At 46.1% G+C, this 144,179-nt stretch overlaps 2 protein-coding genes and 1 long non-coding RNA gene across 4 annotated transcripts; 2 read left to right on the top strand and 1 right to left on the bottom strand.

Annotated features, from left to right (window-relative positions):
• Nucleotides 1-59,223: 59,223 nt before the first annotated feature.
• LOC143824296 (uncharacterized) lies at nucleotides 59,224-90,270 on the bottom strand. Of its 2 annotated transcripts, XR_013226749.1 has the most exons (4): nucleotides 90,147-90,270; nucleotides 87,449-87,503; nucleotides 59,791-59,865; nucleotides 59,224-59,655 (listed from the first exon to the last, which is right to left on the bottom strand). It is a non-coding gene; the product is annotated as an uncharacterized LOC143824296 (long non-coding RNA). The 2 variants fall into 2 exon arrangements; XR_013226748.1 differs by lacking the exons at nucleotides 59,224-59,655; nucleotides 59,791-59,865 and adding an exon at nucleotides 86,289-86,339.
• On the top strand, nucleotides 90,217-121,187 carry LAPTM4A (lysosomal protein transmembrane 4 alpha). Its single transcript, XM_077311400.1, has 7 exons — nucleotides 90,217-90,448; nucleotides 110,587-110,707; nucleotides 111,972-112,048; nucleotides 113,214-113,336; nucleotides 113,774-113,869; nucleotides 118,393-118,491; nucleotides 120,360-121,187. Exons 1-7 carry the CDS (start codon nucleotides 90,350-90,352, stop codon nucleotides 120,432-120,434), a joined length of 690 nt encoding a protein of 229 aa, XP_077167515.1. The 5' UTR covers nucleotides 90,217-90,349; the 3' UTR covers nucleotides 120,435-121,187.
• Nucleotides 121,188-124,407: 3,220 nt separating this feature from the next.
• On the top strand, nucleotides 124,408-140,940 carry MATN3 (matrilin 3). Its single transcript, XM_077311415.1, has 7 exons — nucleotides 124,408-124,779; nucleotides 128,931-129,500; nucleotides 132,496-132,618; nucleotides 132,738-132,860; nucleotides 133,837-133,971; nucleotides 137,127-137,240; nucleotides 139,654-140,940. Exons 1-7 carry the CDS (start codon nucleotides 124,566-124,568, stop codon nucleotides 139,695-139,697), a joined length of 1,323 nt encoding a protein of 440 aa, XP_077167530.1. The 5' UTR covers nucleotides 124,408-124,565; the 3' UTR covers nucleotides 139,698-140,940.
• Nucleotides 140,941-144,179: the final 3,239 nt, after the last annotated feature.

Raw genomic sequence — 144,179 nt, 5'->3', positions numbered from 1 at the left:
GCCCTGATATCACTGCTCAGTCAGAAAGCTTTATCAGTGCTGTGGGGAGCCCAGGGTCATCCAGCTGGCTGCATGTAGAGAAGGAGCGGGGAATCAAACCCGGCTCGCCAGATTAGAAGTCCGCACTCCTAACCACTACACCAAGCCGGCCCAAAAAGAAATTGTTTTGTTCCAGCTCCAATCAGAGCCTGAAGAGATTAGCTCCCATAGAATTGGCAGGAGTGGATGGGTGCTAAGGAAGCAGTGTTTTGGAAAATGGAAGGGACTAAGTGAAAAACCATTGCTGAAAATTGTTTGAAGCATCCTGGGTACAGAATCTCTCTCTCTCTCTCTCACACACACACACACACACAAACAAACCAATACATTTAATTGTGTACCACCCATCCTGTTAGCTTGGGGCAGAAAACAACATTCTTAAAAAAACATACATCATAAAATGATAGTAACAATAAAACAACAATTCTTCATTAAAGATCACCTCCTAGCATTGTCTCCCTGTGGGGTTTGGAAAGGTACAGAGGGTCTCTGTCGGTGGATGATTCAAGTGGAAGTTTCTCCCTTTCTCTGGGAGCCTGATCTATCGTAGTGCTAAAGCACTCTCCATATAGTTTTACAATAAAAGAAATACTCAGGGGGGGGGGGGGGGAAATAGCACCGCTCTCAAATATTCTTTCCGGCAAATGAAACCGACCCCTGAAAACTTCTCACTGCTTGGGGAAGTGACATGTCCACAACTATATTGATGCAGAGGTACAATGCAATCCTGAACAGAGTTACACCCTGCTAAACCTACTGGTGTCAGCAAACTGAGAAGGGTGTATCTCTGCTGAGGATCACACCACCAGCCTATCAGTGTTTTGAAACGTAATCTAAGAGTTCTTTAATGGGATGATGACCCTGCTTGGAAATCTGTAATATAATAATAATAATAATAATAAAAAGAGAATGTATCCAGTGCCTGGCTGAAATGTCTTAAGGAAATTGCTAGACTGAAGACAATAAAATGGCCCGATCTTTCTTCCACCTATATCTTTATATGCAGAAAAAATATTACATACACTGTTTTTATTCTGCCTTTCGAATATAAAATTTCCAGGGCAAGCTACAAAATGAAACGTTAAATACAAGATGAATAAAATGCCACAAATAATTCACAAAGACCATTAAGCAAGAGTATTTCAATGCTTTAAAAAAAAATGTCTCCTGAATTCTACTTTTGGCTTGTTGTAAAAGAAGTAACATTGCCTCTCTTACATTTGCCTCTTCCTTTTTGGTCAGTAATCTGAATATTAATAAAGAGTTAAGGATACCAGAACCCAGGTGGGACCTGGGGATCCATTAGAATTAGAGCTCATGTCCAGGTAACATAGATCAGTTCCCCAAGAGAAAATGGCTGCTTTGGAGGGTGGACAGCATAACATTATACTTCACTGAGGTCCTTCCCTACCCCAAACCTTGTCCATTCCCAGTTTCACCCCCAAGATCTCCAGTTATTTCCCAACTCAGAGCTGGCAACTCTAGCAGTGAATCTAATATTAAAATCAAGAGTGTCCTGAGAAATCATGCCAGCTTTTCCGTGGTGCATTAACAGATACCCTGAAGTATATATATTATGCTAGCACAACCTTTCTCGACTTTTTTTACCATTGAGACGCCCTGAAACATTCTCCAGGCTTCGATAAACCTCAGAAGTGATATAGGATGTGGTTGGGGAGCATAGCTGTGTACACACCCACCCGAGGGCCCTCCCCTTCCTGCCCCCTCCAGGCCCATCATTGGCCATTTTGGGGTGAAGCAGGTTGACCTGACCATATATGGTCCTATCACCCGGTAAATGTTTAACCCATTTTAAAATATATAAAAAAATAATGAAGAAGAAGAAGAGTTGGTTCTTATATGCCACTTTTCTGTACCTGAAGGAGGCTCAAAGTGGCTTACAGTCACCTTCCTTTCCTCTCCCCACAACAGACACCCTGTGGGGTGGATGAGGCTGAGAGAGCCCTGATATCACTGCTTGGTCAGAACAGCTTTATCAGTGCTGTGGTGAGCCCGAGGTCACCCAGCTGGCTGCATGTAGGGGAGCAGGGAATCATGCCCGGCTCGCCAGATTAGAAGTCCACGCTCCTAACCACCACACCAAGCTAAATCCCACCCGTTTGGGAAACCCTTCCAGGGTCATCAAGAAACCCCAGGGGTTCACGAAACCCGGGTTGAGAAAGACTGTTCTAGCATTCAGCTTAAATCGTTATTTATTTATTTACACCTCATTCAATACTACTATACGCACTCAATACTACTATTCTGTCTCTCTTTCTATTCTTATCTCTCTCCACTTTGTACTCTCTTTAATTTGCATTCTATCTCTCTCGCTCTCTCTCTCAGTTGACTCTGTGTGTGACTGCAATGAAAAGAAGCTAATGCTATGCTGTGGAGCCTTAAGAAAGGGATTGAAAACTAATCAGCCAGTATCAGTATTATAATGCAGCTTCGTTTAGAATACTGTGTACAGTTCTGGTCCCCACACCTTTAAAATATAGTATTGGAAAAGTTGCAGAAAAGGGCAACTAAAGTGATTGAGGGGGTCATGGGACACCTTCCCTAGGAAGAAAGGTCAAAGAGGTTAGGGCTCTTCAGCCCGGAGAAACGATGACTGAGGGGTGACACACCGGAGGTTTATAAAATTATGCATGGGGTAGAGAAGGTAGAGAAAGAGATTCTTTCCTCCCTTTCTCACACTACAAGAACTTGTGGGCACTCAATGAAATTAATGAGCAGCAGGCCTAGAAGAGATAAAAGGAAGTACTTCCTTATCCAAAAAGTAATTGACATGTGGAATTCACTGCTACAGGAAGTGGTGGTGGCCACACACAGAGAGAACTTCCAGAGCGGATTTGACACAGATTGCAGCAGACGCTCATCGGTAGTTATTCACCACAGGATCTACATGGATCTCTCTGTCTGGAGCAGTGATGCTCTGTATTCTTGGTGCTTGGAAAGTCTTCTCAGGTTCTAGCCCAGCTGGTAGAGCTTCTGGTGGCACCTGGGTTTTGGCCACTGTGTGACACAGAGTGTTGGACTGGATGGACCTTTGGCCTGATCCAGCATGGCTTCTCCTGTGTACTTATAATGATAGAATAAAATAATGATAGAATAAAATGACAGCACTATAAAACTACATTTATTCCCAAGGGCACATTGAATCCAGAAGAAGAGTTTGTATTTATACCCTGCTTTTCACTGCCCGAAGTAGCCTCAAAGCGGCTTACAATCACCTTCCTTTCCTCTCCCTACAACCGACACCCTGTGAAGTAGGTGAGGCTGATCGAGCTCTGACAGGACTCCTCAGTCAGAACAGCACTATCAGGTCTGTGATGAGTCCAAGGTCACTCAGCTGGCTGCATGTGGAGGAGCAGGGAAGCAAACACAGCTCGCCAGATTAGAAGCTGCAGCTTTTAACCCGTATACCATGCTGGTATAAGTTTCACCTGTCTTCATAAAGAAAAGAAGTAGAAAGCCGAATTTCCCAGAGTTCCATATCTTGAGGGGGCTGCAACAAAAAAGACCCTATTCCTAGTGAGTAATAAATAATCTTGCCTCTGCAAATTGAGGGGTTGTCACTGTTGAGGGATAAAGGTGTGCTTTTTTGTTTTTTGTTTTAAAATACACTTGGGCCATGGGCCACTTAGTAATTTGAGAGTTTAAACCATGAATTAACTAAAAAAAACTAGAAGTGCAGCTGTTTCAAAATGTCAAAAGTGAGCATGCAGGGACAGTCTACACCAGGGGTGGTCAACCTGTGGTCCTCCAGATGTTCATGGACTACAATTCCCATGAGCCCCTGCCAGCAAACACTGGCATGGGCTCATGGGAATTGTAGTCCATGAACATCTGGAGGACCACAGGTTGACTACCCCGGTCTACACCATCTGAAGGTTCTGGACCATCTCCAAGGGCAGCCCCACAAAATGGTAACGGAAGACCTTCCTTTAGGGTTCCCAGCTTCCAGGAGGTGGTCAGAGATTTCCTGCTATTACAACTCATCTCCAGGAGACAGAGATCTGTTCACTGGGAGAAAATGGCCACTTTGGAAAGGGGACTCTATGGCATTATGCCCCAGTGAAGCCCTTCCCTTCCCCTTCCCAACCTCACCCACTTCAGGCTCCAACCGCCCCAAATCTCCAGAAATTGACCCTAGCAATATTTCCACTTGGCAATTGTGCCGTCATAACCCTGCAGAGAGAGAGGAACATTGCATCTTTTTATAGGGAGGTAGTTGTCAGTTCCAGGTTGAGAAATATGAGGTTTGCATAATCCATGAAAAGCCAAGCAGTCTGGAGGCTTTTCCACCTGGTTTCGCAAGCATGGGGTAAGGAGGGACTCCGAACGAGGGAAAGTGGTCATTTCTGCTTTCCACGGTGACACTGAAATGACGGGGAGCTAATTACCCTGCCGAGGTGGCTTGCCCTCTGTGCAGCGCTGTTCCATTTACAGGAAGAACCATGTCTACAGCATAATGGCTTTCCCCGAGGAGGAACCTGTCAACACCAGTGTGTGCCAATTAAATAATGGCTCTTCCATGAGGATGAATAGTTCTAACAGGTGCTTACTGTCCCCCATAGTCCTGAGCAGAACAGAAAAGCAAGACTGTCATCTTGCTCGCCTTCTCTCTTTGCCTGGGCAACCAAATATCATTGGGGTCATTATATTACCCATGTAAGAGACTGGGCTGTGTGGGGTTAGCGACAAAGATTAAAAGGAAAGAAAAAGCACAGGCATACACCCGGGGGATCCGTTTTAAAGTACCTGTGGAATACAAGTTTGCCGAGTGACAGGAGTGTTGTTATTAAGGGGACTTAAAGCACGCAGGATGGCTTGGGAGTTCAGCCTGTCAAATCTGTCTCCTGATCAAGAAGCTGGGCTACCAACCCCTGGACATCTCCAGAGATTGCCATTTATCTCCAAGTGACAGAGATCAGTTCACTAGAAGGAAACGGCCACATTCTATGGGGCCGCTGTACCATTCAACGGTAACTCCATGGCCATAGAGGTTCGGCCTCACTTGGAGTACTGTGTTCAGTTGAAGAGGGATGTAGACAAACTGGAGCATGTCCAGAGGAGAGCAACAAAGATGGTGAGGGGTTTGGAGACCAAGATGTATGAGGAAAGGCTGGGGGAGCTTAGTCTGGTTAGTCTGGAGAGGAGATGACTGAGAGGGGATCTGATAACCATCTTCAAGTGTTTAAAAGCGTGCTATATGGAGCAGTGGTCCCAACCCCCCGGGTCGGAGACCGGTACCGGTCCGTGGATCAGTCGGTACCGGGCCGCGGCTCCTCCTCGTCCTCCTCCCTGGCTGCTGCCTCGGAGGCTGCCCTGCCACTCTGCCACTGGCTCACCTTTGGTGCTCTCCAGTGGCTGCCATGGCTGGGGCTCCCCCTCAGCGTGGCAGCTGCTGCTGGCAGCGCCCCCCAAGCGGGCGTCGGGAAGTCAGGGGCGCTGGTAGGAAAGCAAGTGGAGCAGGGGCTCAGGCGGTGGCGACGTCCCTCGGCAAAGGACTACCCCTCCACCGGGCCTCAGCAAAATTGTCAAGCATAGACTGGTCCCTGGTGATAAAAAGGTTGGGTACTACTGATATGGAGGATGGAGCAGAATTGTTCTCTCTTGCTCCAGAGGAACAGACCAGAACCAATGGGATGAAATTAATTCAAAAGAAATTCTATCTAAACATCCGGAAGAAGGTTCTGACAGTTAGAGCGGTTTCTCAGTGGAACAGGCTTCCTTGGGAGGTGGTGGGTTCTCCATCTTTGGAGATTTTTAAACAGAGGCTAGATATCCATCTGACGGAGAGGCTGATTCTGTGAAGGCTCAAGGGGATGGCAGGTTACAGTGGATGAGTGATAGGGTTGTGAGTGTCCTGCATAGTGCAGGGGGTTGGACTAGATGCCCCAGGAGGTTCTTTGATTCTATGATTCATTGAAGACCCTTCTTTCTCCAAGTCCTGCCCTCCTCAGGCTCCAGGTATTTCCCTGTCCAGAGCTAGAAATGCTATCACGAAGTCACATACTTTTAGTATAGGCTTATTTCTATCTTCCGTAAACAAAAACTAAAAGAAAATCAGAAGAGTTTGCACCTTTGAACACAAGGAGTTTTACTATACTGAGTCTATCCATGTAAGTCTTGTCTACTCCAGTTGACACTGGCTCTTGAGAATCTCAAATAAGTCTCTTTCACATGACCTGTTGCTTGATCCTTTTATCTGGAGATAGTGGGGATTGAACCTGGGACCTTCTGTATGTAAGTTGATCATCTACTATTGAGCTCCAGCCCATATCTTTGATTTGTCCAGTTTCAGCAGGCTGGTGATGACATACATACCTAGGGCAATGGTAGGTCCTGAATTTCAATGCTATTGATATTTTATGGGGGCTACAATACGAGGGATATTTACTAGATTAATTGGGAGATTATTTTATGGATTAAGCAAGAGTTTCAGAGCTATGGATAAGGTGGGTATTGCAAATGAACTGTGAACGAATATTCATCTATAACATTTCCTTAAGCTTTTCTGGAACTGTATGAACTCCAAATCCTTAATGCCCAAATTCCTCCACATAAACCTGCGTTTTTGCAAGGAAAACTGTACTGTCAGTTTTCCGAATTACCTGCTGTGAGAAGTTATGACTATCAAATCCTGTGCACCCAGAGAGATTTCAGTATATTTGTGATGCTTATTTTCCCTCTATGGATTTCATTGGACCAATGCATCTGGTCCAGTGCTGGACTGTGACCTCCATATGCAGAATGCAAACTTGCATGCATGAATTTTAAAAAGAAAGAATGCAGGATGTTCTTTTGCATTTTCTTTGGCACTTGTTTGGTTTCGGGAGGAAGAGAGACAGGCATTTCTGACAGAAGCAAGCTTCATGGAGGGCGAATATATGAGTGTGATTACACTGGTCAGTATATCCAAGAACCATAAGAGGCTTTCATGATGAGTAGTTTGCCAAGGAACCAGATCCCCCCCCCCCAGTTTGATTCATACAATAGGATAAAGCAGCTCTTACAATATTAGAAGGCCAGATCCTGAAGATGGAACTCAAATACTTTGCCCACCTCATGAGAAGGAAGGACTCCCTGGAGAAGAGCCTAATGCTGGGAGCGATCGAGGGCAAAAGAAGAAGGGGACAACAGAGAATGAGGTAGATGGATGGAGTCACTGAAGCAGTCGGTGCAAACTTAAATGGACTCCGGGGAATGGTAGAGGACAGGAAGGCCTGGAGGATCATTGTCCATGGGTCGGACATGACTTTGCACCTAACAACAACAACAACAATATTAAGCAAGCATCAGTTTTTGCCAGTTTCCCCTCTCTCCTGGCATCTTGTACATGCCCAATTTAAACAAATGGGAGAGGAAATGAACAAGGCGTTTCTCCCTAAAAGTCAGAGGTACAGCTGGTCATTTGCTGGAACAATGCAACAGTTTTAGTCCCAGAATTCCAAGATCCTTAGAAATTATTACTGGGATCTAAACTTGAGGATTTACTGCTGTGATTAGGTAGGTAGCCATGTTGGGGTGCAGTAGAAGAGTGAGATTGTTATCAAGGAACCTCTTAAAGACTACCAGGCTTTCCAAGGTATAAGCTTTCAAAAGTCAAAGTTCCCCTTGTCAGGTATCTGATGAAATTAGCTTTGATTACTGGAGGCAGAGATGGGCGTGAAGCGTGGGTTTTCATTTTGGTTCTGAACTGACCAATGAACTGATATGCTGCTTTGTGAATCAAACCGGTTCATATTGGTTCGTGAGACAATTAAACCCCTGCTTACTGCTCCCCATGAAAAGTGATGGGGAGCAGAAAGCAGGGGGTGAAATGGCTCCAAGCCATTTAAACCAAACAGCTGAGCTGTTTTTCACGAAGAGCCAAAAGCAGGGGTTTAAATGCCTCAGAGCCCTGTAAACCCCTGCTTTCTGCTCTTTACGAACTGCGGCAAATCATGGAAGTTGTGGAAGTTCACGGTGGCTCTTCAGTTCACGAATATTACTCAAGGGAGGGTGGTATACAAATGTAATAAATAAAATAAATATTTTGCAAACCATGAACCATCCAAAATTTGAGATGGACTTTCGTTTATGGGATGGTTTATTAATATCCCTCCTCGGAAGCCTTTCCCCTGGAAAGCTTGTTGTTCTTTAAGGGCTTACTGATGTGAGAACTCTTTGCATGACAGTGCCGTGTGATGTTATCTGGATGGTGCATATTTGCTTTTTTGAATGGCGGGATGTTTTCTTCCTTTGATTAAAGCTATACTGGAAGAATAATGTATCTCCAGCAGAAGGATGCCTCCTTAGGTGCAGTTTGTGAACTGCAACCAGAGCCCCACAGTGTGCCACAGCATTGCATATGTCTGTGGGGATGCACTAGAAACAAGTTATCCTTCTAGTGACTCCAGACCAAAACTGGAAGGACAATACCTTTCGCATCTCACACAACCAACATTTCAACAAGGTATCCCTAAAGGCTGAAACGAGGACAGTACTTAAATTGGGGCAATTGCAGAGTCTGCAATGATAATTCCCTGCCTTTACTAGAAGGGTTCTTTCCTGCTCTCGGAGGGCAGGCAAAGTTGGCAATTTGCAACTGTTTTGCCTTAGGGAAGCTGAGATTCCTGCACTCCTGCTCCTTAGAGGATGGGCAGAGACAGACAGGGCTCCTGTACCCCCTTTCAGTTGTGTAGGAAGAGGAAATGTCACCAGGTGTGGCTTTTCCTTGGAGCACTAGGAGGAATAACACCCGTTGAAATTGCCTTCGTTACCCAGCTATTAGAGGAGCTGGAACCGAATACACCTTTCTACCTACTTCAACAACCTCCTGCTCACCCCTGCCCAGGCTCTAAGCTATGCGGTGAAGAGGGGAATTCCAGAATGGTTCTTGCCTGGTGAACTGTAGCTACCTGGAACATGATCAGGCAGGCAGGATCCAGCCCTTCTTTCCTTCTTCTGGAGAACCGCCTGGCAGGAAAGAGAAGAGGAAATCTCCTGGTACATGGCTGGAGTTCATGTTTTGTAAGCATGTACAACAAAACAATGAGCTCTGATGTTGGCCATAGATGGGCTTCGGTATCCTAAGTATGTCCTTCCTAAATATCTATCTTGTGCTTAAGGCTACAAAACAAGGACTAAGGATACGGACTGTCAAGCAACCTGGAAAATCAATGGCGGGAGGATTTGTGTAGTTGGGGAGGCGAAGATTTGCACTGACCAGAGGGTAGTTTCAGCGTCTTACATAACCTTTGCTGCTTCCCATAACAACTGAAAGAGGAACACAGATGACACCATACCAGTGTGGTGTAGTGGCTAAGAGTGGCAGCTTCTAATCTAGCAAGCCAGGTTTGATTCCTTACTCAACTGCATGCAGCCAGCCGGGTGACCTTGGGCCAGACCTTGGGATGTTCTCACTGAGCAGTTCTCTCAGAGCTCTGTCAACCCTACCTACCTCATAGGGCAGGGGTAGTCAACCTGTGGTCCTCCAGATGTTAATGGGCTAAAATTCCCATGAGCCCCTGCCAGCAAACGCAGGGAATTATAGTCCATGAACATCTGGAAGACTACCCCTGTCATAGGGTGTCTGTTGTGCAAAGAGGAAGGACAGGTGATTTGAGACTCCTTCGGGCAGTGAAAAGTGGGGTATAAAAATCTTTTTCTACATGGGGGACCTGTGGGGATTCTCAGGTGGTGTTGGGGAGTATGTCATTTCCCTACTCCCTCTCTCATAAATTGCTTTTTCTCTTTGCCTACTACTGGAGGTGCCTGAAATGTCTCCCCTTTCCTTCTCTCTCTCCTTACCTACCAACCAAACACCTACATCTTTCTGTTTCCTCCCCTGATAGTCTCTGTCCCCCACTCACTCAGCCACCTTCTGTTCCCCTCCGTGTTCCCCTTTTACTTTTTTCCTCCCCTCCCTCTTTTTTACTTTTAAAAGTCTATCTTTCTCTTTCCTCTCCCACACTGATACAAACGAAATCCTCAGTATGGCAGGTAGTGGGTTGCCTAGCAACCTGCAAGATGGCCACTGAGATCTCCCAATGTGGTCTTGCAAGATGTCAGTGGCCCACTTTTCTTTAAAAAGAAAACACTTTTTCCATGCTTTAAGGCGGGGAATCTAATCCCCAATATATTTTTTAACATTTCATATTTTTCTGCAAGCCTAGGGCTTTCCAACCCTTATAGAATCCTGTTAATTATGCTTGTCTATCCTTTTTTTTTTGTCAGTTTTCGGACAGTTTTATCGATTGCTGCTGAATTTGTTTTAAAGGGTGCTTCTTCTTTAATCCCGTCAAGTGTTTCCCACCCTTTGTTTGGTCTGTTGTCAGCTGATGTGCTTTTTACACTGTATTTGACTTTGGTCTTATTGAGGTTATGCTGTTTGTTGATTGTTTCATTTCTTTTAATGGGTTTGAATGTGTCACATTGCTGCTGCACACCACTGTTGAATGGACATTGTTTTGGAAACACAACAGCCGTTTGATTATTTGTATTTGTCACGCAGCTTGAGAAACGTGGACACTGACGGACTCCCTGAATATGTTTTCCTCGTTTATTGCTTCTGTCTTCCCACGAAAAGAACTGTGGTCATAATTAGAAGTCAGGGGAACAAAACGGGGAGGGGATTTGTTGGTCTGGCTTTTTTGCTCATGCTGTTCCACCGGCACACGGGTACCGAAAGGTTGTAGAATGTTAGCTTTCTGCCAGATTAGATAACCCTGAGCAATATGCTACATAATACTATCTCAGGTCTTGAACATGAGCTATGCTTTAAAAAAAAATCTGTCTGGGAACAATCTATGTCAGGTTTTCCCACAGGGCAGCATACCTTCCTGCCACCTTGTCACGACGATAGTTATATCCAGGCCGACAGAAAAATCCATGTGTTACCTGTTAGTGCACAGCTGGACATGCGATGCCTAGACCAATTTTGAATGCAACTGAATACCAGATATGTACTTTTTCAATGCACTGCCAGTCGTCTGAGCTAAAGGGAAATCAGTTCACTGAAAACTGCAATAGGTGGACATTTTGACTGGAGAGGGATTCCACAATCCCAGAGAAAACACATCTCAGCGATGTGCCTGAGATACGGTTTATTTTTAATCAGTGCAGTGATATTGCACAGTATTGCAAGGGAGAGAGAGAGAGAGAGAGAGAGAGAGAGAGAGAGAGAGAGAGAGAGAGAGAGAGAGATTTGTTCCAACGATTGGATTTCAGAATAAACGAGATTTGGAAAAATGCATCTATTTTGAAAGTACATATTTTTGTGCACGTTAACAAAACAACAGTTATATCCATTGTTTTTGTGAAATTGTTTTAGATAATGAGCCACAGTGAGGGAGGATGGTATACAAATGTAATCGATAATAAAGTTTCTATACTGAAGCAGCAGAGTGTTCACGCCTAGAGAAGTGAGATTAATGCAGGAAAGAAGACAGTCTGGTGGGTTGCTGCTTTTAAGGGGTGCGACTGGAACCAGGAAGTTACTTGAACGGTTGGGCTGGTCGGTCTCCATATCACTCTTATGTACCAATGGGGACTTGGGGAGGGAGACCTTGGGTGAGTAAAGCAGGCACACTGATTGCCACTGGAGGAAAAGTTTCTGCTTTCATCTCCTAATTCTGCCCAAGCCTGACACGTCCCATGTGTTAATTTTAGCAAATGGCTTAAAGCTGTATGACTCATTTGGGTCACTTGGCTTAATGAATCATAGAAATGCTTGCTTACATTACAATTCTAGGAGAAGAATGAGTACATGAGTGGAATAACTCAAGGAAGCTATAGAGAGATACAAGCTTAAGGCTGCCTCTAGTGACAGTTCTTAATTTCCCTTTTGTTGCCGGTGCAAATGCAGTGAAATTTTCACAGGCCATAGAACATCCAGGTGACAATTTTGTGCATACGTTTCTCAACCAGCCACTGTTTCCCTTGCAATGTCCTATCCTGCACCCCCAGAGGGCTTAATTTTTTATTATTTGAGATTGCTAGTGTGTTATAGCACAATAATATCATAATGATCAGCCTCTAGCCTGTCTTATTGCACAAACACAGGGGGAATATCTCTACAATGAAAGCACTAACGACATACTTTTAAGAAATGCAAGTCTAGAATCTGAAGACCTAGACCTTGGGCAGTCAAACTGCGGCCCTCCAGATGTCCATGGACTACAATTCCCAGGAGCCCCTGCCAGCGAATGCTGGCAGGGGCTCCAGGGAATTGTAGTCCATGGACATCTGGAGGGCCGCAGTTTGACTACCCCTGACCTAGACGATTGTGGCAGCAGATCGTTGTTATGTTATTATGCTATAGCACCATAGCAATAACTGGTTGTTGTTTTTTAAGGCCTCAAAAATTTCTATGGGAAAAGTGGGGAAAATGCAGCACTGGCCATTTTCAAAACATTTCATTTCCTTGTGGTCTTGCCAAAGACCAGGTGCCTTTATCTCAAATCCACTTTTCCTCAGAATCTGCCAGGTGAATGGAAAATTATAGTTGCGTCTTGGTAACTTGTTACTAGATCAATAAACTAAACTTATTAATCTCTTGTAAACAGCAGTGCTCCTGAATGTGAGTGAAATGCCCTTCCCTTCTCACTGAGTCACTGGAGCCCATCCCTGATGTTCTTGGGCGATGGGCCAAAGCTTCAGAATAAGAGAGCCTCTCCTTCTATGGATCCTTGGAACTTCGCCTCTTTCTTTCCATACATTACGCACCAAATCTCACGCTTATTGGTCCTTCCCGAATTTGTCAGTATCGGAGGTTTAACGTGAGCCAAGCCTCACCATGGTTCAGTCATAGAACCATAGAGTTGGAAGGGAGTCAATCCTGGAATCTTCTTTCAGTGCCAGCCTAAGGGGAAGGCAAAGTGGGTGGGTGAGAAGTATGATGAGATCATGGATGGGGAACGCTTTCCCAGTAGTTATCTGCAAAACCACCATGCTTCTGTTCTGACAAAGGCTTCTTGCACTGTTAAGAGTTCGATCATCAAATCATAGAGTCCAGGGTCATCTCATAGAGTCCAGGGTCATCTAGTCCAATCCCCTGCAATATGCAGGAACTCACAACCACCTGCCCACTCACAACCACCTGCCCACTCCATGCCCAGATGATGCCCCCCCCCCAAATCAAAATCCCTGGCCAGCCTAGGCTGGAAGAAATTCACTTCCTGATCCTGTAGTGGCAATTGGCATTTCCCTGGGCATGCAAGAAAAGGCCACAAGTGCCAAGCACTGACACAATCCTTTCTGCTCACCCACTCACAAACTGTCTAAGTTCACAGTCCTTGGAAAGCAAGGCAGTGCGTCCCCTAAAGGCAGACAGGACAAACAAAGAGAAATTCTTCTTTGTTTGATGAGTAATTAAGTGGTAGAATTCACTGCCATAGGGATGCTAGCCTCCAGATGAGACCTGGGGATCCCCCAGATTTGCTTCTTATCTACAGACTGGTCATGTTCAATGGGGGTTAGACAGATGGAGGGAAAATAGGTAAACTATTAGCCGTGGTGAGTAAAGAGAACTTCCATAGTCAGAAGCTGTAAAGCTTTGACTACCAGTTCTAGCAGGCAACAACAGTGAAGAGCTTGACCTCTGTGCCCCATTCGTTGTCCTTCCAGTGCAACTGGTTTGCTGCTATGGAGAAGTGGACCATTGGTCTAATCCACATGCAACTGCTGATGTTCTTAGGACAAGCCAAAAGCTCTCGCTCCATCACTTTCATTCCATGAGAGGAAAATGCATGTCTAGTACAGCTTTTCTCAACTTTTTTACCATTGAGAAACTCCTGAAACATTATACAGGCTTCAAGAAACCACAGAAGTGGCACAGTCATGTAGAATATGGTTGGGAAGCAGAGCTATGTCCATGCCCACCCGGGGCCCCTCCCCATCCTACTCCCTCTAGGCCCGTCCTTGGCCATTTTGAGACATGGGTGGTGGTGGCTGACATTACCATATATTATCATATCACCTGATAAATATTTAACATTTTAAAAATTAATTAATTTCCATCCATTCAGGAAACCTTTCCAGGGCCTTCAAGAAAGCCTGGACTAGAGAATGTCTGACTGTAAGGTCTATGTAACAATCAATGGACCATCTTGAAATGCCAACATGAAACGAACTAATCTTCTTAAGGATAACTCTTTGTGAATGTCAGTCCTATTCTGTGTTTACTTAGAAAGTAGTCTTATGATGTTGAGACCTACTCCTAAGTAAATGCATTTCGGATCAGAACCGTAGGGCCAAAACAGACTTGGCAGAGACCTTGGATCTTCTGTGGATGTGCACAACCATGATTTCCGTTGGAAGGGAAGACAGGACTTGACCCTTTAAATCCTACTAAATTTCATCAGGCTAGGGCTTTTTTCTGTGGCTGCTCTGGGGATGTCTTCCCAATGCCTTTTCAAAACGTATCATTTTGATTTCCAGATCTTCGGGGGTTTTAGCTGCTTTTGAACCCTGACTAAGATTTATTAGATTTTGTTTTGTAGGTGTATTTCAATTTGGGGAGGGGGGGTGGCCCAGTAGAAAAGCCTCGGCTTTGCATGCAAAAGGTCCCAGGTTCAATCCCCATCATCCCCAGTTTAAAAGGATCAGGCAGCAGGTCATGTGAAAGACTTCTCCCTGGGACCCTGGAGAGCTGCTGCCATTCGGCGTGTGAAACTCAGACATTGATGGACTGGTGGTCTGATTCAGTCCAAGGCAGTGTCTTGCAACTGCGTTGCAATCTGCTTGCCTCCGTTGGCAGAGAGGCAGGCTAGAAATGAACGGAACAAAAAGCTGGGATCTCTCACTAGTTTGGGCCCGTGTCTAAATTTCCATTTAGCTGGCGACCATCTATGGATCAGTCCTCCCCAGATGAATGGGACTTAGCTGGAGACCATCTATGGATCAGTCCTCCCCAGATGAATGGGACTTACATCCAAGGAAGTGTGCCAACAGTTGCAATCTTTGTTACCTGAATCTAGTGGATCCAGTTCCCATTGGCCAATGCTAGCCCCGATTCTTTCAGAGAAGCCATCTATTAACCATCATCAGTTAACTTATAATTTCAGAAATGTTATTAACAAGATGGATGGGCTATGAATTTGAGGCAGAACTGTAAGGAGGGCAGCAATTTGTCCCTTGCTGTGGTTCCCATGATGCAAGGCTGTACCTTATTTTTATACTATCTCTCCATGATTGGAAGTGTGCCCTCATCTGGGTAGGCCAGACTAGCCTAGTCTTGTCAGATCTCAGGAAGCCAAGCAGGATCGGCCTTGGCTAGTATTTTGAATTGGATGGGAGACCTCCAAGGAGTACTAGGGTTATGACGCAGAGACAGGGAATCTCTGGCCTTGAAAAGCCCACAGGGTTGCCAGTTGCCACTGGATGGCATGTTCCACCACTACTGGAAGTTAAAGATCCAGATGCATAGTTGTATTGGTCTATCTGGAGCAGTAGAATAGAGCAGGAGTCCAGCAACACCTTAAAGACTAATGCAAAGATCCAGTTCTTGGAAAATATGTTAAGCAATGGGCATTGTTTTGGAACTATATGAAAAAAAACAATCTGGACTTTGTGAAGCTCTAGGCTTTACTATTTCGTTTGTTAGGATTAGCGGAGAAGTCTTGAATATATATTTGTATTTATTTGTGATTGAATGTTTGGTCAGTGAATTGATGAATTAGTAATGGGCATGGATATATTGTTTGATATCACAATAAAATATTTGAATTGAAAAAATTTCAAGAAGAGTAATGCAATTTGTGGCAAGGGAGGAGCTTTTGTGAGTCACTGCTCCCTCTGTGACTCATCCTAGCTCACTTAGTGACTCATGGAAGCTATGACTCATGAACGCTCACGATGATATGATGTTACCCATTCAGTCATGTCCGACTCTTGGCGCTCCTATGGATCAACTATTGCCATGTTTTTCGATCTTGCACCACTTCTTTTGTAGCATCATGTTCTGGCCAGTGTCCATTTGGATCGTATCTAACCACCATGTTCTTTGTCAGCCTGGTTTCCTTTTACCACGGACCAGTCCTTGCATAATTACTCTCCCCATTGAGTTGGATTGCTTGATAAGGCCAAAGTAAGTGAGCCGGAGTTTCATGATTCTGCCTTCTAGTGATAGATCAGGCATTATGCGCTCTATTAGTATTTCCTTGCTTGCGGCTTTTGCTGTCCATGGAATTTGCAGAAGCCTTCTCCAGCACCCGAGTTCAAACAAATCAGCTCTCCTGCTCCATTTCTTCATCATCCAACTTTCACAGCCATAAGTGGCTTTTGGAGATACGATAGATTGAACTCATCTACATTTGGTAGTCAGGCTTATGTCTTTATTTGTCCATGCTTAGTTCAATCTTATCATGGCTGAGCAACCCTGCCACAATTTTTGTTAGACTTTAAGGTGAACAGTTGGAATTAAAAGACTCTGAGGTGTTTCTTTGTACAGAGTACATTGATACACAAGAGGGGGCAGTAAACAGAGCAACTAGATAAGTCAGGTTCCAGTGTATCCTTTCCTCTTGATTACTGTGCCACGCTCTCTTTGTTTCCTAAGGCTGCTACTCTCAGGGATTCTTCTTGCTTGGATAACCTCCTCGTCATCCTGTTTCTTTGTTTAACTGCCATGTGCATATGACAGACTTTCTCAACTTGTTTACCTTTGAGAAGCTCCCGAAACATCCTTCAGGCTTCAAGAAGCCCCAGAAGTGGTGCAGTCATGCAGAATATGATTGGAAAGCATAGCTGTGGACACGCCCACCTAGGGCCCCTCCACTTCCCGCCCCTTCTAGGCCTATCATTGGCCATTGGGGGGCAGGTCAATATAGAAAATTAATTCCCACCCATTGAGGTAGTAATTAACTCCTACCCATTCCAGGGCCGTGAAGAAACCCCAGAAGTGGCATGAACATGCAGAATATGGTTGGAAAGCAGAGCTGTGTACACACCCCACCTAGGGCCACTCTCCTTCCTGCCCCCCTCCATACCCTGCCGACTAAAATACATCTAGTCAAGGCTATGGTCTCCCCAGTTGCAATGTATGGGTGTGAAAGTTGGACCATAAGGAAGGCCGAGTGTCAAAGAACTGAGGCTTTTGAACTCTGGTGCTGGAGAAGACTCTTGCGAGTTCCTTGGACTGCAAGGCGAACAAACCAGTCAGTCCTAGAGGAGATCAGCCCTGACTGCTCCTTAGAAGGACAGATCCTGAAGATGAAACTGACTTTAGCCACCTTACGAGATGGAAGGACTCCCTGGAGAAGAGCCTAATGCTGAGAACAATTGAGGGCAAAAGAAGAAGGGGACAACAGAGAATGAGGTGGCTGGATGGAGTCACTGAAGCAGTCGGTGCAACCTTAAATATTCGAGGAATGGTAGAGGACAGGAAGGCTTGGATGATCATTGTCCATGGGGTCGCGATAGCAGGCATCTTCTCCAGAGGGACAGATCTCTCTTGTCTAAAGATCAGTTGTCATTCCAATAGATCTGAAGGTTGGCAACCCTAACCCCATTGCAGAGTGTTGTGTCCCTGAGATCTTAATCGGACATGGAAGCCATGACAGAATGCTGGCTCTGTCCCCTCCTCCTCTCTACAAACCAACTGATAGCTGCTTTATGCTGCTGTCACCGCATTATAGTCAATGACGCACCAGTAGTACAAGGCATCTGCAAACAAGTCGCTGATGGTGTTTAAGCGTTCCTGATCCCGTTTGATATTCATTCAGCATCAGTTCTTCACAAGCAGTGATTTTTCCAAAGCAGCCCTCCTCCAATTGCTAACTTGCAATGCTGTCAGTGTCTGAAAGTTGAGTTACAGAACAGCAATTAGCACATTTGCAACTACTTTTCTGCCATTCATCGATCCAAACCCAAAGACGTCGACCATTCAGTGCCAGATTAGAATTCCCAGTGGCAGAAATCCAAATCCAAATGGAAGATGCGGTCTGATTTGGGCATGTTCTCCACCCTGACACGGCCAGGTAAATTTCACTTGTCCAATTTAACTGGCATCTGTTTGCAGGCTGCCAACGCGGCCTCCAGCTGTCAGCCCGTCTGATTGACAAGGTGCCTTCCTTTCTGGGATGAAGGGACTTTACGTCTATCAGACTTAAATTATTCAGTAGCACGTTGGCTTTGGTGATACAAAAATGCTTTTGTTGGAAAGACAGGTTGGACTGGCTGCCATTCGATTGCTCCCCTCCCCCCCTCATCCTAGGGAAACATTGCAGGTTCCTAGGAAAGATATGTCAACATGCTTTCACTTGTTCCAACTGGTTTTCCTACTTGCCGAGCAATTCGATGTGCAGGAATTATTAGCACAGGGTGGATTTCTACCCCGACGTAACTGGAAAATTTAGCCATGGGATAATTTTTAATGAACAAATTACAGGCACTGCATTGGTTCCCATTCAGTGTTCTTGGGAGCATTGCCATCTACTTCAATGGGAAAGGGTTGTTTTGCTTTTAAGATGGACTGACATGGGAAATACGGCATCTGTCATCACGGTATCTTCCCATCTTTGAGACATGACTGTATTTCACCCTTTTATTCCATCCCTCTGAGGTAGGGAAGTACATTTGTTTCCATTTATAGATAGGGAATTGAGATAAGGGGATGATAATTGGGAATTATTGGCAGATGGCATATTTCCAAAGAAAGGGGGAAGAGAAGTCATTGGGAAACTTAGATAGATAAAAGGAAAGTCATGGGCACAGAATCAAGTAAAGAACCATGGGAATTTTCTGGTTAACATGCACAGACATAGCAAATAGCAAATAGTAGGAAGAAAGCGTATCCAGTTTTTCTAATATTATGGAACAAACCTTGGGCGTTTCCGCACCTGTTAAATATAGTGAAATGCTTACCTTACGTAGGCATTATATTCCGGCTCCTCCATAAGGCGTCACCAACAGCCAGCATCTGGGCAGTAACCGGCTGGCTACATCTTCCATTTTAAAGCGCCAGTTGGGGGATCTCGTGAAGTGGATTCCCCAACCTATTTAGCGTGAGCTAAGAAGAAGAAGAGTTGGTTCTTATATGCCACTTTTCTCTGCCTGAAGGAGTCTCAAAGCAGCTTACAGTCACCTTCCCTTTCCTCTCCCCACAACAGACACCCTGTGAGGGGGGTGAGGCTGAGAGAGCCCTGCTATCACTGCTCAGTCAGAACAGCTTTATCAGTGCTGTGGCGAGCCCGAAGTCACCCAGCTGGCTGCATGTGGATGAATGAGGAATCAATCCCGGCTCGCCGGATTAGAAGTCCACACTCCTAACCAAACTGGCAACCGGCAACCAGAAGAGGGAAGGTATGGAGGCTCAAATGCACTAAAGGTGTCTGTTTCGTCCCACTCTCAGACCCACCTCCCTCTTCCTTGTTCCCAGGGATGGGAATTTATTTTTTAAGAAGGTCTAACATCCTGAAGCAACGGACAACCTGAGGCAAACAACCGTCCAGGTGATGCCAGAAATATTTTTTCCCCAAAGTTGTAACGCAAAGCAGGCCTCTCTAAAGCCCCCCTACCCCAAAAAATCAGGAACAAGCTTAATGATTCCATGATTCTATGACTCATGATTCTATAAGGAGTGGTGTTCAAAAAGCACTATGCCTCTATGATTAGGTGTTTAAAAGGAGAACTATGAATTTTAAAAAAGGTCCCCTGGGCATCGTGGGACCTTTAAACCAGTGGTCCCCAACCTGCAGGCCGCGGCCCGGTGTCAGGCCGCGAAGGCCATGGCGCCGGGCCGCAGCTCCCTCTCCCCGCCTCCCCCCGCAGTGAAAAACTTCTTACTGTGGGAGGGCGGGGAGAGGAAATCAGGGCCGGGCTGCGCCCGCGAACTGCACATGCGCAATGCATGGGCGTGGCCCGCGGGTGCGGCCCGATGCATGGGCGTGGCCTGCGCGGGCGCGGCCCGATGCCCTGCCAGTCCCCAGCCTGAAAAAGGTTGGGGACCACTGCTTTAAACGGAGAAAGGGGATTGGCTCCCTGAATTGATTGACAGGCAGAAGAGAGTCACGTATCAAGCACGTTGCTCTCTTTTGCCATTTCCAGCAGCAGGTGTGGAGGGTGAGAAGCACAAAAAGGAGGCAGACTAGAGCAAAACTGCAAAAGGGTGAGGAGGGGCCAGGAGGTGCAATAATGTTTAGCGTTACGTCATTCAGCTTGAGTAATGTTATTCGTACCGATTTGTGGAAATGCCCTGAATTTACCCAGAACCTCGTGATGTCTTGTACTTTCACAGGAATTTTAAATATCTATTTTCTATTCAGTTCTGGGATCAGTCTCAGGAAGCCTTTGGAACGTATATTCACATGACACTCATAAAAGTCCAAGAAATATTTGGGAAGGTGCACAGTGATCTCCACGGTGCTCTCTCCTGCTTATTTAACAGACAAAATGGCCCAGATCTACTCTAGGTTAGAAGCCATTATGGTGGCCTGTGTAGATGTCCATCTTTGGCCCCTGCTTATGTAATTTATATACCGTATTTGCCGGCGTACAAGGCGACTGGGCGTATAAGACGACCCCCCAACATTTCAACTCAAAATATTGAGGGGCATTTCCCACGGCTTAAAAATAGCACAATGGTTGCCGATTGAAAACGCTACTAATTTGCCATAACGCACGACGTCGTCAACAATCTGCAACAATCCTGAAACCGACCCGCCAAAAGCGCTTCGTTGTGGCGCTTTCAGGGGAATCCAGAAAAGTGGATTCACCCTCCGGATAGCGATACACTCCTGCAACCAATCTGCAACAGTAGCGCTAAAGACCTGTGCGTTACCATTGTAGCTGGTTCTTCAAAGTCCCTCCCCCTGGATCTCTCCTCCAAACTTCCGGCGAAGCGATCGCCATTTTTTTTTCTCGGAGCGAGCGGGGATAAACGCACCGGCGAGCCTCTTTCTGTTTAGAGGCTTCCCTGGCTTCAGTCCTTCACCTTTAGTCACTAAGCACAAACCACTTAAAAGCCCGTTTGCTGAAATAAAGTCCCTTTATTTTTTACACATAAATTCAGCCGAAAATCGAGCCCGTGAGAAGGGGGGGGGGATTTTTTTTTATCACTCGAGGCAGCGTGCAAACGATCATACAATCAAACGATAGCTCACATTAGGCAGCTGGATGGGTCTCTCCGTAGCAACGAATCTACACAGATTCGTTGCTATGGGTCTGTTTTTTTTTTAAAAAACCTTCCTTAAAGGGAAAGCGGCTGTTTGGGAGCATGCTAACGGCTGCCCATTGGCTGCTTGACGGCCAGGGGCGGGACGAGCTTGGCAATAGCGCTTCCTTTCTAGCGATTTCTGCCGAGACCGGAAGCCTGTGGGAAACGCTAAAAAACGCAACTGATTCCACTACAAAGCCAGGTGTGCAAAACGACGAATTCCACTATTTTAAATGGCGATTTTTCATTCCGCAAACAATTTGCAACAAAGATCGCCGTGCGAAATGGCCCTGAGTGAGCCCAGTGGGGGGGGGAGCCGCTCGCCGCCTGCCGCTCGCCGCCCGCGGCGCTGCTCACCCAGTGGGGGGGAGCCGCTCGCCGCCCGCCGCCGCTCCCCGCCCGCCGCCCGCGCAGCTCACCCAGTGGGGGGGGAGCCGCTCGCCACCGCTCGCCGCCCACTGCCCGCCGCCCGCGCAGCTCACCCAGTGGGGGGGAGCCGCTCGCCGCCGCTCGCCGCCCGCTGCCCGCCGCCCGCGCAGCTCACCCAGTGGGGGGGAGCCGCTCGCTGCCCGCCGCTCCCCGCCGCCGCTCCCCGCCCGCCGGCGCAGCTCACCCAGTGGGGGGGAGCCGCTCGCCGCCGCTCACCGCCGCTTGCTGCTCGCCAGAAGAGCACCCGGCGTATAAGACGGCCCCCCCACTTGGAGGCATGTTTTTCAGAGGAAAAAAGCCGTCTTATACGCCGGCAAATACGGTAGGTACTTTTCAGCTTGTGGAGCTTGAAGATGTGAACAGAATCCTCAGAAAGGTGAGATCTACCACCTGTGTCCTTGACCTTTGCCCTTCCTGTTTCACATCATTCAAGGATGGCAAAATCAACCCAAGGTCACCCAGCTGGCTGCATGTGGGTGAATGAGGAATCAAACCCGGCTCGCCAGATTAGAAGTCCACACTCCTAACCACTACACCAAACTGGCAACCAGCAACCAGCAGGCAACTAGAAGAGGGAAGGTATGGAGGCTCAAATGCACTAAAGGTGCCTGTTTCGTCCCACCCTAGGGTGGGGAACTAGGGTTTGAGTAAAGACCTTACCCTGCATTCTAATCAATCCCCCTCGTACTCTTTGAGTATCAGAACGGTCAGACCTTTTAAAAACTCACAATCTCTTGGACAAGAGGTTGGGAGACAGGCCTCCACAGGATGCGTCCCGTGATCCTAGTTGTCTTCCTCTGAGATTTTTTACCATCTTGGCTAGTGACAAGTCCGTCAAGGCCCTGACCGCTCTCTAGAATACAGAAGTGGCCCCGGCTGTTGACACAATTGCCCCTAAGACCGTCTTCCCACCCAGACAGAGCCAAGCAGTCTCCGTGGTTTATAGGGAGCTGGTGGCAATGAGACACTGGTGGAAAAGCTGGTGGCACAGAGCCGAAATTCGAGCCTATTTCTTGGCTGTGATGGCTGCAAAAAGGCAATATTTCTCTGCCACCATCACATCTGCATGGAATCGTCTTGCTGAGCTGTTTTGTGTGGTCTGAGGGCTTTTACATCAGAGCCCCAGAGAATTGGATCCTGACGATGTGATGACCCACTGTGATCAATTCACTACTTATCTTGCAGACAAAATGGCCCAGATCTGCTCTGGGTTAGAGGCCAGTATGGAGGCATGTGCAGATGGTCCATCTTTGGCCCCTGCTTATCTGATTTATATGGGTACTTTTCAGCTGGTGGATCTTGAAGATGTGAACAAATTCCTTGGAGGGTTGAGATCTACCACCTTGACTCTTGCCCTCCCTGGCTCATGACACCTGGTGTGTGTGTGTGTGGCTGAGTGGGGAAGGGGTGAAGGATTATTGGGTTAGCAGAGTGCTCAAGGCACATCATGCAGCAGAGTTGATCTGGTTTGTGTGTGCCAGCAGGAGACAAAATAATAAATGGATCATCTTTATCTTTTCAAAACTCGTATTACTCCTTTATTGTAAGGAACTCCATTCTAGACAGGATAGAGATAAGATTCTAATCTAGCCTAACTAGCTAGGATGGATAGAGATGCAGGAGGCCTGTCCTGCCCTCCTGGTGCCATTATGGAGAAGAGAAGACACAGTGTGGAGAGAAGGTGTCAAGCCGGAGGGAAGGAAGATTCCCTGAGAGTAGCAGCCTACACATCAAGGGGGTTACATCAGAGCAGTAGAAGGGAAAGATGCTCTGTCTATCTGACTCTATATAGTCCTCCTCTGAAGATTGAGGCTAAGCAACAGCACAAAGTCCTTCACTCCCAACAAGGGGAATGTCAAATGCTTCCTTGAGGCTGATAGTTGTACCATCTGTGCTCAAGTAATTAGACTTGTTTTGGGAGGAAACCCAAACTCTCCCCAAGCCTAACTATACTGGAGAACTTCTAGCCAGTCTCCATTCTTGGTCAAGATTCTTGAGCAGGTGGTTGTTTTTCTGCTCCAGAGAATCTTGACTGAGACTGGTTTTCTGGACCCATTTCAGTCTAGCTTCTGGCCAAGGTTTGGCACAGAGACTGCTTTGGTTGCCTTGCTTGATGACCTCTGCTGAGAACCAGACAGGGGAAATGTGAACATGCTAGTTCTGCTGAATTTCTCAGCAGCCTTTGATAGTATTGACTATATCACCCAACTGAACTGCCTCTTGGCACCATGTCCTGGTGGTTTAAATACTGTCTGGTGGCACAGTCTCAGGGAGGTGCTGGGGATTCCTTCAGGGTTCATCCTTATCTCTCATGCCTATGTGAAGCAGCTAGGTCATCAAGAACTTTGGGCTGCAGTGTCGCCAATATGCAGATGATAACCAGCCCTGCCCTTTCTCCCCACCTAACTCCAAGGAAGTTGTCTATTCTTGGAATCAGTAGTGGGCTGGATGAGGGTGAACAAGATGAAACTTAATCCAGGCAAGACAAGGGTTCTGTGGATTAGTAGAGAGGCAGAGCTGGAATTTAAGGTCTCTTCTGACTTGGATGGGGTTGTGCTCCCCTTGAAAAGCCAGGTTCAAAGCTTGGAGTGCTAATCAGTACAGCAGCCAACTCCAAAAACCAGGTGGCAGTGATGACTTTGAATGCTTTTGCCCACCTTTGCTGGTGTGACAACTAAATCTATTCCTGGGTCAGTCATATGTAGCCATGGGGTTCCAGGGCTTATTCTGCACACATTGGATAATACACTTTCAATGTGCTTTTACAGCTGAATTTTCCTGTGCGGAACAGGAAAATCTGCTTTGAAAGTGCACTGAAAGTGCATTATCCAACATGTGCAAAATTGGCCCAGGCTTTAGTTAAATCCAGACTGAACTATTGCAATGTATGTACTGGCAGGGGTTCATGGGAATTGTAGTTCTTGGACATCTGGAGAGCCACAGTTTGGCCATCCCTGGCTTAGAGGCTGCAGCTAATGCAGAATGTTGCAGTTGGAATGCTGGTGCGGGGGTCAGCTCTAAAGACAATGTGACCCCGTCAATTCCCCTCAAACATACCAAAGAACTCCAAAAGATTGGTGAGGTGGACCTTCCCTTTGCAGAAGGGCCTTTTCCCTCTATGTGCTGAATAATTTTATCTTTAGTCACAGTTTCTACTAATTTGTCTGGGATAGATGATTGGCCTGGAATTTTCCAGTTTACCCCTTTTAATTTCCCCAGCAATAATTACAATCCTGATCCCTCTTATAGCAACACCCTCCTCCATTTCATACATTCTGTGGAATGATAAAAGTGTTCTCCCAATACAATTCCACTCGAACCCTAGAAAGATGCAAACCATTCCACCATGCCTTAACTTCCTTGAGCACTGAGATAAGGGAATTACAATGGGCATTTTGCTTATGACTTCATTTTGTTCTTGGAAATCTCATATTTGTCAGGGGTGGGAGAGAGGGACGCATAGAACAGTATGATGTCTGGAAGGGAGCCACACAGATGCCTAGTTTGAAGAAGCAGTGAGAGAAGTAAGGCTATCGCAAAGTGATTCTCTTGCAGCCAAGCTACCTATGGCCCCTTCCCATTATATCACCACTGATGGGAACATGGCACAATTCTCACTTCTTGATAAATCTAATCTAATCTTCCAGAGAGGTCAGCATACAAGTTTCCCCCCCTCTCCCATGAAATGTACACATGCATGTACCTTGAGCATGGATTACCTTTTGACCAGGAGCTGATCAGCTGATCTGTATGTTTGACGGCTTGGCATTACACAGTCCCATTGCTGAGCTTGTAGTATCATGGATTTTAAAAGGCTGCTTTCATCTGCCCCAACCTCAAGAGCTGGACGCTCTTCTTATCACTGAGCAGACTTAGCAGACTGAATTGCTTTCTTTTACAGAAGTCGTCCACTTCCATTCTCAACAGAAGGGAATTGCCCATCTTCTTTTGTTGGAAGTAGAAGAGCCATTGCTGTGTTGGGATGTCTAATTAAATATATTTTCGACCTGTAGGAACAGATGAGTTGTGAGACGGCTGACCACTAATGTGATGATGCCGTCAGCTCTAACCTTCCCTTAACACAATCTCTCTTGTGGAATGGTTTATTTTTAAACAGCTATGTCAGACTGTTCATTTGAAATGGATCACCACGGCGAACGGCGACGCTTGGACGCTGCTTTGCCTTCTAAGTGGTCCGGCGGAAGATGCTTATTTAAATTCACGGGGTAATCTTTGCTTTTGCCGACTGAAGTAATAGGCAAAATTCTTAGCATCTCTGTCAGCTGAAGCAGTTGAGGTCATTTTTAATAAGGTTTTTTTAAATAATGCTTTTGATACTTCTTTTGATCTGACAGCATAATTGAATTCTGCTTCTCAGGTCAGCAGGACTAGAATATCCAGGGGGGTGGGGTGGGGGTTGCCTTCTGATTAACAGAGTCACATTTCCAAAGTGTAACATTATCTCCCAGTCCTCTTTGCCTTCTCCGTACTGACCAAAATTGAGGATGGCAACTCTTGGCCAGAGACATGCGTTGAAACGATCCATCATAGTGTCAGAGCGATGATGATCTATGCCTAGGGGTGAGAAGTCTGGGTGGGAAAATTTTTGGAGACTGGGAGGGTAGTCCTGAGGGAGAGCAGGAGATTAGGGAAGGGAGGGAGTTCAGTGGGGATGAGATGTCACACCTCATGATGACACCTCCAGGTACAAAGCTCAGCTCCTTCCCTTCCTGTGTTTTATAACACAACTAGAGGCAAAGGCCATTGTACCCAGGAATGTATATGACATATTTGGCCAAACTTCAAGTACCTAGTCATAGGAGGGCCTTCACTTTGGCATGCTGTGACATCACCCCTTCGGCTGTATTAGAAGGAAGATATAGAAAAATGCCCTATATCGAAAGGAAATGTACCTGGGGCTCTGGACATATGGAAACCATGGAACATGTTCTCCTTCAATGTCGATATTATAATGACATTTGAATTAGTCTAATTCTTCCACTGTTAGGCAGATTCCCAGGGTGTTCAGGAGAATTTTACATTTGTCTGCTGCTTACAGATACAGATAATGATACAACCTATAGAGTTGCCAAGTTCTGTGCAGCAGCGATGAAAATTTGTAATAGAATGGTCTGTTTCAAGTGAACTGGACAGCTGTGTTTATGTACCTTCTTATTATGTATTTTATTTTGTGTTACTATGTTTTAAGATGTTCCGATTTCTGGTTTTAATGGATGTTTTGCATCATCTTGTGCTGGTCTATGACCGTAACAAAACTAAACAAACAGGAATACAACAGGCGCTAGAATGCACACCTGCACTGTGGCCATCCTGGGGGCTGGCTACATGGCAAAAGCTCCAGCCCACCCCTGGACTCTTGAGGCCCCACCTCCAAACCTCAAGGAACTTGACCCAGGGGTCGCCAGCCAGCCTCCAGCTGCAGCCTGGAAATCTCCTGGAATTGGACTATAGAGATCAGCTCCCCAGGGAAAAATGGCTGTTTTTGAGGGGGGACTCTGCCATGACAACTCATCTCCAGGCTCCTGGAGATGAAAGGGCTGGCTTGGGAGGAACCCCCAGAATGAAAACTCCTCTCCAGATTGTGGAGATCAATTCCTCTAGAGCAGTGGTCCCCAACCCGCGAAGGCCATGGCGCCGGGCCGCAGCTCCCTCTCCCCGCCCCCCCTGCAGTAAAAAACCTCCCGGGCCGCAAGCTTGCGGCCCGGGAAGCATCTTACTGCTGGAGAGGGGGAGAGGGAATCAGGGCCATGCCTGCGCATTGCGCACACGCGGCTGGGCCGCACATGCGCCATGTGTGGCCAAAATTGCGCATGCGCACATGCGTGAAAGTGCCGCGCATGCGCGGTTTTGACTGCGCATGCGCAATGCGCGGCATGCGCGGGCGGCCAGTTGCCCTGCCGGTCCCCAGCCTCAAAAAGGTTGGGGACCACTGCTCTAGAGGAAAGGGCTGCTTGGGATGGGGATGGAGGGCTGTGTTGCACTCCCCTCTACACACACACACACACACACACACAAAAGACAAAAGCATTCCTCCCTTTTCCCGTTGCAAACATTATTAACCACACAATCACCTCAGCATGTAGAAAATACCTGAGCCTCCCTCCTTGGATTGCTCTGAGAAGCCATTGGCCAGAAGGTCCAAATTTAAAGGAAAAGAATCCCATAACTATGAGCAAGTAAAAAAAGACTTACACCATCCTCCTGCAACAGCTTCTTCTGTATGTCCTCTTGCTACATCTCTTTTAGGCAGTGGAAATATGTACAGCTTGGTGTAGTGATTAAGAGCAGCAGCTTCTAAGGTGTGAGCTGGGTCTGTTTTCTTGCTCCTCCACATGCTAGGTAACCTTGGGCTAATCACAGTCCTGTTTGAAACTGTTCTCACAAAGCAATTTCTCCCAGAGTTCTCTCAGCCTCACCTACCTCACAGGGTGTCTGTTGTGGGGAAAGGAAGGGAAGGCCATTCTGAGACTCCTCTGGGCAGGGGAAAGCAGGGTATAAAAAGCATACAGTACAGTACCCTGGACTTTGACCCACCATCAGGTGCCCCACTTACCGCCCCATTGAGGCAGAATACAGTGTACAGGGCGGGACTGCCCCATGGCACAATGGGAGATGAAGATCTCAATGTATGGTTGGGAAAGGAGTAAGTTAGGGTTGTTGTTGTTTTGCATACCTGGTGCAGAAATCCCCACCTCCCAACTTTGTGGCTGGCCCTACTGTCTATCTTTCACTTCATACCTTTGGAACCACCTTCTCCCACAGGTCCCCAAAAGGAGTTTAAGATTGAGTCAACAGAACCTGGTCAAGATCCCTGGTCCCAAGGATGTCAAACGGGCCTCAACCAGGGTCAGGTGGAACGTGCTCCCTGAAGAGATCAAGGCCTGGTGGTACTTGGGACAGTTATGCAGGGCCTGTAAAATAGAGCTGCTCTTCCAGGCCTACAGTTGCAGTCAGAAATGACCCCGAAATTCTAGCCTCCCTGCCCAGAACTTCAGACAAGCCCTCCCCATATGTGACATCTGTACCACCCCCTGCTGGGAGATTAGATGCTGCTTTGAGCTAATTTGAATGTACAATATTTTAACATATCAATTGTTATTTTATTATTTTTATATATGTTGTTAACTGCCCTGATCCTTTGGAGGAGTGGGTTAGAAATAATATTGTTGTTGTTATTTCTGCATGTGGGCAGGAGGACATTTTAGGACATTCAGTTGGTAGCCATCTGAATGTAAATAAAGGCCATAGGAGGAAAACATTTTTATAAAGCAATAGGGTTGCATTATCAACGCATCTAATTCTCTATGTGGCCAAATCTGAGGATACTTAAATCTTGACACTGGAGCCATGAACATACAAGATCTATCTTTCTATAAACCCAAGACAAGCCCCAGGCTTGCAGGAAAATTAAAATCTAAACTCCTCCACCACCACCCCAACCTTTGGAGAAGACCCTCTCCCAAATAATAAAAGTCCCTGCAGTTTTTAAAAAACAAAGGTCCTTTGTGGCTGTTGCTAAGCAACCATAACAGTATTGCCAGTGTCCAGGCCATGTTTTCTGTCAGTAAAAGGCAGGGGGAGGAGTTGGGACCTTTCCAGGGCTGTTTTAACCTTTGAGAGAGGACTAATAAGGGCCATGCCCACCAGCAGCTCCAGGTAACTTGATACCACTCAACTTACATGACTTGCTTGGCAACAGCCACACTACAAATGTCAGTGTCCTATAGTAGGTGGTTTCAGATGTGGGTCTGGGAGATGCAGGTTGGAATCTGGCCTCTGTGGTGGAAGCTCACTGGGTGACGTGCCAGTCATACACAGCCTCACCTAGTTCTCAGAGTTGGAGTGAGGATAAAATGGAAGAGAGAAGAATTATGCAAGCTCCTTTGGGATCCCCTTGGTGCAGAGATGGGAGATATAAGTGAAGAAACAAAGACTAAATAAAGCTGACAACAGAGGAACCGATAAAGGTGATGGATTAGAAGGAGAAAAGAAAGCAGGAAAATGGGAGCGACTGTGGAGGAAGAGAAAAAGAAAATAGTGAGAGAAGGAGCGAGAAATAAATACAAAAAAGGCCATGGTATGCATCAACATGTAGATCATTTTACTCATTAAAGAAAAAAATTCAAATGTGTTGGCCTCCTCTAGGGTCTAGTGATTAGGAGTCTTGGTTTTCGCCTAGTTGGCCTGGGTTCATCTCCTAGTAAAGGAAATTATTTTTTTCCCCTCCAAAGTAATTTTATTTACAAAATGTAATATTTAAAGTTACAGGTGTTCAAGCTTTCAGGTTATACAAGTAGCTTTTTAAAAATGTTTTTACCGGAAATTAATTAATCCGACTAACAAGTCCTGCCATGCAGAGGAAACATAAGATTTCTATTTCCTCAGTACGATCCTGTTAGCTCCTCTGGTTGAAAAAGAACCTTTCATTTAGGAGGATTCAGGCCTTGCATCCAAACGAACCCTAAATGGAAAACCATAATCTTGGTAATAAGATATCTTGGACTGAAAAATTGTTTCGTTGACTGATCAATTTGTTCTTAAATGTCAGGGTTTTAAATCCTCCTATGGGTTGTAAACTTGTATTCGGTTATGCAAGTTAAAGGGCCTACTCGGAGCTGCAAATACTACGCAGTGGAATAGTGTTCACCTAGCCCACAGAGTCAGAAATGGAAAGTATATGGAGCTGTCACGGATGCCTGAAGAGACTCTTTGGATACCAGCCCCAGTTTTATCTGATTTGTCTACAGTCTGAATGCCAATTTGACCTCCAAGGATGGAGAACTCACAGGAATGGAGAAGTCTGAGACCATTCCTGAGTAGCTTCTGTACCAATTCCAGTCCTTCCCTGCTCCTTGCCTGTTGATCTTCGGTGAAGGCTATAGCTAGCTGAACTAGAATGAACCAGTCTTCCTGTGTTCCAACAGGTAGCAATTCAGAGCCAAACCACATTTCAGGTAGGAGTTCTAAGAGTTATGAAGCATTTCCCCTCTTTTAAACAGCAGGTCACAGTGCCCCAGTTTGCTTCAGAATCAAAGAAGGGGTGGGAGGGACTCAACCTCTTCCCCTGGCTGTTTTGCTGACTTGAGATGGCTCTTGTCCTGTACTTGGTATTCCAGTGGTGCAAACAACAGCCCTGTAGAACTATCTCAAGTCAGAGACATGGTTTGGTGGGGAATGCTTACATCCCCAGCCCTTATCCTCTGTTCCTGACCACAACTTATAATTAGTTATATGTAATGTTTCATGTATAGTTTCTTCAATCCCATCTAAACCACCCTGAGCCTTCAGGGAGGGCGGTATATAAATGTAAAAAAAAACAACAACAACAACTTGGACTCCGTGTCCACAATTTGGAAGCTCCATCATAGAACTGTTGGTGTCAGCATCTGTTTTGGACCTATTATGCTACATTATTGGATCATGTCTTAGACTGCAATAACATCCTTGGCCTCCAAGATGCCCCATGTTGTAGCAACCATACATGGCTACCTCCATTAGATTTTTTTCTCTATTACTGAATATAATTTCCCCCTTCCCATGAAGTCCTAGCCAATTTATGGAGACCCCATAGGGTTTTTAAGGCAAGAGACATTTAGAGGTAGTTTGCTTTCGCCTTCTTCTACTTAGGGTACTCCTTGGAGGTCTCCCATCCAAACGCTGATCATGGCAGAACCCACTTAGCTTCCGGGATCTGACGAGATTGGGCTCACCTGGGCTATCCAGGGCCTATTCTGCACACATAGGATAATGTACTTTCAATGTGCTTTGGCAGCTGGGTTATCCTTTGCAGAACAGGAAAATCTACTTCTAAAGTGCATTGACAGCGCATTATCCATCGTGTGCAGACTAGGCCCAGGTCAGTGCACTGAACATCAGAATAGTTTGCAAATCTGGGTCTCTTCTCTTCTGGAGGAAGGAATGTTTTCATTTTTCTACAAGAATAAATCACTTCTGCAGGTGATTGACTGAAAATTCCTTGCCTCTAATGGAAAACTAGTTTCCCTAATTGCTCACTGGATTCCTGATAAAAAATGCTTGGTGCATCCTTTTTACTCAATAGTAATAACCAGATCAATCAAAAATACACGTGTCCAGTCATATATTTTGTGAATCATTTGGAGGAGACCACCGCAGAACTGAAAAACTCTAGAGCAGGGGTAGTCAAACTGCGGCCCTCCAGATGTCCATGGACATCTGGAGGGCCGCAGTTTGACTACCCCTGCTCTAGAGGATCATGCTGCTTAAATGGTACTTTCATACTGGAATGCTCTGCACATGTTGACTTGGTTGATTCAGCCTTTACTAGGGTTGCCAGGCCCCCTGGTAGAGACAGGAGTCCCCCGCCACTGGGCTATATCACCCTGCCCCAGTCAGCTGACCAGCAGGATCGACCTTGCTCCCCAAAAGAGGGAAGCCCAGCCAACTTGCAGCAATATGTCTGCATCACTGCCCACATTATCCGCAAGTGATGTCACCACATTGGGGATGTTAGGGCAACACTCTGGACCTGGCCACAAACTCTAGAATGGTAGAAGCCGATTTACCAAAGAATTTTAGCTCAAATACCAGAGGGCAATTCTGCACATTTAAAACAATAGTTTTACACCAGCGCCATGACATAATGCTAAAAAACCCCGCACCTCTAGCCATTCCTCACCTCCTGGCTCTCTTGCTTTCCTCTGCTGCCTTCTCATGCTTCTTGGCACTCTGTAAACCACTTGAAATGGTGGAAGAGAGCAATGCACTCTACCTGCAACTCTCTTCCGCCTGTCAATCAAGCCAGGCAGCCAATCACCTTTCTCCATGTTTTAAAGGGACCACAAAGCCAGCTAATTTTTTTAAAAGTAAAACTTCTCCATTGAGATGCCTATGCATCTAATCATAAATGCATCTATCTAATCATAGATGCATAGTGCTTTTTTTTAATGCCACCCATTTTGGAATCATGAGCCTTGAAGTTTTAAAAAAGTAATCTCGTTCCCAATTTTTTTTTGCGGGGGGGGGGGGGGGGGGATATTGACGACATCGTGAGAAATGCCAAAAATATGGCGTCTGCAAAAGGTAATCCTCTCGCTATATATTTCAAGTGCAGAATGGCCCAGAGTATTTTCCAAAGTCACAAACTCTATGGTAGAAGCCAAATGGTATGGTAGAACTGCCCTGAGCCTCCAGGGAGGGCAGTATATGAACGAACGAACAAGTATTTCCCAAAGTCACTGTGGGATGATGTCACTTCCAGGTCATGTGGGCAGTGACACGGGAACATTGCTGCAAAGTTGACTGGGCCTCCCTCCTGCTCCCAGTATGTCCCCCCATCCTCTACCGATTGCCCAGAGAAACAACACAACCCTAGCCATTATACAATATTATTTATTTGAAAAACATATAGCTACTTAGGGTATTCCTTAGCAGACCTGGGACGTCTCTCTTCTAGGAAAACCTTCTTAAGGGAGTTTGCAACAGGATCCCTTCTTAAGGGAGTTTGCAATGGGCCTTTGATATCCCATCTTCCTCACTTCCTGCAGCTCTGGACAAGACTTGGAGTTTTCCCAGGCAAACCTTGATGAGAACCAGACCCGGACCCCTTCAGCAGCCCTGCTAGAATCATGAAGCCCTTAACGCTACCCTGGGACCAGTGCGGCAGTGGGTGAGTGAGTCAACTGCTAATAAAGAAAAGCCAATCAGTAACCAGGGTTGGGAGCTAGCCTTTAAAGATCAGAGCAATACCTGAATCTATTGCACTGGGATTTCTTTTTGATCTTTTAAATGCTGGAGCCTAGCTACAGATATGGGGGACACTGCAGACTCTCAGATCAAGCTTTCATCTCATTCAGTGTTAAGCCGAGTACAACATTTACTTACTTACTTACTTACTTACCTATATCTGTGTGTGAAGTGCTGTCAAGGCGCTTCTGAATTACGGCAACTCTATGAAGGAATGACCTCCAAAATGTCCTATTGTGAACAGCCTTGCTCAGGCTTTGAGGTCCCTGGGCCATCCTGGCTTCCTTCACTGCATTAATCCATCTCATGTTGGATCTTCCTCCTTTCCTTTTGCCTTCAACTTTTCCCAACGTTATTGTTTTTTCCCGTTGACTCTTGTGTTCTCAGGATGTAACTCAAGTATGTTAGTCTCAGTTTAGTCATTATAGCTTTAGGGGGATTTCAGACTTGATAGAATCTAGAACAGGGGTGGCCAAATGGTGGCTCTCCAGATGTCCATGGTCTACAATTACCATGAGCCCCTGCTGGGCTTTCCCTTTCCTGCTCCTGCTGCTCCTGTGGCTGAACATACAGATCCTGGAAGAACCCACATCCCAAGGTAAGCAAAGCCTGACACCGTGGTGCCCTGCTGGCAAGGGCTCATGGGAATTGTAGTCCAGAGACGTCCGGAGAGCCACAGTTAGGTCACCCCGATCTAGAACTTTCTTACTTCATTTGTACTCCAAGGTGGCTTACAGCATTCTCCCATTCTCCATTTTATCCTCCCAACAGCCGTGTGAAGTAGGTTAGGCTGGCAGGAATACGTTATAGTCAAACCGGTTGGCCCATTGAGCTCTGAGTCATAGCTAAGATAGGCATCGGATACAGTTGCCTCCTTGAATGCATTTTATAGCAGAAAACAAAGTTGTCTTAGATTGAGTCAGACCATCCATATAACACGGATAATATTATGCGCTCTTGGAGGATCATTGTCCATGGAGTTGCGATGGGTCAGACATGACTTTGCAACTGACAACAACATTATGCACTCTGATTGGCAGAGGTTCACGTGGAGGTCTTTCACATCACCTGCCGGGGATTGAACCTGGGTCATTCTGTGTGCAAAGTGGATGCTGTACCACTGACGCGCTCCACTGTGAGAGGAGAGGGCGAAAGAGTTCCTTGACCCCTTTCTGGCAAACAGTTCTCCCATTGAAAATCATTTCCCTTCTCCAAAGATGTCCACAGATATAGATCCTGCAAGTAACTACAGGTATCACCAAGCCAGCATGGTGTAGTGGTTAAAAGCGACAGACTCTAATCTGGAGAACGGAGTTGGATTCCCCACTTCTCCTCCACACGATGCCCAGCTGGGTGACCTTGAGCTAGTCACAGTTCTCTTTGGGCCACTCTCACAGGGTAGTTCTGTTAGAGCTCTCTCAGCCCCACCTACCTCACAGGGCATCTGTTGTGGGGAGAAGGGGAAAGTGTTTGTAAGCCACTTTGAGACTCTTTCAGGTAGTGAAAAGCGGGGTATAAACAACCAGCTCTTTTTCCTCATTATCTTATTTGGATCTCATCCAGTCATGAACACAAATACGTGAATCAGCCCTTCTTGATTTCAGTTGATATATAATAAAAAAATAAAATAAAATCACAACGACGTGACTTTTATTGGTCATGTTCACATGATTAACATGACTGTTAAATATGTTTTTCCCCCTGAATTGGAAATATATCCTACAGTAAAGAATGTTAGCTTTTATACACCCTCTCTAACACTGTAAACCTCAAAATAAGTCACCAGATAGTTTACTATGGCTAAGCCACATCAAAAATGAACCTGTATATTCATTGGTTGCCCTGACCTTGAGGGCCCAGCCTAGCCTCCTCAGATCTCAGATGCTCAACAGGGTTGGGCAAGAAAGTCCTGGGCTGTGACACAAAGGCCTATTCTGCACACAACAGATAACCCATTTCCAATGCACTTTAGAAGTAGATTTTCCTGTTCTGCATAGGAAAATCCATCTGCCAAAGCACACTGAAAGTGCATTATCCTATGTGTGCAGAATGGGCCGAGGGCAGGCAGCAGCAAACCACATCTAAATATCTCTTCCCTTGAAAACCCTACAGGATGGCTGAGCATCAGCTGTGTCTTGATGGCATCTTCCACCACCACGTACATGGCTGACTTGGTCCAGCTTTGTGGGTATCTCTACAGAAGATGAAGAGTTGGCTTTTATACCCCACATTTCTCTACCTTGAGTAGTCTCAAAGTGGCTTGGGATGGCATTCCCGCCCCCTCTCCCCACAGGGAGGTGGGGCCTAGAGAGTTCTGAGATAATTGGCCCAAGGTTACCCAGAAGGCGTCATGCAAGGGAGTGGGGAATCAAACCCAGTTCTCCAGATTAGACTCCACCACCCTTCACCACTATGCCACACTACTCTGTGTAAGAGCAACAACGGAGGAGAATGGTTTAGACTCTTGCAGTCCATTTAAGATAAAAGCATGATACCTGCTATGCTGGTCATCAATAATTCTAGGAGAGAGGCAGATGCTGAATGCTCACGACAAAGGCATGAAAGGAATGGCTTTTCCTTGTTCTTTGTTCTCTGCAGGCTTCCCCCTTCTATTTGTTCCCAGCATGTGGTGTTATTCAGAGGTAAACTACCTCTGTACGTGAAGGCTTTAATGGCCATTCCTAAACTTTTCCTCCATGAATTTGTCTGCCCAAAGTCATCTGAGCAAGTGATCACTGTCGTATCTCCATAATTATGTGGAGAAGCTGTCATAGCGTAAAAGTAAATGGCCACGGGGAGGGGGGCGGAATAACTTGAATGGGAACGATTCTCACGGTGGCCACCATTGTCTGTCAGGCACAGAGCTCCCCCTGATGCTGAGTAGTGTAATGGCCAGCTTTCTTGCAAGCAGGGGCATGCCCCACTGAAAAACTGTCTCGCGATTTATGCTAAGGGAAGGAATTGATACAGGATGGTTTGGCTGCGGTTTTGTGTATGTGATGAGGGTCACCCCACGGAAATGTATGGAGAAGGACTCTCCCTTGCAGTATGGATCCTAGCGGGCATCAAAACACACAGGGACCTCTGGGCCAGGCAAAAACTGGCATTTGGGGAGGGGGGGGGCATGTGTCAGGTCAATCGTGGCTCAGAGTGGTAAGGCATCTGCTTGGCAGCCAGAAGCTCCTTGGTTCTATCCCCCGCATCTCCAGGGAAAAGGGCCAGGCAGGAGGTGATGAGGCAATGAGAAAGACCTCACAGCTTGTTATTCCTGTTTGGTCCTTGCATCTGCTAAACATCGTCATGACGCTGCGTGCTCATTTGCTGCTCTCGCCCTCTGTCTAGATCAGGGGTAGTCAAACTGCGGCCCTCCAGATGTCCATGGACTACAATTCCCAGGAGCCCCCTGCCAGCATTCGCTGGCAGGGGGCTCCTGTGAATTGTAGTCCATGGACATCTGGAGGGCCGCAGTTTGACTACCCCTGGTCTAGATGCACAGCCTGGTGACTTCCATTTCAATGCATCTGAAGAAGCGTCCGTGCACATGGAAACTTTTATCCTTGCATGAAACTTTGTTGGGCTTAACGGTATCACTGGGCTCAAATGCTGTTCTTTCGCTTCAGACCAGCCGGGCTACCCACCTACACAGAAGGCTGATGTTTTTATTCTTACCCCTGTTCATAGCGTCAAAAAAGACAAATAGGCCTCAGCTTGTTTGGGTTTGGCTTCGATGTCACTGGAGAACACAGTGGGCGGGAGTGCTCGAGATGCGAAAATATAAAAACACCCGGGAGCTGACGGATCTGAAATCGTAGCTCAAGTAGCGTTAACAGAAAGAAGAAAAAGAAGGAGTTGGTTTTTATACCCCGCTTTTCACTACCTGAAGGAATCTCAAAGCGGTTTACAATCGCCTTCTCTCCCCCTCCCCACAGCAGACACCTTGAGAGGGAGGTGGGGGGGGGTGAGAAACCTCTGACAGAAACCTCTGTGAAAATTGGACACTGACTAGCCCAAGGTCACACAGCCCAAGGTCACCAGGCTGGCTGCATGTGGAGGAACAGGGAATCAAACCCAACTCGTCGGATTAGAAGCCGCCACTCTTAAACAACCCTCCAAGCTAGGCAGGTCATGAGCTGTGTTTCTCTTGCAGTGGGTTACCAGCGAAAAGAAGAGACAGACGGTTAGAATGCCAGGAAGGGTGGGATATTTCCAGACACAAATGCATGCAAAGTCAATTCTGTGCATTGGTGGCTACCTTTATCAGTCTTCTTCCCCCCACCACCCTCAAAAGAGAGCTTTCCTGAACTTTGTTCCAAATCTTTTGTGTTTTGCTTCCCAGAGTTAACATACACACACAAAGAAAAGAAAAAAAGAAACCCTAACCAAACCAAAAAGAAAACAAACAAAGCTAGCATCGAGAACACAAACAGCAAAGAAAAGGAGGGCTTTTTTTTTTAAGGTAGGAAGAAAGGCAACGATGAGCGTCCTAAGTTGGGAGAGGTTGTTCACAGAAAATTGGCACAAATCGCATGGCCCGAGGGCTGTGAGACAGCAAAAGAGAAGCCATATTCCTCCCAGGCGGAGAACGTAATGGATTTAAAGTTACGAAACTCTCCTGTGTGGAAGAAAAGCCGTGTCACACATGTGGGAGGAGAGACAATCTTGCGTGGCTATGCGTAATTTGAATCTGTAATTATTTGAGTGCCAGGTTTTGCATTTTAAATTGGAGAAGTATTGCTTCTGTGGAGGATGCAGCAACAACTTTGTATCCAGCTGCAAACAGAGGCACACGGCGATTCTGGGGGACCATAATGGAGTTATAATAGATATATGACAACTACATTGTTTTGAGCCTCCCCACCAAACATCCATTCTCCCATAGACAGGGATGGGCATGAACTGGCTCATGAACTAAAGTTCATCACAGATTTGGGCAGTCATGATTCATGAAGTAATGGTCATGGTGTTTGTGTGTGTGTGTGTGTGAGTGACTGGCATGAACTTTGGCTCTGCTTGTGGCAGTTCCAGTTTGTCTCTGCCCCAAACCTCCAAGGCAACGAGGACGGTAGTTGAATATTCCAGCCTGCTCCCCACAGCTCGGCTGTTTCCAACTCTTTTGCACAGTCTCTTTAAACTTCAAAGGGACTGCAGAAGACAGCTGGAAAAACAGCTGCGTGGCAGGGAGGCACTCCCCACTGCTCAGCTTTTTTTTTGGCAGTCTTGTGCAGTCGCTTTAAACAATAAAGGGGCTGCACAATACAGCTCAAAACAGCTGACAATGGGAGGAAAGGGGGTTGGGTTCTTATTCAGGGTAAACAAAAGATGTTAGATTTAAGTTCAGTTCCAGTCCACAGAGGAAAGTAGATCAAATTTGGGCTAAGGTTCAGGTTTAGGCTAGGGTTCGTCTGAATCCCTGATTCTGTGAGACGCCATTGCCTGAAGTGGTACATGTCAAACACAGACTTACAACTGCAGTGAGGACCAAGCATCCGAAATAAGGCAATCAACATGTCCTGTGCTCTGGAAAACCTTGGACAGACCTGGCACATCAGACAGGATTCCAAACCACTTTTTGCAGTAGGACACTCTCAGATAAACCACAGGGAAACAGGGCCTCCAGTTTACATGATACCTGAATCCACTAAGTTCCTGCACAACTCATGATCCACCAAGCTGAACCCAGCCAGGCCTGTTAGGTGCTTGGCAGCTCTCCTATCCCCCCGCCCCCCGTTCCCACAGGGGCACCTCATTGGCTCGTGGGTCGCATTTGGCTTGAGTTGGCCTCCTCTGTCACATGCCTGGCTTAATGTTTCATATATCCTGACCTCTTCCCCTCATTTCAATTGAAAAATAGTGTATAAACAAAGAGCAACTTGCCCACACAAGAAAATACGGTGCGCAAGAAAGAACTTGTGAAGAATATTGCTAGTTCTTAGGGCTCAGAACCAAACAGACATAATGCTGTACATCTTTTTTGTAAAGGCTTTTCAGCAACAAAAGATCCTTTAAAAAAAAAACAAGCTATAAGTAAAGGTCTAGCTGCCTCCCCTACTCAAACATATCTCTTTTGGCCCAGTGGCATTAACAGAGAATCTCATGTTTCTCTTCCAGGTTCAGGATACAAATTGCCTCACATGCCATGTAAGGGAAGCCTTCGTGTGTCGAGTCACGCAGGGCCCCGTCACTTAATATTTAAATGAGGCAGACATGGAACCAACCTCATTACTTCCAAAGGGTTCAATCAGCGTTTTGTGAACAGAACGGCGTTGCCTCTGTGGCCCGAATGCTGAGCTGGCGTCCGCAGGCATATGGCTAATAGAGCATGACTCAAAATGCCCCTCAGTAGTGGGTGGCTCCCATAATCCCGAGCCTTTGGGATGGAGGGGAATGGAAAGGGACATGAATAAACACATCATGCTTTGACCTGGAGTTGCCTTTCCCCAGCTCAGATGTTGAAAGCCCCGGCTGGATGAAAGGAGAGGTGCAAGTCTCATTAACAGCTGGGTGACTGTGTCATCTGATGACCGCATGGCTGGGGAAAGCACGCAATGGTCTGAGCACAAATCAGCAGAGGGTTAAACCCAAGGAAGGCTGATGACTCAGAAGGGGATTGGGCAACGCAAAAGAATATGATGTTTAAGAATTGCCAAACCACCTGAATTATGCAAGGATGTTTTCTAAAGGGCATTTGTTGAGATTAGTTTGTATCCAAGGAAGAGGGGGGCAACGGAAACTAGGGTTTGCTGCAGACTACCTAGGGGGATAACCGCAGTACTTTTCTGTTGCCAGGAGTTCAGAGAACCCAGTACGCGGTTTGCTATATTATAAAAACCAGGGCATCGGAGAGCAACCATTGGCCCCCAGGCAAAGATACTATCTGCCCCCCTTTATGATCCTGATCCAAACCAAATCTCATAACAAAACAAATCATTGGGTTGGCTGTTGCCATGCAGGCATAACTGAGAAAATAAAACCTGGAATCTCAAAATTGGCCGACAGCCTCAGAATGACCATAGGAGTTACAAAGCCCAAAATGAAATTAATTGGAGTAGTTTACGCCCAGGTTATTTCCAGGGCCCTCCCCTCCCCTCAATGCTAATCGTATCTCTGTCCTCACACACTCCCAGCCTTATCCATCTCAAAGGGTTGTTATATATATATATATATATATATATATATATATATAAGGTACATAAATCAGCAAATAAGAAAACTTCTACCTTCTGTGCATCATTTGTTGCCACTGAGGGAGATGAATGTTTATTATCAGGAATGTAAAGTGGGGGGAAGCATACTTTTACTACTTTGATAGGCTATGGAGAAGTATGAACTCCCCCTTCTGCTTTTAATAATACCACCAGGTTAGTGCTGGGACAGCGTTCCATTTGTGCTGAGTTAGCGCTGGGTTAGTGCCACTTTAGCACCGTTTTAGAGCTGGATTAGTGCTGTTAGTGCCATTGTGGCGCCACTTTAGCGCCAGGTCAGCACAAAGTTAGCGCTGGGTTAGTACCAAGCAAGCACCAGGTTACCGCCGGGTTATTTATTTATTTATATGTATATACCGCCCTCCCCCGAAGGCTCAGGGCGGTTTACAGGGAAGAGGAGACAGATACAGATAACATGAGGTAACACATATGACAACAGCAATAACCCCAACATGATAACAGCAATAACAATATGATAGAACTGCAAAGGAGCCTCAGCTCAACTCTTACTGGGACCCAGTGGTTTAGGGCAGGGGTCCTCAACCCCCAGTCCGTGGCCCGGTACCGGGCCGCGAAGGCCATGGTACCAGGCCGCCAGCAGCCGCGACTCTCCCCCCCCCGCAGCGAGAGGGGGGAAGAGGCAGGCACGGCCGCCGGCACGCCAGTGACACAAACGCGCACGCGTGGAGCTGCCGCGCATGCATGTTTGCGCCCCTGCTGGCGAAAACACACATGCGCAGCAGCTCTGCGCATGCGTGTTAGCGCCACCTAGTGGCAAAAACGCGCATGCGCAGCAACTGCGCGTACAAGTTTACGTGCAGCTGCGGCGGCTGGGCCGCCAGCTCTCTCCAACCCTCGGAGGCGGTCCCTGACTACAAGAAGGTTGGGGACCGCTAGTTTAGGGAGATTAGTGGCGGTCGTAATAGGAGGGGGGAGGGGGACCTGAGGGCCAATTGGAAGTGATGGTCTGGGTCAACCCCAACCACATGGCTGGTGGAGGAGCTCCCTTTTGCAGGCCCTGCGGAACTGTTTGGGTTCCGTTAGCGCCATTAGTGCCAGGTTGGCATTGGATTAGCGCCAGTTGCCAGTTTAGCACTGAGTTAGAGCCAGGTTAGCGCCAAGTTAGCACTGGGTTAGCAAACCACATTTTTCACAGTGTGCAGGGTGGCAGGTGCATACAAAATGCAGCCCCCCTATTGGAAATTAGCTATTCGTTTTATCATTTGGCTGATGCCGCAATACTTGATGCATTTGGATAACAGATCTCACCATCTCAACCAGGCAAAAACTCCAAAACTAAGATAATAATTTGGCTACCCGAAAAACTAAACAAACAACTAAAATCACAAACGGATACGGAAAGAAGTAGACAACGGCAACCATAAACCTAACAAATGAAAGAACAAATGGAAGATCTTAACAACTTACACTGAATACAAAGAACAAATAAAAGAGCAAAAAGAAGACAGAAAGAAGAAAAAACCCTACAGAACCAAGCAAAACAATCAAGCGAGCGATGGCCTTCCAAAAAGCGGAGTCAACGCTGCCATCATGTGGGAACCCCACCTCCAACCACCGGCTCAACTACCAAGACCGGCCCCAACCCAGGTGAGCCACACATGATGGATCAGGGGAGCCTGCAAAGCTGACTAGCACACCGGTTGACCAATCCCCAAGGCCCATTGCAGCCCAACCCACCAACACAGGGGCCCTCAAGTAAGTGCCCGCAGGAGCGAACCCCCAGGTGCTGCTGGACATCACCACCCCCTCACCCAACTGACCATCAAGGGAGCACTGTGGAAGTGGGCTCTTCAGGGAGTGTCAGATGCCACCACCCTCCTGACCCTCGAAAGACTGCCCACCCGACCATCAAGAGGCCCAGCTGCAAGAGCAGACCTCCCAGCTGTGACTGGACATCACCACCATCCACTTGACCAACGGTCACCTCTAGCCTGGATTTCTGCAACTCACTCTACACAGGCCTACCCTTATCCCTGACCTGGAGGCTTCGACTGGTGCAGAATGCTGCAGCCTGGGTCCTTACAAGGATACCTTGGAGGGCCCGTATCTGTCCCGCACTCCGACAGCTGCACTGGCTGCCAGTGGACTTAAGGTTCTGGAAATCACCTTCAAGGCCATATGCAGTGTGGGCCCTATCTGAGAAACCGCCTCTCCACCTATGCCCCCTAGTGAGCTTTACGCTCCTCTAACGCCAATAAACTGGTGACCCCTGGCTCCGAGGAAGTTCATCTATCAACAACCAGAGCCAGGGCCGGATTACCTGGTAGAATGAGCTCCCAGAAGACATCAGAGCTCTGCCAGAACTAAAACGATTCCACGGGGCCTGCAAAAAGGCGCTCTTGCATGAGGCATTTGGCCGCTACCACCAACCAGAAGCCCTATAAACTACACTAACTGAAAACCAGACCTTGGTGCAGACTGACCAAATGGCTGTTGTTATTGAATACTGTTATACCACCCTGTTTGTTTGGCTATTATTAAGTATCGTTATTATATGACACTGATACAAGTTCACTGTTAAATAGGTTTCATATCGAAGGTTCATTGTACTTTAACCAATATGAGAGTTATAATGTAATCCGCCCTGAGCCGAAAGGGAGGGCGGAATATAAAAATGAATCAATGAGTAAATAAATAAATCTTTGCACTGCACATTTTGCTTTGATATTCATAAGATTTTAGTATTTCTGGGAGTGGGGGGTGGGGGGAGAAATATAGGTCAGGAAAATGAAAACAGATAGATACGGGTGACAAAAATATCACAAAACCAGAAATATACTTTCTGGGTGAGAGAGAGGAAATATATTGGTCACATTTCCAAAGTCATCCATTTTAATAAGTCCTAGTGTGGACTTCCCCCACCCCGGTCAAATATTAGAAGATGCACTAATGTGGTTTGCCTTGTCAAAAAAATCTGCTTCTGTCTTCAAGCAGCTCTGTGGGTCTTGTTGAGCGCAGAGAGAGACACCCCCATGCCAGAATTCAATTTCAAGTCCACTAAGCGTTTTCACATGGCCTTGTTTCGACTTACTCTGCTTTCTTTGTTTTCAGACTCTGCCATCTGCTGTTTAAATTATGAAAGTACACAAAATAACAGAACAAATTTAGAGTCTAGGGGCACCTTGAAGACCAACAGAGTTTTATTCCAGGTACGAGCTTTCGTGTGCACATGCACATGAATCAAACTTGGTCGGTCTTAAAAGTGCCACTGGACTCTAAATTTGTTCTGCGGCTTCAGGCCAACACAGCTACCCACTTGAACAAAATGACAGATGTATTTATTTACTAGGCTTCAAAGCCCGTCCATAAGGATGGGCTTTGAAGGGGCTGGGGCACCCCCCCCCCTGCTGAGACCTCCCCCTCCCCGGCCGCCCCCCTCCCCAGCATTTCCCCAGCTTCCGTGCGGGCCTTGGTGCTGAGAGGCCCACACGGAAGGCTCCGCCACCCAGGCCCCAGCAGGTGAGCGAAGGTGGGGAACATTGTGGAGTGGGTGGGTGTGGGCTGTGGGTGGGTGCCTCCCAATTGGCCCCTTGGCCCCAGACTGACAAGCGGAGGGGCCAATCGTTCCCCCACATCCCAGAATGAGCCCACCCACACACCCCTTAGCCTTTTATTTATAATGCGAAACGCGTTTTACAGATTTATCTGGTGGCATTATAAAGGTTTACTCTACAAAATAGGATCAGAATTACACCTGTTTCCTTGGGGAATTTTCATTGTATTTAGGAATGCCTCAGTTTGTTTGACGCTGTGTCATCTTGGGAATTCCCTCCCTGTGATGACAGGGGAGGCTGGGATTATGCTGCTTCTGGTGCTCTATATTACTGGGGGGGGGGTTTAATTTGGGATTTCATATTGTTTTTTGTGACCTGCCATGAGTTCATTGAGAGTGGTGGGATATAAATTGAATCAATCAGTCAATCAATCAATAAATGTGAAGTATTAAACTAGGGTTACAAGAGGTCCACTTTAAAGAGAATTTGTCTTCTTTTTTTTTTTTTGATGTCTGCCCTCTTTTGGGGTTCTTTTTAAAAATGTCCTCTATTTTGGGTTGGAAGGTTAGGAATAATTCTAGTTACTAGCAATTATCACAGCTTAAATAGTAAGAGTAGCTGAAGTGAGATTTTTCATAGTAATCACTTGTTTGAAGTATTCAGTTTGGAAACATGTCCTCTTTTACACTTTTGAAAATACGGTGACCTTAATTTAACAGAAGGTTTCAGTTTATAAGATTATTATGCTGTAGTGTTATGAAGAAATTAGAAGAGCTAATCCTAAATCATGAATAAGTATTTCTGAATCTGGCTGTAAATCAAAGTTTCTTTATTGCAAATTGGGGCTTATTTTATATTCTGCTTTTTCTAAAATAAACTCAAGAGCAGATTAGAAGACCCGATGATTACAGTCGTAGGTACAGGGTTTTAAGGGTTAAAAGTCCATTTTCCAAAGTTAGGTTCCAGGACCAGGAGAACAAGCAACCTCTTTGAGACCTGATCATGTTATCATGATAAATTAAGAACAAGGCAATCTACAAGATTGCCAGAACCCTCCTAGAAATGTTTGGATGTGAATGAAATGCCTTCCTTAGGGCCTCTTTAACAGAGAAAACACATCAGTAATGATGCAGGTATGTAGGGCAGGATTTCTCAACCAGGGTTTTGTGAAACCCTGGGGTTTCTTGACGGCTTTAGAAGGGTTTCCAGAATAGCTGAGAATTAATTAATTTTTACATGCATATTTTAAATTTGTTAATTTACTGGGTGATATGGCTATACTAGCCCGAAAGCCCATTGCATCCAGGAATTCGATGGGTGCTAGTGGAGGGGCCCCCCCCCATACAGCACTTGTGCTGCCATACCTGAATGCGCCACTGGCAGCATGGCCAACATTCCTTCAGGCAGCTGTCCACAGGATGAGCTGGTGACCAGGTTGAGCCATGGGGTGTCCTGGGTGCTGCAGGAGTGCCCTCCACGGCGACCAGGGAGTGTCTGGCCACAAGGCAGCTTGTGTGCCTCGCAGCTTGCTTCATGGTGCGGGAGCTCCAGGGTCTGTCCCAAGCTGGGCGCACCTGGATTGGCCCATGGGACAGACAGGGCCCGGACACCACTCCTCCCACAGTGGCTCTTACAAAATATTAAGAGCCACTAATGGTTACAGATATGGTCATGTCAACCTGCCCCCCTCCCAAAATTGCCAATGATGGGCCTCGATGGGGTAGGAAGGGGAGGGGTCCCAGGTGGGCATGTTGTTTCCCAACCACATTCTGCACAAACATATCACTTCTGGGGCTTCTCGGATCCTCTAGTATGTTTCAGGGGTTTCTCAAGGGTAAAGAAGGTGAGAAAGGCTGGTGAAGCGTGTAAGGTTGTATCTCTCCAATTAAAATCATTCAAGGGCACCAGTCAGAGGCTCTTGAAGGACAGTCAGAACTGACCAAGGGACTGATGTCACCATGCAACTCAAGCTGGGTGACTGCCTGCCACCCAGGCAGATTAGCATTTGAATGGTACTCCAGGAGGGCAGGGTTACTTGGGTGATGCTGCCTAGGAAGGCTGAGTCAGGCAGGAAAAGGCCTGAACAGCTCTTTGTTGTGTTTTGATAACCTGATTACACAAAAGAAATGCAAGAACCACCCAGACTGAACTGGTTTGCTAGCTCCAACCCGTAGGGACTCCACTCCAAAAGTAGAGGATAGTCATGCCAAACATGAATCATCCCTGGCAACGTATACAAGAGTTTATCACAAGAAACGCTGCAGAAATGTCCCTGGTGTTTTTTGGAAAGAGACAACAAATGGTTTAGCAGGAGCCAGTGAGTGGTGACAAAGACAGGGGAGCTCTGTAAGGATTTTTTGTAAATAGTTCTTTACAGGAAAAAAACAATCTGCTATTCCAACAGCCTGGGAACAAAATGTATGTTTTATACTTTAAAGGAATAGAAATGATGATTTATAAACACAACCATTGCTAAAGGAACCCATGTGCTTACTTTGTCTAGCAGTTAGAGTTGTGGGGTTTCCAGGACCCTCCCCTCCCTCCTCGGCATAGGTAGGGGAAGAGGTAGGGTTGCCAGCTCCAGGTTGGGAAATTCCTGGAAATTTGGGGATGGGGCCTGGGACGGACAGGAGCCTCAGTGGGGTACAATGCCAGAGAATCCCCCCTCCAAAGCAGTCATTTTCTCCAGGGGACCTGATCTCCGTAGTCTGGAGATGAGCTGTCATTCCAGGGGATCCCCAAGTCTCACCTGGAAGCTAAAATGAAATAGGAGAGGTAGGACCCAGTGAAGGATCAGACACAAGGCAAGGAATGGGGCACTGGGATATCAGTATGGTTTATCTAATATAACAGTGTAATGAACTGGCTTCCACGGTGTCTTCAAGGGTCCAGAATATTAAACAAGTCCCAACATGTTTCGCTGTGTGGCTTTTTCAAGGGACATCAGTTTCAATGTTTTCAACAGGAACTTCAGTTTAGAGAAATAATCTCTTACCAGAGAGTGAGACTGTTATAACAACTGCTACTCCAAGCTTAAAGCGTTGCAGGGGTTCCTGTATAGCATCCCCATACAGTTCCTATCAATGAGGAGAAAAGCGAAATGTCCTGTGCCCTTGACAAGCACAGGTATGCAACCCCATATTGTTTTCAAGAAAGAGATGGAGACAGAGGTGGTTTGCCATTGTCTTCCACAGAGTATCAACCCCCTTCTTCTTCGGTGGACTCCCATCTATGGGTTACTCTCCTTAGCTCCCAAGCTGGGCTATCCAGGCTGCTCCTATCTCTTTAACAAAAGTTAAATGTATGGAAATAGGCAGCAGAATATTTTCATGGCGTGGAGGTAAATTGCATCACCCAGTAAACACCACCAGCAGCAAACAGCATTTGTTAAAAGGGGCAGGGCATTTTTGTCTCCAGGTAGTTGGGCACCTTCCCGGCAGTTTTTCCATGCAGCAGTAGGCTGCTGTCCTCCTGAAAGCATTTTCCATGGCTAATCCCGCCCTTTGCAGGATGGGCTGCTGGAAGCCACCCAGAAGTCCTTGTCCCTCATGACCTTTGGTAAGATCTTGCAGGGCTGCATTGTTTGAGAGGCAGCTTTTGGCTCAGGGCTGCTATGCTGACAAGTCTACAATTGTTTACTGACAGCTGCTCTTGGATGCTTCTGGTTGACATCTGTTGAATCTGCTGAACTGATTTTATCTGTGGTTTAAGTTTCAAGTGAAAACTGAATTTTAGTTCTTGTTCCATTGCAAGGGAACCTCGAGCTTTCAGGATATGGTTGGCAGGCTATGCTAGGGAAAACGTGGAAGTACTGTAGAGTAGCTCTATGAATCACCAGAAACTCTATGGTAATTTTAAAAAAAAACCTGGCAAGGACAACTATGCCATTACATCACTTTTGGGGAAAACCAAGAAGTATTGTAGTAAGCTCTAAGAATCACCAGAAACTCTATGGTAACACCAGGAACAGCATGGTGGAAGGACATTAGGGTGGATGTCTGCACGGGGCTTTTTATCCACTCCCAGCCCGAATAAATCCCTGCTGTCTAAAATGAATTTGACTTCCATTTAGATTTTGGGCGCTTTATATTTTCCATCTGCAACATGAATGATTGAGCTGCTGTGACCCTAGTGTTCCCCCACGATACCCAAGAGCAGAGATAACTTGGTATAATTGATCCAGCCCCTGAGGTAGAGAAGCAGTCTGTCCCTGATTCAAAGGGACAGTTCAAAGTTCAAGACATCCTGGTTGCAAAACTTTCCTCCCAAGATTTATTTTTTATCTCTGTTTTCCTCTGGAATCTGTTTTAAAGTGACTGCGCTCCAGAATCAGGAGAGATTTGCCTCATTCTCTGAGAGGCTGCTGCTGCTGGCTGGGCTCCCCTCAACCCCGCTCGTTAATGAAAGAGACTTGCAGCCTCCTGCTTCTCCACCAGCAATCAAAAGAGGAGAAATAAAACATGCCAGCTGGACTTCCTCTGTCCTCCCCCCTTTCAGCTTCCCCAATGAAGCGCAGAACACTTTCTGTTATATCAAGCAAAGCTGGGCACACCCAGATTGGGCAGGCCCCTGGAGTGCCCATCTCCAGAAGCCGGTTCTGAGGCACTCAGCCAGCCTCACCGCCAGATGCTTAGTGGCCAGTGATGAGGGCGCTTCCGCAGCTCTGTGCGTTCACTGCTGCTTGACCCGCCCGCCAGCAGCTATGCCATCCCAACGGCCAGCGCACCCATCGCTCCACCCGCTAGTGAGCCCGCTGCTTCCGGCGGTGCGTGCTGGCCTGACCACCTCCAGCGACGTTCCATGGCTGCCAGCACTGCGCCCCGCTCAACTGCCACACCACCAGCTCCTTAGGTACATTGGCCACCGCCTGCCCCCTCTGGCTGCCTATGTCACTAACACCCATTGCATTCCTGGATGCAAGGGGCTTGACAGCTAGTTAATGAATAATATCACACCATTGTTAGTACTAGTGTCTTTCTTACACAGAGAATTCTAGAAGATGCAGGGCAAGTTTTTTATGGCACCAAGGAAAAATTCCATGCCCCCAATGCAATTTGAGCAGGAAGCCCTTTCCCAAAGGAAAAATTATTTGCCAGGCAATGAGGTAAGGGTGAGGAACGTTAGGTATAAATGGCTTAAATTTAAACAACCCATTCCCGGGTGTGTATCCGTAGACAATTTTATTCTAATGTAAGGCAAAGTGATAGCAATTTTTAGTGCGACTGAGACTTTACTGTTATCACCTGTTCCCTAATTGCCTGAATAAGAAGTGTTGAATCACCTGAAAACGTGAGGGAGAATTCAGCACTCTTCATCATCTTGGGGTTTTTTCTACGTACCTCATCTGAAACTAATGAGAAATTCAGTAGCTATCACCATGATATACAGACTGAACCATGGCATGTAAAATTATGATATCCACTTGCAAAGAAAAAAATTCAGATGATTAATTTGCTACTAAAAAAGTGACTTCAGAACAGAGGGTAGAAAAAGCACCGAGCCCCGCACAACAATTGCTTATATTTAAATGGTTCTGCTACCTTATGACACACATTTCCCGTGATCCCTTTTCTCTAATGTTTGGAGCATTTGCCAAGCTTATTTCCTTTTCCCCCCAAAGGGAGTTTTCACATATCATTCCACTACAGGGCAATCCTAGGGAAAGTCATACCTTTTTAAAATACGTTGGAAGACAGTGGGTTTGGACGGGTGTAAATCTGTTAAGGATCACATTGTAAGCCTTACACTTTCCGTGTCATATATGAATGCTGTTAAAGCAAGAAGTAATTCAGAAATGAGAGGGAAAAGCACATTAAATGTAAGCCAGTGCAGTTCTAATATACAACAAAACAAATTTAAGCCTCATACATGAAAATTACCTCAGACACTGTAACAAGCTCTGATGTGTGTGCTCAGGTGTCATGTTTGCCTTATGGCAATCTTATGTATTAATGACCTCTAAAACATCTGTATAACTATAATAAAAGGCCTAATGACCTTTTGTCCCTCACATTATAAGGCCCAATGAATGCTCTTGTCTGTGTTGTCCTGCCGCCTGAGCGGCCGGCCGCCTGCCCAATGATCGGCCGCCCAATCAGGCTGCGTCTCCCGCCCCTAACTGTCCTGTCCAATGACTTCGCTCCCTTTGCCTCCGACCGCTGACTGAGTCGGCAGATGCCGGGGGAGTGAGCTGCCCCTTTGGCTTGGGCTGCTCTAATTTATTCTCCTCTCTCAGGGCTCTCCTGCCTCAGTTCTGCAAGCAGAAACCAGGTCTGAGGGGCCATTAGGGATCCAAAGCTGTTCTAACAAATATTCCCTGCATTTTTCCTGATAAAATACGGGCTTTTCATAATCCCTGCCCTCTGTACTTCTAGCCCTTCATGTCCCCTTGAACTTGCAGGAGTCTAATTCTTTCATGCTTCCTACACAGAAAGTCGGCCCAGCAAGGGGCCACCCAAAGAATCTTCTTTTTCTTCTTCAGCTGTAATCCTACTTTGGCACTTTGATAAACACACCTTTGCCAACTGAAAACCAGCCTGGACAAGAGGATACCAACCGTATCCTCTTGTTCAGTGTATAGGTTACATACCAGAACAACCAGATGTTGTGGCATACCTATTTCTTTTTAAACCAACTGTAGCTTTTCGTGATCCATACAGTCAAAAGCTTTGCTGTGATTCATTAAACAAGCTAATTTCCCTCTGAAATTCTCTTCTTTGCTCCAGTAACCAGTGTCAGTATGCTGATGGCACCCAGCTCTATCTCCTCATGGACGACCATCCGGAGTTCCCCCCAGAGTTTTGTTGTTCAGCGCGCATTATTGAGAATTTTACCATAGGCTTTCCATGGGTTGAAAATTAAACAGGACTCATAACTCTTGATTTACAATTTATTCTATTATTGTATACTAGGAATTAAGCCCTCTGTGGTATAAATGCAGCAGGCGCTAGCTGGGGGAGAACGTGTCCGCGGGTGGCTGATCGACGATCCCTGGCTTGGGGGGGGGGGTTCCTGTTGTCGTGCGACCCCCCTCCCCGTCCTGGAGACTCACCGGGGCTCGGGTGGGCGACAGCGTCCAGGATTCGCAGTGGGCAGCGGGAGGGCAGGCAGCTGAGGTTTGCGCATGATGGCTGGGGGTGGCGGTGTTGGCGCAGCAGCCCCGCGGCAGTCCCCATCGCAGCGGCGCCATTTTGGGCCGGGCGTGGGAGGCATCGGCGGGCTGCTGGCGTCGGAGCGGCTCGGCGGCGTGGTCGTTGTGAGCAGCGCCATCTTGGCAGCAGTCGTTGTCCGTGGAATGGGCGGCGGCGGCGGCGGCATCCTGGGGAAGCGTGGGACGAAGGTTTGTCCTGGCCGCGGCAGCGGTGAACTCCGGGGCCGGTCGGGCCAGCGGTGGCGTGCAAGTGGGGGTTTGGGGGTGGGAAGGGCGCATTCTGGGGTGGGTGGGTGGCTACGGATGCTGGGGGTGGGGGTGGGAAGTGCTCGGGTGGCGGCTGGCGGAGTAGGACATAGTGGAGGGCAGTTTGTGGGGAAGGGCAGTCACTGGGCGGAGGGGAAGAAGTTTCTCTGAGGAGCGAATCAGGAGCCGGGAGAAATGGGGTGCAGAAAGGATTCGGTGGTGCTCTTTACCCTACAGCAGTGGTCCCCAACCTTTTTATCACCAGGGGCCGGTCAATGCTTGACAATTTTACTGAGGCCCGAGGGTGTAGTCTTTTGCTGAGGGACGTTGCCACTGCCTGAGCCCCTACTCCGCTTGCTTTCCTGCTGGTGTGCCTGACTTCATGCCACCTGCTAGGGGGCGCTGCCAGCAGCAGCTGAGTAGTGCCACACCGAGGGGGAGCAACAGCCATGGTGTCCGCTGGAGAGCAGCAAAGGTGAGCCGGTGGCAGAGTGGAAGAGTGCCCCCAAGGCAGCAGCCGGGGAGGAGGACAAGGAGGATCCGCGGCCCGGTACCGACTGATCCATGGACCGGTCCTGATCCCCGACCGGGGGTTGGGGACCACTGCCCTACAGTTTCCCTGATCCTGAACAAGTTATCATTATTCTTGAAACATGGTTGAGACTTCCTTCGGGTTGCCAACAGACCTGTAGCCAGAATTTGGGGGGGGGGGGGTAGGTGGCAATTTTTTTGTTTTGTTACGGGTGCCGTTTAACATAGTAGAGAACAGCCCCATCACATACAGAATGGCCAGGTTCATCCTTCCAATGAATCAAGTCAAGTGATACATCACACACAGTTATCACCGGAGAGGAGAAGAAGAGTTATTGGAATCTGAGTTGCAGTGTAAATAGCTTGGCTCTGGGATTTAGAGCAATTCCCAGCTAGTATATTGGCTCTGAACACAGATATTTCAGCTTTGAAGCTCACGGCATGGCTTCGGACAAAGTCTCCAACTCAAAAGTGTTGTTACTGCGGTAAAATAAAAACAGGACCATCGCCTGTATTGTGCAGTAGAGTGGAGCAGAAGGACTCAACGTGGTCCCCGTGGCACCACTGCACCCACCAATACTTCTTCTGGTGCCCACCAAGTATTTTCTCAATGTGGGCAGGGCAAGGATTTGCCCAGGAAAGTTCTGATTTATTTGGGGGAAAGCTGATGGCCAGTGCATCGTTTTTAAAGTGTGGCCTTGGTGCAGCTGCCATCATCTCACAAGGATCTTAGCTGCAGGGCTGAAGTTAAGCTCTGGCAACCATTTTGTGGATGGCGCTACTTCCTGTAGCAGCCATTTTGGGGGAGCTACTTTAGTGCTTTGCCCTTCATGCCATGTCAGAATCCCAGAAGTGACCCCAGTCTCAGAAGGGCTGGGGACCACTGTTCTAAATCCTGACAGAATAATATAGGGAATGTTAATATTTTAAGGCTGTATTTCTTGATTGCTTTCAATACAAGGCCAAATCAAACTAAGATCCCTGTGGTGATTTTAGACGCTGTACCTTAAAATTGAAATTATTAAGTCGCAGTGGAAATGTAATGGAGGAATTAGTTGTTTCAGCGGGTGGCTGTTTAAAGTGATGATGGTCAGTGGGGTGATCAGATAATCATGGTGTGGGAGAACAGTAACTCCCAACTCCAAGAGCTTGGTGAAGACAGTGTCATTGCCTTCGCCTCAAACAGGCTCCATGGTATTCCCAGGAGCTTCGGGAGAGGAAGAAGGAAGTGAGAAGGCTTGAGCGAGTGTGGAGGAAGACTCGTGACGAAGCTACAAGGACATCTCATCGCACGCTTATGAAGCCGTATGAGAATGCGGTGAAAGCGGCGAAACGAGACTTCTACGCCGCAGAAATCGCGTCCGCAAGCTCTCGCCCAGCACAATTATTTAAGGTAATTAGATCACTTACCGCCCTGGAAGAAGGGCGACAAACGATAAGGGAATTGGAATTGAGCTGTGTGGCATTATCGAGCTATTTTGCGGACAAAGTCCTGTCGCTCCGCCATGACCTACCTGCCACGATTGATACAGTTAGTGAACTGGAAGCTCCGTGGCCGTCAAGGGGGTTAGTGTTTGATGGCTTCAGGCGGCTCTCTGTAACCGAAGTGGACAAGTTACTGGGTTCAGTGAGGGCGACCACTTGCCCCTTGGATCCCTGTCCGTCCTGGTTGCTCAAATCGGGCGACCAGCGGATAGGAGGCCCCTTGAGGGAGATTGTCAACCTCTCCTTAACATCTGGAGAGTTTCCCAAGGGGCTTAAGGAAGCAGTGGTACGCCCCTTACTGAAAAAGCCATCATTGGACCCGCGGAACCCCGCCAGTTACCGCCCAGTTTCACATTTGGCGTTTCTGGGTAAGGTGATAGAGCGGGCCGCAGCGGACCAATTCCTAGGTTTCTTGGATGAAACTTCGGCCCTCGACCCATACCAGTCTGGCTTCCGCCCTGGCCACGGGGTGGAGACCGTGCTGGTCGCCCTCATGGATGATATCCGGCGCCAGCTGGATCGGGGCGGCTCCGCCATTCTCGTGCTTCTAGACCTGTCGGCCGCATTTGATGTGGTCGACCACGAGTTATTGGTACACCGCCTCACCGGAGCTGGAATAAGGGGGACTGCGCTTCAATGGCTGGTCTCCTTTCTCCAGAACCGGATGCAGAGGGTTGCGATGGGGGAGAGTATGTCGAGCCCTTGTGAGCTCCCTTGTGGGGTTCTGCTGGGGGCGATACTTTCTCCCACACTTTTTAACATCTATATGCGCCCTCTAGCCCAGCTGGTCCGGGGTTATGGGCTGGGTTGCCACCAATATGCGGATGACACCCAGCTCTACTTCCTAATGGACGGCCGGCCGGACTCCACCCCGGATACATTTGCCAGCTGTTTGGAAGCGGTAGCTGGATGGCTCAGGCAGAGTCGCCTGAAACTCAACCCCTCCAAGACGGAGGTCCTGTGGCTGGGCAGAAGAGGGCAGGACCAGGAAGCGCGCCTCCCATGCCTGAACGGGGTGCAATTAACACCTGCACCAGTTGCCAGGAATTTGGGAGTGACATTTGATGCCTCCCTCTCTATGGAGGCTCAGGTCACCAATGTAGCTCGGACAGCATTTTTCCATCTTCGCCAAGCCCGGCTACTAGCGCCCTACCTGTCCTCGGAACACCTGGCCACAGTGATCCATGCAACGGTCACTTCCAGATTAGACTTCTGTAACTCGCTCTACGCGGGCTGCCAGGGTCCTCACTAGAACACCTTTGAGGGCCCACATTCAGCCGGTGCTTCGTCATCTGCACTGGTTACCAGTCTGTTTCCGAATCAGATTCAAGGTATTGGTATTGACCTTTAAGGCTATACGTGGCCTGGGTCCCGTCTACCTGCGGGACCGCTTGGTTGCTTATGCCCCCCGCAGGGCACTCCGCTCTGCGGGTATGAATTTACTGGTTGTCCCGGGCCCACGGGATGTGCGCCTGGCCTCGACCCGGGCCAGGGCCTTTTCAGTCCTGGCCCCAACCTGGTGGAACGAGCTCCCGGAAGAGCTAAGGGCCCTGCGGGATCTACCAGCTTTCCGCAGGGCCTGTAAGACGGAGCTCTTCCGCCAGGCATATGGTTGAGGCCAGGGCAGCTCTCCCACTAATCCATCAGAGGATCCCCTCCAATATTGAGATCTCTAACACCGAGATCATGGTTAGATCTATTGTATCGGTGCCACCCTCTTCTGAACATTATGCTCTCCACCAGGCTGAACGAAGATCAGAATTGTGACCAATGCCGCTATATGTTATGTGATATGTTATATGTAACTTTTAATTGGGGTTTTTATGGGGATTTTATTGTGTTTTAACTATTTATGTTGTAAACCGCCCTGAGACCTATTGGGAGAAGGGCGGTCTAAAAATTAAATAATAATAATAATAATAATAATAATAATAATAATAATAATAATAATAATAATAATAATAATAATAATAATAATAATAATAATAATAATAATTGGTATATATCCCCTTTTTCACTACCCAAGGAAGTTCCAAAGCATCTTACAAACATATTTTCCTCTCTGCACAACAAACACCTACTGTGAAGTAGATGGGGTTGAGAGAGCTATGAGAGAACTGCTCTAAGAGAATTGCAACTAACCCAAGGACATCCAGCTAGCAGTATGTGAAGAAGCAGGAAGTGAGTGGAATCCCACCATAAACAAATGAATCCCTAGAGCACATGGGTCAGAATTTCCTGCAACCTCGCCGATGACCACTGGATGCCACTAGTGAGCACACAGGCACAATTCAGCTGCTTAAAGAGCTTAACAACAGCCGTTCAAGGCTGACTTCACCAAATCACTTGCTGGTTGCAATTCCAACAACAACCCAACTGGAGGTGAAAGAAGGCAGGGGAGAATGGAAGGGGCTGGCAAAAGAGGGAAAGAGAAAGAGGGAAACAGGATGGGAGGCAAGACCTAAGAAAGGGGCTGTCCTACTCAGCAGGTATCTTTGGTTTGCAAGAGGTGCAGCAGTGAGGCAAGGGCTCCACACACCCTCCCACAAATAGCGTTCACTGATCAAGGAGAGCATTAAGCTGCTTTGCCACCCATGGATCCACAGCTCCTAAAGGAGGACGGGCGTGGGTTTCCCAAGTGCCTGCTTGGAGCCATGGGGCCATACACAGTGTTTTACCCATCCTTCCTCTCCACCCCTTTCCAAGTGCAAGCTTTCAGTATGCCTCCTCCTTCCCTGCAGGGAGTGTAGGGGAAAAAACCTCCAAGCTCGGGTTGCCAGCTCTGGATTGGGAAATATCTGGAGAATTTGGGGGTGGAGCTGCGAGTAGGTGTGATTTGAGGCAGGGAGGGACCTCAGGGGAGTATAATGCTATGGAGTCCATCCTCCAAAGCAGCCATCTTCTCCAGGGGATCTGATCTCTGAGCTGTAAAACTGGGGGATCCCCAGGTCCCACCTTGGACCATGGGGTTTGTAATTCACAACAGCTGCCAAGCCCTTAAGATTTCAGAGACCCCCATCTCCTTTGAAATTGGCAAGAACTTGAGCACAGTGTTGGGGAAAGGGTCAGGGGACAGGGCAGAGCAGAGCAGAGCAGAATGCAAGAAAGGAGCCCTGTGCTTATTGCCCATGGCCAAAGGCTTGCCGGCATTGCTTCTTCCCCTGGAGCTCCAGTCCCTTGAGCCACCAGCATCCTTGTTCAGAACCTCAGAAGGCCGCAAAAAGCTGAGCCAGCACAGATGCTGCAATGCGCTTAAGAGGAATTCCAGCAACCACCTGACAGTTACAGCAGTTTCTCAGTGGAACAGGCTTCCTCGGGAGGTGGTGGGCTCTCTATCTTTGGAGATGTTTAAACAGAGGCTAGATATCCATTTTATATTTATTTATTTTTAATTTATTACCTGACAGATAATAAAATAAAATATTTTACCATCTGACAGAGAGGCTGATTCTGTGTAGGTTCAAGAAGGCAGCAGGTTACAGTGGATGAGCGACAGGGTTGTGAGTGTCCTGCATAGTGCAGGGGGTTGGACTAGATGACCCAGGAGGTCCCTTCCAACTCTATTATTCTATGATTCATAGAATCATAGAGATGGAAGGGGCCATGCAGGCCATCTAGTCCAACCCCCTGCTCAACGCAGGATCAGCCCAAAGCATCCTAAAGCATCCAAGAAAAGTGTGTATCCAACCTTTGCTTGAAGACTGCCAGTGAGGGGGAGCTCACCACCTCCTTAGGCAGCCTATTCCACTGCTGAACTACTCTGACTGTGAAATTTTTTTCCTGATATCTAGCCTATATCGTTGTACTTGTAGTTTAAACCCATTACTGCGTGTCCTCTTCTCTGCAGCCAGCAGAAACAGCATCCTGCCCTCCTCCAAGTGATTCTATGATAGGAGGTGGGAATGCAGAGAGTGAAGCTTCAGCTAGGGTTCCTTTTTGTCCCTGCTATTTTTCTGAGAGAAGCTCCCAAGCCTGAGCTGTATGCTTCTGATTCTTTGAGCTTCGAGGAGAAGGGTTGGGCGTACATAATCTGTACATAACAGGTTTCTTTCTGCACCCTTTCAGCTTGGACAAACGCTGGCAGCAAGAGACATGGCTAGTCCTTGAACCGAACCATGAACCCATACGAACTGGGAGGATGTTTCACGAACTGATCCGCTTCATAGAGGTTTGTGAGCCATTTAAAGTTTAAATCCCTGCTTCCTGCTCCCCGTGACTTTTTGTGGGCAGCAGAAAGCAGAGTTTAAATGGCTGAGTCATTTAAACCCAACAGCTGGGTGATGGGGAACTCCCTGCCAACCTAGCTGTTTTTCTTAACCACCATGACATGCACCATTTATGGAAGTTCATGGCAGTTCTTCAGATCACAAACATCATTTTGTGAACCACAAACCAGCCAAGATTCATGTCGAAGTAAAGTTTGTTAGCTGATTCATGCCTATTCCTATTTAGCACATACAATTCACAGTATAATCATGAACAGGATTACAACCTTTCAAATCCATTGAAGTCAATGGGTTTAAAAGGGTATAATTGGCCTAGGACAGCATTCTGAATGTCTGTTCCAGGGACCACGGGGATTTTCAGTTTCTTCCCGTTGAAAATATAAACTGAAACCCTTTCTCAAAATTCAGGCTGCCGAAAAGGGAATCTGCTTGATTTCCACCATTTTTTAAAAGACTTCCATGCATTCATTTGGTATGGTATTACTTTTTAAAAAATCTTTTGGCCTGTCCTCATTTTTGTGAGGCGCTCCTTGTCACATGACTCAAATAGGCTATGCTAATCTGTATGCAAAATGCGCCAGAGGCCAGAACAATAACGATCCTGTTTACATTGGAATAACTATATATGATATTGCTCAACATATCAAAACAAAGCATATGAAGATAAAGAACAAGGCATTTCACATGTAATGCATAAGCATGAACTGCATGGGCAGAAAACAAGTAATGAATGATCCAAGCGTGTGTCTAACTTTCGTTCAACGTCTGGTGCCTCCAGCATTCAGGTGTGCTGGTCTATCACAACAGCCAAACATCTGCTTCTCTGGGAGCGCAGAACCCTGCTCATATACAGTGAATAGTCTTAATTCTGTAAAGGTTGTTCATTATTTTTTAAATAAACTGGCAATTCTCAAACCACAGTTATTTTTGAGTGTTCTCTGAGTACTCATCTGAAGAATATATTTCTCCTGTTTCTCCGTCTTGCATTAAGAAAATGCATTATAGCCCCAGCTCTCCACACTGAAATGGTATGGTCCAAACTCTCAGTTTGCCATGCTGTAGCCCAAAGTTTACTCAGGTTTTGCAGTGACACAAAGAGCCTCTTGTGGCGCAGAGTGGTAAGGCAGCAGACATGCAGTCTGAAAGCTCTGCCCGTGAGGCTGGGAGTTCAATCCCAGCAGCCGGCTCAAGGTTGACTCAGCCTTCCATCCTTCCGAAGACGGTAAAATGAGTACCCAGCTTGCTGGGGGATAAACGGTAATGACTGGGGAAGGCACTGGCAAACCACCCCGTATTGAGTCTGCCATGAAAACGCTAGAGGGCGTCACCCCAAGAGGCAGACATGATCCGGTGCTTGCATAGGGGATATCTTTACCTTTATACAGCTGGAGCAGAGCACAAGAGGTTCTATATTATTTATTTATTTGAATTTCTGAACCACCCTTCCATAAGACCCAGGGTGGTTCACTTGGAATGTAAACAAGAACAATACATCAAACTCCGTGACTATATTGAATGAAAGGCAATAGTAATAATAATAACAATAAACAGAAAAACTCTTACAGAGTAAACAATCTAACAGATCCATAAATAGTTGTCAGGATGTCCAAAGGAGTCCCAGGCTCCCAGAGGCTCTCTCAGGCGATTCTCCCAGAACCACAGAGAGTCCCAGGCATCACCCTGCCCCCCATCCCGACTCAAGAGCCAAGACCAACAGACAGAACAAACCCCCTCCACTTAGCCCAAGACCCACGCCAGCAAAGACCAACACCCAAGGCTTACGAAATGCTGCAGCAACCTCAGAAGGCGGGGAAGATGGCGCCCAAGCACTCTCCAATGACCGCAACAACAATGACACTGTGGCAAGCTCTGAAGATCCAGAAAGGGTCTGCGGCTGGGGGAGGGAGATGAATCAACCTCCTCCCTTGTGGAAACACCCCTAGAGAGCAGAGAATGCCTCGGTGAAGGGAGGGAGACAGTCAGGTGAAGGCGCAGGTAAAAAGGGATGCGGGGGCCAGTGTAATCATTGGACTCCCCCTCCCAGAGAACCCCTGGAACCTCCAAAGACACTTACCTAAATGCTGGATAACTGGTGGAGACTTCTGGGAGGTCGCTCCTGGAGAGGCAAAACAGCCACACAGAAACAGCCCTAAAAAGGAAGAAACAGAAGGGATTAGGAGGAAGGGCAGGATTAAAGAAACTTCAGGTGAGGATAATAAGGGGGGAGGAGCCAGGGTGGATAAACGTATAAAAAGGGGGAAAAGAAGGGACACCAGGGGGGGGGGAGGAGTTGTTAGATTAAGGTGACCAGATTTTAACATTGGTAAAGCGGGACACCATTGACCGGGGGGGGGGGGGTTCTTGATTAAAAATTTGGTCTATATGGAGCAACAAAAAGTTTCATAGAATGCATGGAACGCAAAAATAGTATTGTAATATATATATATATATATATATATATATATATATATATATATATATATATATATATATATATATATATATATATATATATATATATATATATATATATATAATTTCAACATAATTACAGTTTGCCAGGTGCCCCCAGATGTCCCTCCAAAAGTGGGACAATCTGGTCACCTTATGTTAGATGGATAGTGGTGGTGAAGAGTTTGGAGACTTTACGGGGGAAAGGAAGAGAGGAAGCGGAGGCAGATACAATATACTGAGCGAAACTCCCAGATTGCCGAAGTGGAGGGTTACACTCATAGAGGTTCCACTGCTGAAACTGAAGAGGAAGGCTTGGATGGGACTTCTTTGTCCTCAGCATCTTCAGAAGGCTCAGCAGAAGCTCAAGTCTGATGGAAGGACTGTGGGAGCATTGCCTGTATCATTGACCTCTGCAATAAAGATCAAACCCTAGGAGGGCTGTCAAAACCAATTCTGCGTCCGTCGTCCTTTGGGGCCAGAGGTGCAAAAATTTGTCAGCTAGAGGAGCCAACGCCAGACCCTTGCAAAGTGGTGGAGAATGTGGACACAATGACCCCACTAGGTAGGCCACAACCCCACATACCACACTATAGGTGTTGGCAAACCACGCATAGTTCTATTGACGGGAAACCACCTGCCATAGACATCCCAATGGAAACTGCTGAAGTTAATCCACAGCTGCTGTCCAGCACGGACTTGACTAGGTTTGGACAGTGGTTAGCAGACCATCAAGCACAACTGATCAGGGAACTGAGTCAACAGCAATGAGACATGCAAGCAGTGTTGGTCAATAGTCTACGTCGGATGATGGACATGGGTAGACCTAGAAACCCTATGGGAGGTGGACTGGGAAAACCCACCTGGACATCTCTGACCAAATTTAATTCTGAAGATGATATAGAGGCATACTTCGAAGTGTTTGAGCCAGCTGTGGAGGTAGCCCAATGCCCAAAAACTCAGTGGGTTTTTGGCTAGGACCCTATCTTACAGGGGAAGCTCAAGATGCATTATGAGCCTTGGAGAAGAAAAAGGCCAGTCTATGATATGGTGAAGTCAGTAATATTGGATCACTATGAAATAATGAGGGAGACTTATAGACAGCGATTCCGAGGGATCACCTTTCAGTTGGGGAACAATCCCTGCACCTTGGTGACCAAATTAAAGGATGCCACCATGCAGTGGTTGAAGGAAAGAGAATTGTGGAGGGGATCATCTTAGAACAGCTCTTACAAGTTGTTCCAGTGACAGCCCGCCATTGGATCATTTGCTAAAAGCCCGCCTCCCTGACCAAAGCTATCACCCTGTGGGAGAATTTCCTAGCTGCGGAAGGGAAAGATCTATACTGTGACCCACCCCAGGGACACTAGAACATGGGGCCACCCAAATCCCAACAGACCCACACTGAAGTAGGGGGCAGGATGCCTGATCAACGGAGAGAAGGACAGGCCCAATTTATGATGACAAGACCGCCATTTCAGATGGGGGGGGGGGGCGAGGAATCAACCCAGTAAGTTGAGGAAATCTGCCTGGTTTGTTTTCCCTTTGAAGCTTCCTGCATTATTTGGGTTCTCATGGGTGGGAGTGGGATTAGAAAGGGGAATATGTCATGTTTAATTTCCTGAACCCCAGTTCCAACACAGTATATGTTGAGTTTGCTTTCTTGTTTTAGAATAAAGCTATCTTTTCACCAAGTCTAAGACTGTGTTTTCTGGGCAACTGAAGAAACATGGCACATGGTTTATGATTTTAAAAAAAATCAGGAGAGAGTTCTACATAATTCTGCACAGATTTTAGTATCAGTATTATTATTTATTTCATTTATATGCCACTCTTCCCTATGGCTCAGGGTGGCTTACAAGTTTAAAACATGAGGAATATAAATAGTATAGAAATTAAGATAAAATTACACTTTCAGTATTTTGACTAAGCTTCCCCATACCTTTGAACTAAAGGCCAATATATATATTGTTAAAATTTAAGTGGAGAATAATAGATCATAGAATTAGTGAAGGTCTCCATCCTCAGCACATACTAGGTGGATACCTAAATAATCAATGCCATTTGATTTTATGCTCATAAAATAGTTATAGGAGGAAACAACCACTGATGAAAATGCTACATTGAAAACAGTACCAATCTAGAATCCATTTTGGTTGTTTGATTACTATTAAAAGAAGAGATAAGATAAACTGTATTTTTATCTTTATTCATTGTTAAATTGTTTAACTGTTAGTTATAGCCTAGGGTAGGTTCTTTCTTCTGCTTGTTATATCCATTTTGAACTGTTATCTTTTAGACTCGGATGTGCCTCTCCTAACCTGGGGAATGCATTCCATTTGGGCTTCAACTAGTGCATTTTTAAATAGCTTCCAAGAATCCTCTAAGGATTTGACTGACTTGTTTCCCTTTCAGCTGTATTTTAACTATTTCCCTCATTTTTGTAAAGCTCCTTCTTTTGCAATCAAGTGTTACCTTTAGACTTTACAGGTAACTTTCCACTGACCTGAACACTGCACTGAATTGCATTGTGGCCCTTGTGCCCAATGCTGGCACAGTCTAAAAATGCAGTAAAGCTGAGCACAAGCTGCTTAATAAATTGGTTTACTACAGAACAAACTTTCTGGGGGAAAGCAGAGAAACAGGGAAAACCTTGACAAGCCAATCAAGAGACAGGAAGGGAACAATCTGAAATTGGGGGAGGTCCCTAACACCTGGCTATGCTAGCTAGCTGTTTCCTTTCTTGCCCCTGCAGGATAGTCTTGTCATCCTTCTATATTCATGCACAGCACATCTTGTGTATTCCAACACCCAACTGGGTGTAACAACCTCTACATCTCTCAACCCGGTCTTGAGACCCTCTTAGAACTAAATCCAAGATTACCACCAAAACTATTCCAGTGCACAGTTATTTCAGCATAACTCGAGCACATGTTTACCCAGTCAATGTGAAGCTGGTTGAAGTCTCCCAGTATAATAACATTATCTGGTTTAGTAGTCACCTCTCTTATTTCCTTTTCCATCTCATGATCAGTCTCAAGGTTTTGATCAGGCAAGTCACAATCATTGCACACACACCCCTTTTTTTTTCTTTCTAGTAAGCTTAGGGCCCGGTATTTCCATTCACGTTGCTTTTGTTCCCCTGACGGTTTCTAACTTATTTGATTCTGTGCCCTCTTTGATGTACAATGCAACACTTTCCCCATCCCACTTCACCGAATGCAGTGCAGCATAAATCCATCAATCTGATGACCACAACAGGAATTTGTGCAGGGGATGCATGGAGAACATTACAAGAGCCAGCTTGGTGTAGTAGTTAGGAGTGTGGACTTCTAATCTGGCGAGCCAGGTTTGAATCTATGCTTCCCCACATGCAGCCAGCTGGGTGACCTTGGGCTCTCCACAGCACTGAGAAAACTGCTCTGACTGAGCAGTAATATCGGGGCTCTCTCAGCTTCACCTCCCTCACAGGGTGTCTGTTGTGGGGAGAGGAAAGGGAAGGCGAATGTAAGCCGCTTTGAGCCTCCTTCAGGTAGAGAAAAGCTGCATATAAGAACCAAATCTTCTTCTCCTTCTACACAGACAGGCTCAAAGCAAGGCTTAATATAAGGCTCACCTACCATCAGGTACTCTCACATCCCCTAAATATTGTGAGGTAGGCGAAATGTTAAATGAAGTACAAGATGAAATTAGACAAGCAGATAAAACAGGATGTTACATATGTATAATGAAATAATTACTATAAGGGTAAGCATATGCAAGATATTAACACCCGTCGTGAGTTTAGTAGTCTCAGGTCCCTATTATGTCTGGAAGGGGGTACATTATCTTAAATTTGTTGATGAATTCTCGTTCAGCAATTTCACATTGGATTCCCTATTTGAAATTCTTTTATAAGTACCATATCTCTTGTTCTATATCAGCAACAGTAGGCCCTGGAAGATTAAAATATTACTCTACAGGTTTCTGAATATTGCTGTTTTAAATGTCAGCTCTATTTCCATTTATTCTTTTGTGTAGTGACAGATCTGTTTGTCCAATACAGGGAGTAGCTAGACATTGCTGACACAGGAGGGCAAAGGAAAGAACCCAACATTAGATAGTGAAATGTTTCACTGCATGTGGGTTGGGACCCAGAAGTAGGCCACAGAGCCTCCAGAAGTGGGTCACAGGCTCTTGTCGCCTTATGGCAGCTGTTTCCTGGGTGCCCAGCTGAACTCATGCTGAATCTCCAAGGTGGGGTGCAACAGATCAGCACTCTGTGATGAGCCCAGCCAAAGCTGCATAGAAAGCAGCATTTTGCGCCTCTTTGCCCAGCTCAGCAGTAGCAGCAGCTGGCTCTGCCATCCCCCTCCTTTCCCCTCCCCTCCCTTTCCTCTGATGGTAATGCCACGTAGCTGTTTCTCAGCAGTCACTAAGGTGTTTTGTTTTAAAGGCCATTTGTGAGCTGTGCCTGCAGTCGCCACAAATGGCCAGTGGAATGACCTTTCCCAAGTAGAGATGCCAGCCTCCAGGTGGGACTTGGGGATCCCCTGTATTTCCAGATTACAGAGATCAGTTTCCCGTGGAGGTGATGGCTGCTTGGAGGATGCATTAAATGACAACATATCCCACTGAGGTCCCTGCCTTCTCCAGGCTTCATCCCAAATCTCCAGGTGCTTTCCAGCTTGGATCTGGCTACCTTACTCTCCCCCCCTCCAATCCCTTGTGGAAGGCCAGTGGAGAACTGGGATTTCCCAGGAAAGGTGTCAGGTGCTGTTTCTCCTGCTGCTTGCTCCAGCCCTGCTCTCTGGCGATGTGCATGCAAGGGTGGTTGCATGCTTGGTGGAGGGGGACATCGGCAACTGCACCAAGTGCATTATACTTTGGTAGTCCACAGGAGAGAAGCATCAAGACCCAGCTGTCCTTGACTCGTTTTCTCTGATGGCTGCGGAAGTCACAATTTATGTCCATCATCTGTTCCCACCTCTTCAATCTTTCCTTATTATGCTTCCAAATGAAACTATCCAATGAACTGGTTCTGTTTGTGAACCAATGTATCTATTCATGGTTTACTTCATGGTTCAGCCACGAACCTCCAATCGAAACCCCCTCCCCCCCCAAAAAAATATGGTCATACTCATCCCTGTTTGTGATAGAGAGTCAGAAGCAGACAATATACTGTAACCATCATGGTGTAGGGATAGACTAACATGGCTACTCTTCTTGAATCAAGTGAAGAAGTCCACAGAACTGTACGCTGGAATGAAATTTTGTTGGCCCCCCAGGAATCCTTTTTGTTGGTCAAACCATCATTCGGTCGGCTCCTGCCAAGAGTGCCTTGTCAACCTGAGAGGCACATTTCACCCGTTAGACAATAAAGGTGGGAAGATTAGCAAGGTTTTTGCCCGAGAGATGAAATATCACTTGCATGTGAAATTTCGTGTTCTTCTGATGAAACGTACTTTAGACAGACTGGCGAGACATTAAAAGAAAACGCTTCTACTGCCCCCAAGCTCCTTTAGTCTTGTCTAAAAGACATTCAAAGAAAGGGCTGAGAAACATTTTTAAAAGATACTTGCAAGAAGGCCTGGGGCGAGGGGGGGGGATTGATTTTGATCCAAATGATATCATCTAATCAAAAGCAGGATCAGGCCAAGCTCTCTCCTTCTGTCTAGACTTTAGAAGGGAGGGCTCCAGACTGTGGCACTCTGAATTAACACTTGGGTAAGCTTCCTTTGAATTGACCCCACCTCTTCTTTTCCAGGCACTAAGGCTTTTAATGTAAACCTACGAGGACATTTGAATAGAACTGGTTAGAGTTGCTCGGCTGATCCGAGAGGGGACATTCTTCATCAGTAAATATATTGTGAATTGGACAGTTCTTCCTTCATTTGCTTTCAAGCCATGGGACTTCATACAGCAGCCATTCTCAGCTTCTTAAAAAAATGTTGAGAACCCCCTGGAACATTCTTCAGCCTTTGAGAACCCTCAGAAGTGGCACAATTGTGCAGAACATGGCTGGGAAGCAGAGCTGTGTACACACCCACCCAGGGTCCCTCCCCTTCCCACCCTCTCCAGGCCCATCATTGGCCATTTTGGTGGAGGGAAGACAGGTTGACATGACCATATTGGACCATATCACCCAATAAACGTTTAACAAATTTTAAAATATATATAAAGATTTAATTAATTCCCATTTGGGAAACCCTTCCAAGGCCATCAAGAAACCCCAGGGTTTTATGAAACCCTGGTTTAAAAAAGCCTGCCGTAGAGTGTTGTTGAGTCGGATGACCTTCTGTGAAGGTGTCTCCACTTGGTTCTGCGGCTGAGATTAGAAGTGAACAGGAACAACAAACAGCCACATCGGTGTGAAGAGTGGCTTCTAGAGAAACTTAAAATATATACTTATTTTGATTATTCCAACCATTGTATGCAGGAATCTGCTTTCTACAGAGGCTGTTAAGGCCAGGATTGTATATTCTGACTGGCAGCTTTCCACGGCCTCAGGTCTTTCCTATCCGTTAGATTTGAGTCCAGTCCCACCCTAGAAGTCAGCAAGAGTTTCAGAGTGTCGGCTTTTTTGTCAATTCCAAGCCTATTTCAATATTGCATGCCATTACCTAGGTAAGAGGTAGTCAACCTGTGGTCCTCCAGATGTCCATGGACTACAATTCCCATGAGCCCCTGCCAACAAACACTGGCAGGGGGTCATGGGAATTGTAGTCCATGAACATCTGGAGGACCACAGGTTGACTATCCCTGACCTAGGAGGCTTTTGGAACAAGTTCCTGCGCAAATGTAATATAATTTATCCTCAGTCAGTATAAACTGCTTTATGTCCCACCTATAAAGCTTTGGCGTGCTATTGTAGAACTGGAAATGATTTATGAGGATAATGTGTCTGTTGCTCAAGTGGAGTTTGCACCTTTGATCGTGATGTTCATAACAGAATATATTATGTTTAAGTTAAATTATTGATACACTGCATTGTATCGTGTATGTTTCATGGCTTCTGTTGGAAACCTCCCCAGGCCAGCACACTGGGAGGGGCAGGGTATAAATCAAATAATAAATAAATAAACTGAGTTCACAACAGTGAACTTGCTGGGAGTGGCTGATTGAAAGTGCTCATGGCTGATCTTGAAAAGGGCTCATAGACTTCCTAATGGTTTCCGAATTCTTGGTTTGACAGAAAAAGAGAACTGAATGTTCAGATGGGGAGACTTCCAGGAACATACTTGCTGCAGAGGAAGATAAGATGCAAGAAGAGGGAAAAGATAATGATACCGAGGACTCTAGCGACAACACATGTCAAAGTTTCCATGCATTGTAATCATGTTGGAAATCATATCAGTGGTTATCACTTCAGTTTTTTCATATGTGCTTCGGCAGTGTTGAAAAATTCTGTTTTGCATTGTGATGTACAACATCTCTTTCCACTATGAATTTTCGCTCTCTCTGTACCCTTTCACCATCATTTTGTCTTTCTTGTGCCTAGTTTTGTTTTCTTCCCTTTCTTCCTTTTGTTTGAGGGAGATAGGGATAGGGATAGGGATAGGGATAGGGATAGGGATAGGGATAGGGATAGGGATAGGGATAGGGATAGGGATAGGGATAGGGATAGGGATAGGGATAGGGATAGGGGTAGGGATAGGGATAGGGATAGGGATAGGGATAGAGAAATGTAGCCTCAGTCTCCCACTGCTTTCCAGGGCTGCAGCAGGAGAAAATATCAGGAGAAACTAATAATTCAACAATGCCATGAAATCATTTCTGATGCAAGCCCATTAAAGCTATGGTAAATTTAAATCTTTCCCACCCAACAGAATTGCCATTGTTCAGTTGGCAATGCTATGAGGCCATTTTTTCCTTCAAATCCTCAATTCCTCAGGGGTTGGAAATGGGGGATGGGGTGGGTAATTCCCTGCACAGGATGGGCAGATCAGAGAGAGAGAGAGAGAGAGAGAGAGATCATGTGACTAGTTGAAGGTGAAGCACTTTGGAATACAGGTTCCCTCATGTTATGATGTGGGTTAGTGGATCCTGCCTCCATGCCTGCTTGTATATTTGATAAAGCAAATATTGCAAGGCTACCGTGTTGTCTCCTCCAAAGGAAACCAATCTGGGGAGCTCTGAACCAAGTGAAGAGCTCATTACAGTAGTTAAGACTGGACATTGATGCCTTTGTCTATTTACCTTTTTCCCTCTCTTGTTAGACAAAGCGGAGATGGCCACTGTCTCCCACGTCTAGATTTATAGTTTATTTGTTTTAATTTTTTTAATTATACTTCAGCTTCTACACTGCCACTCCCCAAAAAGGCTCGGGCAGTTCACAACACAAATATAAACCCCCATAAAAACAATATTAAAATCCCCAATTAATCCCCCTCAACAGGAAAGCTCCCTCCCCTTCCCAGCTCACAGATCATCTGGAAACAAGCCTCAGGGGAGATCTTCCTAGGGGGAGCTCAATAACTTGACTGTGGGGCCCTGATCTTCCTTGCTCTAGCCTCAACCAAAAACCTGGTGCAGGAGCTCTGTTTTGCAGGCCCTGCAGAACTGTGAAAGCTCTGACATGGCCCACAGCTCTCCCAGGGGCTCATTCCACCAGGTAGGTGCCAGGACCAAAAAGGCCCTCGCCCTCGTCATGGCCAGGCAAACCTCCCTCAAGCCAGGGACTTTCAACAAATTCACACGCACTGAGCATAAAGTTATGCAGGGGACATAAGAAGATAGGCAGTCTCATAGGTATGTGGGGCCCAGAGATTAAGGTGACCAGATTGTCCCACTTTTGGAGGGACATCTGGGGGTGCCTGGCAAATTGTACTCATGTTGAAATTTAAAAATATATATTACAATACTATTTTTGCGTTCTATGCGTTCTATGAAACTTTTTGTTGCTCCATATAGACTAAATTTTTAATCAAGAGCCCCCCCCCCCTAATCAATGGTGTCCCGCTTTACCAATGTTAAAATCTGGTCACTTTATTAAAGATTAACACCAAAACCTTGAACTTGATTAGGGCCGCCACAGGCAACTAATGCAGCTGTCTCAGCACTGGCTGCAAATGGGCCCTCCATGATGTTCCTGTGAGGACCCTAGCAGCTGCATTCTGCTCCAGCTGCAATTTCCGGGTCAAAGCCAAGGGTAGGTCCACATAGAGCAAATTACAGAAGTCTAGTCTAGAGGTGACTGTTGAACGGATAACTGTGGTTAAGCAGTCAGAGGACAGGTAGGGCACTAATAGCTTTGGCTGGATGGAAAAATGCCGAGCGTGCTACACCAGTGACCTGGGACTCCATAGACAGGGAGGCTTCCAGGACTACTCCCAAATTCCTGGCAGAGGCCTGATGTTAAGCTGCAACCCCAGGTCCTGATCTGCCACTTTCCTGCCCAGCCATAGGGCCTCCATCTTGGTCAGGTTAAGTTTCAGATGACTTTGCTTTATCCATCCAGCTATGGCTTCCAAACATCTGGTGAATGTATCTGTGGGGGGGAGTCCAGGTGGCCATCCATCAGGAGATAGAGCTGGGTTTCATCCGCATATTGGTGACAGCCCAGCCCAAAACTCCAGACCAGCTGGGCAGAGGGTCTGAAGGGACTCCACAAGAGAGTTTATAGGGATGCAAAAACTCTTCCCCCACATTCACCCTCTGTGTCCGGTTCTGGAGGAAGCAGTGCAGCCACTGAAGGGCTGTCCCTTGAATCCTGGCCCCAGTGAAACAGCTGGTCAGCAACTCATGGTCAACCATGTCAAATTTAGTTAATAGATCTAGCCTAACAAGGATGGCCGAACCACCCTGATCCAGCTGGCTCTGGAGATGATCAATCAAGGCAACCAGCACTGTCTACACCCCAAGGCCAGGATGAAAGTCCGACTGGTATGGATCGAACATCCAGAATGCATTGCTGCAATTCACCATATATAGAACTATCTTTGAAGGTGGTCCGGCTGATTCAGAATGTGGCCACCAGAATACATTGGGGCTTATTGAAATGGAGGAGGAGGAGGAGGAAAGAGCTGTTTTTTGTACCCCATGTTTTACTGCCCAAAGGAGACTCAAAGGGGCTTACAAAATAGCTTTCCCTTCTCCTCACGGACACCCTGTGAGGTAGGTGGGGCTGAGACAGCTCTGAGGGAACTATGACTAGCTCAAGGTCACTCAGGTGACTGCATATAGAGAAGTGGGGAATCAAATCCAGCTCACCAGATTAGAGGCTGCCATTTTTAATCACTACATCAAGCCACTCTTATATTCTGTGATGACACTGGAATATTTATTTAGGCTACAAGATCCCACTGTTTATGTACATGTGTCTGGCATGTTAGAACTGCACATTAAATGGCACAGGGGTATGCTAAATTGTGATTTTGAGATAATGGACCCCTGATGAAGAGACTAACGAAACACATTTAGCCTCCTGTTTCATTATGTCAAAAATGAGTGTTTTATACATTGCATTTACTTTGAGATACTATTGTTTGTTTCTCAAAGTGTATCTGACAGCTTTTTAAAGAGTACATTTACCTATTGACTTTTTCCCAGCACGATTCATGGCGTGAGGCTAAATCTGCTTCCATTCCTAGATGAGAACTGAAATTAATGAATGTTCTGAAAAATGGTGAAGCCCCAGGTGTACACAATACAAATTGGCATGCCATGGCTGATCAGCACCTGTCCATCAGATCATCTGGTTCCATCTTGTTGGGCTTTGCAGTTCGTTGTTCCTTTCACACAGGCGTCAGCTATTATGTCTCCACAGGTAAGAATCTATTACCAATTATCTGTTGTATGCAAAACAAGCTTCCTCTGCTGGAAGAAGAAGAGTTGGTTCTTATATGCTGCTTTTCTCTACCTGAAGGAGTCTCAAAGTGGCTTACAGTCGCCTTCCGTTTCCTCGCCCCACAACAGGCAACTTGTGAGGAGGGTGAGGCTGAGAGAGCCCTGATGTTACTGCTCAGTTAGAACAGTTTTATCAGTGCTGTGGCAAACCCAAGGTCACCCAGCTGGCTGCATGTGGAGGATGAGCGGGAAGTCAAACCCAGCTCACCAGATTAGAAGTTCGCACTCTTAACCACTACACCAAACTGGTGTCCTGGTGACTTGAGAATTTTTTTGTAAACCATTACAATCGCTTCTTGAATTATTGTTGCTGAACTGGTGTGTGTGTGGGGGGGAACAAACTAATTTTGGGACTTTTGGGACTTGGCTTAGTCCTTAGTTCCTCCAGAGAAATAGATCTGCAGAGAAATAGAGTATTTTTTTTATTTTTTAGTATTATTTATTTGATTTCTATACCACACTGAAAATATGCAGTTATTAGTTACCTTTGGGCAAAGTACGTCAAAACCAGCTTCTACCATAGAGTTTTTGTCCAAATACCAGAGCATCACCCAGATGTCACTGACATGATGATGTCATTTCTGGTACTTGGCAGAGGTAACATCTCTACGTTGCCAGGGAAGTAGCAGGGGCCTCCCTCCTGCTCCTGGTAAATCCCCCCACTGGCCAGCTGGCTGGGGGGTGGGGGTGGGGGTGGGGGTGGGGCCCATGGGCAGAGAAGTGTAATAATAAAATAATAAATAAATAAATGCCAGCAAAGCAAGGAGATGACTCTGTTTTATTTGTGACCCAACGCTTCCTGAGATAACAGCTGCCCGAGGTTCAGGATTCAAAGCCTTACAAGAGCTTTGGACTGCCTTCTCCACATTGCTGGCTGGAACTTCACTAAGGTGACCAGATTGTCCCACTTTTGGAGGGACATCTGGGGGCACCTGTCAAATTGTACTTATGTTGAAATTAAACATATATATATCACAATGCTATTTTTGCGTTCTATGCGATCTATGAAACTTTTTGATGCTCCATATAGACCAAATTTTTAATCAAGACCCCCCCCCCCTCGGTCAGTAGTGTCCCACTTTACCAATGTTAAAATCTGGTCAACTTAAACTTCACACAACCCTTGCTTTTTCCTCCCCCCCCCCTCCCTCATTCTAACTAAAAGTCACCTACAGGCACTGGCACATCCCCCTCTCCCCGATCAATTAAGAAGGAGGGTGGATACTGACAATTGGAACTATTAAAGTGCAGAAGACAGCGTGTTAGAGAAACTGCTTTGAGTCAGAAAAAGGAATGTTGCAGATCTGTGGCAAGATTCGGGTTCAGATAAATCAGCATTCAGCAGGGTCAAGAGCTGACAAAAATATGAGTGCAGACAGGGCCCTGGTCAGGTATAATTCTCTGAGTCCTTCAGCAACACCATGTGGAGGTTGGTAACTCTACCACTAGGTGGCACCAACTATGAGGAAGATAGAAGGTGAAATTTTACTTGCAGGAGGCCAAAGGCCATAGCACATACCAACACACACACATACACACACACCTGCTAACTATGCATGCATTTCTTTGTATGCACAATGGGATGGATTTAGGGAAGGAACGTCATGCTCCTGCCTTTTCTTCTTCCTTGTACACGCCCAGTGTTCTTGCTGCCATCTTCTTCCCCATAGGGCCAAGATGCTCACATGCAGGTAGAAGCATTGTGGCTTCTCCAGCCCAGCTGTGTACATATCCTGCCAGGATAATTGGGCTGTAAGGAATTGCCAGGAAACCCGAAGCATCAATGGGATGAGAGAACACATCACAAGCAGAAACCCTCTTTTCAGCTGCCTTCCATTATTGCCTCTGACTTCAGAGAAGATTTCTATGTAATACGTATAACCAAGCTGGAGCAACTTCACCATGTCCCAGCAAAGATTATTTGTTACAGATAAACACATCTTTCAGCAGTTTCAGTAATTTTAGGCTTTTTGGTTCCTGGGCACAGGGAGAAATGTAGCTCAGCAATTAAGATTTGATCTGCTGCCCAAAGAACATGAGGAGTTCAAGTCCTTAATTTTGTGCAAAGGGATGTAGCAACTTGTAGTATTTAACTGTAGGGCAAGTTTGACTGGGGGTGGGTGGGAAGCAATGTTCGTGTAAGCAGCAGTTTCGTTGCCGATGCCAGGACACTCCTCTAACAGCCTGCTCTCATAAAGCATTCATAAAAGGTTATGAAAATAAGAAGGAGCCAGCTTGGAGTGTTGGTTAGGAGCAGTGGCTTCTAATCTGGCAAGCAGGGTTTGATTCCCTGCTTCTTCACATGCAGTCAGCTGGGTGACCTTAGACTAGTCACATGTCTCTTAGGGCTGCTCTCACAGAGCAGGAATATCAGGGCTCCCTCAGCCTCACCTCCCTTACAGGGTGCCTGTTGTGGGGAGAGGAAGAGAAGGTGATTGTAAGCCACTTTGAGACTCCTTCGGGTAGTAAAAAGCAGGGTATAAAAAGCAATTCTTCATCCAGCCATTCTCAAGAGCTCTTGGGGGGCTCTGGCACATCTGTAGCGGGGGTGGCTGGCAACTGAACCAATGAAACCCCTTTTTGTCACGTATGCCATCATTAATTGCTAGAAAGTTCAACTTCCATCAAAAGAAAGAAAAAGAAATAATGTAATCCATTTCTTTGTACGTTCCAGAAAAAAGATGAACACATGTGCTTCACATGGCCAAAAGTTCTAGAAAATTTATCTTGCATATTTATATATCAGACAAGCTATGTTAAGTATAGTTGGTTCACTCTTAGCTTAGGCCTTTTTTCACCCAGCTTATGGCACAAGCAGCCAGCCTACTGCAAGGGGCCCCAGAACCTGAAAAGGGCTCCTAAAAGGGCCATGGTGAAAAAAGCATTGAGAATGCCTGCTCTAGCCCATTAGCTCATAATGGCCCACCAGATGACCTTGGAAAGTGCACAAGCACAGGGAAAAGCCCATTGTTCTCTGTTGTAGTTGCTTGACATTATATTGCTCACCCACCCACCTGCCCTACCCAGCAAGTGGCATGGACTGGCCTGTACTCTGTATATAAGTCCTAGGCCTGTATTCTGTATTTACTCTACAGGTATGCCTGTAGAATACAGTAGTATTTAATTAAAAGAAACTGTTTGCCTTCATTTCTAATTATGTACCTTGCTGTGGCTCCCGCTATGAAAACAGTCCTTTCTGAATGCTCCTCCTAGCAACTAAATGTGAGAGGAGGCAGGGATCAGAAGATGGTGGCAGGCTACCAAAGGGAAAAGGTCCAAACCCCACAAGAGGAGGTTTGAGAGCAAGGGATTCCTCTGGGATTCCTAATGCCCTTGCATCTGCCAGAAGATAGAGGCTATAAAACAAGAGGCCTGGTCTCTCTATTCCAGGGGTAGTCAAAACTGCAGCCCTCCAGATGTCCGTGGACTACAATTCCCAGGAGAATGGGAATTCCCAGCGAATGCTGGCAGGGGCTCCTGGGAATTGTAGTCCACGGACATCTGGAGGGCCACAGTTTGACTACCCCTGCTCTATTCTATAATATGTTTCAAACTAATACGATAGCAAAATAAACAACAAAAACTAATTACTAAATATAATATATTTATAATAATTAATATATCTGATTCTCAACATGGTCCCATCTGTGGATTCTTAAATCGAGAGACTAGAGCCATGGATAGAGAAGACAAGTATTTCTCCTAATCTGGGGGAAGCCCCAGGTTTGTACAAAAGAAATGTAGAAGAAGAGTAATTAAAAAATAATAGAAGAGTGGCATCTCACCTGTACCTTTAAGGAACAAAATTCCCTCTGCATTTATGAAGACTTACTGGTTAACTGCAATAATTGTAATGTTGTTCTGGGCTTTCAGCTGAATCTATAACTGGCGTGGAGCCGTATTATAAATAAATCTGAATCTAAATTCCCTCTGTGCTGGCCATTGTGGTGGTTACTAGGCTACTACAATAGTATGGCCAGTTGAAGCCTTGATTTCTGTCAATGGTTGTTTTGACCTTGAGAGAAGACTTAATGGGGCCAGGCCCAACAGGCACCTTGAAACTATACAAGTTCTGTGACTCACCCAGGACTGGCTACTCATTACTGTTCAAGAACAGCCATGCCATGAAAGCCAGTGGAGTGGAGTGGTCAGAATTTCACACTAAGATCTGGGAGTCTTAGGTTCAAATCCCCACTTTGACACAAAAACCTCGCTGATCAAGTCACATATTTTCAGCATAACCTATATCACAGAGTTGTTGTGAAGATAAAATGGAAGAATTATGAAAGGTCCATATCGTGGGGAAAAGAGGAGTATAAAGGTAGTAAAATTAATAAATGTAGCAGAAGATGGGGGGGCCAATTTGGGTGAGTGAGAAGTCAAGAAGGAAGCGGGGGAAGGTGAGGAATTGGGGTTTGCCAGGAGGAAGGAAATAGTGTGGGGAGCAGGATACAAGGGAAATTCCCCTTGGAAATCCCTGCAGATTCCCCACCACACAACTGGGCATGGCCTAGCAGCCAGCTTCGCCAGATATTTCCCCCTGACCCCCCTCCTTCCACTTCCCTCTGAGGCTTGGAGGCTGCAGATCCCTGCTGCGTGAGAGCTGCCCCTGCCGGTGAGTTCCCTAACAGCGGCCTGCAGCCTTTCCAGGTCGGGGGAGGCTGTCCACAGAGTTCTTCCACTCCACCCCCCTAATCTAGCACCTGTTGTATTCCTGAATGCAATGGGTTTGGCCCCTAGTGTATATATATAATTAACTCCTACCCATTCGGGAAACCCTTCCAGGGCCATCGAGAAACTTTTGTGAAAGCCTGCAAGGGACTTTGAGAGGTGGTCTGCCATTGCCTGCCTCTACACAGCTACTCTAAACTTCCTTGGGGACCTGCCTTCCAAGTACTATCCAAGGCCAGCTCTGCTTAGCTTCTGAAATGTGAGGAGATCGGGCCAGCCTGGGCGATCCAGAAGCTAAGTTACGGCTCATCATAATTCTATGTTGTTGAAGTGCTTGGAATTTCAAAAGGGAGTGGGGAGTTACACAGCTCTGAGATACTATCTTACATAATCATGGGATATGGATTATTCCATGGGTCACAAGTTTTGCCGTCAAAGACAATGCGTGTGCAGATAATCACCAACTCGGAAACACTTTGATTTTACAGGCCACCTCGGAGAAAAGACAGCTGTGTAAAAAAGGCAAGGGACAACTTTTGACAGGATAGAACAGCTTCTGCTGAATTTGGCCACACATCTTCCATTCACTCTCTCTCTCTGCAGAGGGAGGGGGGCAACCCAAAACGTTGGCACAGCTTTAAATTATAACTCCGCTGCTGTGTAAACCTTGATGATCCGGCACACATTACAATTCATCCGCTTTTCCTTTCCTTCTCTCTGAGGCTATTTACCTAAACAAATGATTGCAGGTGTGGCTTATCCTTGGCATTTGCAGACTTGGCCCTGTGGGGAGGTAGACTTTTCCTTCAGGCATACGGAGGAAAGATTGGGTTCTCATGAGGACACCGAAAGGAAAATCTCTTTATGTAAAGGGAAGATGCACTTCATGACTTTAAAGATAAGCACTTGTCTGCAGTATTTCAGGCCATCCTGTAGACTAATTTCTATGCCACAAAAAGAAGTGGCTGATTGACAGAATTGGCATTAACTGCCTATATTACTAAGGCTTTTTAAATTAACAGCTGTTAAATCCAAGTAGTTGATCTCTGGCGGGTGGAGAACAGGGGACCGACCCTTAGCCCTATCAGTAACGTAGGCTTTTCCCTGGGGATCTCAAGCTACAATATGTGAATGTATACTAATTGTGATGCTATGAGGTTGTGAAAACCAACTCCCTGCAGTAAACGTCTAACACAGGCACAGTTTGCAAGAAAAATCAAAACAGCTTACCAGCCAAGATGAAAAGGGAGAGCTGAGAAGCAGTTGCCTTAAAATCTTCCCAGGTGTGTGAAGCTTTCATTTTTATCTAGTAAAATGCATACAATCCATTCACGTTTAATGCTTGCCCTCTTCCCTTCCACTCAGCAGCACTGGAAGCCTTCCACAAAGGTAACAAAACTTAGATAAGCTACTTAAGTTGAAAGAATACTCAATTAGGAGGAAAGCCTCAAACTTTACTGAGCAGAGTGATGGGGAACCAGCCTAGACTTGGCCGTCATGTGTCCTTTCTAAAGGTATAGGCCAGAACCTATGTGAACATGAGTCAGAATTTGGGGTGCCATTTTTGTGGAAGTGGTTTCCAAAAAAGAGGGCCACATTTTAATGATCTAGAGCTCTCTCAGCCTCACCTAATTCACAGGGTGTGTGTTGTGGGGAGAGGAAGGGAAGGGGATTGTAAGCTGCTTTGAGACTCCTTCGGGAAGAGAAAAGCAGCAAATAAGAACCAACTCCTCCTCTTCTTCTACCTCACAGGGTGTCTGTTGTAGGGAGTGGAAGGGAATTGCGACTGTAAGCTGCGTTGAGACTCCTTTGGGTAGAGAAAAGTGGCATATAACTCTTCTTCAACTTCTTCATCATCAGTCATCATCATCACCACCATCATCATCATCACCCTGTGAGACAGTTTAGACATCAAGTCAAATATTATTATTATTATTACTACTACTCCTACTACTACTTTTGATTTGATTTGATTTGATTTGATTTGATTTGATTTGATTTGATTTGATTTGATTTGATTTGATTTGATTTGAATGACCGCCGCTCTCGGAACCCGGCTCATGGCGGTTTACAATATTTCAATACAAATATAGTACATTAAAAAACATTAAAATTCCCCATTAAAACCCCATAAACAATGACTCAGTCACAATGATGGTGATTAAGAAAAAACTATTCCCATATACGGGCCTACTGGATGAGCAGAAGGGAGCGGATGGATAACTGGGCATGGGGTGGAACATTCTGGGGAACTAGGCCAGTCTAATACTGGCCTCCCCCTTAATATGTGAAGTGCACATATTAAGAAGCGGTTTTTATACCCCATTTTTCCCTATCTTAAATTGTCTCAAAGCGGATTACAAATTGCCTTCTCTTCCTCTCCCTCAACAGTCACCCTGTGAGCTAGGTGAGGCTGAGAGAGCTCTGGGAAAACTGGGAATAGCCCAAGGTCACCCAGCAGGCTTCACAGAGAAGAACGGGGAATCAAACCTGGTTTTCCAAAGTAAAGTCTGGTGCCACTAAACCACACTGGCTTTCTGGTCTCCCACTGAGTTGGGACACTTACTTCTGACTACTCTGGCTGCTGAAGAAAAAAAATTAAAAGCTAGAAAGTCATGTGGTATGGGGTCACTTCTGGGGCAAACCTGGGCAAGATATCATGTTGCTGTGTGAATAGCAGGAAATGTTTGTTTCATCCAGAACAATAGCCATGGTGGGGAGAAAGGGGGCTGGGCCCCGTCCATCACTTGTCATGCCCCAGCAATCATCACTAAAGATTAGTGTGAAATCTGTCTGGAGACTTTCAAGTGCAAATTCTCTATGTAAAAAAGGAAAGAGTTGAGGTAAAAAGGTGTGAATCCTGCCATACATTTTTAATGCATTCCATGAGAACAGACTTGGCAGCTGAAGAGTCCTGATTCAAAAAGACTGCAAGGTGGGGGGATTAAAATCATGTTGGAATAAAAGGGGGGGAGAGGGATTGAAGACTGAATCTGATGAAACAAAGCAAAGAAAAAGAGACAACAGGACAGTATTCCACAAGAGTTCTGCAGAACTTATTAGTGGGGAAATTATTTTTGACACAACAGGAGACTAATAATAAGGGATTCAGGCCCCAGAGATGTGAGCACAAATTGTCTTTTGAAGAAGAGTTGTTTTTTATACCCTGCTTTTCTCTATCAGGAGTCTCAAAGCGGCAGACAATTGCTTTCCTTTCCTCTCCCCACAACAGACACCCTATGAGGTGGGGATGAGAGAACTCTGACAGAACTGCTGTTCAAGAACAGCTATAACAGGGCTGCAACTAGCCCAAGGTCACCCAGCTGTCTACATATGGAGGAGTGGGGAATCATGCCTGGCTCTCCAGATTAAAAGCCACCACTCTTAAACACTACAAACTGGCTAATATAGGCTACCCTATAGGAATCTTATGCACATGAGAAGATTGTGGTGTTTGTTCTCAAGATGGGAAATTTCTGGAAAAGGATCTCTTATCTGTGGGCAACTGTTGCCTGACATACTGCAAGTTCTCTTAGAAAATAATCCTACTCACAGCCTAATCCCATGTGTTTTATTTATTTATTTTACTTAATAGTCCACCTTTAAAGAAGAGTTGGTTTTTATATCCCACTTTTCACTGACTGAAGGAGTCTCAAAGCGGCTTACAATTGCCTCCTCTTCCTCTCCCCACAACAGACACCCTGTGAGGGAGGTGAGGCTCGGAGCCCTGTTATTACTGCTCAGTCAGAACAGAACCATCAGGTAGAAAGGGATACAGCAAGAGCAGCAAACAGGTACTTTATATACAGTGATATAGTCCAGGGTCCTTCCGCTTTATAAAACCTCCTTCCTGAACCCCTCCTTTATCACATAGCCCTGTTACTTTTATAAACTTGCCCTCTTGAACTATTTTGTTTTACACTGTTTGCAGAAAGTGCATGTGTGGTGGCAGTTGTTGATCTTACCCATTTGTTGGGTGGCGTCATTAGAATCCTTGAGCTCCTGATTAGGTTCTGTGTTCAGTTTGTGAGTCATTTTTTAAAAAAGTTTCTATAACCGAGAGTTGAATATTGGGAGTCTCATTTGGCATCAGTTTAGTAACTTGATCTTGTGAGGAAATGGAGAAGCTAATGACTGGAACCCAACCATTGCTAAATTTCAAGCGTAGTTCTGCAGCAGAGATTGAGTCCTTAGAACAGTGAACTAATGTGTACTTCAGACCCAGGTGTAGAAAATCACAACCCCACCTTGTTTACCCAAAACCAAAATCAGAGCACCAAGCAGAACTTTAGCTACAGCTGGTATGATCGGTGTTCTTAGTTTGAAATCTCTATTTTGAGTGACAGAGATCTCTGTTTCCCTTGCAGGAAAATGTGCAGAGAAATGAAGGTTGTGTTTACTGTTTCAAGTTTCAGTAACCAAAGAAAGGCTGAAACCTGAATTTATTTGGCTTTCCTGAATCAATTTGGCTCCAATATACCCTAAGAAACCATTAAAGTTAATACTAACCTAAGTCTATTCAAAGGTCTGGTGGGGGCAGCTGTTGAGATCTCCCATTAAAAGAACTGCCAAGTTTCAAAAAGATTGCAGCAGGTGATGCAGTGTTATGGGCCCTCAACCAAGGTGCCCTCATCCTCCATTGGTTCCTATGGGGGGGGGGCAAAGTAATACAAGCCCAGCAGAACATTCAAGAAGATCCCTTCAATTAAAATGAAGGGGGGATTTTCACAAGGCCAGCCCAGTAGCAGGAGCAGTAGAAAACTGCCCAGCAGAACCAGTGCCGAATCCCACAGTGCCATGTTCACATCAGAGAAACTGAGGGGGAGGGAGGATTTATCCATAGACAGCAGAATCACTGCAGTCAATGAATGTACTAGTTCCCCATACCCAGCAGCAGAACACAGCCCCCCCCCCTCAATTCAGTTTCTGCTTTAGAGATACTCTGAAGTGAACCAGTCTGACCTCCTATGGGATCTTGGTTAAAACATTATTGTTGTCATGTGAAATGTATTGTTATAATACTTATTGTCTTCAGTTATGATTCCCATTGTTGTGTTATGAGTTACAATGTATGATCCAGACGTTTTCTCAAAATGGACTTGAGCCTCAGGGGAAGAATGAGAACAAGAAGAACAAGAAGAGTTGGTTCTTATCTGCCATTTTTCTCTACCTGGAAGAGTCTCAAAGCATCCTACAAGCAGCCTTTCCTCTCCCCATAACAGACTGTGAGGTAGAAGAAGAAGAGTTGGTTCTTATATGCCGCTTTTCTCTACCTGAAGGAGTCTTGAAGTGGTTTACATTCGCCTTCCCTTTCCTCTCCCCACAACAGACACCCTGTGAAGGAGGTGAGGCTGAGAGAGCCCTGATATTACTCGTCGGTCAGAACAGCTTTATCAATGCTATGGCGAGCTCAAGGTCACCCAGTTGGTTACATGTGGGGGAGGAGTGGGGAATGAAACCCGTTCACCAAATCAGAAGTCCGCACTCTTAACCACTACACTCAGCAGGCTGGAAGGTGGCATAGAAATGTAAAAACAAACAAACTAACAAATGTAGTCCTTTTGCATTGGTCCTGACCTGGACTTGCAAAATTCTGCCCGTTCCCCTTTCACTTTCACCACAGAGATTCCCTGGGGCATTCTATTGGGCTCCCAGAACCCCCCCCCCCTTCAGGTATGCTCACTCTACCGGGTTGCATTTGTAATGTTACTGTGAACAAATGTTCTATTGTCACCCGTGTTATGTTGCCTAAGTAATGTTATGATTATGGTTGATGATGCCACATTATTGATGGTGCAGTTATCAATCTGATATTGGAGTCTGTTGCCCAATTCATGTTCTCTGTAAACTGCCCAGAGCCATAAGGGAGGACGGCATATACATCCAAATAAATAAATTCTGCTAGGCTTGTATTGCCTTGCTATTTTTTCCCACCATAGGAGACAATGGCAGATGTGGACAATCTCTTTGGGTGCCCATAGAATTGGACTCCTGGTCCAATCTTTTTGAAACTTGGGAGCTCTTTAGAGCAGGGGTAGTCAACCTGTGGTCCTCCAGATGTTCATGGACTACAATTCCCATGAGCCCCTGCTAACAAATGCTGGCAGGGGCTCATGGGAATTGTAGTCCATGAACATCTGGAGGGCCACGGGTTGACTACCCCTGCTTTAGAGGAGAGGCCCCAGCAGCTATGCGGCAAACTTGGTGCCTCTACCTCAACATCCCCACCCCAGGCCACCCAGTACAGGCTAAATTCCCCATAGATTTTAATGACTTCATGGGTTATAACGGAGGCCAATTGAGTTGGGTAACTAAAACCGCCTGAACCTGAATTACCACACTGAGCCAGTGATTCACTAGATTTGGGCCAAATTAACACAATTAAAAAACCATTGGGAGGAACACACACAACCCCTAATGGTGACTTCATGACCTACTCGTAACCCAAAACTTGTGTGGTAGAGGTTGTGGAGGGTGATAGCTAGGGTTGCCAACCTTCAGGTGACACTTGGTTATCTCCTACTATTGCAATTGATCTCCAGAGTGTTGGCAGAGTCTAAATATGCATAGAAACTGAGCACATGCTGATTAAGAAGAAAATGGATTGATTGCATAAGACAGCAAACTGTGACAAAGTGAGTCAGTTTGGTGTGGTGGTTAGGAGGGCGGACTTCTAATCTGGTGATAAGGGTTTGATTCCTACTCCTCCCCCACAAGCTGGGTGACCTTGGGCTAGTCACAGTCCTGTTAGAGCTGTTCTGACCGAGCAGTAATATCACTGCTCTCACCTCTCTCACAGGGTGTCTGTTGTGGGGAGAGGAAAGGCGAATGTCATTTACTTTGAGACTCCTTCGGGTAGAGAAAGGCGGCATATAGGAACCAACTCTTCCACTTCTTCTACCTCACAGGGTGTCTGTTGTGGGGAGAGGAAGGGAAGGTGATTGTAAGCCTCTTTGAGACTCCTTCGGGTAGAGAAAAGTGGCATATAAGAACCAACTCTTCTTCTTCAGTAATGTTAGGGCTCTCTCAGCCTCACCTACCTCACAGGGTGTCTGTTGTAGGGAGAGGAAAGGGAAGGTGAATGTAGCCACTTTGAGCCCCCTTCAGGTAGAGAAAAGCAGTATATAAGAACCAGCTCTTCCTCTTCTTCTATCTCACAGGGTGTCTGTTGTGAGGAATCTACCCCTAAACTCTCCAAGTATTTTCCAACCCAGCACTGTGGCACTCCTAGGGAGGGAGTGAGTGAAAGTGGTGTCACAAAAGTTTAATGCTGATGTTTCAAAGGCCAGAGAGATATAGGGATTAAAGAAGAAATACGTAATACCACTGTGCAGAAACAATATTTATGCAGCTTGCATGGTCTCTGACTACCTGAAGTGTGTGATCAGGGAAACGCCAAGAGCCCAGCACTTTCCCACATGCTTGGCTTGCTCTCTGTTGAGCTAGGACACTGTTAGGAGGCAGATTTCAGGTCATGACCTTTTAACTACCAATACATGAGACCTTTACTAGCAATGATCTACACATTAATTTGGACGATGTGCACACCATTAAGGAAGTACCTAACTGGTTTGTCTACAAGTTGTTAAATTGCCTGACACAATACCAGGTCATTAATTGGAGATTCTGTATGTATATGTGTAGACCAGAGATTCCCAACCAGGGGTCTGGGGACTCCTGAGGGTCCACCGGAGCTCTGGTGGGGGTCAGTGGCCTTTCATCTCCTGCCTTAATAGACTCAGCCACAAGCTAGCAAACTTGCTGCTTCCATTGCTCCCCCTCCCAAGCAAGAGTTCTCTCGTGGTTTCTGTGCCTGGGAGGGGGCGGGCTCTGCATGCCTACTCCCCACCTTCTACCACATCCTGTCTCTCCTCCCTCAGTTCTCCTTGAGCCTGTCTGTTAACGCAGCTGGTGATGTCACTTCTGGTGACGTGGCACTTCCATGGGACGGGGGGTGGCGGCAGGGAGGCATGGCCAACTAACATCACTTCCGGAGCTCCTCAAAAGCTTGAAAAAATAATTCAGGGGCTCCTCCACAGTCAAAAGGTTGAAAAAGGCTGGTCTAGACCTTGTGGCAACTTGTAAGTCTTGAAGTCCTGTGAGCATTTCTCTAAAATGCCTTTAGTTTATATTTGATTAAATTCATTTTCTAATACCTTTTTGTTTCTTGTGAGAGCCAGTTTGGTGTAGTGGTTAGGAGTCCGGACTTCTAATCTGGCATGCCAGGTTCGATTCTGCGCTCCCCCACATGCAGCCAGCTGGGTGACCTTGGGCTCGCCACAGCACTGATAAAACTGTTCTGACCGAGCAGTGATATCAGCACTCTCTCAGCCTCACCCACCCCACAGGGTGTCTGTTGTGGGGAGAGGAATGGGAAGGCGACTGTAAGCCGCTTTGAGCCTCCTTCGGGTAGGGAAAAGCGGCATATAAGAACCAACTCTTCTTCTTCTTCTTCTTCTTTTTACATAAGGTTGAGACCATTAGCACATTGAGGGACATATGTGAGTATTATAATGGAGTAACCAGCTGAGCATTACATGGGTTTGAAGACATAAGGTGTAATCAAAATATTGCTTTTAGTCTGTTACTTTTTAAACAGGATACTTGTTTCGGAAAGAACTGAGAAAGGCAAGACCGAAATGGGTAGTTACCAGAGACCCATTTCATCTTTATCTAGCTACAGTGTTACTGTATCAACTATCAATTTGTTGGTTTTTGTGCCACTTAGTAACTATGTATTAGAACTGGTGACATTTGTTCAAAATGTATCAGTTTGACAGCAGACTTTTTGTAAACACAGATATTGCATTAAAAGGAATTTTCTACATTTAGCGGTTCTGTATTTTCGAATGTTTACTGAGTCCTTCCAGGGATATTTATATATTTCATAGAATCATAGAGTTGGAAGGGACCTCCAGGGTCATCTAGTCCAACCCCTTGACAATTTACTACTTAGGTTTCGGTAATTGCTACTGTATTTGTGCATTCTCAGTCAGAGCTTTCCTTTTCCTTGTTTGCATTGCCTACCTCTGTGCCCTCTGCTTATTTTTGGCACCAGAAGGTGGTGTTGTCTTGGCAAGTATAATCCCATTTCTTGTTTACAAAATCCTCAGTGCAACAATGCTTTTTACAGATCTTCCCTGGCTGGTATTTGGATGGGAGACCTTTAAGGAACATTAGAGGTCATAACGCAGGGACAGGCATTGGCAAATCACCTTCGAACGTATCTTGCCTGGCTGGCAGGGGCTTCTGGGAATTGTGGTCCATGGACATCTGGAGGGCCACAGTTTGACTACCCTTCTGGAGGAAGTCAATCATTTGGCCTGAAATAAATCAGCCAGACCAGTTTTCCTGACTGGAATCTGGTTTGTGGAAGAAGGTTCCCAGTTTGCTTGGGGAAGTGTTCCTCAGCTGGTTTTTCCTCTTATCCTTAATGGGCTTCTTTAAAAAGAGCACAGTAACTGGCAAGCGACTCATGTTACCAAAGTAACCAAAAGGGCTGAACTGAACTGAAGGAAGCCCCCTTGTTATTGGTCATGAACGACTTGTTTTTACAGAGTTCTGGATAGGGTTGCCAACTGCCTGGAGGAGAAAAGTATCCTGTCTTGTAAAAAGAGGCTTAATAGGCTGTTATTTACCATTTGTCCATTCCCACATGTTAAAGCAGGGGTAGTCAAACTGCAGCCCTCCAGATGTCCATGGACTACAATTCCCAGGAGCCCCTGCCAGCGAATACTGGCAGGGGCTCCTGGGAATTGTAGTCCATGGACACCTGGAGGGCCGCAGTTTGACTACCCCTGTGTTAAAGCCTTTATTAAAGGGACAGGATCCCCCCACCCCCCATTTAAGCTCGGAGGGACTTTTCTGCTTGCAAAGTTACTGCAGTATCCAATTTGGTAAACTGGCAGTAGATTCTTCCCCAGGAGGAGAAAGAAGGAAATGTTTCAAAGACTTGCGTATAGTGCAAATGTGTAGCGATGTGCAATATGCCCAAGTGAGACACACACAGATATCAAACATGTACAGCACCACTACAACCCCACATTTTTGTGCGGTTTTAATTTTTTCCTTAGGTATCCCCCTGAGACCTTCCAGATGTTATATAGAAGAAACATGTGGCTGAATTTTTACACTTTGAAGACCATGGCAACTACATTTCACATTTCCAATGTAGCTACATTTCACAAGTAATGGCTTGGAGACAACCAGCTTTTCTGCTGGTGAAAAAGGGAGCACAGGATCCCCTTTAGCATCCAAAAGGCCTATGCTGGGAATGACAGGACAGGGCTGGCCTGAGCATATCCCAAAGTGGGGCCGCTGGTGATGTTCAGGGTTTCTAACAGAACCCACTGATGGCTCCTCACCAATCCTTGTCCAGGGTTACCAATCCTGACCCTATTGCTTGTTTTTCACTGCCACACTGATAATTTTTTTTCAGTTCTCTGTAGGAAGTGGTGAAAATGTTATAGTTTTACCACGGAGTTTTTTACTGTTCCTAGAGAGATGTCATACCACATCCAGTGCAAATGTTGCTGCTAGCAACCACTATCTCACTGCCCCTCCCAGTTGTCAGGCTAGGCCTGTCAACCCTTTTCCCCGCCACCCACTAGCTTACCAGCCCTCTTAGAACCTCTGGTCCCAGCCTGTGGGCTGTGCTTCCTTCTGGGACTGTAGCTGATGGGAGGAAGAAACATAGGGAGGGATATGTAAGTGGTCAGGGTAGTGGGATGCCAGGTACTTTGTCTGCCCACCCCAACCTGAACCAGCATTGTCATGGGACCTGCATAGACCAGGGGTGGCCAAACTGTGGCTCTCCAGATGTCCATGGACTACAATTACCATGAGACCCTGCCTGTTGGGCTCATGGTAATTATAGTCCATGGATATCTGGAGAGCCACAGTTTAGCCGCCCTGGACATAGACCAAAGACATCCAGGACAGGGGCTGTAGCATTGAAGGGAATGCTGGCTGGATCTAACCCAATCCTAACCATTGGTGGCGCTAATATTTCTGAAAAGCCACTCTGGGTGGAGTGCTGTCTGGGACACCTCCAGGTGTCCAGCCTGTGCTTCCACCTTTGCTGAGCGCGCCCAGATTGGGCCAGCCCCTAGAGCGCCCACGTCCAGAAGCTGGCCACAAGGTGCTCAGCCAGCCTCACAACCAGATGCTGCCTGGCCAACGAGGAGGGTGGGTCAATTGGTGCCGCCCAAGCAAACTAAGTTTCCCAAGTAAACTGAACTGGTAGCCCCGCCCACCAGTGGGGCTACCAGCTCAGGCACTGCCCACCAGCCCGACAATGCCCCGCTCGACCACCATGCGCCCTCCACCTTCCCGCCGACCCATTGGCCCCACCGTGAACTGCTACGGTAGGTCGGGCACCAGCAGCCCCCTCTGTGGGAGCGCACCACTACCGCCTGTTGCATTCCTGGATGCAACGGGCTTCCAGGCTAGCACAATAATAAAAAGCAGAGCTGAAAAGCGATTTTCTGAGACTGAATCATGCTCAGCAGAATTTATGAATCTGGTAAATTAATCTGATGATACCTTATTCTTTTGTACACAGCCTAGTATAATTTTAGCCCTTTTTTGCTGTCCAGTATATCACAAGGAATACTATCAGTGATTCCATGAACTGAATTTGGCCAGTAGGGAAATATTAACTGTGAGGAACTAGATGAGAAAATGTTAAGCTATGTGCGCATTATGCCGGAAAGTCACTAACGAGCCTGCGTGAAATATTACAAAAAGGTCTAGAGACAGACTTTTATCAAGCTTTTTCATACCATGCGTGGTTCTCTGGAGTAGCAGTTGTTCACTTGGGACTGGCACGATGATAAACTGAATGGCAAAGAAAGAAACATGAATGAATATTCAGCACTCATACATCAGCCATGATATCTGGCGCTTTAAAAATAAAAACCATGCAGTGGCTGGGGCTTTGACTTCCAAACTTTAATAGTCAGCCAGGGAAGCAGTGGAGGGTACAGATAAGTGGAAAGAATGACTCACGGACACGAAAGCAACACGGATGTGATGAAATTCCGGATTGCTACAGTTAGTTAGGAGGAATTAGAACCCATTTGGGTGTGATTTCATCTTTTTTCATTAGTTTGTTCTCATGGAGTTTAGAGAATGGGGAAAGGGGTTTTTGTTTGTTCACTTATTCCACCCTTACTCCAAGCACAACTGGTTCTCCCTTCCCCATTTTATTCTTGTCTCAACCCTGTGAGCTGGTTTAGCTCAAGAGAGAGCTGCTGGCCAAGGTCATCCAGTGAGTGTCACCCATAGGGATGCCAGTCCTCTGATGGGACATGGGGATGCCCTGGAATTATAGCTCATCTCCAAGTGACAAGAGATCGGCTCTCCTGAAGAAAATGGCTGCTTTGGAGGGTGGCCTCCACTGAGGTCCCTCCCTGCCTCAAATCCTGTCCTCTCCTAGCTCCAGCCCCAAAGTCTCCAGGTATTTTCCAACCCAGAACCGGCAACCCTAGTTGTTCCCCAGTGAGGGGAATCTGAACTCAACTTTTCTCTGTCATGGTCAGCCATTCTAACCACTATGGTATGCTGCCTTTTCCTACCCCTCCCCCGCTCCTCTGGCTGGGACTATGGAAAGAGATCAGAAGGGATGCTTAGGATTTAAGAACTAGTGTGGGAGAGTCATGATTTAGTATAAGATTGGAACTGGCAGGATGAAACAAGGCTTTGTTTAGAAAATATTCCCCTTAAAACATCAGCCCCAGCCAAAATAAAAATAAAAATAAAATGAATCAGCTGGCTTGGAATGAAACGTCCTGTCCCTTTAATAGTGGCTTAATGTGTCCAAATGAGGCGTTGAAGCTTCACTTGGCATCCCATTACACCTGCATTAAAGGAAGCCACTTGGTAACCCAACAAAGGGCATCATTGGGATTGTAAACCAATTTAAGACACAAGTGGACTTTTGATTTTGTGTTTGATTCGAGAGGTGAATGTACAAGGTTAACTGCAGTCACTTAACTGTGAGGCCAGCTGCAATTTCCATTGAATAGAGGTCCCAGTGGTAGAAAAAGCTGGATTTCTATCCAGCGGGCCAGCTGTTAAAGATTAAAGGCCAGTCCCAGAACTCAGAGCTAAGGGAAGCAAGAAATATTCCCATTGTCATGATGGTCAGTTCATAGTCTGAGGGAAAATGCTTGCACTCGAAAGCTCACGCCTTGAATAAATCTTTGTGGGTCTTAAAGGTGCTACTGGACTCTGATTTTATTGAACTCTCCCTTATGTTCCCTTTCTCAAGCGTGTCATCTGGGCTCAGGGAACAAGGTAGAGCAAGACCTGCAACAAATCCTCTGTTGTTTTTTTTTAATCACATCAAGTGATGAGTCAGTGTGAAACCATTTTCAATTCATTTCATCTTAGAGTAATTCTAGGAAACAAGTTTGCAACCCCAGTGCAACTTTATTATTTTTTAAAATGAATAAAATAGGAAGGAAAATTTTATTTCCACATACATTTGGATCAGATCTGCAAGCAAGATTGTTTCTAGACTGTTATTAGAAGTTGGTTTTTGTACCTTGCTTTTCACTACCCAAAGGATTCTTAAAGCAGTTTATGAACACCTTCCCTTCTTCTCCCCACAACAGATGCCCTGTGAGGTAGGTGAGGCTGAGAGCTCTGAGAGAACTGTGACTACCCCAAGGTGATGCAGCTGGAGATGAGGAGTGAGAAATCAAACCCAGCTCTACAGATTAGAGGCCACCACTTTTAACCACTACACCAAGCTACTACTGCTGCTGCTGAAACAAAAACAGGAAATACTGTTGCCAGCTCTAGTTTGGGAAATACCTGGTGGCCTGGAGGGATGCAATCAAGGGGAGGAACTTAGTGAGGTATAACGTCATAGAATCTGTTGCATCTGGAGATCTGCAGGGGACCAAGCCTGAGGTCTGACACAGGACGAATTGACCAATGCATGGCTAGATCCCCTCAGTTTAAAGTGAAACTGACCCATAGCGCTGGTGGGAAGATCTATTGTGTAGCTTTGGTATGTAAGTTGGAGTTCTGTCTCTCGGGGGGGTCACAATAAAGAGCTGAAAGGAACTCCCAGCGCCCTGGTCTCTCCACTCACGGATCTAACAGAACCCACCTGCCCCTTCTGCCATATTCTCCAAGGGAATGAATCCCTGCCGTCTAGAGACCATTTGTCATTTGAGATCTCCCTGCCTCAGATGGAGGTTGGCAACCCTGTGGGGCTACTAAAGATAAGGGACAAGCCTCAGCAGCTCTCTCTTAGTAGTGAGTGCCATTTTTATCTCTCCAAGGAAAACACTCTTAGGACTGCAGCCCCTATTTACTAAGAATGCAAAAACCTGACAGAATCCCCCCCGCCCCCCCATTAAAGACCTGAAATCAACAGACGCGCCGTGGCCCCGCCCCCGGACACGCCCCCACCCACTCCTCTTCCTCCTTTCTTTAGACGGCTGAGTGGGCGGGAGATTAACGCACCGCGGTCCCTCCCGATTGGCCGAGCCATTGCCAAGCGCCGTCGGCCCCGCCCTCGATGACGCCACCAAAGGAACCTTGCTCCTGATTGGCTGGAGCCTATCGGTGGGGAGACCCGCGCGGCGCAGCTACGGCCCTTTCGCGAGCCACTCCGAAGGAACGGCCGTCGCGAGGAGACAGGAGGAAGCGCTATTGTCGGCACCGCGATGACGTTCAAGCGGAGCCGGAGCCGTTTCTACAGCACTCGCTGCTGCGGCTGCTGCCATGTCCGCACGGGCACCATCATCCTGGGCACCTGGTATATGGTAAGTGAGGCGGGGGAATGTAAATAAGGGAAAGGGATCAATTCCCTCTCTTCCCCCCCCGATGTAGTGCGCATGTGCAGAAGAGGAAAACGAGGTGGGGGTGCCGGCTGATGTTTTCTTACGTGTAGGTGTTCCCGTGACGTTGTCGCGCACTGCGCCTGCGCAAGGAGGACGCTGTTTAAAGGTCCGCAGACGTTGTGGAATGATGCGCGTGCGCGTTGGTCTCGAGGGCGCCAAGAGCGGGCGCGTGTAGGTGGGGCATAGGGGAGAGGCTAGGAGGGTGCTTCGCGCTGGCTGTATGTCGTGGGGTGCAAGTTGCAGGGCTTACTGGCAGGCCAGTTCCGTGTGGGGTGTTATGGGGCTGCTTAAAAGGGCACGAGAAGAAAGGAAACAGAATCCTGGTCCTAAAGGTAGATTCAAATCGGTAGTCGTGTTGGTCTGGAGAAACGCAAAAGGCCATCTTTAAGGCCAAGGTGGAATTATTATTTTTGCAAAGGGAATGATTTGTTGTTTTCCTGTGCTCTTCTCCTCCAACGTCCCCATAGCTTGCCGAAACAACTGATTCTCTTCCTCCATGCTGCCAATTGGGAAGGAGATTCCATACAGTTAGATACAAGTGAATGACTTGCAAGGACTTGTTTTCCCTTCTGTCGCTATTTCCTCTTTCCTTTTCCTGCCACCTTCTTCTAGCTGCTTGCCTTCTCCTGACTTCTTTCTGTTCTCTCTTCCCTTCCCCTGGCACAGTCACAGTTGGGGGACTTGTGTGTGTGGGGGGGTGCCTTTCTTCCCCTGTACTATTTCTTCTTTCCTTCTTCCTGGTAGCCTCCCTATTCTCACTTTTCCTGCTTCCTTCTCTTCTTCCCACTGACCTGCTTTCTATCAGACCCCCTCCCCATCTTCATCTGTGTTTATTTATTACATATGCACCCTACCTTTCCACACAATGTGGCACCAAAGCACTTTACATCATTCTATTCTGTTTTGTCTTCATGGCAATCCTATCAGTCGGTAGCTTAGGGTGAGCTGATGTGACTTGTCCAAGGTCAGTCAGTGAGATTCTATGGTGGGGAAGGGGTCCCAGAGATCGTAGCTTAGGGTGAGATGATGTAACTTGTCCAAGGTCAGTCAGTGAGATTCAGTGGTGGGGACGGGTCTCCAAGATCCCTAAATGAGCTTTCGTGTGGTGGCTGCTGTTGAACAAAAGCGGCTGGGCCTGTGTGAGTTGTGCAAGTCACATGGTTGCAGGTAGATCGGGCCCTGATAAGGCCTCTCTTAAAAGCAGAACAGGCCTGGAAATGAATATGCCTCCGCCCCCTTCTTCTTACTGATAGAAATCAAGACTTCAACTGGCAATACTGTTGTAATTGCATAGCACTGTCCTTCACATCTGGCCACTGCAGAGTTTATCTGTTTCTTGAAGGGGCAGGTGCTGTGTTTCTATTATGTTGGGTTTTAACACACACACATCCCATATAATTATTTAATATATATTTCACATTTTTCTGCAAACCTGGGGTTTTGTCAGGTTTGTAGAAAGAAGTTCTGTTTGTTCACAACTTCAGCCTGTGGCTATACATATCTACAGATTTGATTACCCTGAAGGTTTTATTTATACCTTGGTTTTTCTCTCCAGTGGCGCCCCCTATGTTGTTCTATCACACTAATTTTATCTGAGTGTCCATGCTGAGTGTCCCAGGTCAGGATGAGAGAGGGTGGGGAGGCTCCTCCTCTTATCACTCTACTGAGCAAAGTTTATTTATTGAAATACTAACATCGATCCATGGCTGTCAAAAAACCCGATGGTTTCATTAACTTTTGGAGGTTACATTCCATCCTTTAACCACCATCTCCTCCATTACTCCTCTGATCCCTCCTAAGATTCTCACTCATTCTAGTAACCATTAGAACACATTTGCTGAGTGCTTTCCTGAGTGGGTGGCAGTTAATATTGTATATATTGTTTAAATTCGCTAAACATTTATTGGGTGATATGACCATGTCAACCACCCCTCCCCCAGTGGCCAATTATGGGCTTAGAGGGGGTGGGAAGGGGAGGGGCCCCAGGTGGGCATGTACACAGCTATGCTTCCCAAAGATCTTCTGCACAATCACACCCCTTCTGGGGGTTCTCAAAGCCTGAAGAACGTTTCAAGGGGTTACTCAATGGTAAAAAAGTTATGGAAGGCTGTTCCAGATGCAAAGGATTTGTATGTCAGAATGCCACTTGCTTGGGTTTCGCATTGGGCACAGTTGTGTCCTTTGGACAATGTTTATTGTTTTTTCAAAAAGCTCTGGTTAGCCTCAGGATGCCAAGATGGGTGTCAAGGTCATAGTTTGCCTATGGCATCAAGAGATCTTGTGCCAGTCCTGTCTGAGTCATCATGCCAAGTAAATTTGGATTTTGGGGTCACCATACTGAAAAGGTTGGGAACCACTGGCTTAGAAGATGGTTGAATCTACTCCATTGACTGGTCGGTGGTCATCCAGTGAGGTTGTGTGGCAGAGCTGGGTTGTGTGTGTCCTTCTACATCAGTAGTTCTCAACCTTCCTAATGCCGCGACCCTTTAATACATTTCCTCATGTTGTGGAACCATAAAATTAGGCAAGTGTTCTTTCACAGAAATTAAACCGAAACTGATCAATGGCGTGAAGATCCATTGTTCACGATTATATACACATTGGTTATAAATTATATATAAATTGGTGGGTGCCTTCAGGAGGAGCGGCAACAGTGGCGGTGTCTCCCCCCCCCCGCCAAGCTGCTCACCCTGCCATGACCCCCGTGAAAGGGTTGTTCAACCCCCAAAGGGGTCCCGACCCCCAGGATGAGAACCAGTGTTCTAGGTATAGTGAAGTGCTCGGCCCTACATCATGCTAGAAAAGCTGTGACATCTTCAATAGTTTACATACATTGCCCATTACAGACTGTCAAGTCAAGGAAGAGGTTTGTTCTACATTTGTTAGCCTGCTTCTCCTTTTATTGGGACCATAGGTTTGGAGTCAGGAGCATCTGTAAAACCAACAAAGTTTGATTCAAGTTTGTGTGCATGCACATTTCTCCAGATACCCTGAATCTCTCTCTTTATTGTTAACATTATTAACAAGGAGTGACATGGTTTAGGATAAAGCTTTCAGATTAGTGCTATAAACCCTTATCAAGGCCTGAGATTTTTAAAAGGCAGAGAATACTACAGGACTGCTAAACTGAAGTTAGCAGACTGGGTTTTTTTTTCTTTTTCTTTCAAACTCTCCCTGCAGATCCAGACCTTGACTGAGAGCTGAAGGCTGCTTAGGTCTCTGTGCTGTACTTCCCTACACATGGAACCCTTTTTAGAAACTTGTCTTGTCACAAGATCTGTCACACTTATCTCGTTAGGAACCCTAAGAATATAATGGAAAGGAGATGATTGAACCTTGGATGCAGGAGAAAAACTGCATGTAATTGTGGTGATGTGGGACGCTGAAATAGCAAAATGAAAGGGAGAGGAATTGAGCTAAAAGATGTTGCTTCTTACTGTGAAAGTCCATAGAATGGAAAAATGTATTGAAATCATCCCCCTAGTAGATGGAAGGTGAAATGGAGGTGTCGTCCGTGTTTCTTGTAGCTTGTATTTGTTTGTAAAGAAACCTTGAGGTGATCGGAGCTATCATGCCATTTCCTAAATGTTTGGCATGACTTTGTAAGGAAAATAATTCATTATGTCCAGACTGGAGGCCTTTGGTCAAATGAGTTGACCATTAAAGGAAAGCTTTTGTCAGGGCTGCCGGTATCTTGATAGCTTATCTTTTCAGCTTCTGGTGTTGATATGCAGACCAAGTTTGCTGTTTGTGACAACGGAACCATTTCAGTCTGGTTGTTGCTCTGTGCGGGTTCTCTTCCATTCATAAGGGATTGCATCTTCATATGCAATAGGATGAACTCTGATCCCATGCAGCAGTAATTATGGAAGTGAGTTGTGCGTGAGCACATAATTAAACGCCTACAGAGGTTGGCCAGAGTTGTATTCTTGAACAGCGCCTACACTAGCCATGTACTTGATGTTAGCAAGTGTTCTTTCCCCCTAATCTGGGAACTTTCCTGCCCTTTCCTGTGTGTTTTGGAGATATCCCAGACTTCACATTTCATAGAGTCTCAGAAAGCAGCCTTCCAAGCCTCTCTACAGTTTAGGTCAAGCTTGGCATTGAAAGAGCTAGTCCTCGTACCATTGGAACCATTAAAAGTGCCTTCACAGCATGACATCTGCAAGCATGACTCTTCCTTTCCCTCCTGTGGTGACTTAGTGGCAAGCACAAAGTCTGAATGGTTACTAAGTTTGACCAAAACGCATGTAGGTTCCTAAATTAGTAACACCTTTGGTGTTACTCAAGGATCATGCCCTATTTAGAATCATAGAATCATAGAGTTGGAAGGGGCCATACAGGCCATCTAGTCCAACCCCCTGCTCAACGCAGGATTAGCCGTAAGCATCCTAAAGCATCCAAGAAAAGTGTGTATCCAACCTTTGCTTGAAGACTGCCAGTGAGGGGGAGCTCACCACCTCCTTAGGCAGCCTATTCCACTGCTGAACTACTCTGACTGTGAATTTGTTTTCCTGATATCTAGCCTATATCGTTGTACTTGAAGTTTAAACCCATTACTGCGTGTCCTCTCCTCTGCAGCCAACAGAAACAGCATCCTGCCCTCCTCCAAGTGACAACCTTTCAAATACTTAAAGAGGGCTATCATATCCCCTCTCAACCTCCTTTTCTCCAGGCTGAACATTCCCAAGTCCCTCAACCTATCTTCATAGGGCTTGGTCCCTTGGCCCCAGATCATCTTCGTCGCTCTCCTCTGTACCCTTTCAATTTTATCGACGTCCTTCTTGAAGTGAGGCCTCCAGAACTGCACACAGTACTCCAAGTGTGGTCTGACCAGTGCCGTATACAATGGGACTATGACATGGGTCTATCTATTTAAGTGATAAACAATTGAACTTTGGACATGGTAAAGTTTCCCCATCATATTAGTGATGATCACTAAATGTAAATAAATAAAATAAATTCTTCTGTTCTTGACAGGGCAGGATAGTGAAGCTTCAGGGATTTCTTGTTAATTATATGTTCCATATTCGTCTGAACCAGTAAGACTATCTAAAGCAGCCTTTTTCAACCTTTGGATTATGGAGGACTCCCTGAAATAGGTTTGCAGGCTTCAGGGAGCCCCGGAAGTGATGTCAGTTGGCCACACCCCTATGCCACGTCCCTGGAAATGACATGTCACTGGAAGTGACGTCACCACCTGTGTTAAAACAGGCAAGTTGGAGAAGAACTGGGGGGGGGGGAGAGACAGGAGGTGGTTTAAGGCGGGAGTAAGTGTGCAGGCTCGGCCCCCTTCTGGGCTCAGAAACCACAAGATAACTCATTCATGCTCGGGGGGGGGGGCAATGAAAGTGGCCAGTTCCCTTGCTTGTGGCTGAGTCCATCAAGATAGGAAGGGGAAGGCTGCAGACTCCCTCCGGTGCTCCTACGGACCCCTGGTTGGGGACCCCTGATCTAGAGTATCCCCATCCTTGTAAATCTCACTCAATAAAAAGATGAATAAATGATATGTTGAGATTATTATTTACTTATTATTGTATGGCATGTGTAGCATAGCCCTGTGCAGTCCTACCTGTGCGTTCTATGCCAGCACAGGAGGAAACCACCCCAAAATCTAGACTTGCAGCCAAAGAACTCGGCTATATGACTTCTCTCAAAGAAGGTGCGAACCTTCTGCACTTGTCCTGGCAGCCACAGGTGATATGCAGTGAATGCTTGGCTGTGTTCTCATGGGATGCAGAGGGAATTCTCACAGTTGATTTTGTGCCTGAGAATTTAGCCTAAGGAGTAAAAGATTGTTGTAATATGCAAAGTAGTATGAGAAGTAAAAATACTGGCTTGGATCCCACTGAGAATTTTTGTGAGTGCAAACAGGGTGCATGTGATTTCTTCCTTCCTTCCTTCCTTCCTTCCTTCCTTCCTTCCTTCCTTCCTTCCTTCCTTCCTTCCTTCCTTCCTTCCTTCCTTCCTTCCTTCCTTCCTTCCTTCCTTCCTTCCTTCCTTCCTTTCTTCCTTTCTTTCCTCCCTCCCTCCCTCCCTCTTTCCTTCCTTCCGCACATGCGCGTTTGCGTAGCTGGTGCGCCGGCTGCCGTACCGGCCTCTTTCCCCCCCTCTCGCTGCAGGGTGAGGAGGCAGGCGCGGCCGTTGGCAGCCCGGTATGATGGCCTTTGCAGCCCGGTACCGGGCCGCCGACCGGGGGTTGGGGACCCCTGCTGTAATGTTTCTCCTGGAACCCTTAGAAACCACTTGGTGTGTATGTGGGGGGGGGGGGAGCAGAGACATGCTCTAAAAGAGGGTGGGGCTGGTGAAAATTTCCTCCCTCTTTGCACCCATGGAAATTCTACATGGGTTCAGTCACTGTGTCTCTGTTCTCTGTGCAACTTTTTTTGTACTTCTTTCTGGTTTGCTTGTGGAGAGTCATAGGTTTTAAAACAGCGTCATTTCGAGGCATCCTGTGAATAAAACAGATTAGCACGCAGTTGGAGATGGAGGGGAGAGATAATTGCAGGTATTACAGGGCAATATTTATCTGAATATCAGTTGCTTAACCTTCAAGATGGGTGTTATCAAAAAGTGCCATGACATCGGTTTGTGCAAGTGAGGCTTTGCGATCGTGGCTTCTATGAAGGTCATCCTTGGATCATCATAGATGAGCACTGGTTCGAACTTTAGATTCTCGCCTCTGAACTCAGTGTTGCGTTTCCCTTAACACTGGTATCTTTATTTACGGTCATTTAGACCAAAATTTTAGATGCACTACTATATAATAGCAGTTTGTAAAAGGGAAGGTTATACATTAAAAGGTTAAAAAATTATCAACAATAAAACTTAAAACTTCTCCACCATAAAAGCCAACATTTAGAAGCGTTAACTGCCATTGACTATTTTACAAGGATAAAATGAGCCATAAAAGCAATAAAGCTAGTAAAGCTGTTAAAAAATAAAACAAAAGACAAGATTAAGAGACGTGCGATAATACCTACTAACCAAAAAGCATAAGAAGTTCTGTGGACCTATTATGGCTATACATGAGTGACCCAATATTTCCTAATTCTTAAAGCTAGCCACGCAAATTTTGCTACTTTGCTAGTTAACAAACTATCTGTATCTGATAGTAATATTTGCAGGTGATGCTTTCTCAGGTAATCTAAGGGTGTTCATTTTACGGGAAGCTCCTAGTGCTGGTGACCACATCAGAATACCCCCACCCCCCCATACAGGGTGTCATAATACACTTTTTATTGGAGGGGGGAATCAATTTTTGGCCTTCCTGATCTCTGCCACCAGGACTTGAAACTCAGTGATAGCAAAGATTTATTTATTTATATTTTAACTTCTATGCCGCCGCTCTCAAGGACTCGTGGCGGTTTACAATAAAAGAATAAAACAACAACCCTTAAAATCCCCACACATAAAAGATGGCAATTTATTAAAATTAACCCCCCCATCTCCTCCCTTGTCCAGCATGCAGTCCGGAGCTCTTTCATTAGGAGCGAGGGTCCTGATCTCATTGGTTCTAGGGGATCCCCTGCTGGTAACTCTGGGACCACAGCCCAGCCTCAACCATACACCTGGCAGAAGAGCTCCGTCTTACAGTCCCTGTGGAAAGCTGGTAACTTTGGCAGGGCCCTTCTGGGAGGTCATTCCACCAGGTTGGGGCCAGGGCCAAAATAGCCCTGGTCCGGGTCGAGGCCAGGCGAGTGTCCCAGGGGCCTGGGACCACCAGCAGATTCATATCTACAGAGCGGAGTGCCCTGTTTGCAGCAGGTGTAAATCCCCACCCCCGCACCCGCCTTTTCTCTTCTCCATAGTAGAGTCATTCCAATGGAATTAATTGCACCTACTTTGCATCATTGTTGGGATGCCCCACCAGTTAACTTGCAATTAGCTAAATCACTGCGGTCCATGAAGCCACAAATAGCCTGCATTAGGTGGCAGCCAGCTCCTTTTAAAGTGGCTGTTCTTAGCTACCTGAGCTGTATGAGGCCCAGGATACAATAAGGGACCCCCTGCGCTGTTGTCATGACTACATTTTAGGTGCTTGATGTGGGTTAGGCAAAGCTGTTCAGGCTTGCCCGTGGGGTTCCAAAATCAAAGCTCTGTGAATGTTTCATTTTGGGGGGGGGGGGTTCACAAGCCTTTATCACATAAATTCATCATCTGTGACAAACAATTTGCAAGGTGGAATGTCATTCATTGTTTTGTGATGGCTAGGCCAGATTGCAGTCTTGCCCACATTTTACCTAGGAGACTCACGGAACGAGCCGGGGCTTCAGTATTGATGTGTTTGGAACAGAGCCACACCGTGTGTTTTGGTAACAGGCTGAAGTCTATTGTTTGCTTTCCCTAAATTACTGCTTTAAATACTGAAACCAGCCTTTCTCAACTTTTTTACCATTGAGAAGCCCCTGATACATTCTTCAGGCTTTGAGAAACCCCAGAAGCAACGCGGTCATGCAGAATATGGTTGGGAAGCATAGCTGTGAACATGCCCACTTGGGGCCCCTCCAGGCCCATCGATGGCCATGTTTTTTTTTTTTATGACCATGTATAGTCATATTTTTGACGCTCAGCCTTCCTTATGGTCCAAGGAAGGCCGAGCGTCAAAGAATTGAGGCTTTTGAACTCTGGTGCTGGAGAAGACTCTTGAGAGTCCCTTGGACTGCAAGGCGAACAAACTGGTCAGTCCTAGAGGAGATCAGCCCTGCCTGCTCTTTAGAAAGCCAGATCCTGAAGATGAAACTCAAATACTTTGGCCACCTCATGAGAAGGAAGGACTCCCTGGAGAACAGCCTAATGCTGGGAGCAACCGAGGGCAAAAGAAGAAGGGGATGACAGAGAATGAGGTGGCTGGATGGAGTCACTGAAGCAGTAGGTGCAAACTTAAATGGACTTTGAGGAATGGTAGAGCACCGCGGCTCCCTCTCCCCGACTCCCCCTTGTAAAGCGGCCGATTAGCTTGCGGCCCAGCAAGCTTCTTTTTGCGGGGGAGGGAGGGAAGCGCGGCCGCCGGCACAAACATGCATGTGCGGCAGTTTTGCGCATGTGCACATTGCAGAAGTGCCATGCATGCGTGTTTGCGGTTGCGCATGGTGCAAACGCGCATGCGTGGACAGGCCGTGCTTTGCGCGGAACTGCTACACATGCACGTTTGAGGCCACGCATGGCACAAACGCGCATGCGTGGACCTGCTGCACATGTGCGTTTGCGCATGCGCGGCCGCCGGATCACCCTTCCACACCCACCAGTCCGCAGCCTAAAAAAGGTTGCGGAGCACTGGTAGAGGACAGGAAGGCCTGGATGATCATTGCCCATGGGGTCGCGATGGGTCGGACACGACTTCCCACCTAACAACAACAACAACGGTTATATCACCTGATATATGTTTAACAAATTTTATTTGTTACAAAACCCTGATTGAGAAAGCCTGATTTAAGCCATTGTTTAGACCCCTTAAGAGTGGTCAGCTCCCTATGGAATCTTGTTTGTATACTGAATCTGTGATGTCTCAGAATATTCTTAAGACGTTCAAGATCTGGACCGTGCTGGGTTAAAAAGAAGTCTGGAGCACAAATTGTGAAATGTTTCTGTTTACAAGTATTGTGGGGGATTTTTTTGCTTTCTGTTACGTGTTATAGTGCATTCTGCTGAACTAAATCCTCGGGTTTAGTCTGAGGGAGAGAGCATGCCCTCGAAAGCTCACCCCTTGAATAAATCTTTGTTGGCCTTAAAGGTGCTATTGGACTATTTTTGTTGTGCTACTTCAGACCAACACGGCTACCCACTTGAATAAATCCTCTCTTGTAAACCGTAAGGAGACTCCCATCAGTCCCCATTATATAGCTGTCTCTGAACCTGTTTAGTTTGAGTCATTGTGATGTACGTGTGGTCAGTTCCGAACAGTAGTGAGCCCGAGCACTTGAAAACAAAGTTATGTATCCCGTGCTTTAAAGTTCTAGTCATGCTTTCGTCCTGTTCTGAAAATTATCTATATTTGAGCAAATGTCAAGAATGAAGCCACAAAGATGTTCGCAACTTCAAACACACATACCCCGCACACCCACACACCAGTTCCACAAAAAAATCAGGTTTCTGAAATTGCATAAGGGGAGACAAATGTCAAATCCTCAAAGACTTGAAATACCACATTGGACTGGACTCAAGTTGTCATTTGTCACTCGCTATGGGGGGGGGGATAAGATAGTTCTTTGCACTCATGACAGCATCTTCAGTGAGTGTGAATTTTTGTTTGAAAAGTCACTTGGCAAATTCCTTTCTGGTCAAGGATCATTGTGAATATTGTATCTCAACATCACACGCTGTGTTGTTGCATCATCATGCCCTTAGTCTGTGCATGCAGGAAATAATAGAACTAGAGCTGACGCTCCCCAAATGAGGCACTTTGTTTGCTGAAACACCGAATTAGCTGGAAAAGGTCAGAATATTCTCAATATTGCCGCTTTCACTTTGAAGCAGATCCGGAACATAAGTTACATTTAGCAGTGCCGGTTTATCAATGTAGCACGTGTAGCTATGAGCCCCCGGCGTCCAGGCCCTGCCTCCCACCCCCCATGGATCAGGGCCATAGCCTCTCTCTTCCCCCCCCCCTTTTCCCTATTTAAGAACACTCTGAATGGCAGCCCTCTCCATTGTGGAGGGCCCCCACCCCCAGTCCAGCCGCTCCCTCCACAATTGTACTCCGCTGGGCCCCGCAAAACCTTAAGCTGCCTCTGGTGCTGTGGGCCCTGTGAATCCTTAAACCACTCCTGAGGTTTAGGAGACAGGGAAGAATATACCAAATAGCAAAGGTTGCTCAGTGAATGGGAGGAAGAGTCTGAATCCAGATAAAAATAATATTGTAAAATATCCACTTGTCTATTCCAAGCGGTTCTTGCAAACAGCCTATTGGCTTAGACTCATTTGGAGAAATGGTGAAATACTGTCTTTTAGGTTGTAGAGCAGTTTATAAGAAGTCCTGGCCCCCCTCCTCCCCCAAAAAGCTATTCAGTGAATAGCGTGGCTCCAGTATTTTCACAATTTCCCCCCTCCATGCTATACAGCAGGGGTAGTCAACCTGTGGTCCTCCAGATGTCCATGGACTACAATTCCCATGAGCCCCTGCCAGCAAACGCTGGTACGGGCTCATGGGAATCGTAGTCCATGAACATCTGGAGGACCACAGGTTGACTACCCCTGCTATACAGTACAAATGTGTTCAACTCTAGTTTGGCGTAAGTATTTTCCCAGCACCACCTAACATACCCTGGATATTAAAATGTAAACCTGATTTGCCATACTGGTTCGAACTTTGTTCCCTGTGTCAAACCGAGGAGCTTGTAGAGAGGCCTTATCTCCTGTGTTATCCGTGGGAGGAAGGACAAGGAGAGGGAAGCTTCCCAACACAAAGGCAGAGCCTGCCCGTAAACAATGCTGCTGAGTTGCCAAAACAGTTCACCGTTCAGACTCGGCAGCTGATGCAGCCTTCTCTAGATTTCCCTTGTATGGTGGGGGAGGGGGGAACTGGAACCGTGAAGGTCTCCGTGGTCTCTTGCGGGGTCCTCATGACAGTGAATGCATATTCGATTCTAAGCCCCTCCCTTGGCTTGATTGATTAGGGGATACGAACTCTTTAGCATTTGTCCCCCTTCTCCAATATCAATTAACCAGCAGTGTGCCAAGATTTCACACCCGTTTCCCCAGCTTTTGGTACATCCAAGGTCATCTAGTCCAACCCCCTGCACACTGCGGAAACTCACAAATACCTGCTCACCCACAGTGACTCCAGCTTCATGCCCAAGTGAGCCCCCCACCCACCCAAAATCCCCAGAACCCGGCCTGGCCTGGGGAAAATTCACCTACCATCCTACAGTGGCAACCAGCAATTCCTTGGGTATGCAAGGAAGGGCCCCCAAAGATGAACACTGGCACATCCCTTCCTGCCCACCCACTCACAGTCTGCCTAAGTCTGAGCTGGTGGTGTTTTGAGAACGTGCCGGCTGTGTTATGGGAAAACGGTGAGTATCTCGCAAGGCTTGTTGCTTTGTGTCCTGCAAACTTTGATACTGACCCCCATCTTTATTATGGGAACATCGTCCATTATCTCCTGTGTGGGTGCTGGATATTCAGGCCTGCTTCCATCCCTGAGAAGGTGGGGTGTTTTCATGACGCGGCTTCTGTCCTGACATTTCCAAAGTTCATTTCCGGGCCCTGCAAGCAGGCTGGCTAACGGCTAGTGCTCGTGAATGAATTGCTTCACCCCCATCTCTTTCCAGGCTGCCCCTTAGTAACTTCAGTGTTGTTTGTGTGAAATGCTGCAAACTATCTCAACTCCAGGGAGAGAGGGGGCGAGGGGGGGGGAAATGCTCTTCTGATAAGACTTTTAGAGAAACGATTTGAAAATAAGCAAAAGCTGCATGGTTAAGATGAGAGTTATCAGTACTCTGTGGCATCGACACAGATGTTCTGTATGCAGGCCATCGCTTGTGCGTTTCGTGATCCAAAGATTATTTGTGTCCTCTGAGTGTTGTTGGTTCATCTGATGCAAGAACTGTGGTCAGCCTCTGTGAAACGGAATTGTTTTTGTCAAAGTCTTCCAAAGAATGTGGAGGCCTCCTCACCAGTAACGCATTTCATCTTCAGAGAATGATGCTGTACCTTTGGCTTTCGATGCCGACTGTTGTGGTAATACTTGTTGGGCTAGCAGGAATGGGATAGTAAGAGTTCAACTGATGTGTACGAGGAGCTGCTTCTGCCGAGTACAATGGTTGTCCAGCTGCCTGACAGCTCTCCCCATCTCCTCCACTGCTGTCCACAAGCTACCCATTAAGATCTGTTCTCTAAACCAGTGGTCCCCAATCCCCGGTCCGGGGACCAGTCGGTACCGGTCCGCAACTCCTCCTCATCCTCCTTCCTGGCTGCTGCCTTGGGGGCTGCCCTGGCACTGCCGCCGGCTCTCCAGCTGTGGCCATGGCTGGGGCTCCTCCTCAGCATGGCACTGTGCAGCTGCTGCTGGCAGCGCCTCCCAGCGGGTGGCGGAAAGTCAAGGGTACTGGCGGGAAAGCAAGTGGAGCAGGCACTCAGGCGGAGGTGTCCCTTCGGCAAAAGACTACCCCTCCCCCTTCCCGGGCCTCAGTAAAATTCTCAAGCGTTGACCGGTCCCCGGTGATAAAAAGGTTGGGGACCACTGCTCTAAACCTTGTTCTACATGCCCCTGTCCTTCAGAGGTGAGGTGGGTGGGAACTAGAAACACATGACATTTTCTGCTGTGGCACCTCCCCTTTGGGGCATCCTCCCTGTACAAAAGAAAGTGTCATGAAGCTTATTATAACATTTCAAACAGTAGAACTTACAATATTAGCCGTTCTTTGGCCCACTTCAGGAAGGTGGTTCTGCAGGCCTCGGTCGGCTTGTAATAGCTTGTGGCATTTTTGTACATACTAATGATTTTATGGCCTTGTTTGTGTTTGTAAACCGCCTTGAGGACTCTGGAGAGGTGGCACATAAACGCCCAAGCCAAACAAATAAGGACTGATAAAAAGCAAAACAACTCCTCCATGGTACCGTGATTAGAATGCTTGATCTGGGATCCAATCCCCGTTTACCATGACACTTATTGGGTGACCGTGGGCCAATCATGCCGTTTCATCCGAACCTGCCTCGCTAGGTTGTTGGAAGGATGAAATTAAGAGATGGGCAAAGCGCATTGTTCCCTGAGCACCTTGTGTTGGAATACAAATGTTGGCCTGCAAATCTGCCAAATCTAAATCAGCCAGGGGAATAGAAGAAGAAGTTGGTTCTTATATGCCACTTTTCTCTACCCGAAGGAGTCTCAAAGCGGCTTACAATCACCTTCCCTTTCCTTTCCTCTCCCCACAACAGACACCCTGTGGGGTGGGTGAGGATAAGAGAGCCCTGATATCACTGCTCGGTCAGAACAGCTTTATCAGTGCCCTGGAGAGCCCAAGGTCACCCAGCTGGTTGCATGTGGGGGAGTGCACAATCGAACCTGGCATGCCAGATTAGAAGTCCGTACTCCTAACCACTACACCAAACTGACTACATGACCACCTTGATCACATTAACCCTTTGCTTGCACCCAGTGATGGACATTCCCCTTGTTGATAACCTTGGTGGTTGTCTCTTTGGAATGGTTAGCATAGGATCTTAATCCATGGGATTTACCACAGCATCTTGGTCGCTTCTGGTCTTGGGCTGCTTTCAGGGTCCTCTGCTTCTGTTTATTATGGTGTCCCATCATCTGAGTCAGCAGAGGAACTAAACCATTCTCTCTAGGATTAACCTAAGGACTTTGGGGGGAGTGGGTGGGGCTTGAATGCCTAATATCATTAATTTCACTTGATTGCTGGGAAACATGTGACTTCCTAGTTGATGAGCATTGGCTCTAATGTTTGCCTTGATAGGCTTTGCTGGATTACAGGATATGTTGTGAATGGAACATTCTCTGGAATATATTGCTTTGTGATGCCAAACCCCTTCTGTTTTCTAGTAAACTTCCTTAAGCTTTCAAGGCTCCCCAGAAATCTCTTTAAGCTTTAGCATAGTTTGATGAAAATGTCCTGAGTAAAATGAAGGCTGCCAGGGATGTGAAAACCCAGGGAGAAAATGTAAAAAAGAAAAAGAGAGCGAGCGAGAGAGAAGATGCCCTGTTATGTTTTTTTGAAGACTTTTGAGTATAGAAAAATCAGGGTTTTTTTACAGAGTAGGGGGAGGGGGGCTGAATATTCCATCAAAAAAAATTTTTCCCTGGAATGACTGAAAAAATCTGAAGCTAAAGTTTACAGGGGAGTATGAAGATTTTTATGCAAGATGTATTGTTTTAAATGTAGCTAATTTTGTCCGCCATCAATTCATATTACAGTGATAAGCATTGAATATTCCAGCATTTTCAGTTTTATCAGGTTGAACTCAACGTCCAGAGACGCCTGTCATACTGTTGTGGCTATCAGCCTGTTTCTGGCTTTATAACACCTCTTCATTTGTTGCAGTAAAGCTTTTGTCAACATTTTATAAACTTGCCAAATAGTACTTGCTAGGGGCTCCTGGGAATTGTAGCCCATGGACATCTGGAGGGCCGCAGTTTGACTACCCCTGCTTTAAAGGACGCAGTTTATGATAAAGTGATAGGATAACACTGCAGTGGTTTTCAGTGGGCTTTAGGTTAGAGCTGGGATCCTCAGCGTGGTGCCCTCATGTGCCATGATGCACACTGAAACCTTCCTTGGCAGCCCCCTCAAGTATTTTTAGAAAACGGGTGGGGGCAAGCCCTAGGACAGCAGGGATTCTGATTTGCCATTAACAATCTGATTGGCTATATCCATTAAAATAACATTGGTTCAGTGGCCTCTGCCTCTGCAGTGTTTGCTGAGCCAGCATGTTGCAGTGGTTAAAACCGGCGGCTTCTAATCTGGGGAGCCCGGTTTGATTCCCCGTTCCTCCACATGCAGCCAGCTGGGTGTCCTTGGGCCAGTCACAGCCCTGATAAAGCTGTTCTGACCGAGTAGCAGTATCAGGGCTCTCTCAGCCTCATCCTCACCCACCTCACAGGGTGTCTGTTGTGGGGAGAGGAAAGGGAAGGTGATTGTAAACCGCTTTGAGCCTCCTTCTGGTAGAGAAAAGCGGCATATAAGAACCAACTCTTCTTCTTCAGGAATATCAGGGCTCTCTCAGCCCCACCTCCCTCACAGGGTGTCTGTTGTGGGGAGAGGAAAGGGAAGGCAATTGTAAGCTGCTTTGAGACTCCTTCAGGTAGACAAAAACAACATACAAGAACCAACAATTATTATTCTTCCCCCCCTTCCTAGTGTATTTTTTAAACTGCTCCTTTTTTTCCCAGGCACTTGGGCTTCCAGTCTGTGTGTGCCTACACATCCTGTGAGGGTCACTTTGTTGATTGGGTCTGCCTCCGGAAACAGCCCCACCCTCATTGAGGCCATCACCCTGAATCAAAATACCAACTGTGTCCACAGAATCAAAAAGGCTAGGCTCCCTCTGGATGAGAGTAACTCTGGGTATGGATGAGAGTAACTCTGGGTAAAGTATCCCCTGTGCAAGCACCGGGTCATGTCTGACCCTTGGGGTGACACCCTCCAGCGTATTCATGGCAGACTCAATACGGGGTCGTTTGCCAGTGCCTTCCCCAGTCATTACTGTTTACCCCCCAGCAAACTGGGTACTCATTTTACCGACCTCGGAAGGATGGAAGGCTGAGTCAACCTTGAGCTGGCTGCTGGGATCGAACTCCCAACCTCATGGACAGGCAGCTTCAGAAAGCATTTCTGCCAGTTACCCCTCTGCGCCACAAGAGGCTCTGGGTAGAATTTAGTATTGTGTATGTTTCAGCTTCATGCCAAACTTCCATCTGTACACCGCCACGGACTAAATAATTCGTTAAGGGGCCTTGAGGTGGGCTTTGTCCGTGATGAGGAAGGGTCCGGATTGGACCCTTCCTCACGACAGACAATCGGAGGGACCAATCGGCAGGCGCGAAGCGCCTGCCGATTGGTCCCTCCGATTCCCAGCCCCAGCAACTGCGAGCCGCGCGCAGCGCGCCTCGCAGTTGCTCCCGGCCTGATGCGGCGAGAGGCGCAAAGCGCCTCTCACTGCGTCAGGCCGGACCCCAAGGGAGCCGCCGACGCAAACACAAGACTCCAGCCGCCGAGAAGCTGGAGAGAGAAAAAAAACACCCCCAGAGGAGCCTTTTGCAGCTCCAAGCCGGCGTCCACGAGAGCCAGCAGAAAAAAAAACCCCTGTAGGAGCCTTTCGCAACTCCAAGCCGGCACGCCCAAGAGAGCCAGCAGAAAAACATTAACCCTGTAGGAGCAGCTGCTGGGTGCTCCCTGCCCTCATGGCCCCAGAACACAATGGAGCCGCTGGGAAAGCCGCAGAAGAACAAAAAAATGCAGAGGAGACGCCGCCCGCCTCCTCTTTCAGGTAGCCTGTCCCTCGCTCTGTGCCTCGCCTGCCGCTCGCTCTGGTCCCCACCTGCTAGCGCCCATTGTCTTCTTCAAACAATGGGCTTTTTTACTAGTTTTTCTATATTTTTACATCCTTGACCCCGTGAGGGTGGACCTCTAATTTTCTCCATGGCTTCAAAATTTCCAGAATTATTACATCTCTAGAGGTCACGCTAAATTCTTCCAGTGTGAAGGAGTGTATGGAAACAGGCAGAACACCTTCCCTTGCCCCCATCTCCCATTGTAGAAGGAATGAATGAGAGCAATATAGTGGAAACCTGTATTTTTCTGTTCCTCTGCCACCCCAGCGAAAAGGAAGAGAGTGCCTGGCCTTTTAGGCACGGTTTGAATAAACAAAGCTGAAAGACATTGAACATTTACAAGGCTCATTAAAAAGAAGGACAGTCATCCGAGCTTTGAAAGCAAGAGGTTGTCCTATAGCACAGAGTCTCTGCTTTGACCGTTGTCCCACTTGAGTTGTGCCAATCCAAACATATTGCAGCCCAAGTTGATGATGGAATCCGCCATATGTGATGTGGATACCACACCCTATGACCAGCATAGGTTGGGTCTTGCGAGTCCCTTGGACTGCAAGGCGAACAAACCGGTCAGTCCTGGAGGAGATCAGCCCTGACTGCTCTTTAGAAGGCCAGATCCTGAAGGTGAAACTCAAATACTTTGGCCACCTCATGAGAAGCAAGGACTCCCTGGAGAACAGCCTAATGCTGGGAGCGATCGAGGGCAAAAGAAGGGGACGACAGAGAATGAGGTGGCTGGATGGAGTCACTGAAGCAGTCGGTGCAAACTTAAATGGACTCTGGGGAATGGTAGAGGACAGGAAGGCCTGGAGGATCATTGTCCAAGGGATCGCGATGGGTCGGACACGACTTCGCACCCAACAACAACAAATGACCGGCATGTTGATATCTACTCAAAAATGAACAGGAAAAAGGCTGTTTTATGTTCTTTCTTATGCTTATTCCTTGGTCAGCTTTCTGATGCGGTGTTGTAACTCCCCCCACCCCAAAGTGCTTTTCTGCACAGTTCCTGTTTCTCCACCAGGCACAGGGGCGATAGGAGTCCTGGTGGAGATTGGGAGCTTTCTCTACACAGAATGCTCCTGCAACATCCTTCTGACCCTCGTACTTTTGGTGTGTGACCCAATAGTCCTGCTCTTCAAGGGAGCATTATAACCTGTAGCAGGTTACACTTGGAACCAAACAAGACCTGCTGAGCCACATGCACTTCTGTTATTCCAAGGCTGCAAAGTATTTCTGCAGCTTATGTAGTCCTTATGTGGACCACCAGAGTAATGCAGCAGGGTTGCAGTTAACCTTGCCAGTTGTGTCCATAGAGCCCTGAGGTTAGTGGCCTAGATCAAGGCAGAACCTCTGTTGATCACTTGGGTTGGCATAAGCTACCCAAGTATAAGTCTTCTCAACCTTTGGCCAGCTGCATGACCACTTTATACGTTCCTGACTGGACTGTGAATTAGAGTGAGTTACAATTGGTCACTTCCAAGTGGCTCGATTTTTGTTTCTAATACATCCACCTTAAATTACTGATTTCCCCAAAAGGAGGCCTGTTGGAGGTCAGATTTGCACACATTTGTACAGTAATTTTAAAAATGTCCCAAGTTTGGGGGCTGGGGGTAATCTTGCTTCATGGTATGAGTTCCAGTATGAGATCAGGGCCCTGAGAGAACTTAACAAGTTCTTCAGGCCTGCAAAATGGAGGTCTTCCTCAAGCTTATGGTTGGGGCCAGTGGAAAACCTCCCAGTCCACTCTCAGGCCTCCGTACCCACCCACCCACCCCCCAGTTTTCTGATAGGACCATCTCAAGAAAAGTAGCTGCTGATTAGAGCTGATGTTTAAATGGTTTCAATTTACATTTTATTAATATGCGTTTTTACTGTCTGTGACAATGATGTATGTTTTTAAGTTTGCACCCCCCCCCCCCCAAGATGACTGGTTTGAGAGGGGTAGTATATAATTGGAAAATAAAATACACCAATAATCTTACATCCAGGACCACTGCATTTAAGTTGTGCAACTGTGAATTCTCCTTCCTTTTCTACCTTAACAGTTCCACTCAAACGTCAGCCTTCCCCAGTGTGTACACGCACGGCATATCACTTTCTTTATGAGACACGCATCCTGATTAGACGAAAGACACATCTTGTCACGTTGATGGTAGCAGGATGCATATGTCGCGGAAGTGTTGAAGGAATTAAGACGTTTGCTCAGTTAAGGCAGTTACATTTTAACAGGTCATTTGATTGGCACAAGAAATGCGGTATGCGGGGGAATTAAGGACAGACTCTCCTGTTTCTGCTAATCGACATGGGCTCTGTGCCTGTTTATAGCCCCATCTAGAACTCGGGACACCACTCACAGCCAAATGTAGAGAACCTTTTCATTCATGGGACTCCATAATTGTCCATCTCCAGATAGTTGTTAAATCACCACATAATAGATCCTCCATTCACATATCTATTCCTTCTTTCCTTCCACTTTCATAAAAACTTCTGGGGGGCGGGGGGAGGTGGACAATCCACTCTTGAGCACTATTAAGTTGTCCCTCCTGGCCATAGAGACAGAGAGGAGCAGCGTATTACTATCCAGAATTTTGGCCTTGCTCTCCCTTGACCCCATGCTTGGGAAGAATGACTACAGTAATATCGCCATCCTATCTTTGACCTTGGGAGCAGTGTCCTTCCTCCTTGGGGAGGTTTGTTGCTATAGCCATAAAGTAGCCGTTTGCTTAGTGTGTGGTTTAGCACCTCATTGCTCATCGCTCTGTTCTCTAAAACGTCCTGGCTGAAATTGATTTTGAGAGCAGATTCCTTTGTGCTTTCTTTTTTTAAAAGCCTTTCCATGATTCCCGGAACTGTAGAACATGAGCTGGGGTTGGTTGACATGCAGGCGAAGCTTTGCAGTGATGAATGTGGTTACTAGGGAGGAAGCAGGTCTCTTGAGTAGACGCGCCCATGGCCATGCTGGAGAATGGTAAATTAGTAAATGTGTCACTCAAGGAAGCATTTGCCTTCTGGGTACTCAGCTCCTTCCAACTGTGTTCTCTTGCAGGTGATGAATCTGTTGATGGGCATCTTGTTGACCGTCGAAGTGACTCACCCCAACACCGTGCCAACCGTTGACATCCAGTATGAAGTCATTGGTAGCTACTATGCCTCTGAGACAGTGGCTGGTAGGTGTAGATCGTTGTACAAAGACGTTTCCCACGTAAACAAACACACACCCCCACCCCAAGTACAAATTTTTGTTTCTCAGAAAACCTGTCATATCGGTGTGATGTATTTAAATTCCTTTTCAGCAGTGATTTGTGATGTACGCTGCTGAGAATCTGCTACTCAGCAAAGCCATAGCGTCATTGTTGCTGATCTCCCCCTGCCCCACCAAGTCCTTTGTGTGCTCTGGAGAGGTTGGGGGAATGGGGGGGGGGCTTTTATAATTCTTACTGTTGAACCCTGGAAGTGACCGAAGCACTGGGAGAGGCCTGGTGTGGGAGGGAAGGGTCGGGGCCTTCATGTGAGAAATCCAGTGATCCTTGCAAGCTATTGGGTGGATTTGTGGGGAGCTATGAAACGACCTTTCCTTTCGAGGAACAAATGTTTATGAAAAAATAATTAAATGAAGCAGTTCCTATAGAGCCACGCCTCCTCAAAATGTTGGTTTTGCGCAGCTTTCTTGAACCGAATATTATACCGGCTCGTTAGATAATCTGCTTGCAAAAACTCCTTGCTGAGTCACGTTGATCCATGTTACTTTTCTTGAACCGTGTGATAGCATATTATTTATGGGAGTCTAAGTTGTGTATGTGGAAAATGAATCCTCTTTACTTGGTTGCTTTTGGGTCACTGTGCATGGGGATTGATAGTACATTGAGGATATTGAGATTGCAGCCAAGAGCTCCCTCTTTTCAACATTTAACAACTGCTTGTCAACTCCCAAATAAGTTGAAGATGGTGTCAGGTGTAATACTTAAACTTAACATGCTTCAGATATGGGGGATTTTAAATAGCCCTTCTGTTTAGCCCAAAAGCATAGATGCTGCTCTGCTCACTGTCTCTGAAGGTGACTCGGAAGGTGAGCTCCATCAAGCTTCCAAGTGGACTCAAGTTCTCAATGTCAGTGTTCATCTCGAGGGGCTTTCTGTGTGCTGAATGTCACTTTAGCTTTACAGATACCCTGCGCAGTCCGAAGCAGCAGCTCCGACACCTTTTAGCAGAAAGCTGTATGCCTCCTGCGTCTTCCTTTGTACCACTTCTAATCCCTTGCTTTGTGTTCCAGTGCATACTGTGTGAGGCTGGTGTCCGGCCCGCCACTTGAATCCCTGAATAACCCACGCACACAGCGGATTGTTTTTTAAGAAAGCACCACCTGCATTAACAGTATTTTAGTCTTGACGAGCACTTTTATTTTATTTTGTGTTTCCCCCCCTCCCCCACTAGAAAATGCATGCGTTGTCTTCGCCATCTCTCTCCTCATGTTCACAATCAGTGCTATGATGGTGTACGGAGCCATTGCGGTGAGTAGACACGAATGCTTTTCAGCTCTAGAAAAATACACATTCTGCGTATTACGGGCTACACATAAAGGCATCTGGAAGAAAAGTTCCCCATGCAGCAGTCAGCTTAGAGCAGTGGTTCTCAAGCTTCCTAATGCCGCGACCCTTTAATACAGTTCCTCATGTTGCGGTGACCCCCAACCATAAAACTATGCAAGTGTTCTTTCATAGAAATTAAACTGAAACTGATCAATGGCGTGAAGATCCATTGTTCATGATTGTAGATAAATTGTTTTTTTTCCCGGGATTTCTCAGTTCAGTTCTGCCTCTTGTCCCACCATGCCGATCTCACTCTTTTCCGCTGCTCCAGACAGACGAATGCTCTATCTCGATCTACCCAGCAAGGCTGTTCCTGGCCCTAGGGAAGCGCGCTTAGCCTCAACCAGGGCCAGAGCCTTTTCGGTCCTGCCGCCAACCTGGTGGATTGCGTTCCCGGGTGAGCTGCGGGCCCTGCAGGATCTTCCAGCATTCTGCAGAGCCTGTAAAACGGAGCTCTTCTGCCAGGTCTATGGTTGAGGCTGGGGTCGGCAAGGTAGATCTATTGCCCCCCTGGGCTTTCAAAGTGAATATTGTTGGACCTCCTTCTCCACCCCCTTTAGTAGTAGGGGGTAGGAATGGGATTTTTCTGCCATGTTGGGAGTACTTTAAAGTCTTTTAATGGGAGTTTTAGTGGGGTTTTAAGACAGTGTGACCTGTCACAAGCCGTTTAGGGAGTAGCGGGAAATAAATTTAATAATAATAACAACAACAGTAGTCTTAACTTCAGTTATAGTCTCCAGCTGTTGTGTAATGTCAAGCAGCTAGTACTGCTTGTTTCAATTCTTCTTTAGACACAGGTATTTTTCTCTCTGCAAACTTAAATGGACTCCAGGAAATGATAGAGGACAGGAAGGCCTGGATGGAGGATAATGATGGGGTCATGGGGTCACGATGGGTCGGACACGACTTCGCACCTAACAACAACAACAAATTTTTCTCTCAAGGCACTGCCTTTCATTCAACCTTCCAGTATTTAAGATCTATCAATGCTGACATCCAAAGCTAACAGAAAAAAAAGATAATTTTCTGGCATGCTCCAAGTCTAATTTCAGAACTGACCAGTTCATTGTCCGTTTGGCATTTCTAGCACCGGGTCGGCTGGCTGATTCCGTTCTTCTGCTACCAGCTTTTTGACTTTGTCCTCAGTTGTCTAGTGGCCATAAGTTCACTGACGTACTTGCCAAGGATAAAAGACTATCTGAACCAGCTGGTAAGAATCTTAAGTGTAACTTACTTGTTCCATACACACTTTTAGTCCCCCCTGTTTTGTTCTTGAAAACCGGCTTTCAGGATATTTGAGGCTAAGTGTGTGTGGCAGGCCTAGAATCATCTACGGGGCTATGCCCAGGTGGGAGCGGAGGTGTGCTTGTGCTTCGGATGGGCGACATTACATCTTCATAATGAACTTTTTCTTTTGATGCCATCCTGTAGTTAACGCTACTTACGTATTGGTGTTGGTATGTTCCTTTGACACTTCGACAGTTGTCCTGTGAGTCGGTGGCGGCTTTTGATTCCAGTATGATGCTGGATTTATAAAATGAAGGCAAAAGTCAGCATTATGTCGTTGCTTTGAAATAAGTGCCTGCCGTCAGATCTCCTTGAAACTCAGCACAGTTCTGCTGTTTACACCGCAACTGTTTCTTTTAGCCAGATTTCCCATACAAAGATGACCTCCTTGCCCTGGACTCAAGCTGTCTTCTGTTCGTTGTCCTGGTGTTCTTTGCCTTGATCATCATCTTAAAGGTAAGCTTTCAGGTCCTACCTACTACTGGACCTCCGTGGGAGTGTCCATCTAATGTGTTCTTGGTAGTTTCTCTGTATTGAGGACAGAGTTGTTGGCTTGAGCATTCCGACCGGTCTTTCCAGTTTTGCCTGCTCTCAGTAACAGCTCTCAGGCCCCCAGTAGGTGTCTCTACAAGCCTTGCTACGTGATAATCTCTTTAATGGAGTTACCGTGACATGCCCAGTTCAGTCTTCAGTACGGCCCACAGGCTATTGAGGAGCAAAGTAAAACGGGTAAAAACACGAATATAAAATTAACTACTACATGAAGCCCCTTGATACATCACTTGTCTTAAGGTATCTACGGTTAAACTCTTAGCATCTGAGTAAGTTATGTGCTGGGTGTTCTATCTGCTCACATTTTCGTTACAGCAAATAGAACAGGGGTAGGCAAACTGTGGCCCTCCAGATGTCCATGGACTACAATTCCCATGAGCCCCTGCTAGCATTTGCTAGCAGGGGCTCATGGGAATTGTAGTCCATGGACATCTGGAGGGCCATAGTTTGCCTACCCCTGAAATAGAAGCTTCGCTGCAGGGACAGTAGTTTATTTTTGGTCAACCCCTGCCAATAAGATGTTTAGAATTTCCCTTTCTTATCAGCCAACGTTGGTTCCAGGAAATCCAACCATGCCCTGTAGATAGAACCTTCAGTAGAAAAAGCACACAAACCCGTTTTGGTCAGGTTATCAGGGCAAAGATGAAATCTACAGTTGGGTTCATTGTTTTTGCTGCTTCTTGACAGTGGTGCAGATGGTAGCACATTAAATCTATGGCAAATCTAGACAGCATCCTAAAAAGCAGAGACATCACCCTGCCAACAAAAGTGCGTTTAGTCAAGGCTATGGTGTTCCCAGTTGCAATGTATGGCTGCGAAAGTTGGACCATAAGGAAGGCCGAGCATCAATGAACTGAGGCTTTTGAACTCTGGTGCTGGAGAAGACTCTTGCGAGTCCCTTGGACTGCAAGGCGAATAAACCGGTCAGTCCTAGAGGAGATCAGCCCTGACTGCTCCTTAGAAGGCCAGATCCTGAAGATGAAACTCAAATACTTTGGCCACCTCATGAGAAGGAGGGACTCCCTGGAGAAGAGCCTAATGCTGGGAGCGATCAAGGGCAAAATAAGAAGGGGATGACAGAGAATGAGGTGGCTGGATGGAGTCACTGAAGCAATCGGTGTGAACTTAAATGGACTCCGGGGAATGGTAGAGGACAGGAAGGCCTGGAGGATCATTGTCTATGGGGTCACGATGGGTCGGACACGACTTCGCACCTAACAACAACAATGGAAAAACGAAAGTGACCCTTCGATGTGAGGAGGAGAGACTGTTGCTCCACAATAGAGGCTCTGCTTTGTATGCTGGAGGTTCTGGCTTTAATCCCTGGCATCTCACGTTTTTTTTCTAAAAGTACCAGGCAGAAAGACCCTTGAGAGACACTACCAGTCTGAGCAGACAGTATTGACCTTGGTGTACCAGGGGTCTGATTCAGTAGAAGGCAGGTTCATGAAATAGAAATTTGGACGAAAATAATTTCAGCTAGGGACAAAAGCCCTAATTAGTAAGTTGAAATCTATTCCTTTAAAAGGGTGGGGCAGGTACCTCTTCCCATCTTAATTTATGTAAAAGAGAACTGTTTTTAAAACTCGATTCAAATTTGGATGTGATCCGAATGCCAGGTCAATCACTTGGATATCTTTGCTCTGTTGATTTGTATAGTTCAGCATGTCTTGTTCTGGGACAGTGCATTCCTGAAGCATGTTGTTTCTTTGGGTAAACTATTTGCGTGGACTAAAACGGCCATTGCACCTCACACTTCATAGACATACAAGCATGTGTTTATTTGGACATCTCCGAGAACAATAGGAAACGGGAGAGAAAACTGGCCTATCCTGTATGCCCAGGATTTGCCTACTTGGTCAGTTAGGGATGATTATTTTGGACAGCTGTAGAAATCAACAGGAATCAAGTAGTACTTCAAAGACCAAGAAAGTTTTCACTCCAGCATGGCTCAGAGCCTGCTTCTTCAGGTACAGTGTAGTGGCTTGCAGGCAAACTTTTAGGCCCATTCCGCACAAGGACCAATGTTGCCAGTTGCTTTCAGAAAGCAGTAACGGAATTTAAAATAGTGGAATCTTGGTGTTCCGCATACCTGCATTTGTAGTGGAATCCAGTAGCGTTTCATTCGTTCCCCACAGGTTTCCGGTCTCCCAGGAATCGATAGAAAGGAAGCTATTTTTTTCTGTCCTTGTTCCCACCCCTGGCCGTCAATCAAACGAACAGCCAATGGGCAGTTGTTATCATGCTCCCGAAAAGCCCCTTTCCCTTTAAGCACAGGTTTAAAAAAAAAAAAACATGTTTCAATGAATATGCCTTGATTCTTCCTAATGTAGAGACCCATCTAGCTGGCATGTGAGCTGGCGAGTCATCGTTACCACGCTCCTCCGAGTGGAAAAAAAATCCCCACACACACACACACAGGTGCGATTTTCGGCCGAAATTAAAGGGAACTGGCAAATGGGCTGTGTTGTGCTTGGGGACTTAGGGGAGCTTTAAAACACTTCTGTGGAGGGACTGTAGCTGGAGAAGCCTCGCTGGGTGAATGAAGGCTCGCTGGTTCGTTGCTTTCCCCGCTCGCTCCGAGGGGGAAAAAAATGGCGATCGCTTCACTGGAAGTTCGGAGGAGAGAGCCAGGGGGGAGGGACTTTGTTGCAACCGCAATATTGAGAACGCACAGGTCTTTTTCGCAAGGGTTGCAGGTTGTTGGCAGGAGTGTAGCGATTTTCTGAGGGTGAATCTACTTTTCCAGATTCCCCAGAAATCGCTACAACAAATCGATTTTAGCGCTAGTGTTGCAGGAGTGTTGCAGATTTTGTGCGACGTCATGCGGAACGTCAAATTAGTAGCGTTTACCATTTGTAAGACTTCTGCTACTTTTAACTCGTGCGGAATGGACCTTAGTGTAGTTGGCGGGGGGGGGGTGGCAAGCAGCAGGTCAAAAGGACCTGAAAAGCAGGCTGTTTGGGCAACATATGACTGTAAAATTCTCTTCTGATCAAAATAAATACAGATACCATTCGTTAGATTTTCTAAACCAGTAAAGGAACAGTAATGGTTAGGGAGTCACAGGCTTTACAAAGATCACTGCTGCAGTGATTAAGGAGTGAGTGAACTTCTCAAGGTGTATTGAACTTCTTAATGAATTAGTTCAGCACTTTCTTTTTGAAGCTAGTTTGGGGGATCCTGATACATCTATCCTAGAGAAAATGTTGATGTTCTTTCTGGAGCACAGAGGTGGTGTTCAATATCACCAAAAGCCTCCCAGAGATGGTGAATGTGCCCACCAAAAATGCATTTGGGTTCCCTGTGTGTAACTGTATACAATACAACATGAGGCAGAAATGTCCTGACATTGCTTATGAAGACATTTTGGCCACAACATCTGGATAGTTATCTCCAATTATCCTAATGAACAGCATAGAGAAATACCTAGTCCATGTTTTAAAAAATGACATCTGGATATTCAGTGCTTTGGCCAGGCATGTTGTGATTTTAACAAAACGTTGCTTTGTATTGTACAAATGTAAACCTCCGAGAAAGATCTCAAGGCCAAAATGTGTTTTGTTTGGTTTCTGTGTATTTGATCACTGTACTTGGCCATAGGAAAGATGCTTGTGTGCCCCCCCCCCCCGTCCTGTGTGTACAGGTGTTATTTTACTAAATAGACTTTTCACATTATATATGTAACCAAAGACTGATGTACTTTGATACAGTTTTAAATACTTAAGATTTGATAACTTTTTGGAATACAGTTTAGCTTAATTGATACCGATAATGCCATGCCAGAAGGGTTTTTCTTTCTTTTTTCCTACTTTTGGGGTTGCCTGCTGGCTTGAAATTCCTCCCTACCCTACCTCCCCACAGCACGTTAGCTGCTCTCACGGCGCACCAATGGGCATTTGCGTTCTCTGCTTTAGTTTTCTGCTTATTCTAATCCTAAATCTGCTTGATTTACAGTTACTTACAGTTGCTATTCTAAGGATTAGACTGTAAGTAAGGATTAGACTAGGTTGTGTGCGGTGGCGTCCAAATCGGCCTGGAACGCACAACCGTCGCCGCGCACAAACCTAGATTAGACCTCTTCACGATTCTTGTTCCTGAATCCACCCAGCTGGTTCCATTTGTACATATTCTTACATGCAGTGTTTTGGCCTTCCTTGGCCACCATTCCACTGTTCTTGGTGTATGGTTCTCAGCCTCTGGCATCCATACTGGGATCTGTACAGTGATCCTAATAGGGAAGGACAGGAAATAGCGGCAGCCATTGCCCTCATTCCCTCAAGCGGTGACGGCCCCAATTTGTATTGTGAAATTGCTTAACATGGTTCTTGATGTATATTTGTGTTTGGCTTGGGGTCTTTGTGGCTCATGAATCTGCTGCTGTTTACTACACTATCCCTTTTCTCTCCCCCCCCCCCCTTTTACAGGCCTACCTAATTAACTGTGTTTGGAACTGTTATAAATACATCATGAACAGAAACTTGCCTGAGATCGCCGTGTACCCTGCATTTGAAGCACCTCCACAGGTAAATCTTTGTAAGGTCTGTCTCCTGAAGCTGTTGGTTTGTATGCTGAAACGGAGACCTGGTAAAAGTGAGCTTCTCATTTGGACCTGCATAACTGCTTACAGGTTTTCAGACTAGCATATTCTTCATCCACATGGTTTTTAGGGGCAAGATCTAACAACTTGGCTGAAGTCTAATGGCCTTTGGCTTAGAGTTCCCTGATTTTATGAGCATAAACTGGGTAGAATCATAGTTCTTGTGAACGGATGACATCATCATCATCGTCTCCGCTCAGATAAGGGCTTGAGCGAAAGAGGCCATTTCTTTAAATCTCAGAAGCTGCCTAGCACGTGACCAGCATAATAAATTCAGAGCAAGTCATTTCTGTGCAGTTCCAGGGAACTGGAGAATTCTGACCCTCCAGTTCTGTTCTGAACACATGCATCTGGCTTTTAAACTTAGCAGTTGTCCTGCTTTCAGAAGCGATCTGTACCTACTTCTGAAGAAGTACGATGACTTCTTCCAGCAGAGAAGCCATTGGGTTCATAGTTCTGCAAGTGCCCGCTGCAGTATTGTAGCATACCTAAAAGCTGTGAGCTGTCATAAAGGGCACTTTGTTCATTCAGTATTTTTAATTCAGCAGCACTTCTGTGGGAATGGATTTCTAAGGATCTGTGCCAAATTAAAATCTCAGAAGGGGGGGTGGCTTCAGAATTCTCACTATGATCCGTGCGTTCCTTTTTGAGGGCGATACAAAAGTGAGGATTTGTACTGTCCCTTTGGAGATGAAGCAGACCCCTCCGAGTGACTATCTCAGAGTTCCCCCCCCCCCTGGTAAAATAATTACATAACTTTTTGGTGACTTCCTGTTCTGCAGCACTAGAGGCAGAAATTTGGCATGACTTCTACCTTACCCTACCCTGTCCCCCCCCCCCAGTTAAAGGTAAAGGGTCTTCAGGTGACACACATTGCCTTCCTAAGCAGAGTTTCGCTGAGATCAGTGGGCGTATCGAGTTGTAACTTTGCCTCGTATAGTTCCAGGTGCCCAGCAGAACCCATCCTTTTTAGGTTAAAATTGTTCGTTGAAGTATGAAAATCCAGCGGCTCAACCACCAACATTTGCTGCCGAGGTTCTAACGCTCATTGCTGCTCAGAAGTTGACTGTCCCATGCATGAATGGCTTCCAACTAGAATAGAACTCACGTTTGGGTGGCGTGTCAGATATTCCACATGGAGCCCTGGACTGTCACAAAGTGTGCCATTAGTAATACCAGAATACATCTTTCAATATTGGTTCTGCACCCGGTGAACCAAAAATGGATCGTCCTCACATGCATGGTCATACCTTCAAGGCCATATGCAGTCTGGGCCCAGTGTACCTAAGAGACCATCTCTCCGCCTATACCCCTAAAAGAGCATTACACTCTGCCAGTGCCAACTGGCTAGTGATCCCTGGCCCCAAACAATCACATCGGTCCTCAACGAGGGCCAGAAACTTTCCACCAGGCCCCCACCTGGTGGAACGAGCTCCCTGAAGAAATCAGGGCCCTGTCCGAACTCCCAAAATACCACACGGGCCTGCAAAAGGGAGCTCCTCCACCAGGCATTTGCCTGAGACTGTCAACAGGTCCCCTCTCAGACATGTCCTGAACCAGTCTGTCCTCTCTGGTGGCCTTGGCTGGGTTCCGTTCCTGTTGTATTGTTTATGATTACTGAAATTGCGTCATTGTATTGTTGTTGTTGTTGTATTTGTTATGTATTAATTGGTTCCATATATCCCCCATGCTGTATGTAAACCGCCCTGAGCCATATGGAAAGGCGGTATAGAAATTGTGTGTGTGTGTGTGTTTATGTTCTCTCACGCTCTTCTTCTTTTCCCCCCCTTACAGTATGTTCTGCCAACCTATGAGATGGCAGTGAAAATGCCTGAGAAGGAACCGCCACCTCCGTACATCCCTGCTTGAAACAACACGCCTGATTATTGAAACATCTGTACCAGCTTCTCTTTTTTTATACTGCAAAAACGGCTTACATAAATATTGAGGGTGTTGGGAACGAAACTGTGGTTGAGCAGAGAGGCCTTTCATACAGCACTACTCAAAAAAAGATTTGTATTGGGATTATTTTCTTCCCCCCCCCCACTCCCATCTTGATAGCATTTGATTTTTATTGGTCTCTTTACCCAGTTACTGCCTTAGGGTTTTAATTCTGCAAGTACCTCTATATTTGTACAGAACTTTGTTCATGTTTCTGTTGACTTTTTTTTTCTTTTTCTTTTTAGCATTAGCATGGATAACTAAGATTATTTTGGGAGATGTGCTGACAGGAAGATTATTCTACAGATTAATTTGCAAGGATAACCTGATCAGATGGCAATAAGGTTGTGCGTGTGTGTGTGTGGTTTTTTTTTTCCATTCCTCACTTTATAGTGGGAAAGAAAGGAGTTCAAATGTGGTATACAACTCTATATATTTACTTTTTGCACTCCCCCCCACCCCCTTTATCTTACCTTACTGTGTTATCCAATGCCTTGAAACCATATTTTTCAGGAAGCGTGAAGTTTGGCACGACACTTGGAAGTTTTTACTACATGCTGTGAATGCAAGAAAAATGCACACAGAATTACATTTGTCGGATGTCAGTTGCATGCTTCTAATCTGTATGTATTTTCATCTTTGTTATAAATGATGCTTTAATAAATCTTGTTAAAAAAAGTTTGTCAGCTGTGTTAATGTGTGATTTCTTTAGTCAATGAGTTACAGGAAAAAAGGGTATTTTTTCCCTGGTTTCCTTCTCTTCTGAAATAAAAATGTCATACTCTGCAGGTATTCATTCATTCATTCATTCATTCATTCATTCATTCATTCATTCATTCATTCATTCATTCATTCATTCACTGGCATTCCATAGCATTACAGTGTATAAGTGAGAAAAGGGCAAGCAACTGGAGATACACATAAACAACAACAGAACAATTGCGAAAAGATATACCAAAAGACCTTAGTTCTGACTTTTAGAACTTCCACCCAAAGTTTTGCAACCATGGATGTAATTTCAGGTGAATAGTCACTTAATAAGTATCGAAATGCACTTTCACAATTTACAAATCCCTTAGAATGCAATAGAGGGGGGAGTACTTCATGAGGTTTGGGTTATTATTGACCTGATAATGTGCCTTGAAGCAAAAACAGATATGGGCAGAATTCAGGCTATTAGAAAGTGTTATATAAGAATGACCAACTACATTTACTCTCCCCCCCCTCCCTATTATGTTTTGTAATCTTGCTAAATTTTCTTTGGGATTCATACTAGTTACTATACAGTTTTTTAAATGCCTGGGCAGGGGAACCAAATGTAGCTTCTAATTATTATTACCTTAAAGCATATGTCTTTATAGACCAAACCCCACTTATCAAACTTGTGCTTAAATATTCGCAGTATTTTGGAGCGGCAGTGGCTTGGCGCCTGCCTAACTTTCCTATGCCAACCCTATGAGTTAGGATGCATTCCAAGCATAGCCCAAGATCACCCAGTACACTAACATGGCAGATAGGGTTGTCGAGTTCCCCTCCCCCTGGACACCAGTGGGGACTACAGGATACAGCTGCCAGATTCCAATTAGAGACTCCTGGAGGCTTGTGGGTAGGGCCTACGGAAAATGGCCGTTAGCAAGGCCTCCACCACGTCCCTTTGCCCAGGGCCCTTTCCCCTTACCTGCTGCTGGCTCCAGGCACTGAGGCATCTGAGAGCAAAGAGGCTAGAGTCCAGGGATGGAGGGCAGGAGCTGCAGGGGCAGGGCCAATCAGGGCAAAGCTGGCTGCACCCTGATTGGCCCTATTCTAACTTGGACAGCTGGACACATCCCACTCCTAGGCTGTTTCATAAATATATAGAGGAACAACAATGGATAAGGATAAAGTTTGTTTTCAATGTTATATGTAAATTTTAATAGAATTGTATATTTTTTTATTGGAGACTGCCCTGATCCCTCAGGGAAGGGTGGGTGGAAAATAAAAATAAATCCAGAGCTGACAACTCTACTATAATTTCAGCTACACCTCCTACAGCTTGGGTTGAGAGGCACCCATGGTCATGACTGAGCCCTAACTGAATAGCACAAAGTTGCCTGAGGAAATCTGAATTTAGCAGTCTTAGTCTGAAGTCTTGTTGAGAAGGGTTGTCGCTGCTAACTTGGGAAGAGTAGTTTGCAATGTGCATGCCAAAATTGACCAATATGAGAAGGTTCCCAGTGCAGAGAAACAGTTATCTGGTCCTTGGTTTTCTGGCACTGTGCAGAGAACAGAAAGTACAAATTCCCCACCGTTATCTGAACACAGATTTACCTGAATCTGAACGTTCTAAATCCATTATGCTGATTTTAGTGAGTGCATGTACTTGGATGTATGTAGCAGTCCTGGTTTACCTATTTCCCATTGGCCAATCAATTTTGGCCATCTTGAGCTGAATTTTTAGATGCGTGGCCCATGTCTACAAAGATGCTTAACTGAAACAAGGCTGGGAAATCTCTCAGTCCCAACTGCCCAGTTTCCTATGAGTTCTAATTTAATTCTGATGGTTATAAATGAGAGGCTATGTAGACAGGACTGATCTTGATGGACCAATGGTCTGATTAAGTGCAAGACAGCGTCATGTGTTCAAATATTTGTTCTCTGTGCAATAATCTTAGCTCCAGCTGTTTTCACTATAGCAAGCTAACTGGTATCTTTTTTGCACCTCAGTGCAATCCCCAGCTGATGCTCCAACTTCGCAACACCTCTTCCTCAAAAGGGCTTTTCCTTCTGGGAATTTTTTCTTGCATTCGGATCCAACCCTCCTTGTGTACCACACTCCCTTTGAAAAGGTTGTGTGGCCATATCAGCATGTACTTTGTCAGCAACACAACTTCCTTTTTTGTGTGTGCATGTTCAGTAGTGTTATAACATCATTAGGTAAAGGTAAAGGTATCCCCTGTGCAAGCACCGAGTCATTGGGGTGACGCCCTCTAGCGTTTTCATGGCAGACTCAATACGGGGTGGTTTGCCAGTGCCTTCCCCAGTCATGACCGTTTACCCCCCAGCAAGCAAGCTGGGTACTCATTTTACCGACCTCGGAAGGATGGAAGGCTGAGTCAACCTTGAGCCGGCTGCTGGGATTGAACTCCCAGCCTCATGGGCAAAGCTTTCAGACGGCTGCCTTACCACTCTGCGCCACAAGAGGCTCTTATAACATCATTACATTGTTTAAAAAGGGGGGAGGTGGATATATCATGGGGAACACCATGGCAGCCGCCATTTCAAAGGTCTCCTGCTCCTTATTTGCCAATTATGAAAATGGCTGGTGACTGGTGAACTGGACGAAAGAGAAGAGTTGGTTTTTATACCCCACTTTTCACTGCCCAAAGGAATCTCAAAGTAGCTTACAACCACCTTCCCTTCCTCTCCCCACAACAGACACCCTGAGAGGGAGGTGAGGCTGAGAGAGCTCTGACAGGACTGCTTGGTGAGAACAACACTATCAGAACTGTGATTGGCCCAAGGTCACCCAGCTGGCTACATGTGGATGAGCGGGGAATCCAACCCGGCTTGCCAGATTAGAAGCCACTGCTCTTAACCACTGCACCATGCTGGCTTAGCCACAACACTACAATTCAATAATTATGAAGAATGCTAAATGTGTCCTTATGTACTTCAGTGACAGAACTTCCTTTTAAAAATATTTAGTGGTGTTATAAAAGTTGGCTACCTGAGGTCCCCACAATTCTTTTCTGTCCTGACTGGCTCCCAACACTTGATAATTAAAATCCAAGTCATCTGGTTATTGATGAAAGTGTATTTGAACAATGTGCTAATTCTGTTATTTCCTTTAGGCGTGAGCCTGTCTTTCAGCTTACACCAGCTGGGAGGGCTGCTCAATGAATGCGTTCAAAGGAGTGTTTGCTGTCTGAGGAAGGTAGTGACCACTTTTTTCCCACCCCTCCCACCCTAGCTCCTTGGCCAGGAACTTAAAGCCTGCTGTTTCAAGGGGAAAGGTGGGGGGGAAACCCAGAGACGACTGAAAAAGGTGGTTCATTTGATGCTCAAACCAAGGAAGACAAAATGTTCCCGCTGGTCAGGACCCTCGGCTGCTGCCTTTGCATGCTACTCCCTGTGGCCTGTGGGGCTCAAGGCACTGTCGCTAGCTTCCGAGTCCAAAGAAGCGTGGACTCTGATCCACAGCAGGTCAGAACTTTCAGCAGAACAGCTGCACTGCTGGCCGAGGAGCCCTACGGCCGAGGAACCAGCAGTTACTCTTCAGCCGTCTCCCCTACAGGTAATTATACTTTGGCAGCTATGGCAGGAGGTGAGCAAGAAAGCTAGCCTTTAAGGAAGAGATGGGGAGGTGGCCTTGTTTAGCAAAGGTACATGGTGGCTTGGACCTGCTTTTCATCTCTCGCCCCTTCCTTATTTTATACCCTGCATATTTCCATCTTGCTTCCCCATTACTGTGTTTTTCAAAGTTTACCTTTTTCTCCGAAGAACTTTGATTCGCTAATCCCAATTTATTTATTTATTTATTTATTTATTTCCTTGTACCCCGCCTTCCACTCCAATCAGCGATTCAAAGTGGCTTATGTTGTTCCTCTCTTTTCTTCTCACAATGCCCTTGTGAGGTAGGGGAGAGAGAGAGAGAGAGAGTCAAACTTTACCTTGTTCAGCCCCCCCCCTCCTTGCAGCACATATTCTTCCACAATGTAGTTGACCTAGCAGGGTTGTTGAGAAAGAAAAAAGTTTGAGTCCAGTGGCACCTTGAAGACCAACTGAGTTTTTTTTTTTTTTAGCAAGGTATAAGCTTTCATGTAGAATCATAGAGTAGGAAGGGACCTCTAGGGTCATCTAACCCAGCCTGCAGAATGCAGAAAATTCACAATTACCTGCCCACCACAGGAACCCCAAGTCCATGCCCAGATGATGCCCTTCCTGCTCACCCATCTTCCTAAGTTCACAGAACCAGCATTTTTGTCCGATGGCTATCTAGCCTCTCCTTAAAAACTTCTAAAGAAGGAGAACCCACTACCTCCTGAGGAAGCCTGTTCCACTGAGGAACTGCTCTGACTGTCAGGAACTTCTTCCGGATGTTTAGCCAAAAATTCTTTGAATTCATTTCAACCCATTGATTTTGGTCTGACCCTCTGGGGAAACAGAAAACAAATCTACTTCATCCTCTATGACAGCCCTTCAAGTATTTGAAAATGGCGGTCATATCACCTCTTAGTCGTCTTCTCTCCAGGCTAAACAGACCAAACTCCCTCAACCTTTCTTCACACGGTCTCCAAACCCCTCACCATTTGTATTGCTCTCCTTTGGACGAGCTCCAGTTTCATTCTTCAATTCTAGTGCCTGAAACTGAACACAGTACTCTAAATGAGGTCAAACCAGAGCAGAGTCAAACCTCTTTATACCATCACCTCACACGATCAGGATACTACACATTTCGATACAGCTCAAATAAATTGTGTGTAGAAGAAGAAGAAGAAGAAGAGTTGGTTCTTATATGCCGCTTTTCCCTACCCGAAGGAGGCTCAAAGCGGCTTACAGTCGCCTTCCCATTCCTCTCCCCACAACAGACACCCTGTGAGGTGGGTGAGGCTGAGAGAGCCCTGATATCACTGCCCGGTCAGAACAATTTTATCAGTGCCGTGGCGAGCCCAAGGTCACCCAGCTGGCTGCATGTGGGAGAGTGCAGAATCGAACCTGGCATGCCAGATTAGAAGTCCGCACTCCTAACCACTACACCAAACTGGCTCTCACGTATGCACGAGGGTAAGCAGTAATTTAGCATACAACACAATGGAGATGTTTAACCGATTCAAGGACCAAACAGGAGCAACAAGCTTAGTTTATAAGGTTGCCATTTGTTTGGGTTTAATTCTGGAGGGAAACAGTGAAGGAAATAAATATGTCAAAATTGGAGATTAATGGGCAGATGTATCCTTGATTCTGGAATGCTGAGAGTAATTAACTGAGACCCTGCTCACTCTTTGAATAAATCTTTGTGGGTTTTAAAGGTGCCATTGGGCTCAAATTTTGTTGAGACACTGCCTGTAAGAATGAGTGAGAAGTCAGCTTTCAAGTGCTTTATGTTCTTCTTAAGCAATATTTATAAGCTCCACTCATAAAGTCAATGGAAGGAGTTATAGGAGATACAGCTCTGAATGGGCCACTTCCAGATCAGTGCTGGCAATGAGTATATGTGTGAAATAGCTGAAGCAACTGAAAAGTCCATCAAAGAGATCACTGGCAGTAGCAGTAGGTCAATATAGATCTGCAAGGATCTCTCTTATGCTTTTCATCATGAAAGCATCTAAAAACCCACAACTTTAAATAACCAGTACCATTATACTAGATCTGCTAATATGCCTAAACTGAATTATTTTAACAAAAAAGATTGAGATGTCTCATATATACTTACCAGCAACATGTTCCTTCTAGAACCAGTTTGGTGGGTGTAGGGGTTAGGAGTGCGGACTTCTAATCTGGCATGCCGAGTTCGATTCTGCGCTCCCCCACATGCAACCAGCTTGGTGACCTTGGGCTCTCCACAGCACTGATAAAGCTGTTCTGACCAAGCAGTAATCTCAGGGCTCTCTCAGCCTCACCCACCTCACAGGGTGTCTGTTGTGGGGAGAGGAAAGGGAAGGTGAATGTAAGCCGCTTTGAGACTCCTGGTAGAGAAAAGCAGCATATAAGAACCAACTTCTTCTTCTTCTGTCTCCTCCTCTTCCTCCTCTTCTTCTTCCTCCTCCTCCTCTTCTTCCTCCTCTTCTGCTTCTGCTTCTGCTTCCTCTTCTTCTAGAACCTATGTGGGCTGCTATCAGGGCTCTAGAAAGCTTCTGTGTATATTTATGTCTTACTGTGATACCTTATGGGTGCCCGCTTTTAATAGAAGCCTCACAACAAACCAGTGCTGCAGGATTTTGCAGACATGTCAACTGTCAGTAATTGTTAGGTTGTATAGTTTCAATTATCTATATGGGCTTTCTTCTACTGACTCTCTGCTGATCTCTTGTTCTCAAGTTTGACAGAGTTTGATCCTTTAATTATAACCTTTAATTATAAACAGCTGTTGCCCCCCAATATAAAGTATATATATTATTCTGGTTTCTGATGGAGCATTGTTATTCTACTTGATGATGGCACCCTCTACAAATACACACATACCTGGTATGATATTTTGGATCTTTCTCAGTGTCCACATTGATACCATCATCAGGTTCTATTCCAGAAAGATAACTCGTGCTTTGCAGTTTGCAGCCTCAGCAAGACATGTTCCTAGATTCTAGGGTTGCCAAGTCCAGGTTCAGGGATACCTGGAGATTTGAGGGGGGATCCAGGGACAGTGGGGTTTAGGCAGGGGAGGGACCTTGGCAGGGTAAATTTACCATGCAGGCCAACCTTCCAAAGCATCCATTTTCTCTGGGAGAAGATGAATGAATGAATGAATGAATGGATGGATGAATGAATGAATGAATGAATGAATGAATGAATGAATGAATGAATGAATGAATGAATGAATGAATGAATGAGCAAGCCATTGACTGGAGATCAGTTGTAACTCTGGTAGAACTCCAGTCCCCACCTGGAGGTACTTGATAAAGTTGGCCACATGGTCAAATGGAAATTAATAAACAATCCTGTGTGACACAAAAATAATTTAGTTCTTAAGACTGTTTTTCGCAAAATACTTGAAAAAATAACTTTGTAAACTGCGTATTTTCAAATTGTCATCATCAAGATGAAGTTATTTTTTCAAGCATTTTGCAAAGAACAGTTGTTCTGTTTGAAGAAAATACTCAAGAAAATACATCCAATTACTAAGTCCAGAAGCTCTTTGTCATCAGTTCCACATAATGTATTTCTAGAAAAGCCTTGGAGGAGGAGTTGGTCTCATGGCTTAAGTGCCACTCAGCACTTAACACCCACTCAGGGTGGCTGTCCCGCCCCTGAGTGCCTCCTCCTCCAACCAGCTTGCTTGTCTGTCTAGTGGCTAGCCAATCACCTTCCATCCTCCATCCCTGACCACCTCCTCCTCCTTCCACTTCCCTTCAAGCCTCAAAGGCTGCAGATCCCTGCCGCATGAGAGCTGCCCCTGCCAGTAAGTTCCCTAACAGCTGCCTGCAGCCTTTCCAGGTCCTGGGGGGAGGGGGACGCCGTCCGCAGAATTCTTCCACCCCACCCCTCCAATCTACCACCGGTTGTATTCTGAAATGCAACGGGCTTTGCCCCTAGTTACTTTAATAAATAATACTTTTTTTGCCTCACATGGGATGGTTTGTTATTCCCTACCTGGAGGCTGGCAATTCCGCTAGATCCCATGACACACACAGCCCAGAGAAAACTCCAGGAATTGCAATTTTCAGGAGCAGTTTTTAAAAACCTGACCTCAGTAACGACACAATCCTGTGCTCCTTTTTCCCCTCGCAGACGATGTTTGCAGGAGCAGGCCCCTGGATCTTGTGTTTATCATCGACAGCTCCCGCAGCGTCCGACCAGAGGAGTTTGAAAAAGTGAAAACCTTTCTGGCTAAACTGATCGACACCTTGGATGTGGGAGAGGGAGCCACGCGGGTTGCCGTTGTGAACTATGCCAGCACGGTCAAGGTGGAATTCAATCTCCAGACGTATTTTGACAAAGCTTCCATGAAGCAAGCCGTGTCCCATATCAGCCCCTTGACAGCGGGCACTATGACTGGTCTGGCAATTCAGACAGCCATGGAGGACGCTTTCACGGAAGCATCAGGCGCTAGGCCCTTGTCCCGCAATATCCCCAGGGTGGCAATCATTGTGACCGACGGTCGGCCTCAGGATCAAGTCCAGGAGGTGGCGTCCAGGGCTAGAGCTTCTGGGATTGAGATCTATGCCGTTGGGGTTGACCGAGCAGACATGCAGTCCCTGCGGCTGATGGCTAGTGAGCCAGTAGACGACCACGTTTCTTATGTGGAGACTTACGGTGTGATTGAAAAGCTGGCTTCGAAATTCAGAGAGACTTTCTGTGGTAAGGTGATTGTTTCATCGTTCGCTCTGCTGCTGTCAGAAGCAATGTTCAGCTCACTGGTTGACCTTTTAAGCAGAGGTTACACCCTCCTAAGGCCACACAATAGAAAGTTTATTGAAGGTGTCTCAGAAGATTTGTGGTGGATTAAACCACAGATATATGTTTTGTGACTAGGGTTGCCAGTTCTGGGTGGGGAAATAGTTGGAGACTTTGGGGGTGAAGCTGGGAGGGGGTGGGATTTGGAGCAGCAAGGGACTTAGTGGAGTGAAATGTTATGGAGTCCAACCTCCAAAGCAGCCATTTTCTCCAGGGGAGGGGGGAGGAGGAAGAGGAGAAAGAAGAAGTAGGAGAAGATTTGGTTCTTATATGCCACTTTTCTCCACCCAAAAGAGTCTCAAAGTAGCTTACAATCACCTTTCCCTTTCCTCTCCCCACAACTGACACCCTATGAGGGAGATGAAGCTGAGAGAGCCCTGATATTACTGCTCGGTCAGAACAGCTTTATCAGTGCCCTGGCGAGCCCAAGGTCATCCAGATGGCTGCATGTGGGGGAGGAGCGGGGAATCAAACCTGGTTTGCCAGATTAGAAGTCAGCACTCCTAACCACTACACCAAACCGATCTCTGTCACCAGGAAATGAGCTGTAAAACCAGGGGATTAGCTTCCTTATTTTACAGAAAGTACAGCAAGGCTCACAATTGTGCAACTTCCCACTTATAGAGGAAGTTGCCCACCCCTGTTGGCCCAGCTGAGCCCTAACTGCAAAGCTAAGCAGCCCTGGTTACTACTGGGATGGGACACCACTAAAGGTCTGAGGCTGTCATACAGAGAGCCAGCTTGGTGTAGTGGTTAAGAGAGGCAGCCATTAATCCGGAAAACTGGGTTTGATTCCCCACTCCTCCATGTACATCCAACAGGTGACCGGAGGCCAGTCACATAGAGCTCTCTCAGACTCACCTGCCTCACAGGGTGTCTGTCGTGAGGAGGGGAAAGGAAGGTGATTGTCAGCCCCTTTGAGACTCCCTCTCTTCTCCAATGGCCAACAGCCTCTGCTTGCCTCTGGCCTTGAAAACCCTGTGGGGTTGTCTGAGTTGGCTACAACTTAATAGTACTTTCCACAACCAAATGATGCACAAAAATGCCCACAATCTATTTATGTGAGATACCATGACAATGAGAGCTAAAGATTAATTTTTCCCCTTCCTTTCCTAGGAAAGAGATTTAGAAGTTATAGAATTTGGGAATCTTAAATGTAAATTCTACACAATATGGGGTCACTATTATTTCCTGTGTTGTTTTTCGTCATTGTTACTAGCAGCTCAAGCCATACAATTTGAGCTCTGCTAAATCTAGTTAGAGCCTCTTGTGGCGCAGAGTGGTAAGGCAGCCACCTGAAAGCTCTGCCCTTGAGGCTGGGAGTTCAATCCCAGCAGCCTGCTCAAGGTTGACTCAGCCTTCCATCCTTCCGAGGTCGGTGAAATGAGTACCCAGCTTGCTGGGGGGTAAATGGTAATGACTGGGGAAAGCACTGGCAAACCACCCCGTATTGCGTCTGCCATGAAAACCCTGGAGGGCGTCACCCCAAGGGTCAGACATGACTTGGTGCTGGCACAGGGGATACCTTTACCTTTAAATCTGGTTATTCAAATATTCACGGGTTGAATATTCAATGTGAATTCAAATGTGGCCTCATTTTCCCCACAAAGGCCTTGTGTTAAAATAACATTTTTCATCGAAACTTACCACCTGAAGGAGAAATCTTGAAAACCGACCTTCTGTCTGGGGTGGTGAGTTTTGGTGTGCGATATGCTTCTCACATGGAAGTACTTCCAGACAAGGACTGAACTGCATGAACACCTAATGTGGCCTAATTCTGTAATGTACCACCTCAGCCAATCAATCTTTTAAATAGGTGCTCCATCTTAAGAGCATGGAATAATAATATTTTTAAAGTTTTACACAGGGCCATTGCAAGGAAGTTGGCTACCTCCTTTCTGCCTGGGCAGTAGCCAATTCAGATAAAAGGGACGTTTTGTAGTGTCTACACAAAAAGAGGAAAAAAAACATATCCCAAGGCTACTAACAACATTAACAAAACTAATACAGGATAAAGTAAAAAGTCTCTTCTTATTATGTAGGTTTATTGTAGCATCCAAGCAGAGCAATTGGATTACTAGCATCCCAAAGGCCGGGGTATATTCTTAACATTTTGAGATTAAATAGAGGTATTGAAGTACCGATTTTCACACAAGTGTAAAGAATAACCACTGAGGAAAATTCCCTTTGAAAGCAGGAGATATCTGGAACCCGTTCTGGTTGGATGCTACAATAAACCTACATAACGAGAAGAGACTTTTTACTTTATCTTGTATTAGTTTTGTTAATGTTGTTAGTAGCCTTGGGATAGGTTTTTTTCTCTTTCCCCCCCCCTCTCTTTTTGGGCAGTTGCCATAGCTGGACGTGTAGAGTTTAAAACTGTGTGGCGATTTCATCCCCAAGGAGGTAAGTACTCTCATGCTGATTAACAGCACCTGCAAGTGAGTTAGGCTTAAAAAAAAGGAAAAGCAGTGCTTACACCGGATGCCTATTAGGATGGTATTTAAAAAAGGAACCCTACTGGCATTTTCAGCGGAGTCAGCCTGTTATGTTTATGGAAGGATGCAACGGACTCAAGGTCGTCTCCACGAGATCCAAGAATGCAGCTGGCCAGTGTGTTTGTTCTATTTGAAATTAGTAAGTTTTAATTGCAACAGAGAAGCTTTCTTTTCCTGTTTGTTTGTTTTTTGTTTGTTTGTTTGTTTGTTCGTTTGTTTTGGTGCCCGACTGAATGTAAAGAGTTTTTCTTTATCCACCGTAACATTGTAAGCCGGTGCTTGAGACTTAATTACAGGAGCATGGGACAGCTCCTGTAAAAGGTGGGATGAACCCCTTTCCTAAAGGTCCCCTGTCAACATAGCCGCATGAAGCCCGATTACTCTCGTATCTTCTCCTCTAGCCGTGGATGCCTGTGCACTTGGAACACACAACTGTGAGCAAATATGTGTGACCAGCGACGGGTCCTGGCGCTGTGACTGTCATGAAGGGTACACCCTGAACCCAGATAAGAGGACTTGCTCAAGTAAGGAAGTGGCCAGTCGGCACGTTTGGTGAAGGGAAGGTTTTGCGGGATGAGGTAAAATATTTTGGAGGTGAAGAGAGGGAGACAGGGTTGACGTGATTCTTCAACTTCTCTCTCAGCCAGGGAGGCCTGTGCCTCTGGAAGTCACAATTGTGAGCAAATCTGCGTGAGTACTGAGGACTCCTGGCGCTGTGACTGCTATGAAGGGTACTCCCTGAACCCCGATATGAGAACCTGTTCAAGTAAGTGTTGATGTAATCTGGGAGTTTATGTTGTGAAAATTAGCAGAGTTATTATATAAATCAGGAGACCAGACAAGGCAGTTATACTGTATATAAAAAGACAATTTTTAGCTAACAGGATAGGGGAAACTGGAAGGTAAGGCAATAAAAACACATGGCTTCCTTAACTCATTCAGGAGTTCTACACCTTAGCTGATACATGGTGAAGGTTCAAGATGGATCCACTTTCTCTCTGCCTAAAGCAGATCGCAAACAAAGGGAGGAAGGAGAATCCTTCTCTTCCTGCTAAAGTTGCGGAAGTGTCCTTGTAATTCAGGTGCAATTGAGTCAGTTGCCCACACTATATTGTACTGTGACGTTTATAGGGATGCCAGAAGCTGTTTAATTTTCCCCTTGTTATTTAGGCTCTCTGGACTTACAGATGATCATATAATTAACATCTTGCTTGCAGATAAAGATAATTTTATTTCTTACACAGTGGCGAAGTTTTGCTATATTGCTAGCAGAGTGCGGAAATCCTTGGTTACTGTTGATGCTGAGGATCCGTCTGTCAAATGCTGTAATAATGTTTGTGGCTTTGTTTATATTCTGATGCTGAGTGTTCTGGCTGTTAAAATGCTGTAACAATGCTTGTGGTTTTATTCATACTTTGATGCTGGTCATTGACCATAAATAAATAATCAATCAATGTGTCCGGACCTTAATGAAAAATGGAATTCTGGTGGCACTGAGAGATGCAGAAGCACCTGATGTTGTATTAAGGCTGCCAGCCACTGGTACTGTTTGTAAGAAGAAATGAAGAGGAGAGGGTGGGAACAGAGGCAGTGGGGGAGTTGGGAGCAGCAGGAGGGAAGGGAGGGGTTAATGAAGTCCCAGCAGCAGAGGAACTGGTGGAGTGAGGCTGGGGAGGGGAGGGCATTTGGGAATATTAGCATGTCTCCACATGTTTTCAGTATAATGTGATTCTCTTTCACAGTCCGGTCTTCCACAGAGGATGTCTGTGCAACCGGAACGCACGACTGCCAACAAATCTGTGTTCCCAGTGGCCAGTCTTACTATTGCGAGTGCTATGAAGGATACTCCCTGAATGCTGATAAGAAAACGTGCTCAAGTAAGAACCTGGCTTAGTAAAAGTGTTTAGGAATTAAATGGGCCCCAGGGACTTTTTAAAAGGCTAATTTACTCGCTCAGTGCCATGAGGAAGAATACAAAAGACATTGCTAGCACACGGAACATTAGAACATAAGAAAAGCCCTGCCATATGAGACCAAGGTCTAGTCTGCACAAAATGGTTAATGTGCTTTCAATGCATTTTAGAAGTAGATCTTCCTGTTCTGCACAGAAGAAGAAGAAGAAGAAGAAGTAGAGTTGGTTCTTATATGCCGCTTTTCTCTACCCAAAGGAGTCTCAAAGAGGCTTACAGTCGCCTTCCCTTTCCTCTCCCCACAACAGACACCCTGTGAGGTGGGTGAGGCTGAGAGAGCGCTGATATCACTGCTCGGTCAGAACAGCTTTATCAGTGCCGTGGTGAGCCCAAGGTCACCCAGCTGGCTGCATGTGGGGGAACGCAGAATCGAACCTGGCTTGCCAGATTAGAAGTCCGCACTCCTAACCACTACACCAAACTGGCTCTCCAGCTGCCAAAGCACATTGAAAGTGCATTATCCTATGTGTGCGGAATGGGCCCAAGTGGTCCACCACATCCAGCATCTTGCTTCAATATATAAATATAATTAAATAAATAAATAAATAAATATGGTGACCAATCATAGATGCCACAGCCTTTCACTGCTGTTGCCGCCTGTCCCCTTCACTGGTAATGAGAGGCTTACTTCCACTGAACGTGGTCTGGTTGGCTAGCAGCCATCGGTATATCTGTCTTCCAATACATGAAGTTGCCTTCAGATCCTTGGTCTATCAAGATCAATACTACCTAATGTGACGGGCAGTGGCTTTGTAGGGCTTCATGCAGGGGTCATTCGTATTGCCTGCTACCTAATCACTTTTTAAGATGCCAGGAACTGAACCTGAGACCTGGGCCCATTCTGCACACATAGGATAATGCACTTTCAATGTGCTTTGGCAGCTGGATTTTCCTGTGCGGAACAGGAAAATCTACTTCTAAAGTGGATTGAAAGAGCATTATCTATTGTGTGCAGACTGGGCCCTGCGTGCAAAGCAAGTGCTCGACCACTGATCCATGGCCCAACCCCAATGGCTGAGCTTTGAGGAACAGGCAGGAAATGATATAGCAGAAGTCGGAAGTGACTCGGATGAGCCAAGAGAAGGGGGAAGGCATGGCTGCAAAGGGTGTGACTAAAGGGTATCATTTGTCAGCTGAAAACCTTCACTCTGCTTGCTTGTGAAATATTCACAGAAAACTTTAGTGGAAATAAGAAACTCAACTTGCTGTCATCTAACTGTGAAACGGCAATACTCCATACTCTTCTCTCTTCTCCCCCCCAGTGGAATATCCGTCTTTCATGTACTACTTCTAGTAAAATTATTCCTCAGAGGGTACCCAAATGAATCATTAAGGCAATTTGTTTCTACATTAACATAAAGGAGATTCAATTTCTGCTCTGCTATAAATGGAGAAAACCTTGATGCTTCTGGACTATTGATAGACACGGAAGTTTGCATTTCATAGCTGTTGGGTTGCAAGCAATTGTCGCTGAATAAATCACATATGCGGGTTGTAGGAGAGCAAGACAGCCCCACAGAGCTATAAATGTTGGTATGTATCAGGGTTTGGTAACTCTGGCAAATGTGCCAACAACATCACAGCAGCCCTTGTACCCAGGGTTAGATCCCTGCTCAAGTGACCAAGGGACTGGCAACAATGCTGGGGCCAGTGGGTGGGAGTGCCCCTGATTGTTGCCCAACCTCACACAGCCACCAGCTGAGTTCCAGGCATGTCCCTGAAATGCTGGTTGTGCCACTGGAAGACCCTCCTCGTGGAAGGACCAAAAAAAACGGTTACCTCTTGCTGGTATGGTTGCCACCTCTGGACTGGGAAATACCTGGAGTCTTTGTGGGTAGAGCTGGGAGTGGGGGGGATTTTGGGGTGGGGAGGGTCCTCAGTGGACTATAATGCTATGGAGCTCACCCTCCAAAGCAGCCATTTTCTCCAGGGGGACTGATTTGCTGGAGATTTGCTATGATTCCAGGGGGTCCCTGGTACCATCTGAAGGCTGGCCCCCCTAAATGCTGGAATAGGTTTTAAGAACATACAAAGATCCTTGCCGGATCAGAGAAGAGGTCCCTCTAGTCCAGCATCCCGTCTCACACAGTGGCTACCCAGTTCTTCTGGAGGTCTAAAAAACGGGGCATGGAGGCCAAGGTCTTCCACTAATGTTGCCTCCTAGAACTAGAGTTGCCAACCTCCTCATACCCACTGGAAGGGGATGGAGGTGTTGGGTTGCCAGACCCAGGCTGAGAAGCTATTGGAGATTTGGGGATTGAGTCTGGAGATATCAGGGACTTCAGTGGGGTACCATGTCATCCAGCATCCATTTTCTTTGGGGAGTCTGTACTCTGGAGGCTAGCATCCCTAACTAGGATCCCACCTGGAGGCTAGCATCCCTAACTAGGGATGGTATTCAGAGTTTGACTTGCTCTGAATGTAGAAGTTCCTTTTAATCACCATATGTTCCACTGATCTGTCTAATTCCCTTTAAAAGCTGTCTATTCCTGTGGCCATCAGTACACCCTCTGACAGCGAATTCCACATTATAATAACTCACTGTGTAAAGATGTGTTTCCTTTCGTCCATCCTGAATCTACTGCCCATCTGCTTCATTGGAGGAATATTGTTCATGGCAGCCATCCCCAGTGTGGTTCCTGGTGCTGCCACAGTACTTCTCAATGTACTGGCAGGCAACTGCTCAATAACATTCGAGAACAGGAAACTCGGCCTGCTGTCTGACAGTGGAGTGACCAGCAAAGGGCTGAGATCATCCTGAGTATACTTGTTATAGCTGCGAACCTTGGGCTTGGCTATATATAAACACAGACTTCCTTATGTGTCTGTGGACACAGACAGAACAAACCTTCCCCTCTATTTGAAAATCAAAACAAGCGCTGCTTTTCCATGCTCAAGGCAGATTAAAACACAGTGACATGAAATTCTCTTTCAATTAAGAATCGGTATGTTATATACTCCATTTTGTTAATTAGTAATTGTTTTCTAGCTTAATATCAAAATGAGGACATCACTTTCCAAATTCTAATATGACTACTATCTGTGATTTGTTTTCTCCTCAGGAATATCGAGAAGCAGTCTTTCTTCTGAGGTAACAGAAGAAGCCTGTAAATGTGAAGCTTTTGTTAAATTTCATACGCTGGCCACTTCATATTTTGAGACAATATCGACAAAACATATCCTTTCTTTGGTTCTTTTTTTTAAATTGTGAGAGTCTTGCTTTATCAGATATTTCCTGGACTAACCTAGATGTAGGAAATCAGCGGAGTAAATCCCTCACAGATGTAGGAGTCCCTATTTTCTTTTCAAAGTTTTTGAGGCATTGAGTTCAGAATGTGCCTTATCAAAAGGAGAAAAAAACCACTTGTATTGAAATCAAGTGTTTGCCTAAAGGGGATGGATTTCAGTTACAATTTTAATTTAGCTACCAGATTGAGTTGTCAGGCATGGCTGGACAACCATCAGAAGACTGGAGGGAACGCATCAGAGATAGTGTGACAACATTTCTGGGAAAACCAAGACGGGATGTCATACCTCTCTAGGAGTCACTGGAAACTCTGTGGTAAAACCATTAAGTTTCTGATGAATGCTAAAAACATGAATTAGATGCTGCTATCTAGGCACATATGCTAAAAATTGAAGATCTTCCATGTAGGAAGCCATCATGGAGATGGTGAATATCAGTAAGGACAAGGTTTATGTGGGAGAAGTTCAATGCATTCTCTGTTGCTCCTGTTTACTGCTGACGGTGCACAATCTCATCTGTCTTTTGATATTTTTATTTTACTCCACCACCACCACCCTCATTTCCTTACAGCAGCATCTAATTCATGTTCTAATATACAGAACTGTAGTTTTTAGGGTACAATAGCTTTGACAAAGAGCCTCTTGTGGCGCAGAGTGGTAAGGCAGCCGTCTGAAAGCTTTGCCCATGAGGCTGGGAGTTCAATCCCAGCAGCCGGCTCAAGGTTGACTCAGCCTTCCATCCTTCCGAGGTCGGTAAAATGAGTACCCAGCTTGCTGGGGGGTAAACGGTAATGACTGGGGAAGGCACTGGCAAACCACCCCGTATTGAGTCTGCCATGAAAACGCTGGAGGGCGTCACCCCAAGGGTCAGACATGACTCGGTGCTTGCACAGGGGATACCTTTACCTTTACCTTTTTAGCTTTGACAGCCCATCAATGTTGGCAAGAGATTCCAGGCCTCTGCCTCTTGTTTCCTGCCACAGTTTGAGATAAATGTTTTTTTTTTAAAGGTGGTTGTGTCAGTCCTCTCTAGAGCGCACCAGAAACTCTATGGTTTCCAGTGACTCCTAGAGAGGCCTGATATCACTTCTACCTCTGCCTTTCCTTCAGTCTTCTGGCAACCCAGTTTGGTAGCTGGATTATTATTATTTATTTTTTATTTATACTTCGATTTCTTACCCGACACTCTCAAATGGCTCGTGGCGGGTTACAACAGTCTGCGTAAAATCCCCAATAAAACTCCCCTTAAAACCCCAGACATAAAACACAAATCAAAAAAGACAAGATAAGATACTGCGGGGGGAAAAAACAAATTCTATAACAATACAATTCCATTCCCCCAATACACTCTCATAGAGGGAGGAGGGAAGAGGGGGCAGATGGAACCCGTGGCCATCATACACATAGCTCTATCCTGAAAAGGGGGTCATACAGATCTTCCTTAGTGTGCTGGCCTCAACCATAGACCTGGTGGAAGAGCTCCATTCTGCAGGCCCTGCTGAATGCCGGAAGCTCCCGCAGGGCTCGCAACTTCTCCAGGATACATAACAAACTGGCTTAGAATGTAAAACAAGCAAATTCATAGTTTATTATTCATAGGCTCTCAGACAGGATAAATCAATAATTGAATTGCATGAGAAAAAAGAACAGCCAGCCCTTTAGAAAAAGGTGAACATTAAATAATACTTTAAAATATCTAATTGAAATTCAAATAGCCAGAAATTTAATTAGGCAGTAGCATAGATTTTTTAGTAAAGCCAAGATATATTTGGCCATTGCCAGAGACATGTGATTTTCATTTCCAGGCAGGAAATGAAGTGGCAGTTTTCCAAGCAGTTGGGGACAGTTACAGGAAGGGGCATTATCAACGAAGCAACCGGTATAGAATTTGCATGTGAAGATAATAAAATGTGTCAGGCTTTCCAACGCCTCAAAAATGTTTTGACCTTGTAAAGGTAAAGGTAAAGGTATCCCCTGTGCAAGCACCGAGTCATGTCTGACCCTTGGGGTGACGCCCTCTAGCGTTTTCATGGCAGACTCAATACGGGGTGGTTTGCCAGTGCCTTCCCCAGTCATGACCGTTTACCCCCCAGCAAGCTGGGTACTCATTTTACCGACCTCGGAAGGATGGAAGGCTGAGTCAACCTTGAGCCGGCTGCTGGGATCGAACTCCCAACCTCATGAGCAAAGCTTTCAGGCTGCTGCCTTACCACTCTGCGCCACAAGAGGCTCTTTTTTGACCTTGTAGTTGCGCGTATACTAAAACCAGAAGAACACAGAGAAGAATATAACCTGTCAAGGGAATGTGGTGAAATCTGTGACACATCCTTAACTGTTGACCACTAGACAATCTCTTTGCTCAACTGGAAGCCTACCCGCTAGTCTAGTCAAGCTGCTGATCCCGCTTCAGTTCCAAGCAATGTTCTGCTGTCATGCTTTGCAAGATTTCCTTTCAGCAAGCTATCAGAGGAGTGGTTTGGGTCATTATTCCGAAATAAAGTGCAAGGCGACAAATCTGATTGGTGAGGCCAATTGTGTTGGGGCGTGTCCTGCCTGGCTGAAGAACCAGCATGCTGTATATACATAAATTGCCGCTTTCATTGGGGGGGGGGGGTTATCCTGTCCTGGGCCTATTCTGCACACAATAGATAATGCACTTTCAATGCACTTTAGAAGTAGATTTTCCTGTTCTGCACAGGAAAATCCAGCTGCCAAAGCACATTGAAAGTGCTTTATCTTATGTGTGCGGAATGGGCCCTGGACAGCAAGAGGGTCCTGCAGTTAAAGGGGATGTCACGGGCTATGTGAAACTTCCCCTATGAAACCAGATCAAAACTAAGTCCTCTCTCTAGCTCTAAAGAAAGATGCTGGGTGAGAAGGAACAATACTAAACTATATTTTTCTCGGGTCCTTGGGTGTTTCCACAAGAGTCGCAGCTCAGGCTGTCCCTTTGAGCATCCCCACAGCAGCCCCCTCAACTCTCTCTCAAGGCCTCTCCTTTTATCCATTTGCTGCTCCACCCTCCTGAGGGCTTAAAGGTCATAATCAGCTGTCTTCCCTCTTCCAGCTGGAGAGGGCATGGTGTCCTTTGGTGTCTCGGACCCAGCCTGTTCTTCTCCAGGAGACTTGAGCTTTTCCCTTCCTCAGCTACAGCCCAGTTATCTGTCTGCCTCCCTCCATCTCTTATAGACAGCTCTTTCTGGTATGGTACCTCTTGATGTTGCCTTCTACGTCTGACTCTCTGTCAAGTCTTATATGGGTAGTTATAAATTTAAATTATGCCTTCCTTCCGTCATGGAATTTGAGATGATACTCAAGAAGTCTCCCAGTTAGGAATGTACCGGCATGCTTTGCTTCAGCAAAGGTTCTGCATCATGTGCCCTCATATTGTAGCTTGACCCTATCCATGTGTTATAATACTGCAGATTTGTATGTTTAAAACAAACTTATTTAACAGACTAGACTGAATGAGTTCATAGGGAAAAACAAAATCTCGTATTGGATAAATTGCGTGCTGCAGAATGTAAAGCGATGTGAACTTTCTGTATGACATTTTCCCTCCATGACACATGTTAATGCAAGTTGACCTCGTGCAACTTTTTGTATTAATAAAGATGCGCATAACAAGAACCCTTTCCCCCATGCTTAGTTTTTAAAAAATATTCTCCTAATAGTGCACAGCAGTTTGTGTGCTTCCAACGCACCACCGGCAGCTCAGATGAAGGGCTTTTGGACCCTTTTCTCCAAAAACCTTCAAGACAAAGCTACTGTGACTGCCAGATGGTGGGACTTGATTCAGTATCCCCCGTTCTCTTTTTCTGTGCAAGATATGAAGCAGAAAGAGGTAAATTCCTGAGAAAATGGATCCTGAAATACTCATCCTTTTTTGATTCTGTGATATCTAGATCAGGGGTAGTCAAACTGTGGCCCTCCAGATGTCCATGAACTACAATTCTGATGAGCCCCTGCCAGCGAATGCTGGCAGGGGCTTCTGGGAATTGTGGTCCATGGACATCTGGAGGGCCGCAGTTTGACTACCCCTGATCTAGATTATTTATGAGCAGCTTATGCCAAAGTTCTGATGTTTTACTGTTTTTTAAAAATTCTTGCTTTCAGATGTATGTTTTATGGGCTATTAAATCTTAATAAAATGAAAGCACTGTGCGTGGTTCTGCTCACCTACATTTTCTCCAAATAGCCCTGTGAGATAGTTGGTGTGTTTATTTACTGTTTTCCTGCCTAAAGTGGAACCCTAAAATGATGAAAATACTACTATTAATAATGTTTAATTTCTATACCACCTCTCCCCAGTAGGGGTGGCCAAACTGTGGCTCTCCAGAAGTCAACGGACTACAATTCCCATGATCCCCCACCAAGCACCATGCTGCTAGTAGGGGCTGATGGGAATTGTAGTCCATTGACAACTGGAGAGCCATAGTTTGGCCATTCTGCCATGTGGGCTCGGGGCAGTTCACAACAATAAAACACATTCCATAAAATCAATTACAATTTTAAAAATGAACTAAGACAAAAGAAAAACTTGGGTCTGATTTCATATCAAACGGTTCAGCTTATTCAAGGGCACAAGCCACAACCTAAGAACCAAGGCCCACAACTCCCTTTGCCTCATGGCTTCAATCCAACCCAAGTTTATAGCTTCAGAAAGGAAAAGCAGGAAAAGCACAGCTTAGTTGGCAGAAATGATGCTCCTTCCACTATCCCCTTCTGGCTCAGACAGTCCTCTGTCCATGTCCAAGTTTATACTTTTCTGTATGTATGGCTGACCTTCGGGACCGGTGGTCTTGGAGCAGTTTGTCCCTGACGTGAGTCGACAGGAGCTGCTCAGACGAGTAGCAGAAGTGGAGAGGATCTGATCCATGGTTACCCAGCTTCATGGCTAATGGTCAGACAAGTCTACATGACATTTCAGAGTCCACCACAGGGATGTGCTGCCCACTATAAGGCTGGGAGTTCCTCCTTTCCAAAAGATAAAAGTAGGGGTCCCATCCTGCGTGGCCAGGAAGCAGCCAGGCGAGCATTGCCCTCACCTTTGTTCTTGCTCAGGGTCCTGTCAGGTGTCTCTTTGCACACTTTCATGCCTTCTCAGCTGCTGGCCCAACCAGCTCCTTCAGAAGCACCACAGGGCTCTCAGCTCAGAAGAGGAGCGGATGGTCATTTGCCTGCTTGCTCCACTGCCACCCGCGAAGCTGACAATGGATTTGTGTCACGATGTGTCAAAACGAGCTCCTAGGTATACACCTGTTTTTGCAATCTTCTTCAGTGACACTGTTTCAATATTTTTTCTATTATTTTCCTTTTTCACTGCTGTACCTATACAAATGTTGCCTGAATAAGGCAAAAATACTTTCTAAGTCACATTTCTGCTGATTCACAGTCTCATATCTTTCTCTCTCTCTCTTGTTGGCTTTAGACTTTTTCCTTTTGGCGTTTGCAGCTGAAGGGTCTTCTTTTTTGCACTACCACCAGCAGCAGAGGTGGAAATAGTGTTACCCAGCCTTTTTGGCTTTTAAAAAAGGCACATGGTAGGAAAACAGCATCACATTCACACCACTCTGTTGGGTTTTGTAGGTATCTACTGAAATGGCAACTCCAGTCCAAACAAAATGTATAGGAATTGTCCAGGCTATTTCAAATCATTAATGGATCTGAGATAAGATGTTTTGTCTGTATTCCAAAACCCCTTGTTAGAAGAAGTAGTTTTTAAATATATCCTGCTTTTCACTATCTGAAGTAGTAAAGCAATAGTAAAGTAGTAGTAAAGCAATAGTAAACTGCTAGTAAGGTAGTAGTGGTCATAGAAAAGAATTAGTGCAGTAATAGCAAAGCAGTAGTGAAATAATAGAGGTGGTAGTAAAGTAGTGGTAAAGTGATAGAGAAGTAGTAGTGGTGGTAATAGTAGTAGTAGTCATAAAATGAAGCTGTGTGGCTTTAGCAGAAAATTGGAAGAAAAAAGGAAATCACGAGGCACCATGATATAGTACTCTTCTCTTTGTTTATAAGTGAAAAGGTTATAACATAAAGTCTAAATGGTCAAACATAAAGGGTCAACCCAAACGGGATCCTAGGTTAAGTGACCCGATTTCTGTTTTATCTTCGTCAGTGGTTGCTCTTCCAATATACTGTCATAGTAGTAGTTGTGGTATCACATTGGCAAAATGCTCATAATCATATGGGGATTTCATAAAGGGGCACTTCATAAAGGGGCACTTTATAAAACCAGAAGCTTATTTATTAAGCATTTTAGAGAATTCTTTTTAAAAATGAGTTAGGAAAACATTTTGGATTTTGGAAAGCAACTTCCATTTTTGTAGCAACTGAGAGGTATCCAAAAAATTTTCCTAACTCATTTTTTAAAGAATTCTCTAAAATGTCTAATAAATAGTAAACTTTCAGTAAAGTAGCAGTAAAGTGATAGTAAAGTGATAGTGAAATAGTAGTAAAGCGATAGTAAAGTAGTAGTAAAGTAACCCTGAAGGGTGGAAATTCAGCGTAGAAGGGGAAAGAAATAAAGCAGTGGGGATCCACTCAGAAGGATTCAAAGCTCTGTGGATATTCAGATAGATGCATGGATGGATCTGCTACCTATGGACTGTCCACTCACATTTCTTTTGCGTTTTAATGAAACTTTAGCAAACAAGGGGGCTCAGCGCTAACAGCTGGGGTCCCAGACTTGTCAACAGTCTCTCAGAAAGCTGCCTGCCTCACCTGCTAAACTGATTTTAAAATTAAGAGTAGCTTCAAGAAGGAGTTGGTTCTTATATGCCACTTTTCCCTACCCGAAGGAGGCTCAAAGTGGCTTACAGTCGCCTTCCCTTTCCTCTCTTCAAAAGGAGAATTGTGATGTGGCC

The sequence above is a fragment of the Paroedura picta genome, chromosome 1 (assembly GCF_049243985.1).
Source record: "Paroedura picta isolate Pp20150507F chromosome 1, Ppicta_v3.0, whole genome shotgun sequence".
Taxonomy (NCBI): domain Eukaryota; kingdom Metazoa; phylum Chordata; class Lepidosauria; order Squamata; family Gekkonidae; genus Paroedura; species Paroedura picta.
The sequence above is the reverse complement of the archived record's forward strand: the minus strand, read 5'-3'. Positions and strand labels throughout refer to the sequence as shown.

Bases quoted from the DNA above. Each gene is read 5' to 3' on its own strand.
- MATN3 (XM_077311415.1), top strand. From the start codon at position 124,566: ATGTTCCCGCTGGTCAGGACCCTCGGCTGCTGCCTTTGCATGCTACTC. The intron at 124,780-128,930 runs GTAATTATACTT...TTCCCCTCGCAG, and splicing joins TTCAGCCGTCTCCCCTACAG to ACGATGTTTGCAGGAGCAGG. The intron at 137,241-139,653 runs ATATCCTTTCTT...ACTGTTGACCAC, and splicing joins TGAGACAATATCGACAAAAC to TAGACAATCTCTTTGCTCAA.
- LAPTM4A (XM_077311400.1), top strand. From the start codon at position 90,350: ATGACGTTCAAGCGGAGCCGGAGCCGTTTCTACAGCACTCGCTGCTGC. The intron at 112,049-113,213 runs GTGAGTAGACAC...TGGCATTTCTAG, and splicing joins TGGTGTACGGAGCCATTGCG to CACCGGGTCGGCTGGCTGAT. The intron at 118,492-120,359 runs GTAAATCTTTGT...CCCCCCTTACAG, and splicing joins CATTTGAAGCACCTCCACAG to TATGTTCTGCCAACCTATGA.